Source organism: Micromys minutus (assembly GCF_963924665.1).
Source record: "Micromys minutus genome assembly, chromosome: 30".
In the NCBI taxonomy this organism is placed as follows: domain Eukaryota; kingdom Metazoa; phylum Chordata; class Mammalia; order Rodentia; family Muridae; genus Micromys; species Micromys minutus.
In genome coordinates, this window is record NC_137965.1 from 9,729,532 (window position 1) to 9,873,710 (window position 144,179).

Below are 144,179 nucleotides of genomic sequence, written 5' to 3' on the forward strand. Positions count from 1 at the left end.
GCTAAGGCTCACTTCTTTCACTTTTGAGAGCTGTTACTGAATATATTATGGGATTTTTTTTTACTCTCATGTTAATGAGGATTTGAGTTATTCCCAGTTTTTGACATCATGAATAAATCTGCTACAAATCTTCTCGTATAAATCTTTGTGCAAACGTGTGTTACTTTTCTCTTGGGTCAATATCCAAGTCGTTGGATATTTTGAAAGTAGATGCTTACATTTACAATCAACCATTCAATCGCTTCCTTGAGTCCCTTCCCATTAGTTGCTTGTATCTGCTCCAGTATTTGCCACTTGTACATAGTCGTTTCGTTTCGTGGCAAAACTGTCATAATATAACACCGATCTGAGTCAGCGCATTAAAATAAAGTCACCGCGCTTGTATTGTTTGATGTCATTGCCAACAGAGATGATGGAATGACTTTGTTTCCTGCGTTTCAGAAACCACCAGAGCTTGTCTACATGGTAGCTAGGTTTAATAGTCATCAAGGAATGCCAAGTTCTAGACCTCTGCTTGGCTCAGGAGCCCAAGAAAATGCCATGGTCACAGGGGCCCATTGAAGTGATGAAATTAAAGATGTGGTCCTTTATTGAGAAGAGTTGTCACTTGGAGAAGAGGTTGTCACTTTGATGCAGGAGAGAGGGCAAAGACATTGGCTTATGTAAAGTAGAGGTAGAGTGTGACCTTAGGGCAATCTGAAAACGCCAGTTCTTCAGATACCACAGTGGGACAAAAGAAAAGGAGTTCATGGCGAAGCAAATAGGAATGTCTACTCCAGGCAGGAGTCCCGATCTATCCCCTTAACTGTCAGAACCACAGCTCAGTTGGTCTGCAGGGTCATGAGCCCAGAAGGTGAACAGGATACAGGAGGAATGAGAATAGGCTGTTTCCCAGAGGACAGATACGTCCTGTGTGGCACCAGAGCACTGCTAGGAGTAATGGCTCCCCTTATCCTCACATCGCTTTAAATCTTACACAAGTGCCTCTTCAGACCAAATCTAAACAAGAAGAGGAAATCCCAGGAAATGAAGTTTAACCGGGTTGTCGGAGTTACCAGCACACTAGTGCGGGTTGGGCTTAATTTCAGAATTGTGGTCCCCTCTAGTGCAAATTCTTAGTCTCAATCTGTTCAAAACAGACTCATGTCTCCTTCCTTCTCTGGCTTTAGGTATCTAAAGAAGTCATAGAAGTCATGGTACCATCTAGTTTCTGACCCGTTCCTTATACATTAACGCATCTCCTACTATCAGCACCCTTGCCTCAGATCACCAATAATGGAACTTACAATTAACTGTTTTTTAATATTCTTTGGGTTTTGTTTGAGACAATGCCCGGCTATATAACCCAGGACAGCCTGGAACTCAGCATGTCTTCAAAGCTGGCCTCAAATTTACACCTCTCCCACTTCAGCTTCTGGAATGCTGGGATAATAGGTATGTATCACCAAGTCTGGCTTCTATTTGAACTCGCAAAAAACATCCTCTCTTGCTTTAGCTGACCCTTTTAACATGTCGTGATGGAAACATTAAATGTTCAACACCCTGCCTTTACTCTGATTTAGTTTCCTTCATGACAATTGTTTTGTGATCCGCAATGTTGTGCATTGGCCTGCTTGTTTTCCAGTACCCCAAACTGACTGAGATTTCCAGGTGACAGTGTTCACTGTACACTTCTAATCCTCAGCATGTCACCCACATTGTAGAGGATAGTAGATATTTGTTGTAGTACATAAGGAAGTAATAGTGGTAACCGAATGGCTTTGGTTGAGTCACCCCACTTTGTAATACAGTCTGAGATATAACTATTTGTGAAACTTTACTTTTTTCTAATAAAAGCTTCCTTTACAGCTGGTCTATGGAGAAGGAGAACGCTGGGGTCATGTTTCCAATAAGGTTCCTTGTTTAAATGAATCTATATTCAGAATCTCATTTCAAACATCACTAATGCTAGAGCTAAAGTTTACCCACCAATAAACATTTTGTGTCAGGGCTACATTTTCTTTTTTTTTTCTTTCTTTTTCTTTTTCTTTTTTTTTACACATACATAACCCAGATTACCCATTGCAAATATGGAGGCTGAATACTAGGAAAATTGAATTTTTCTAGGCTGAATTAAAATTGTGACTTAAAAAAACCATTTCTAAACATCCTCAGTTTATTCAGTTTAAGGATAGGGATGTAGCTCTTCGAAAATCACTTATCCTGCCTAAGGCTTTGGGTTCTCTCGATTTTTTGGCACAGCACAAAACAATTACTATAAAAGACCACAAACTCCTTTTAATCAAAAGAGGAAGGGATCAGGTTGCTTATGAGCCTGCACTATGAAGCAAAGTTATATTCTAGTTCCATTTTCTGAGATCCTGAGAGTTTTAAGATTTTAAAATAAATTACTTTGCCTTTGGACAGTTTACTTTCCCTCTCTGTAAAATGGGTTGGTAACAATCCTATGTTGTGAGCTTGAAGCAAGTGCTGCGCAATCAATAGGAGTTTAGAGGTGTCGAGAGTTTGGTGAGAAGTGAAGGTGATTCCTATTTTGAGTGACCCTGTAGTTGCATAGTGAGAAGAGCTGATTCGTAAGGATTTAAAAAAAAAAAGAAGACCAGAATACCATGGGCTTACATCTAATTTTCTGGGACCATATTTACTGTATGGTTTTACATCACAAACTATAGAGCTTGTTGTAATAATAGTTTCAAAAGTGGTGGGGAGATTGTGTGTACCAAAGCTTGAGTCCTCATTTAGGCAGACCCCCAGAGGCTGGCTGTTTCTCTTCATAGGAGGAAGTGCATCTTTTTCGCTGCTTCCCCACGAGCTTGGGCTGAGTCAAATCTCTCTTCCCTCTAAAGTCTCGCAGGGGCGGTGACTACATGCTCAAGAGTAATCGTTCCATTATTATTGCTATCGTTATTAGAACAACATCAAAAAACCCTCAACAATAGTAATAGCAGCAGCAGCTATAATAATAACACCCTCTCCCTTTCCCCCATCTGAAAGATGTCTGATAGAAAGCAAGTTTGAGGATTCCCTAAGCTGAAACCTAAGGCCACCACCATTTTGGTGATGCAATGTGCTCAGTGGTTATCTTGAGGGAGTGCTGAAGTAAGACCTGCCCTGTTTTCTTACCCATTACCTGTTCCACTTCTCTGCAATGCAGTTTCCTTACCGATGGGGTAATATCATCACCCTCCAGAGTGTTTGTGACACATCAAGTCCATTCACGGTATTCATCCTCCTTATTTTTATTTATTCATTGGCTTTAACCCCAGTCTCACCCCCACTCTGCCCCCTAGTGCCACCATCTCGACTACTCAGAGAAGGGGAAGTCCTGCTCAGGTGCCAACCCACCCTGGCACATCAAGTCACAGCAGGAACAAGTGAATCTTCCCACACTGAGGCTGGACAAGACAGTCGAGCTAGCAGAAGGGAATCTGAAGGCAGGGAACAGAGTCAGAGACAGCCCCGTTCCAGTTGTTAGGAATGCCATGTGAAGAACAAGCTGTACATCTGCTACAAATGCATAGGCCTAGATCCAACCCATGCATGCATTTTGGTTGGTGGTTCAGTCTTTGGGAGCCCCTATGGGTTAGGGTTAGGGTTAGGGTTAGGGTTAGGGTTAGGGTTAGGGTTAGGGTCCAGGTTAGTTGACTCTGTAGGACTTCTTGTGGTGTCCTTGATCTCTCAGGCTCCCTCAATCCCATTCCCCATTCTTCCACAAGACTCCCTGAGGTCCTCCTAGTGTCTGATTGTGAGTCTCTGCATCTTTTTCCATCAGCTGCTGGATAAAGCCTCTCAGGAGACAGTAAGGCTAGGCTCCTGTCTGCCAGCCTAGCAGAGTGGCATATACTGTGTCAGCATTCGGTCCTCTCCCACGGGATGTGTCTCAATTGGGCCAGTCATTGGTTGGACATTCTTTCAAACGCTGCTCTATCTTTAATCTCTGCTTATCTTGTGGGCAGGACAAATTTGAGGTGGAAGGTTTTGTGGATGGGTTTGTGTTCCTCTCCCTCTAACGAAAGTCCATCCTGGCTACAGGAAGTTGCCAGCTCAATCCCCACATCCCCTTTCTTCATTGGTTTACTAATAAAGAAAATGGAAGTTAGATGTCTGGCCCATGAGAATTCAGTGAACAAGAGCCAGTGTTTAAATTCAGGGTGATCGCTAAAGATCCAGCATCCTCCCCCAATCTGTCATGTAGCAGCCATACCGAAAGTCACAGCTGGTATTTTATAACTGTTATTCCAAAATGGCAGTGTGTGGTGTCGTGATTTCCTACAAGACACTTTGCTCCTTTGGGTTTAGAATTCTTTATATGTAAAATGTGATTTGTTCGGGATGTGATTGTTTTGATTTGAAGAGCTTTCCTTCTCTCAGGGTCTTGGTATTTGCAGCCATGGGCAAAGTATGTCTAGGACAGCCCTGGATCAGAATTAAATTTACCCTTCTGTGTGGTTACCTACTTAAAGCTGTGCCATAGTTACACCTGGGTCATTTGTATCAAGCTAAGATGGTGTACCTTACTACTTCATTACAACAGGTTGCTAACACTGTATTCACACTATTTACACTATATTCACTTGGAAGAATTCTGTGGAAATTCTAGAACTTGGCTCACAAAGGGTGCATTGTCTGTAGACAATGTCGTTTAAAGGAAGGATTTGGAGGGCTCCTCTGTAGTCATACACTTAATACCTCCAGCTTTGAATTTATTTTACATATGAAACAGAAAGTCGTTATGTGATTGTAGACACGTCCATAACTCTCAACAATACTACAATCAACTGACAGCCTCGGTTCTGCCAGATGAAGAGAACTGGGCAGTCATTTGTCGGAGCTGAAAGAGTTAATTTGAAACGCTGCTTTTCAACTGGAGGGTATGTTTATCCTGTTCTTAGTCTCAAGAACAGAGAACAATCCTTTTACTTAATCATGCTTAGTACTTGCAGGCTTATGAGAAAGGCCACCTATATGTTCTAAACCCCAGGGTCATAGGTCGTCAAATTTGACTTGAGGTTACAATGGGCTGAGAAATAATTTGCTTTGTCTCTGTGAGTGGTGGCTTTCTAGTGCCAGCATTTCTTAGCTGAGCAGAGGATCCACACCTCTGTGTTTAGCAGGCTGGGCACACTCATTTGTTTTATCTGCTTGCTCCCAAAGGGTACATCCGGACTCTTGCATGTTGTGCTGAACACTTTTTTATCCATTCTATCCTCAGAGTACATGAAACCATCACCCACTAACAAACGGGCAAAGGAGGCTCAAAGAGAACCAACCCCAAGTCAAAATCACTGCAGAAGGCCCCAGGACCAATCCTGACCTATGATAGATCTTTACTTAGCTTCCTCACAGATTGAGCCTTTCACCTTGCTGGACAAAGACACACTGGTTTATCTCAACGTCTAAACAAATGGATTCCTTCCTGGATCTGCCTGGTCTTTGTGGTGGTGGTGGTGGTGTTAGATTTTTGTTCTTGTTTTAAGCCTTTGGCAAACTCAGTAGTATTTAAAGAAGGAACGCCTATGTTCAGCTAAGAGAACGCCCGCAGTGTAACAACGACAGTATCTCTATTAGTTGAAGAGAGTCTGTGTCTAAGGTTCAGAGTCGCAGATCCAGGCACAACGTGCGGCAAAACCCTGTCAGCAGCCTGTCAAGCTTGCCCCTTCCCAGTTCCTCCCCGGACACCAGCTCCCAGGTCTAAGGCTGGGCTTCACTGGAGCCCGCCCTCCCGCCAGCTCGCTTGGGAGGAGCCTTCCGGTTCTCAGAACTCGCTGGCTGTCTCCTGGCAACCACAAACGCAGGAGCCTCGAGGGCCTTCGGGCGCGTTCTCAGCGGGCCCTGCACGGTGGGCCTTAGTCATGGCTTCCAAACAAGCCAAAAGGAAAGAAGTGCATCGGATCAATTCTGCCCACGGATCAGATAAATCTAAAGAGTAAGGGACCTCTATCGCCCAGTGCCTTCCCTTCCCCTGCCCCCCGGGCCTGTCCCACCCAGAGCTAGGATTAGCCCTGGAGCAAACTACCAGACCAGGAGTTGATTAGCTTGGCCTGTGTCTGTCCTCCGGTCCAGGGGGCCAGTCTCAAAGATGCCTTTCCTTTATCCTCCTCAACCTAGAGCCATTTCCTTTCCAGAAAGCCTGCTTTCCTGCTTGGGGAAACTTCCATTTGTGAACTCTCCCAGCTCTTTAAACCCTGAGTAGCAGAGGCCTCTCAAAAGTTCAAAAGCCCCATGGGAAGAACATTATCAGTCAACCAAACCTTCCACAGCTTCCAGGGACTAAGACACCAACCAAAGAGTATGCACGGAGAGACCCTTGGCTCCAGTTGTACATGCAGCAGAGGATGGCACTGTCTGGCATCGGTGGGAGGAGAGGCCTTTGGTCCAGTGAAGGCGCATTTTCCCAGAGTAGGGGAAGCTGAGGCACTGAGGTGGAGAGGGTGGTTGGGAGAGGGAGCAAGGAGGAGGGCAGTGGGGATGGGAGTGGAGGAAAAGGGGATAACATTTGAAATGCAAATACAGAGAATATCCAATGAAGGGGGGCGGGGTTCAAAAGCAGGAGCTTTCTTAAAAAGGATACTCACCTTGGAAGACTTTAGTTAAAAAACTATCTCCTGTTCACCTACCCGTTCCCTGCGGGGGTGGGTGGGTGGGTGGGGGACTCAAGGGAAAGAGAAAAGGCGGGAGGGCAGAGAGTTTGTGTTTTTGCAGCAGCCCAACATTCTAGACTTTTAATCAGATGAAGTCAGACACTGAGTGATCTCAGAAATCTAAAGCCTGTAGCGTGAGGTCGATATTCCCAATGCCTTCTCGGCGGAGGTCCAAGCCCGGCTCATGAAAATGTTTGTAGTGTGTTTCTGTTCTGTTGTGTCTTTTAACAATCTCGATTCATATTATTTTCCATGGATACTCTCTTCCCTTTGGATACACCCAGTTATCCCACAGTACAGGTTTTGGGCCATTGTTTGAACCCAGCCCATTTGGAAGCCATTGCAGGTCTGGGAGACCAAACTGTACGTCACTGGGATCCTGAACAGTTTCACGCAGTACCTGTGGGGGATGGGCAGTACAAGACTTAACTGATTCTTACTTAAAAATCTCTCCTGTGTCTTCTCCCTGATGCTTACTTAGTCTTTAGAGTCTTTCCCTTCTAAACTGATCTCCTGGGCACAGTCGGGAGTTGAGATTCTGTCCTCATAACTAAACAAGCTTCTAGATTCCTCACAGATAACACATTCATTTTGTTAGCTTAAGTTTCAGAGTAGATTTTTAACAGGATCACGGTACTTCTGGGTACCAGTGTGACCAGGGCCGTTTCTACATTGTCTGATGCTCCAATCTAGAAAGTCCAAGACCCACAAGGCCCTCACCACCTCTACCACTTGTTCACTTCCCTCAGACACACTAGAAGACTAGCTCCCCTCCGCTCCTAGGATCTCTCTTCAGGCTGCTTTCCACCTGTCTTCACACCCTTTGCCTTCTCTGTTGACAAGTACTTTTACCTCCACATTGGTCCATGAGACTTTCCACTCTTCCCCCACCATTCTCACAAGTTCTATCTAAATATCGTACCCCCCTCCATCTTCTTATTTAGCTTCCTGATTTAAAACTGATTTAAAATTGTGTCCCCACTTCCCTACCCAAAACAAAACAAGAATTCACAGTACTTCCTCTCTCCTGTTCTACATGGTTTCTCATCACTGATGTTTGCTATTGTTTTTGTTCACTTTAAACACATACATGCAAATATACATACACACATATGTAGTTTTTTTTTTTTTAAACTTGTCTTTCCAATATGGGGTACCTTTAGATACTTCCTAATGTAAGTTCTGAGAAGATAGGGGGTTTTCTATTTTATACATTGTCAAATTCTTAGTACCTAGACTGGTTTGGGGGTCATTCATGGTAGGTGTTGAAACATGCTTTTTGTGGGTGTTCATATAATTATATAAAAGAATTGATTAGAAGTATAGACCAGTTGCTCAGAATAAATAATTGTCATGGGGGTTCATGATTATTTTTAAGAAGGCTGTCATTGGCAGACTAACTGATTCATTGTCCCATGTAGACAGAGAATGGTGATATTTGGTAAAAATACTTAATGGACTGAATTAGTAAATAATAGTGATTTTCAGATTTTACCAAGCTTAAAAAAATTAAGCCTCTTCCCCAAATAATAATGATGGTTATAACTAATCAACATTAAAGACTCACGTGTATTTAGGAGCTTGGTGGTAAGTTGTGAACATTAAGTAGTTTATTACAGATGGAAGAAGATGAGATTTTTAACTCCAGTTTCCATCAGTGTCTGGTCTGGCAGAATCCTGTGATGGTCGCAGGTCACACTGGTAAGATGAAGGGTCCTCCTCTGCCTGGACTGCTTTGGAAAAGATGGTGTATTTTAGATATCTTTTTTTTCTAATCTGAATTGAATTCTGCTGATACAAATGTATATTTGATTGATTAAAAGCAGAAAATAATGGTAAATACTTACACAATATAATATTATACAGATAGGTTTTGCTACCGTCGATTGAATATTAAATACCAAATCACTATTTTGACACAGCGTTAAAAGAGAGAAGGGGATGAGCAATCAAGTCGTTCCTCTGAAGTTTTGCCAAAGGGTAAACAGGAGGCTGCTTCACAAACACAGAACGAAGTGTCACACACTCACACAGCACTGGGGATCGAAGTCCAGCTAGATTCTGGTGCCACTGTCTTCCATAATACCATGGGAGACAGTTAGAGAACTTGACATCATTTACGGCTCCAGTGGTTACAGAGCCAGTAACAGAGCCAATCAACGCTCCCATGGGCCAGATTTGTGATAGTGACAGCATGTCATCAAACCTCTCTCAAATTGAGAGACCCGTGACTCTTTTCCATGTTAATCCTACCCTTATAACCACACATCTTAACTTTATAGAATTTCTAGAAAAGGCCAATGTATCTGATGGTATGAAATGTTTAAAAAAAAAAAACAGGATTATTTTAAAAATTAATTTCAACGATATGATGAAAGCAATTAAAATAGAATAGTAAATTTCTTGCTGAGTGTTACATTGAGCTCTTGGTTGTCTGAGAGAGGGGGGGGAAGAAAAGAGAGAGAGAAAGAGAGAGAGAGAGAGAGAGAGAGAGAGAGAGAGAGAGAGAGAGAGAGAGATCCTATCCCATGTGGCAGTAATTGATAAGTACTGCATTCCTCTGGTTAGCTTTACCCTCTGAGATATGACAAAAGCCCCGCCCACTACAGAGAGTAAGGTATAGGCTGAGAGGCTCCTTTGCAGCTCCTGGTGAATGTCAGAATTTAATGTATGGCCTATTTCCATCCTCACAGCCCACACCAAGGAAGATGTCAGAAACACAATGATGGAGGGACAGAGGAAGGACTACAGGGGGCTTTGTGATTTCTGTAGTTGACCTTTGTAGATCTCAACAATTAAGAACAGCCAACAAAATTTAAAAGCTAGCTTCATTGATAGAAGCCTGCTTCAGGGCAAGTTCTAATTCTTCATAAGATTTGGAATTATTGAATGAGTATGTCTCACAGTCAAGTCACTGGAAAGCCACAGAAGATTAGGAATTGTGGGACACGGTAATTTCCATCAAAGGAGCTATGATGTAGGTTGGGTAGGGAAAGAATTCATAATGGAAGCCACTAGGAAATCTATAGTAGCATTTTAATTTCCCTGGGGACTTGTTGGACAGCAAAGAAGTCATGTGTCTGCTTGAGGTTAGATTAGGGACATCATGAGACTCCTAGATTGAGCCTGTGTGTGTGCTGAGAGGAAGTTGCCTCTCACTGGCCTCTTTCATAATTTCCCTCAACAGTCACTCCTTGGACAGCTGCGTCAGGGCAGGAAATGTTTGGGGCACCAGAGGTCATCTGCACTGCCTGTGCAGAGAGGTCGGTGGGTCTTGATGCTGACACTAGCTCACGATGCAGCTGTATGGATGGAAGGCGATGGATAGGCTGAGAGAGTTCTAACGGTAAAGGAGTATGGAGAAGACATAACTACACACCCGACAGGCCCACAGAACTTTATGCTGCTTTTTGAACCATGGGAGAATGAAATGGGACACAGGTTCTGGAGCAGATCTGAAAAGGAACTATGGGAACACCGACCTGATCTGTGCTTGCCTGGCAGTGCATACAGAGGTGCTGTCCAGGTTCCGATAGGGTGGTGCCCGGAGAGGGAAGGGCTAACAAGTGATCGGTCTAGTATAATGGACTGTTTATTCTTATTCTCCTCGGGGGCCTGGCACGGTGTGTCGTAATGAATGTGTGTGCAACTCAACTGAGCCGAAGTGGAATCAAGCCTAGGAGCTGGGTCATAAAGCCCTCTGAATCAGAACAGGAGGGCCAGAGGGCAGAGTACCATGAGAGGACACAGGAATCCCTGCCCCTAGGTAACTCTTGGCAGAGGTTATGACATTTTGTAAGCATCCATTGCATATTTTAAAACACAAAGCAAACAGCTCTGCCTAATGAAGCTAAAACCTGCCTTTTAACTGTAACAGGCTCTGCCTTTAGCTTTCCTTCCTCTAGTCTTTGCTTTGAAGATTTATGTCATAATTCACTCGATTTGATGTGGTTGGAGAATTATCTCTGGCAGGGACTTGATTTGTTGTTGAAATCAATTCTTCTTTTATAGTTGTAGTGTGCGAACCTCTCTCTCTCTCTCTCTCTCTCTCTCTCTGTGTGTGTGTGTGTGTGTGTGTGTGTGTGTGTGTGTGCGTGCGCGCGCGCAAACATGCTTGTGACATTATGTGCATGTGAAGGTCAGAAGACAACTTTGGGTGCCTCTGCATCAACCTAAACCCAACATACCAGTTCAGATTTACGCCAATCTCCTTCCTTTCTACACACCTGCCATCCTTCTTTCTACATGCTTGGCTGCATCAATCCATCCAGCCCATCCTAAACTCAAGATTTTTTCCCATGTGGCCGACAGTGACTTCCCCCTCTTCTGTGCTAGTGAGGTCCCCTGTTTCTCCATTCCTCATACCCCTCCCCACTGCTGTCTTTATGCTCTAGTAACCCTGTGCCTCTAGCCTTCCTAATTTGAGACTAGAAACTGAATTGTTAGTCTTTCTATACACTCTCACACACTGTATTTTTTTTTAACGCACAAATGTTGAACTGCTAAAATCAGTTTCTATTCAAATAATTTTAGTAAAACTAAGGGAATAAAAGGTCAGCATAGCAACCCGTTTAAAACTATTTTTCAGTTAGAGAGAATAATCTTTTTGCAAAGGGGTTCCTTGAGAATTTGATTTTCAGAAGAGTGTGACTCAGAATGCCCTTAAAGCAGATTAAGTCCATTGTGTAATTCTATGCATATCCAGGCTCCTTGTGTGAGGTAGCCACACTGCTCGGGAAGGCATGCTGATTGCATTTTGCATAAATAAGCTTCCTCCCAGCGGGAGAAAAGTCAAGCCCCAACACTGAACAGCATGCTTTGAGAAAACAATGGCAAAATCCCAGGCCCCCATTTTATTGAAACTTAAATATCCCTACAGTGACCAGCATCCACAAAATAATCTCCTTACAGTAGAGATACCGGACTGTGTCTATGTCTGGACAAACCAGATTCAACTATTTTTTAGTTCTCAAAAGTCTCCAAAGACCTCATACCTTCGAACTGACTGTTTTGGTTGAAGGATTTGTTTGTTTTGTATAGTTCATACTGTATTAGAGTCTTGTTTATTGACTTGAGATTTACTTTTAACTGATTTATTGATTTTAATTAGAGATAAGGTCTTGTTGTGCTGCTCCCAGCAGTCCCCAAACTCTGTGTCTTCTTGTTTCTGCTCCCTCAGTGCTGAGATTAAAGCTATGCTGTACCATGATAAGAGGTGGGGGCAGGGAGGAGGAAGGAAAGAATATGCAGAGGATGGGAATTTGATCAAAGCATATCAGATGCATTTGTGGCAATGGTTTAACCAAAGACTACATGCTAAAAATAACTTTAAAATCATTTTATTGTTTTTGCAAAGTATGAGTTAATAGTGCCCTAATGTCTCCTGAAGTCATCATATTAATAATAGTCATGAAATATTATAAATTGTAGACTGATACAACCCTATGTAAAGATAATTATGACCTCTTCTGAATTACAAACCAGGCAAGGTATTTAATTTACTTGCTCTGGATCCACTATAGAGCAGTCAGTGTTCTGTATTACTTAGAAATAAACGAGACAAGCTTAAGTGAGAGTTTTCCTTAACCAGTCTGAAAGGATACATTTTCCTAAAATGGTTTCTTCTCAGATACACCAGATATTTTGTGTCACCTAAATAATTTTGCACCCTCAGTTTCTTGTCTTCCTAGAGTATAGTTACAATTCATTCTTCACTAGCACAGATCTATCCTTTGTGCTCCCTCTGGTCCATGTCTCCTGTCTCAGAGCACTCCTAATTTCACACACACCTGCACTCTCTGAAGGTCTGTAATTATTCAGCATGGTGTCTACAGAGAAACATAAGAATGATGGTATCCGTCTGAATTCCTTTTGTTATCTCTTCTATTTCTTATATGTAATTTGATTATATCTTTGGAAACGCGCAAAGCTATTATTATCACTATTGTGTGTTTATAGCACATAACTTAAAAATTTTGCTAACATGTTATATAATTTACTTACCTTGGCTGTTTGAGGCCTGTCCTTGTATGTGTTCACTTCCTGTTTTCCTGAAGTAAGTCCTTCAGGATTCTTGTCTGCTTTGTAAAGAATTTGTTGTGGTAGAGTCAGTGTTACCATGTTTGTATCTCATTTAAGATGAACATTTTTATCTTTGGTATAGAAGTTTGGTTGGATGTTGACTTCAGACCTGGCAAATAGATTTTCCTCCATTCTAAAGATCCCACTTCATTACTTTCTGGTGCCTGTTATTACTATGAATTTGAGACGGTTCTTCATTTTAAGCAATTTGACTTTCAGTTACATAAATAGGTATAGATTGTATTTTCATTTTATGTAGGCTCAGATTACCACCTTCCTATCACTTATTCATCTTTTAAAACATGGTTAAGTTTAGATCTGAAAACCTATCTTTTGTCAATTTTACATATTTTTTTAAGTCATCTCTAACATGCTAATGCCATTATCCCCATTCCCACATTCTAACTACTTTATCACTGTGGAAGCCCTAGTATGTCTGTGTTACAGTTTTAAGTCTGTTCACATGTGAACTTCACACTTTCTGTTTCTTTGTTTCTATGTAAATACCAGCTTTTAAACATCTTCTTTCTGACAGCCACACACACACACACACACACACACACACACACACACACAGAGCGATGCAATATCTTTTATTTATGTTATTTTATAATAATTACTTTAACTTTTTAGTTTTACCACTAAATTTTTTAAAATGGTCTTTGTTCATATCTAAATGTTTGTTTAATGCTTTCCCAATCTCACCCCTGAGTAGCAACTGCCCCTTTCTTCCTTTTTGAAAATTATAATTGCACTTACTTTAAGGGCTTTTAGAGTTGTTATTTTCTCTTCTTTGGGGTTTAACTCTTTCCTTTTGAGATGCTGGCTCCTCCCGGCTTTCTATTTGCCTTTTGCTTCACACTTCTTGTTCATTTCTTCTAGATATTCTGAGGTCTGACACCTAATTCCTGCCATCAAGTTGCTATTGTTTTCTGGGATGACAAGGGCCTTGAAGCTAGTTGACCCACACTCCTGAGAGTACACTTACTTAGCTGTTATGTTAAATGGCTGCTTTTGGAAGCTACCTAAAGAATGTTCCTCTTCTCCTGAGCCCTGGCCTCTCTCCAGAGACATAAGACCAATCTACAAGTGAGCTACAACCTGGCCAGGAGGCCAGCAGAGGCCCCTAGCACTGGGTTGCAAAATAAGAACATTGACTATGTTTTAAAGTTTTACCACAACTCCCCCTCCTCCTAAATCTTAATGCTAGAATCTTGAGTTCTCTGCCATATGGGAAATAGAGTCTCTGTTCAAGGTGCCCAGCCTGTCATACCGTAAACTACAGACTTAGTTCAAGGCTAAGAACTTATAGGTGGCTCTGACATTTGTTCCTTCTTGACACCTCCTTCTCACGACCTTTCTGGGGTAGGTAGACTTTCAGTTCTTCAAGGTCTACTTTGTCACTGTTTGAATCCACTTCCCAGTGAAGACTTATGCACTGAAGCCTTTCATCCCACAATTCACAACAGAGGCTTCTTGTAATCAGTCTACTGATCATTGTCAATCACCGAGCACTGCTTCCCGGAGTCTACACTCTCTTCTGGTTTAGCTTTTTTCCTATGAGAGCCAGCTTTTCACTCTGAAATGTTTCCTCTCTCTAAAGACTTTTGTTGTTATTGTTGCTTGTGGTGTTTGTTTTTAATCCCATTTTAACCCTTTGAAATATCAGATTTTATGTTGTAAATTTCTCCATTAACTTGTAATAAGTTTTTTTTTTTTAATGCTTCCTTCAAATGTGGTCTATACAAATTCTATATGTGCTGTTAACGATTATCTACTAGTGTTTGGGTATATTGGTAGATAAATTGACTATATACATAGCTTTTAGGTTTTTATATTGCTGGTTTGAATTTTCTAAAACTTGGCAACATGTATTTCCTATTATCCCAAGTTCCCAAATCTTTCTTTATTGTACAGCATATGGTGTTCCTTCAGAGGACCAGGGTTCTAGTCTCCGTACCTACATGGGAGCTCATAACTAGCTATGTATAATTCCAGTTCTAGGAGATCCAATGCCCTCTTCTGACTTCCACAGGCACTAGGCATGTGGTACATATACATTCATTCTGGCATAACAACCATGCACATAACAATTTAAAAAATATAAAGCACATTTAAGAATCACCTTGTTCTCAGAATCAATGAGAACAGGCACAAGGTACTTTAAACACTGAAAAGGATCTCAGCTATGCTAGACTTTCTGCAAGCCAGCTTCAAACTCGCACACACCGGCGTACTCGACCTTGGGCTACACTTGAACATTGTCAAGTTTGCCTAATGATACCAACAATCCCACAGACTGGCTTGACTCTCTTACCTGGAATCTTTTAAAGTAATAGTCTTTAAATGTATTTAATGTAATAAATAGTATTTAAAAGTAATTGAAATACAGTTGATGTGTTCCAAGGAGGCAGCTAATTAGTTACAAAGCTCAAGAGCTTGGACTAAGCCTTGACTTAGTGTGACTGGCTACAGACAGAGGCAGATATTCCAAGAGCCTTTATTTCTTTAAAAATAAAATCTTCATTTTAAAAATAATTTCTAAGACTATTAACCTTTCTAGAGCTGGGTGTAGTGGTGTGCACCTTAATACCAGCACCAGAGAGGAAGAGGCAGAGGAGGTGGGATCTCTGTGAGTTTGACATCAGCCTGGTCTACGTACATAGGGAATTCCATGACATTAAGAACTAAATAAAGAGATCTTGTGCCCCTCCAACAAAAAAACAAACAACAACATTCAGAACTATATGAAGAAATCCCCCCTACCAAACAAACAAACAAACAAACCAAAAATATTCATTTTCTAAAGGATGTAACCTTATCTTTGGTCTTTCATTTATTTGTTTGTTTGTTTTGATGCAATGTCATTTTTTCTTTTAACCTATAGCTTGTTGCAGCACTAAGTAGAACACAATAGTGTAAAGACTCCTTTTCCTGGGACTTGCCCGGGTTTCTCTATTAGTAGTAAGGAATGTTCTATTTTTCCTGAAAATTTACTTTTTGCCTCCTGACCTCTTATATATTTTGATGTGCTACTCTACTTAGGGATTTTTCTTAAAACAATGTACATATTCTCAGATTTTATTTTTAACCATGCAGCCGACTGAGACTTAAAACAAAAACAAAACTAGAAAACCTATAAAAAGAATGGGAAACTTGGGACCCAAAACTGAGGAAGAATTATAGATGACCGACGTCTTCTAAAGCAACGCTGGGCAGTGTCACAGGATCCTTTGCTTTAATGCATACGGGGAAAGATGTTGAGCATAAAAGAGGAACAAACCCTCCAACCTCTGCAAGCAGCCGTGAAGGTGTGAAGGTGCAGGCTCTAGGGGACACTCACAGAGGATGCCCAGACACAGCACATTAAAAATGCAAGCTCTGAAACCGGAAGTGTGAACTCTTGTGGCTTCAGACAGGGAGGGATGAGGAAACTGAGCGTAACCCCTGAGCATTGTAATAGGAACTTGGTCTCCATGAAGTTCAGGTCACCCTCTGGCTCATGGTTGCTGTGGGGAGGAACATAGTCATCACCCAGGCAGAACGTGGCTGTCCCCAGAGCATGTTTGCCTAGCATTTCCTCTACCTCTCCCTACAAAGCAGTGGTTGGCTTGAATCTGGACTATGCTTGCTTTTCGGAGAGTTTTGAGTGAAAGCACAGCCCTGGAGACCTTTGTTGGAATATCCTCGGCAGAGGCCAACCCAGGTTCCCAGTTCTCCTGAGGAAGAAGGGTTGACTTTAACAAAAGTGCCGTCAGCCAATAGGATGGTGGGATATGAAGACTGTAGTGCGCACAGAAAGGACTTAAGAGGGGCCCTGAGTGCCCAAGTCGCTCAAGTGTGAGGCTCAGACCACCCAAACGAGCATCGGGAGTGATACTGGGGGCAGAGCCCGGACAGGACCTCCTGCCAGGTCATTGGGTTACAACAGAAGTGTCTGGGAACCAGTCTACTTGGAGCCTCTGAGGGTGCTAGCGAGGTCCCCCTTCCAATGGCCTCCACCTTGAAGTCATTCCATTTCCCTTGGGGCTTTCTTGTGTACCAGGCAGGGTTGGAGCCCAGAAAGTAAAAAGATCTTGGGAATTAGGAGAAAGACAGAAAAGAAAAAAGAAAAGAGAAGAAAAGAAAGAAGAGAAATGAGAAGAAAGTATAAAGAAAAAACTGTGCAAGATTAATAGCAACAATAAAACCGACAGTTTTGTTTAGAAAAGTGAAAAGCTGGGGCTGGAGAGATGGCTCACAGATTAAGAGCACCAACTGGTCTTCCAGAGGACTGGGGTTCAATTCCCAGCAAGCACTTGGTGGCTCACAACGGTCTGTAACTCCAAGATCTGACAGCCTCACACAGATACACATGCAGGCAAAACACCAATGCACATAGAATAAAATTAAATAAATAGTATTATAAAAACAAAAAGCTTTAAAATCAAAATTCACAGAATTGAAATTTCAAGTTATCGATGCTTAGTTAAATAAAATGTATAATAGAAGATATTATGAAATCATTATTATGATATTATATGATAATATGTACTACATATTAATATATTGTAATATGATGCAAATTATATAGTACAATAAATAAAATAAGAGATAAGCATTTATGGACATAGAACATATAAAAATAGATGGAAAATATAATATACACAGTGTTTTTTTTTAAGGAAAAATTGCAGTTTTCACATTGATCTGATGATAGTAAACAATGTGGCGCTTAACGGAAGTCCTTTTTATTTAGCTTTTTTTTTTAATCAAAATAATGGTCATTTACTACTTCCACATATAGAAAAACCAAAGTCATATTTGTGAGAATATTCCAAAACCTATTATTCTTATAAGATTTTTTTTATGAGCATGAGTTACATTTTAATGATTTTATATTTCTATGAAACTAGACAATATTCTGTTCACACCCATTTTTGAGTGTCCTATATGAGGACACTAAGCCTTTTGTGGTTCTTTCTGTCTCTAGCATTGTCACATGTCGACAGTCTTACTGACAAGTGTACCCAATTTACCCTACTGACAAGATCACTCAGTTTATGCTCTGCAACTAACTCACTATTTTATCTCAGTAGCTTAGTTAAGATTCTTAATTAAGACTCTTCAACTCACTCTCACAAGTGTCTACTCTTTTGGCAGCAATGTGCCACCCGGTTCTTCCGAACAGAAGAAGGGAAAGTTCCCGATCTGGCCGGAGTGGAGCGAGGCAGACATAAATGCCGAAAAGTGGGATGCAGGCAAAGGCGGGAAGGAGAAGGACAAGGCTGCCAAGAGTCCCATCTTTGTAAGTAGGCGTGGCTCAGGCTGCGGATGAGCATGTTTGTTGTCCCGGAGATGGAAGCCAGCCAGGGTCTTACACATGCTACACAAGTTCTACCCCCTAGTTGTGTCCCCGGCTCGTTAATAATGATGCAGTTATTAACAGGAGTTTACACTCCTCCGTCTCTCCGATCTCCATTCCAAAAGGAAAGCCTTACTCTCCCTTTGAGTCCCCTCCCCTATTGTGTTACCTCTTCGTTTCTCCGAGCTTTGTTATCCTGGGAAAAGGTCTGGGAAGAAACACGATGGTATCCTCATGAAATACAAGAGAAAATGAAAGACAAATGAGCGGGCTTAGCAACTGGTTTAGACAATGGGAACCGGTTCGGACAATGGGGAACCAATATTTGACTCCTTAGCAAAAATCTCTTAGTATCCACTTTGGCCCGTGATGTTCAGCCTTTAACTGGCGTGAGATGCTACAAAATAAAACAGACCGTTGGCTGTTGTTCCATTTTTCTCTATTTCCCTCCCATCTTCCAAACAGATTTGTGTTTTATCCATAGATACACCCTAGAATCTCATCAGCAAGTGGTTGGTTTTTCACTGTCTCGATAAAGACGCCCTGAGCTCCTAAAAGACTATTTGTTAAATGTCCCTGTGAGAGTTTTCAAGCACCTTTGCCCTCTCCTCCTCAGAGTTTCTTCACACCTTGGATTGACCCATCAGATTGCTACACATCTCCATTGCTTAACTGTGGATTTGCCCAATCTAGCCTACTGCTGTACAATCTGAAAGACAGTCACACAGAGACACATATCCATACATAAGCAAACAACAGATCCCCACACGCTTTAGTTTGCATTTGAGCATTATAATGTCTCATCTTAATCTGACCATAAAGGGTTCACAGGCCCTTTGAGTCTGAAAGGTCCAGTCATTTTAGGTAGGGTGCTAAGAATGCTTTGGCTAGCACATTGGTGGTTTGGCCATTAAAGTAATTACTTACCTTGATTAAATATTGTTTGTGGTCCAGTCACTGAGACTCTGCACCACGTTAACAGAATTTAAATGTTAATATTTATCATTTGAGATTATTCTATGCAAATAAAGACACCATAGGCCGATCTAATCATTCTGGTCATTTTGTACGCATTTCAAGAAAGTTTGCCAAATGGTATTAAGTGAATCTTGTCAATGTTCCGTAATCAAACTTGACAATTAAAGTTCTGTCGACACATGTCGACCCCCCCCCCGCCCTTATTATCCTTTTATTGAAAACAATTTTTGTCACCTAGTGTACTTTGCTCACGGTTTTTCTTATCTTAGTTTTCCATACTTCCTGTCTGGATCCACCCAGGTTCTCTCTCATTGGAAAGCAAGCACGCTTCTAAGGGATAACATTAAAACGAACTAGACTATAGTAATATACAACAAACTAATACAACAGAATTAGACAAACTAAACAGAAGGAGAAGAACCCACCAGAAGGCACAAGAAACAGACCCATTTGTTTGCACACCTAGGAATCCCCTTAAAACACTACACTGAAAACCACAATATATATGCAAAAGATCTGTAGGGTAATAAGAGAAAAGAATATATATACATACATATATATGCATATACATACACATATATGCATATATATGTGTGTGTATATATATATACATATACACACAAATAATAAAATGATAAAAATTGAAAAGTCATTGTAAAACAAGGAACCTCTAAAGATGTCTTTGGGTTCATTTTCTGTTGGCCACCTACTGCCAACAGGAACAAACTGTGTGACTTCCTTGGAGGAATCTAGCTTTCCATCTGTAAGTGGTCCTCAGTTGGCCATTGTTTCTGGGTTTTCATTTCTCCTTTCATCTCTACGGCACCTTACAGGCCCTCTGCATGCTTCAGTCTCTGAGTTCACAGGAGCTCTGTTCACAGTGATTTAGAAGACCTTGTTTTCTTGGTATCTTCTATCCCTTTCTGGTTACCCTCTCACTGACTCTCTTCCTCAGGGTTCCCTGAGCCCTGAGGGTTGGGATTTGGTGGAGACTTCCTGTTTAGGCTGAGTGTTCCAGGTCTCTCACTATCTGCATAATGTCTGGCTGTAATCTCCGTATTTGTTCCCATGTGCTCCAGAATAAAGTTTCTGATGATGGCTAAGCTAGGCACTGCTCTAGAAGTATAGCAGAATATTATTAGGAGTCATTTCATTGTCTTTATTTTTCTTTAGCACAGTGGTGTTTAGTTTTATACTATGCCTTGGGCTACCTAGTCTCAGGTTTTTGATCATCCAAGCAGTGTTGGGGAAGGGATCCATATTGTGGAGTGGGCCTTAAGTCAATTCAGATATTGGTTGATGCTCCTACAAGCTTTGTGGCCTCCTTGCCCTAGTAAATGGCAGAACTTCCAGGCTGTCCACTGTGGTAGATAAAAGTTTGTGACTGAGTAGGTATTTGGTTGGGGGACAGTACCAACCTGTACCAGAGACACTAGCACCTTTGGCATTTGACCATTCTTGAGGATGTAAGATAGAATATCAAAGTGGTATTGATTTGTATTTACCTGGTATCTGAGGATGTTAAACATTCCTTTAAGAGTTTCTCAGACATTTGAGTTTCCTCTTTTGAGAATTCTCTGTTTATATCTAAAGTCCATTTTATTTTAATGGTGTTGTTTTCTTGATAACTTTTGTCTTTTCTTTTCTCTTTTGAGTTCTGTATATATTTTGGATATTGCCCTCTCTCAGCCTATTGGGAAAAAAAAATCCACATTCTGTAGGGTGCCATTCTGCCTGAATGACAGTGTCCTTTGTCACACAGAAGCCTCAGAGTTTCATGAGGTCTCCCACTCACTCACTCCCACCCTGGCATTCTCCTACCCTGGGGCATTCAACCTTCACAGAACCAGGGCCTCTCCTCCCATTGATACCTGACAAGGCCATCCTCTGCTACATATGTAGCTGGAGCCATGGTTCTTTCCATGTGTACTCATTGGTTGGTGGTTTAGTCCCTGGGTGCTCTGGGAGGGAAGGGGTCTGGTTGGTTGATAATGTTGGTCTTCTTAGGGGGTTGCAAACCCCTTCAGCTCCTTCAGTCCTTTCTCTAACTGCTCCATTGGGGTCCCCATGCTCAGTCCAGTTGTTGGCTATGAGCATCCTCATCTGTATTTGTCATGCTCTGGCAGAGCCTCTCAGGAGACAGCTTTATATTTCTATTTATTGGGACTGAAAGTTTTGCTGGGTATATTAGTCTGGGCTGATATCTATGGTCTTTTGGAGCCAGTAGAACATTGATCCACACCCTTTTAGGTTTAAAATTCTCTGTTGAGAAGTCAGATGTAATTCTAATAGGTCTACCTTTATAAGATACTTGGCCATTTTCCCTTGTAGCTTTTAATATTCTTTCTTTGTTCTGTTCATTTTGTGTTTTTAATGTATTTCGAGGAGACTTTCTTTTCCGGTCCAGTCAATTTGATGCTCTTTGTGTTTCTTGTAGCTTTTAGGCATCTCTTTTTTTAGGTTTGGCAAAGTATCTTCTATAATTTTTTAAAAATTATTTTCTAGGTTTCTTCTTTTTCCTTTATTCATTATATCCTTAGAATTGATCTTTTTGTAATGTCTCAGATTTTCTGGATGTTTTGTGCCAGAAATTTTTTAGATTTAACCTTTTCTTTAACAGCCTTATTCATTTTTTCTGTGGCGAATTCATTGCCTGAGATTCTCCTCTTCCACCTTTTGTATTCTGTTGGTTAGGCTTGCCTCTGAAGTTCCTGTTTGAGCTCCTAATTTTTTTTTTCCATATTTCTATAATATAGATTTTCTTTATTAATTCTGTTTCTATTTTGGGTCATAAACTGTTTTATTCATTTCCTTCTACTATTTGTTTGTGTATGGATAGATTTTGTCAAGAGATTTGTTTTGTTTCCTTTTTAAGAATCTTTATCATGTTCACAAGGTTTATTTAAAGGCCTTTGTCTTGTGCTTCAGCTATGTTACAATACTCAGAGCCTACTGATGTGGAGTTCCTGGGCTCTAGTGGAGACATATTGTCCTGGCTGTTACTGTGTTTTTATGCCAGTGTCTAGGCATATGGGTTTGGGACTATTGTAACTCTAAATGCAGATATCTGGTCTTTTCTTTGTCCAGCTGGGGTTTTATTTGTTGGTTTCTGTTGTACTCCCAGGTTCTTAGAAGTGCATGGCAGATGGCTGTGGCCTGAAAGGAAATTCCTCAGGAATTCTGATAGACATGGCCACTAGGAAAAGGTGTTCTTAGGTATTAGTAGCTGACATTTAGGGATAGCAATGGGCTAGGAGGAGGGGCTGCGGGATCCACAAGAGCAAGGGGAGAAGGATGTTTTACCAGGGTCTGCTTGCTCCCCTGAAAACGGGGACAAAGGGTAAGCAGAGGCCAAAGCATGAGGTGTGCTGGAGTGTTGGGGACGAGACTTGTGGGTTAGATTTGGAGGCCTGAGAGATGAAGGTCTGCAGGTAGCCTGTTTTCTCCCCTAAATTTCAGTATTTAAATATTCCACTAGGTATTTCTGAAGACAGATTACACACATAATATTCTAAAAATACTTCTATGTTGATCTAATATTTATATTAGTTGGTTATTATTAAGATTATATTTTATTAAAATAAAGCCACATAATAACGTTCTATTTAAATTTTTCTTTCTTTACCTAGCACTTTTTTGAAGACCCTGAAGGAAAGATTGAATTACCACAGTCATTGAAAGTCTTTTCCTGGAAACGTCCACAAGATTTTATCTTTAGCCGAGTAAGAATTATGTTCACTGTTGAATGAAATATATATTACCCACTAGGATGGAATATCTCATTGACCAAAGTTTTCTGTCCTCAAGTAATTTATATACTTTCCCTGTGGTTTAGAGCAAAAGAAATGGCCCCTTGGCCTTAAACTCAGAAGTTACTATTCATCGGTGTATTTAAATTCCTTTATCGAGCGGACTATGAAGATGCTTAGTTGATCAGGTGCTTTCTGTGAGGACATGAGTTCAATCCCTGAACCTGTTTAGAAAGCCAGATGTGGCAGCATATGCTGGTAACTAGTGCATTAGAGATGGATACTCTTGCTAATCTCTGGGGCTCACCAGCTAACCAGCCACCTAAATTAGTGAATGTCAGATAAAAATCATGACTCAAAACCCAGAGTATACAGTGACTCAGGAAGACACACTAGGTTGCCTATTGCCTCTACATAAACCACCCAAGTGTTAAAGCATACACACATGGACACAAGCTCTCTCTCTCTCTCTCTCTCTCTCTCTCTCTCTCACACACACACACACACACACACACACACACACACACTCATGCAGAATAAAATCTTGTATAGATGTCAAGGAGATTATTCTGTTTTTGTTTACAGATTTGAGTTTTTCACTTTCTATCCAAGATGCCAAATGATAGCCCAAAATGTTACTCAACATCACTGGCTATTTCTAACTGGCACATTCTGTATCTCAGCATGAACTCACAGGGTGTGAAGGTTTGTTTCCTCCAGTGTCTATTGGAATTAATTTTCCAGGCCAAGAGGTTTGCACATGGGTTCCCATCTTCCAGGGATCCTCCCAGCATCTTCTGAAGCTTATCTTCCCTTTCAGATTCTATGCTCAACCACTGCAATCATTTCTTTGTGGAGACACCTCTGTTCTAAGCAGCTCTCACACACCTCAAGACTTTAGCTGCTCTAGTCAAACATCTTAATAGCAATATTCATTTGAGTGTATTTCTTGTCTCTAGGGTTTTAATTATCACTAATGCTTTTTCCCTTGCTGAATTCCTTACTGTTTTCATTGAATGTCTAGAACACCAGTAGGGTAAATTAATTAGTACCAGTCAAGTCGTAGTAATGGAGCCGATTCTTTCTGTGCATTGGTAGTCTATTGAGTCTCTGTTTCCATACAACGCGGTTTTTGTTCTTCTAAGTGTTAGCCTCCATGAGAGTTGCTACTAATGCAGGAAAATGCAATTCGGTCCTCTTACTAATTGGAAAAAAGCTGTATCTATATTGAGTGATTTACTAAAACAACAGTGTCTTTTGAATGCTGCCTTGTAAGACATTTCAAATGAGACCATTATGCACAAAACATACTTCTAAATCAATGTCAATACCGGGCAACATTGACAGGAATATAAATCTCCACTGACTACATGATGCACCTGAAAGTGATAGAATTTTAAATAATTGTTAGTCTGCTCTCTGTAAACTAATCATTGATGCTTCCCGACACGAATGGCTTTATAAATTGAATAAATAGGTGTTTTGTAAATGATCTCCTCTATTTTTAGTATTAAGCATAAATGCAGTCTTGGCTGGTGACCTCTCCACCCGAATGCCTCACAGCAGGTCATTAGCTGCACACTGCTACCTGTCCTCCGCAAAGGTTCTTTTCCGGATGGACCATCTGAGAATGGGTGGCACAGGACACCAAGAGGTGAAAATACAACTAGGAAAAAATCTCCATAGGATTTCAAGATTTGTTGTATAGATTCTCAGTCAGAACCATTAAATATACTCATAAGTAAGGTTAAAACAGTGACAAAGTATCTCATAAATCCAAGACTTGATATGAGGTTTGGTCTATGACACCTCCCTTTCTAACTGTCTTATAAAACTAACCCCTCCCCCCTCTCTCTTTTTAATTGCAACAGTTGACCCTTCCCTTTCCTTTCTGTAAACACTTCCATACTCCTCTTATTGATTGCTGTTATATGCATATATATATATATATGTATGCATATATGCATACACATGTACATTTTTAAATATAATGTGCTGAGTCTGAATAATGCTACTCCTGGGTACGCTTCTCAGTGAAACAGTTTAAGAACAGTCAGATTGCCTCTACCTCTATCCTGGGCACCCATTTATTATTATATAATATTATTATATTGCCTGTAAATAAATGACTGTTCAGTACTCTTGATGGGGGGTGGGGGGTATGGGAGTGGTGGTGATTATTTTTTACAACACCAAAAAGGGCCTTGGTTCCCTGTGGAGAAGGGGTCTTGGTGTGTACACATGGTTTGACTCCTCTGGCCTTGTTGGTGTTTTACAAGTTCAAAGGTTAAGTAGTAAAAGCCCTGCTCCACCTGGTGTGATGTAATCTCAGCCTTTGACTTTAAAGACCCTAATCCTGCTCTTTCTGGCTGCCAAGAGTTTTCCCAGGCACTAGCCTATTTTCTGTAGCCTACTGGAGGACCTAATACACTTTTCATTGGCTGAGTAGAGTGTGGTGGTCTGTAAGATTCTGGAGTGGATTGTATCATTCAGGATTGTTGACATTAGATAAATCAATTGGTGTGCTCTTCTCTGGGAAAGACTAGTTCTCTCATGAAACTGTCTTTTAATAACTTAGGTTTCTTTTACTTTTTTTATTCAAATAAATGTCTTTTTTTTAATTTCAGACTCCTGTAGTTGTGAAAAATGAAATCACATTTGACTTGTTTTCACCAAACGAACATTTACTGTGCAGTGAGGTAAGTAGAGCCATGGGGCCCACTGTCCCTGCTGAGGAATGGCTTCCTGGCCAGTCTCCTGGACAGCCCTTGGCATTCACCCTTGTTCCCTGTTGAGTTGTACAAATGACTGTTTTTTTTTTTCCCCAAATCATTTGAAGTGTAGCTATCAATTAAAAATTTATATCTTAGTGATTCAATATATAGCATGGACTACTCATCAAATTAAAAATGTTTTTTGTATGGTGGGAACACATAATCAACCATTTTAGCTTACTTTTGTCTAAAAATTCTTAGTGTTCTCTGAAGCAGTTAGATGTTCCCCACCTCACATAGATGTGTGCATGCATGATGTATGTATGTGTGCATGTGTGTATGTATACATGTATATATACATACACACATGCACACACTCTGCTAACTCAAAATCAATGTAAAGTCAACATTTTTGGGTCTTTTAATTTATGATATTATGGCATATTATGAAAACAAAATCAAGACCTACTGATTTTTATTCTGTAATTCAGAAATCAAAATATGAATATATACTGTATATAAAATTTATTATCACTCTTAGAAACATATTTCTTATCATATTTCACTTAAAATGGTTGTATCATTTTATAATAGCCTATGAATTCAATCAATGTTTTGTATTCAGCTTATGAGGTGGATTATCAGCGAGATCTATGCGGTGTGGAAGATATTCAATGGTGGGGTACTGAGCAATTACTATAAGGGAAACACGGGAGAGCTTCCTGCTCTGCTCTGGAAACCCTGGGAACACATATACTCTCTCTGCAAGGCCGTGAAGGGTCACATGCCTTTGTTCAACAGCTACGGGAAGTATGTCATAAAGCTGTACTGGATGGTAAGTCATTCAAGCCACTGTAAATTTGAATTAATTTGTCCTTCCTGTTAACATAAGAACTCAGAATACAAATAAACCACTGTATTTAGTTCTCTCAGGCAATCTTGGATTTTTTTTTTTCCCATAGAAAGTTAGCCTTCTATGGGAAACTTTTGGCTGGGCAGCCAGACTAAAGGTAGAGTTCGGTGATTTCCAGTGATTCCTCAGTGGTCTCATCCAAAGAGTGCTTGCAGGGGTGCTATTCACAGGCAATCACTGAAACTCAGCAATTTCCATATGGGTTATTTTTTGCCAGCATGGTAGCCACTTGGTTTTGCAGTTGATAGAAAAGAGTGGTCTCTCAGCTGGGGGAAGAATTTCTCTCTTTTGAAGCAACCTCCATCTAGAATGATTCCATGCACACCCACATATGTGTGCATTGCTATCAGTAAAGAATTTAAGTAAATTCTTTCAGACAAGATACTCTCCCTACCCCCTTATTCTTGACCCTTCCCAGACACAAACCTCCTATGTTTGTTGATTTTGAAAGTTCTTCTTTAGTTCTGATACACTACATACACTTGTCGATCCTTCAAAGATTTAGAAAACAAACTTACTTCTAAAAATAAACCTGGCTACCTTCCTCTGTCAGCGTGATCTGCTGCAGATGTGCTTTGGCCGTCCAGTCCACTGCTGTGATCTGCTGCAGATGTGGTTTGGCCGTCCATTGCTGGTCCTCCTCTCCCTTCTCTTTCCTCCGCTGTAATGCTTTCTGTCTACTGTAGAATAATTTCATTTTCTGCTCTTGTAATGGGGATTCTTTTCCTTCTTTACACAGGTCTCTCAGAGCCTCTTTCCTTATGACGTTTTCTTAGAGGCAAAACATTTCCTCAGGGCCTTTAATGTTTAAAATTCTGATTTCTTTTTAATTGCCTTTAGTAATACATGCTCCAAAACTCCAGAGGCTAAAGCTGGAGATTCTGAACTTCAAAAACTTTCTGGGCTACAGAGTAGGTACAAAGCTATTGTAGGCAATTTCATGGACCCTTTATCAAAATAAAAAGTTAAAACAATGAAAACACACACACACACATACATACATAAACACACATACACACACACATACACACACATACACACACACATATACACACATACACACACATACACACACACATACACACACATACACACACATACACACACACACACACACACACAAACACATACACACACACACATACACACACACACACACACACACACACACACACACACACAGAGTCAAGCATGTGAGCCAAATGGTAGAGTGTTTGCCTGATTGTACAGTTCTCTGTCTAATCTTTCTGATCCCTGGTACTGTAACATTAAGTAATTAATTGTGATTCTCATATCACAATATTTCCAGGGAAAGTGTTCATGTGTTCAGTCTGGATTCTCACCTTGTTGTAGAAGTTTCTGTGGCATCCGTCAGACAGCATACACATTGGATAACACTGGAACTGTGTATGAAGGGCAGAGATTGGTTTCCCCTTCCATCTGGCTATACTGACAGGCTGCAAACACACAGCATCTTTCCAAGTACCTCCTCATTTCCACATCGCTCTGGCTCCCAAGAGGAGAGAAAGAAGCAATTCAGCTATTGCTTCCCACTCGAAGCACAGAATGCGGTGGCCAGCCTCCCTCTGCATTCTCACGTGCCTCCAACAACCAGATAACACATACACTGAGACCAACAATTTATCCTGGTTGTTATCCATGTATTCATGTGAAAAATAATTTTTGTTTTTATTTCGCATAAAGGTTCTAGGGCCGTGGGGTTACAGCAAAATGCTTGGGTACTTCCCAACTCTGTTTTTCATGCTCCAGGAGCAGAGGCTGCAATGGTGTTTTATTTTCTGCTGTGTCAGGTTTGAGACTGGGTCTCATGTGCACTGACTGGCGTTGAACTCACATTGTAGGACGGCCTTGAGCTGTCCTGTTCTCACCTCCCATCTGAGGGAATAGCTGGTATGAGCCATCAAGCGACACTCACAGTCCTCCTTTTTACAATGAATTCTGTATGCTGTCTCTGTTAATTAAATGTACTGAGCCCTGCTTTCAAGATGCAAAACAAGGGCAATGGTGAAATCTTTTTCTAGTCCTAAGTTACTTACTGTATTCCCCAAGGATATGCTATCCTTCATTCTGTAATTATTTTATATGCGTTACCAGGCAAATTCAAAGACTGTTAACATGTTCAAGATGGAAATTTTGAGTTCTTTGTAATATTAGCATATTTAGGCAATCACAGTCATGATTTGTGTATATTTCTTTTTATTTATTTGTGTATTTATTTATTTGTGTATTTATTTATTCATGTATTTATTTATTCGTGTATTTATTTATTTATTTATTTATTTATTTATTTATTTATTTATTTATTTAACATCCTGATCATGGCTCCTTTCTTTTCAGTCCTTCCCAAAGCCCCATTCCTACCCCTCTTCTTCTCCTCCTCTTAGAGGATGGAGGCCCCTTCTAGGTATCCCACTCACCTTGGCACATCACATTACTGCAGGATTAGGCACTTTCTCCCACTGAGGCCAGACAAGGCATCCCAGTTAGGGAAACTGGCAGAAAACAGAGTGAGGGGTAACCACGACTCCGGTTATCATGGGACCCACATGAAGACAAAGCTGCACATCTGTGCAGAGGACCTAGGTCCAGCCTATGTATGTTCTTTGGTTGGTGGTTCAGTCTCTGGGAGCTCCCAGGAGTCCATGTTAGTTGGCTCTGCTGGTCTTTTTCGGGAGTTCCTATCCCCTGTGGTTCCCTCAATCCATCCCCCAAGTCCTCCACATGTCTCCCCAAGCTTTGTCTAATATTTGCCTATGACAAAAAAATCTGTGACATTTGTTTGAGTCAGCTGCTGGTTAGAGCCTCACAGAGGACAGTTACGCTAGGGTCCTGTCTGCAAACAAAACACAGTATTGTTTGCAGTCTCCCTATATGTGATCCCTCTGCCACATTACTCTTCCCTTCCCTCTCCTACCCACTTTCCTCTTCCCATTTCCCTCCAATGTCTATTTTATTTCCCTTTCTAAGAGATTTGAGCATCTTCCCTTGGGTCCCCCTCTGTTAGTTGGCTTCTTTGAGTCTGTAGATTATAGTGGATCTAGTGGATATCCTGTGCTTTATGATTAATATTCACTTGTAAGTGAATACCATGTTCTTTTGGGTCTGGGTTACCTCACGAAGGGTATTTTCTTGTTCTATCCATTTGCCTGCAAGTTTCATGATGCCCTTGATTTTAATAACTGAGTTGTATTCCATTGTGTAAACAAACCACATTAAAAAAAAATCTCTTCTTTAGTTGAGGGACATCTAGGTTGTTTTCAGTTTCTGGATATTAAGAATAAATCTGTTTTGAATATAGTTTGATCAAGTGTCCTTGTGTTTTGGTAGAACAACTTTTGGGTATATGCCGAGGTCTTAGGGTAGCTCTATTCCCAAATTTCTGAGAAACATCAAATTTGATTTTCAGAGTGGTTGTACAAGTTTGCACTCCCATCAGCAATGGAGAAGTGTTCACCTTACTCCACATCCTCACCAACACAGGCTGTCACTTTTTATCTTATCCATTCTGATGGGTATGGGATGGAATCTCAGGGTCATTTTGATTTCCATTCTTGTGCTGACTTGAGGATGTCAAACATTTTTTTAAAAATACATCTTGGCCATTGGAGATTTGCAAGATTGAGAACTCTCTGTTTAGCTCTGTACCCCATTTTTTTCAGGTGATTTGGTCTGTTGGCATCTAACTTCTTGAGTTCTTTACATATTTTGGATATTAGCCTTTCCCCCTGTCAGATGTAGTGTTGCTGATGATCTTTCCCCAATTTGTAGACTGTCATTTTGTCCTATTGACAGTGTCCTTTGCCTTAGAGAAGCTTTCAGTTTCACGAAGTCCCAATTATTTTAATATTTAATTAGTTAGTTTAAAAATATGTTTTTTACTTCCTAAACACCATGGTATCCAGATAGATCATATTATAGGGGAACTTTTCCTTTTTAGTTACAAGTCAAGTTTCTCTTCAAGAGGAGCTTGTTTCTCCCCAGGATCCATGCCCACTCCACTTCCTCTTCAGAAAGAATAGCCTTTTACTCTAGCAAGGACTTTCAGTACTGTATTGAAGAGATGGGGGAGAGTGGACAGCCTTGTCTTATCCCTGATCTTACCAGAACTGTTTAAGTTTCTGTCCATTTAATTTTATGCTGGCTATTGGCTTGCTGTAGAGTGCCTTTATTGTGTCTAGGTATGTGTCATGTTTTCCCAGTCTCTCTAAGACTTTTAGCATGACATTGTGTTGTATTTTGTCAAAACACTTTTTATTTCAGTATAATTAGTGAGGATTGTTAAAAATTCTTGTTTCATGGGAATCCAGTTGGCCACATCATTATATGGTTTGCAATTGAAATGTGACAGAAGACCTATCATGGCTATTTTTTATTGGCAAAATATGTCAATTTTAACACATTGTTTTAACCTTTTAACGGCACAATTAAGTTGTGTTCAATATTTTCACAGTTTGTGAAAATGGTCACTCCTTATTTCCAGAGTGTCTCATCACTGAAAACAGAGACTTTGTACTCTGCGATGATGACTACACACTGTCCCCATGGCACTATTAGTGATCACTTTCTGTCTCGATGCAAGACTTCATTTCTGTTGCTTTAATAAATTATCGTGACAAAAAGCAACATGGGGGACAAAGGGCTTACTTGCCTGAGAGTTTTTAGAGATTATAGTTTGCCAGTGGAGAAAAGCCAAGGCAGGTACCCAAAGCAGCCAGTCATGCCACACCCATATTCAGGATCTGAAAGGAGGAAATGTAACCAGGTTTCATGTGCAGCTAGATGTCTCTATTCATAGTCTAGGGTCCAACCTAGGGAATAGCACTTCCCACTCTCAGGCTGGATATTTCAACCTCAACCAAATCAATTAAATCAAAGTCTTTCCCAGGCCTGCCTGATCTAGAGAGCCCCTCACCAAGACCCTTTTTCCAGGAAATTCTAGGCTGTGTGAAGTTGACAGTGAAAGTGAGCCACCTCATTGAGGCTGTCCTGCTTCCTGTGGGTCTTCTTGTATCTACCTATTTCTCCATGAATACATTGTTGTTATTATTTCATTTTAAGTTCTAAAGGTGGGGATGCCTTTACCCAGTAACTTTATCTTGCCCTGTGTTATCTATTGAGGAACAAAAAGACAGATACAAGCTACTAAGTAAGCTAATATTGAATAGCAGCTTACAAGTCCCATAGAAGGAAAATATTTTGAATGTCACATTCTTGTGACTTCCCTCTAGCAAAATGAGTTGCCTTTGGTCTCTGGCCCTAGAATATTTTGAATATTCTACATTTTATATTGTTTATATATGGGCTTTCCCTCCACTAGATTATAAGTGTTTAATAGCAATAGTCCTAGCCATGTGTCATTAAAATTATAGGACATCACTTACTTAATGCTACTACTAAAAATATTTGTTAACACAAGAATGAGTTTATAAGAAATCTAGGCATGTAAGCTAAATCAAACAAATAGTAATTTGTGATCATTTGCTTCATGTTTTTAATTACGAAGTGAATTATGAGCTTTTAATTAAACATATAATGGTTTGATTTGATAAAATATTACTTACCCAGTTAATGATCTCACATGCTTTTAATCCCAGCACTATGGTGATAGTGGCAGGGGAATCTCTGTGAGTTTAAGGCTAGCCTGGTCTAGGACAGCCTGCATAGATAAGCCCTGTCTCAAAAATCCATGTGTGTGTGTGTGTGTGTGTGTGTGTGTGTGTGTGTGTGTGTGTGTGTATTATAAAGCATGAAGATTGGAAATATAAGATTAATAAGCACATGTGTTGGTATCAGGAACTGGCTTTTTGCCTCTGAACCTAGCTAGAGGTGACATCACCCAAAGGGGATAGGGACCCAGGCATTTGTTGCCATAGCAATGGCCACACATTTCCAGCTTTCATTTGGTTCAGCTCCCACCTTTACTTGCGAGGGGTTATGTCACAGTTTAAATAAAAGGCAGACCCTTCTTACCCACTTCTCTTTTTCCTTCTCTCCCTCCCTTTTTTCTCCTTTGTCTCTGTTGTCCTCAATAAACCTCTTCCATGTGGAACTGTATTGACCTGGTCTGGTCTGTCCAGACGTGATCTGTGATTCTATCACAATAATATGTATGTATCAGCAGTAATAAAGTTATAAGAATTTAAAATATATTTAGAATATAATTTTTGTAAGCAAAGTGTATTATGTTCGATCTTATTTTTAGTTAAATCATGTTTCATTCTGCAATATGAAACATATTTACCTCATTATATGCTCATAAACCATCCAAAAGAGGGAGCAGTATTGATGAACTATAGAAGATATGCTATAATGAGATATTTCAGAAGCTAAAATAGTCAATCCGGTTAGTTCTGAAACCTGTATCTCAGTTTTCTCACATATGATGTTAACATCAGTTAATACGAAGGTACAAGTGAGCAGAGAAACACGCAGTGATGTCTGATGAGAATCCCACACATCCTTCCTTTGTTTAAAGGCACTCCATTGCTTTCTTCTCATCCTTAGGGCTGCTGGAGAAAGATAACTGTTGATGACTTCCTGCCATTCGATGAGGATAACAATCTATTGCTTCCAGCCACGACCTATGAGTTTGAACTCTGGCCCATGCTACTGTCAAAAGCTATCATTAAGCTGGCGAATGTTGAGTATGTAATGAGAAGTCATCACTTATGTCTGTGAAAATAACGGGGAAAGGGCAACGACATCCATGCTGAGAGCCTTTAATAAAATTAACTCAAGGAAGTCTTCCTTTCTACTCAATGTAAACTTTCAGTTATAAAAATTAATGGGACCACAGCATGGGTTTAAAGTTTGGCTTAACTGAGTAAACAATAAAAACCATCCCAAGAAAACACACTCAAAAAGCATATATATATATATATATATATATATATATATATATATATATATATATATATATATATATATATATCTTGCACTCTTTGTTTTCTTATTAGGAGTGCAATGTGTATCACAGAAAATGTTTCACATTAATCAGAGAAATTGTTTCTTAGAGAAAATATTAAATGATTTGAATGCCGAATAATCTATATGCAGATCTAATTAATGCTTTTGAATCTGCATTTGCGGCCATAGTGTATAAATCTTAAAAAGATATGAGCTCTTAAAAAGACACCAAAGTTCTGTTTAGGCTTTTGCTACCATTGGTCACCTAATAGCATCATGATGAAAACTACTCATTTCTTTCAGCATATTTGTGAAATCTGCTTGCACTTGTCTTCCAGCAAGACTTTTGCACCCAGCATGCACAGCTGCCATGTCCTACAGACAAGTCTTTCTCCATTTCAGGACAACTCACTGTGAGAAACAAGGTTTCGATGCTGGAATTAGATGTGATGGTAACTGTGCATCGATCCCAGAACCCCCTGCCATGTGCCATAGCAACAGCTCCCTCCATAGAGCTCAGTCCCTTGTTGAGTAGCCCTGTCAGCCTGCTGCTGGAACCCCAGCCACTCCCTTCTCTAAGAAGCATTAGCAACACCATTCAGATGGCAGGGTTGCCTTGTGTGGAGTCTCTCAAGGGTACAGAACAAAGCAGCCACCAGGTTGCCAGCCTCTTCCTTAGGTCTCTTGGCTATCCTCAATTCCTCTGACAATGTGTTTCACTCAGCTTCCAGTTTTTGTGAAAACTTTTGCCCAGATGTTTTTTTTTTAAGTAGATAAATATTATTACATATTCAGCGACAATTATGTCTCTTTGTGTCTCGTTGGCAAAAATGAGTATAACGCCCTTCATGTCCCTAAGAATTAGAGCATTCAGGGTGGCAAGGCATTGAAGAGATGACCGGATAGCTGGAGCAGCATTTCATCAGTGGTAAAGCCATGGTTCAGTGGAATTCACTAAGAACATGACTAAAAGTTATTCTTTTGAAAATAAACAAAGCCATTTTGAAAATAAAAGACTGATTGAAGTATAGGATATTTTTAACAAAGATTTCTAGTGGAACCTGCCTTACATGGCATCATTTATATTTTTTTCTATGAATTCATCTTAGATATGATTTTATATGTGAGGTTTAACTTTCTACAGAGAAACCTAATGCTCTGTGGTGATGTACACACCCTTGCAGGAATATGGAGAGGAAAGAGCATCATTTTCACACGGCTTGCAAAGTCGCTCATAAATGAAACTGCCGGAGGTGTTCAGGGGATACAGTGAACCATACACCAGATTTATGCTGTCTTTGAGAAATGTAGAGGCATCGAAATTCATAATCCATGAAATAAGCCAGTGCAAACCATAAACAGTGGCTTATGTGCCTTGGTCAGTCAGCAATGATAATGCCATGCCTGGTACAGGGTAGACTGTGCCTCCGCTCTGGGGTGGAAGGGGCTATGATATTTATCTCTGCTGAGTAATTAATAAACATGTAAACATACTAACCAGTCAAGGAAAGCACATGTAGGCAAAAGGACCGTTGCAATGCATGGTTTCTAGGTAACAATCAACTTCTGACTTCATATCACACTGCCAGGGTTATTCGTTCACTGGATAGACAGATACTTCTGGTTTCTGTTCCATTGTCAAAGTTACTCTAAGGATACCTCATGCTCATCTCAAGTTGCCATGCAAGAGACTAAATACACAGCCTCGTGGGCATCTCAATATAGCTTATGCAGTTGGAATGGTAAAACTGCTCCTCTTCGAAAAGAACAGAGTCACACAGATTATGTAAACAAGTTAACCGCAAGTTGTACTATAAAATGAGTCTGTTTTATGTTTAGGAAATCAATGGAAAGTTTAGAGCTTTCAAAGAGATTGTTCCTAAAATGTGACCCCCTAAAAAATCATATCTTCATACTTTCAAAAATACATTTGAAAGCTCAATATTGGGTCTACTCTGGCACTTGTAACAAACAAAAGCATCTTGTGAGATAACATGCCCTTACACTGCAATGTGCCGCTGCTAGGATTTCCTACATTGATTACTATGATGCTCTCTAGAGTGCTTCCTTCTCTTTATTTTTTGCTATGTGTTTCCAAATGTTGGTAACTGTAATAACATGTATTTTTTTTCCAGCATCCATGTAGCACAAAGGAGAGAGCTAGGAGAACTCACAGTAATCCATGCTCTTACTGGGTGGTTACCTGAAGTCATCCCTCTTCAGTAAGTTTTTTAAAAAAATATTCATTCATCTATTTTATCTGTCTGTCTATCCATCTATCTATCTATCTATCTGTCTATCTATTTGTCTATCTATCTATCTATCTATCTATCTATCTATCTATCTATCATCTATCTGTCTATCCATCTATCTATCATCTATCTATCTATCTATCTATCTATCTATCTATCTATCTATCTATCTAGATATATCTATCTATCTAACGGGTGTAGGGAGTGGTATACCAAGGTATACATGTGTAAATCAGAGGTTCCAGGAATCAAATTCAGATCATCAGGCATAGCAACAAGCACCATTGGCTATCTTGACAACCTTTCTTCTGTATATTTAAGTTATTCAGTACAGACTAAGTTGCTCATATTACCCTTTTTCTTTCAAATGTTTCTTTAAAATGTTCTTTAAGATTAGTTCAAGAATGGTCATGTTTGAGAACACAGCAATTTATAGTATCATTTAAAAATGCCTTATGTCTTTTAGGGTCAGTTATTCTTCCTTATATAGCAGAACAATACACTAGATTCTTTGTTGAATCAAAGACAGATGAATCATAAAACAGGCAATCAAGCACAATCTGTTTGTCCTTATCTATCTGCAAGGTTTATGCCACCAGCACACAGAAGGCAAATCTGACATGTGATACAGACAAACCTTTCTTCAATTATGGTTCTTGCAGCACAACTCAACATGCCAATGAGTCACAGATGCTGGAGTTGGAAGTGCATGACAACTGTACAGCCCTGCTCTGTGGGGCATGTTCACATGCACATACCTTCATGCAGTAACACAGCAACTCCATTCACCACTGAGCTCCCGCTTGTGCCTTAGCAAACCCTGTCAGTCCTGTGCTCAAAGCTTAGCCCCTCCTTTTCTGTAGGAAGCATAGCTTTTTGACCAATATATTTTATGTTATTTGGAGACATCCAATTATTTAAATAGCTAGTTCTGAACCTAAGCTTGTATGTGCAATGTCTTCAGGAAAGAACAGTGTGTTGTTAGAGAAGAAGCAAAACAGAGGAAAAAGATTGAGTTGCTGAAGGTGGCAGTCTTTGGGAGACAAGTGTATATCCTTGCTTGAGAGGACAGGTTAATACAGCTTGCTGTGTAGGTCATTCTGATGTGGCTTGGAGACCCACTTAGGCCATAGTTGTCTTCAGCTGTTATTCTTTGTTTGCTGTGCTTAGCAGTGGCTCCAAATGACTGTCAGAGAGCATGTCCCCAATCAGAATATGTGAGCTGAATTAGTAATTTGTAAAATATTTTCAAAGTCTTCCTAAAAAATGTGTAACAATTCTTCAGGCTCTTAAAACAGAAGTCTGTACTTGTCCCTGTCCCTAAAACTGATGTTTCTACTGACTTCAAGGATTAGTTGAAATTAATGTAGCTGATCAATTGGTGTGAGAAAAAGTATAGTTCCCCCACACAAAGTGTTTGATGTACTAGTGAATTCTAGAGCAGGAATTGGAGAAGGGCCAAGAAGGAGCATTGTATGCTAAAGGCTTTTGGTACCATTTTAAAAAATTCTTGGAGGGGAAGGATATCACTGGGACATTCTATTCAGGAGGATGCCTTTGTACTAATATGCACTTATACATATATATCTTCTATATACATATAGAATATACACACGTGTAGCATTTATGGCATGTGTGTATAGCATATAATCATATATAGCATATAAACACATGTATATATTTCACATGTCATGCATTTAGCACACCTGCCCCCTCTGCCAGCTTGACTTATCCACTAGTTTTTGTCTCTGCATTATCAAAGCCTTGTACATAGTAGAAATGCAATAAAACGACACTCAGTGGATAGTATTTCTAATGAAAAATTAAGGTAACAATTGAAATTAGTCTTGGGAACTAAGAAGTTAATTATCCTGTTAATAACATATTGACATCAGGTAGAAAACCATCAACCGGAGATTAACACAATTGCATTTCCTCTAAGTCCAACATATTCGGACAGAGTTTGGGAGCTCTTGAAGGAAATACTGCCTGAGTTTAAGCTCCCAGAAGATCTCAGTTCTGAAAGCAAAGTCACAGTGATAGACAACAAACTGAAGGAACCCATGAAAGAGAACAAGGACGGCAAGGACGTCAAAGAGGGCAAGGATGTGAAAGATGGCAAGGAAATGAAGGAGGGGAAGGACTTCAAGCAGGAAGTCTCCCTTACAACCCTGAAGACTCCCGAGAAAGGCGACAGGGTCGCAAAGGGTAAGGCATCGGAAGTCATCTCAGGTCATGCATCGAGATGCTGCACTGCCCCTGTTGAAGCTAATGATGTTTTTTGTTGTTGTTGTTGTTTGTTTGTTTTTTGGTTTTTTTTTTTTTGATGTTGCTACCATGTCTTAACTGTGCCTTTGATTTTAGAACTTTCAGTGTGTCCTGTAGGTAATTATTGTCTTGTGCCTCCCTTTTTTTTTTTTTTAAATATTCATTTATTATTATATTTATAGGAATACACTGTAGCTGTTTTCAGACACACCAGAAGAGGGCATCAGATCCCACCACAGATGGCTGTGAGCCACCATGTGGTTGCTGGGGATTGAACTCAGGACCTCTGGAAGAGCAGTCAGTGCTCTTAACCACTGAGCCATCTCTCCAGCCCTTGTGCCTCCCTTTTAGTAAATAGTACAGGTAGTTTTCAATTGTGCCCATGTTACATCACTGCTGTATTAGGCAGAGACAAGATACTGAAGTCTAAATAGCTACAATAACATCTTTCTTATACTTTTGTGCAGAATGGGATGGACCCACACAACAAAGCAAAAAGCTTACCTTGCTGATTTTAGAAAATGTGATATGAACATGGGTTACATAAATTAAAAATTTAAGATGGGGGTTCAAATCTAAAAAAAAACATTTAAATTATGTCTTACAAAGTACACAGTCATTTCTATTCTCAAGATGAAAAGCTGATCAAATAATTATTTATTCTGTGCTCACTGAACTCTCTTATAATTACATGTATGAAGAAACTGCTTATGAAGTAGAATTAAATCTACTAGATGTGTTCAGGTTTTTCTGTATATTTTGGGAGCATTTAAAAGGTTCTTTCAAGTGTTTATGTTTTATAAAGTATTAACATTTTTTCAAAATCATTCTTTATGAAGGGTATTTTTAACCTGGGAGGGAGAGACAGGAAGGTCACAAATTGTAGCTAGCCTGGGTAACCATGTGAGCTACTGTGAGACACTTAAGAATCCAAAGGTTATATATAACTCAGTGCTGTAATACTTGCTTAGCACAGGTAATGCCTTAAGTTTGCTTCCCAGCTCTGAAAAGGCAAAATCAATAATAAAAGGCCATATCTATTAGTGTTTCTTACCATATAATGTACATTAAATTTTACTTCAGATGTTCCAAGATCAGCTGTGTGAGTAATTCATACCCATATCGGGTATGATGAAAAGAAGCAAAGAAACACGAATAGATTATTTTTTAGTACATTCCCAAATAATTTTCTTCTAGAAGTCCATTTTGATGATTCATAAATTAAAAGCCAGGCATTCAACCATCAATATTCATCTAAATATACTCTTTTAAGAAAACTGTGGATTTGGAAATCTCAGGAGTGAGATTTCTTATTTTTAAAGATTTATTTATTTATTTGAGTACACTGCAGCTGTCTTCAGACAAACCAGAAGAGGGTATCAGATCCCATTACAGATAGTTGTGAGCCACTATGTGGTTGCTGGGATTTGAACTCAGGACCTCTGGCAGAGCAGTCAGTGCTCTTAACTGCTGAGTCATCTTTCCAGCTCCCAAATATACTCTTTGCTGATAAAAGTACTGGTAATTATCTAGGAACTGGTGATAATCTTGATAAGCAGAAACAGATGTGGAAGAAGCCACCTACTGAATCTGATGACCTAGTAGGAAACACTAACAAAAAGGAAGCTATGCTCACCAGAAACTTAAAAAAAAAAAAAGAAAGAAAGAAAGAAAGATAGAAAGAAAAAAAGAACTTTGAAGGGAAATACAGGAAGCAATGGCGATGGCAGTCAGTGTGGAGGTCCTGTTGTGCAAAGATGAGTGGGGGTAACCCAAAGAAAGAGGAGGGCTGTGGCCAGAGTGTTGGTGGCTGAGGAGAACACAGGCACAGATATCAGGAAACACGTGGAGCGGGCTGGTGTGAGCTGTGTTCAGATGAAGAAGGTTGAAAGGGTAACTGGTTTAGGAAGAGCTGGACCTAAGCAGAAGTGATCCCACAGAGAGTTCTAGATCATGTTTGCAGTCCTGGTCTTCACTGTTAAGCAGGACTGATGGGCAGTAAGAATTTACAAGGGATCAGGGTGGGATTTGCTTTTTCACAAAGGAGGGTTTTGGCCATGGCCAAGAAGAATGTTTTGGAGTTTTGAGAGAGCATCAGCAAAGAAGTTGTGGGGAAATGCAGAGAGATAGTTGGGAAACTGTTGGACCAGCTCATGCCAGATAAAGTGGCATCTTGGGATAACGAAAGTGGAGAGGCCCAGTAAGATGAATGTTTCAAAAAGAAAAAGGAAACTAATTAAAAAATAGCAGAACTTGGTTTGGGTAAGTCATGTAATTCTGAGTTGTTTAAACTGAATACACTGTGAGGTTTACAGGAAGGAACCACAGAAGGATGTTGGTCATATTTAATCTGAAGTGCCTTGAAGAGAATCACATGAACTTTTAGTCTCAAACTGCCAACGGGCATTTAGGTGGCATTCACAGATACACAAGGGTGACATTGCTCAAAAACAGACCGTCTTAGACAGTCTAAGGGCAGTGGGAATGGAACTTGGAGACTGCAAACATCTGAGAATTAGTGCCAAGGCAAACTGAGGATGGAGAGCTCTGAGTGTTCAGAGAAGTGGAGTAGAGGGCAGTAAGTCTGCTGGTTCTGAAATCAAGGGGGTGTTTCTCCAAAAATGAGAAACGCCATACAGGACACTCTAGAGAGATACGCTGTCATGTGCACTTCAGGTCCCTCTTCAGCTGCCAATAGACCCTGGGATTTGGTGCACATGGAAAGCTGTGGAAGAGAGTTAAGGGGCAAGAGGAAATATAATATACAGACAACTGTGTGAGAATCTTGGCATCGAATCTTGGCAGTAATAACTCAGAAGCTAATAGCGATTAATGTGTGCTATACAGAATACATGCTTGTCAATCCAATAAGGGAGTACACAACAGTTCTATAGGGTGTCCTCAGGCGAGATGCAGCTCTTCCTTCCTTCTCAGGAAGCTGACACCATCACTGTCACTTAAGATGGACCCTCTCCATCACTGGGTAGAACTGTTGAGTTTTCTTTAGCTCTGGGGAGCCATGGTTCCTCCAATCTAACAGGTGGGCACAGGTCATTGCGACCATGAGGTGAACAGATATAGGGATAGGTAAGTAGATGAGCTTGGATTGGAAGAGGATGAGGATTCCTGACAAAAGATTTGAATATTCTCTGTTTCTAGGGAGCCTAGTCATACACTGAAAATGAGGTTGAGCTGGAACATAGAGACTTGCTGGAAATTTAACAGCAGTGTAGTGAGGTTTGTGGAACTAGGTAGGGAAAGTATCACCTAATAACAGAGAGATGTTAAGTTGTTTATAGTGGGGTTTTCCAAAATCATGGAATTGAATGAAAGATAACATGGTAGTCTAGAGGTAAACATTTAAGAGAGCTGAATTTTTTTCTATGTACATGTTTTTATGAATTATATTATAAATCGAATTCCAAATAGGGGAAATTTGAGAGTAAAGTTCAGCTTTAAAAGTGTAAATGAAATCACATATTACTACACAAAATTTGCTTAAATTAAATTGACATTTATACAAAATAACAGTTTTGTTAATCTATCTTTTAATACTTAAATTTCTCAGTTAAATATCTCAGCCTATATTCGAAGTTTCACTCATATTTGCTTTTATGTCTAATGTTCATTTAAAAAATACTTCAGACTCTATGAGACAGGTTTATTTTCAATGCTGAGGGACATCATAAGTTGTTTAGGTTATCATCTTGAATAATTGTACATCTTTTAAAAGAAATGAACAGGAGACCAGTAAGTTTTACAAATTTAACAGTTGATACAGAAGATCTAAACACACAATCAGAATTGAAGAGATTCGTTAGGCCAGAAAAAGATCTTGACTTTTTTTTTTTTAATAAAAAGAGGCAGTCATTCATAGAACTATGGTCATGAGTGAGAATTCAGTTGGTTTGAACAGCTCAGTAAAGGGTTTATTGCACAAGCCATACTGAAAACAGGCAGTTGGTTGGTTTATGGGTGTGGCTGGATTTCAACCTCACTAAAGGATATTTTACTGAAAGAAAGTGGTGTTTCCTTGAGCTCAAGACTCCAAGCAGAAAAGATTGGGAAGGTCCTGTATAGACAGGAGGAAACTTTCAATGCATGCTTTGCTGGCTCTTTTGTTTGTTTATTTCCATGTTTAAAATGAGAAAATTGCCTGGAATTATGATTATATATAAGTACAATATACCCACAGGGCTTAAGATAATGGCTTCCTGGTTAAGAGTACTTTCTACAAAGCATTAGGATCTGAACCTGGACCCCAAGCATCCACATAGAAAGCATGGGGCTGCTGTTGGGGCCAGGGACAAGAGGATTTATGATGGTTATTCACCAATGAGTCATCTAGCTGAAACAAGGGCTTCAAGTTCAGTGGGAGGGAGACCCTGCCTCAAAGGAAAGGGGAGAAACTAAGAAAAGAACACCCACATTCACAGATACCAGCACGCATGTGCAAACACACACACACACACACACACACACACACACACACACACACAAGCATGCATCCAAGTCACTATCTGCATACAACATACAACTATGCATAATAACTTAGTTTTCATGCATATAATACTAATTCTGCCCAGATTTTACAGCCCACGTTAGGTTTTAGGATTGTTTTCTCTCACTTTGCTGTGTTATTTCTAATCAGAGGAGATTACATCTTGGGAGAAATTAAGGCTACAGTTTGACATTTGAGTGTTAATACTTTGGCCTTCTTTAGGACACACTGGCTGAATATGTAACACACTCTGGGGTTCTCTAGATAGAAGATTTACTATGTTTTTTTAATGTGTCAGAGAAAGCAGATGCAAAAGACCTTGGGAAGAAGAATAAGAAGGATGGAGAGAAGGAGAAGGAAAGATTCAAATTTTCACTCCATGGTTCGAGACCCTCATCTGATGTTCAGTACTCTATGCAGTCCTTGTCAGATTGTAAGCTCTCAGTCTCTTACAGTAACTACTTTTGTCACTGCCTAAGCTGATGGGAAATGTTGGGGCATAGACATGGTACATTGTCTCTTTTGAAGTATCTAAGTAAGCATGCTCAATTTTCCCTTGAACATCGGGTCCTTTGTGTAACTGATGTATTACCTGTTGGAGACAAAAACAGGAGCAAGTTTTTTGTGCCCTTGACAAAGCCTCACCTTTAAATAGGACCAAATGCTGCCACATGCTGCTAAATGCTGCTTTCCCCTTTTCCTTTTCCCTACATACATTCCAGGCCATCTGAGGATACAGAGTGAGACCCTGTCTCAAAAAACCAAAAAATCCAATGAAAAAAACTAAGGAGGTTAAGAATGAATGGGATGTGACTCAGGTTTGGAATGTGACTGAGGTTTGGGCAGTGAGTGCTACCTAAAGCCACACGGAGTACATGAGTGCCAGGCTAGGGAAGGAGTTCCTCTAAAGCCAGGTTCTGTCTCTGCACACCACCTCAGCAGCATCTAAGGGATTTCTCAGAATTAGGAATTAAAATCCCAATCATTTATCTGTTTGCATGTCATACTTCTGCTTACTTCCAAGGACTGTTTGAATTCTTAAAAATGCCCAAGAAAGAACACTGGAGCTCTTCCGGGAAAATATTATCTGACATAAGTAATCCAATATCTAACAATATCTAGACCTCTTCCCCTATGCAGGCAACATTAAGTGGATTGTGAAAGTACATTGTTCCAACAACTGCTTTTGTTTTAGTGATAGGAGGTGATGAGTTTTCAAAATATAGCTGACTTGTAGACTCAGTGGGAAAGATTTTTTTCCTATGGGAAAGAATGACTCCATTTTTATATTATTTGTATTAAATGTGACAAAAGAAATATAATATGCTTTAGCTCGCTTTAAGAAGGCATGGGAGATTTAATATAAAAGACCTATGTTTTATTAATTTTCTGAAGTTAACGTTTATCATAGCTGTAATTAAAATAAAAAGGCAATCATAGTTTTAAAATTCTATGGTAAAGAAGGGGAACCGAAGTTGTACAAATATTTATGTATGAGTTTCATCTGTATGTGCTCACATTTCTATAATACTTACTGCAATCTAATACCTGCTAAAACTCTGTGACATTAAAGGTTCCCCCACCCCTAGCTTGTTATTTTCAAAGTAAATGTATTCATGAATATAGCCTACAAATGATTAAAACAATACATTTAATTTTTTCAGTTATGTGAAGTTAAGACACTATTGTGAGTGTCCAGAATTCTTCTAAACTGTGTTTAATGAAAACATGGGCCTATCCTAGAGTTTTGACACCTTTAGTAATGTGAATGCTCAAGAATTTCAACAAAAGAAGTGGGAAAACACGTGGGATGATTACAGCTGAGACCTTTAAGGGCCAAACTTATTGATAGTAGGCCATTTCTGATTATAGTCTATTACATTTGCAGTTGGCCATACCTAAGAGGTTTGGAGAGATGGTTTAGCTAAGTACTGTAGAGGAAGAGGGCCCCCTCTGGTGGACAGTAGCTACCTTTGTCAAATTTGATTTCACAGAACCCTGGATCTTCATTTCATGCTTTGTCCACAACTGTGAAGTTAGTACTTTAGAAAACTATGACCCAGATTGTCTGGTAACTGCATCTATTTCGGGTTACAAGAACTTTAGCATGTGCAGTTGTACACATGTGCATACACCTACACCTCATTTCTTATGCCTTGTTAAAGACTCAGCCTAATGGGAACTCTGCAATATGAGTTCCCGTTCATAAAAAGAAACAAGAGGGTAAATTGACGTCACTGTGTAGACCTTTGTCCCCACAGATGGGAAGTCCTTTGGCATGGGCTGTGGAATTTTGGAACATCTCCAGATGAAAGTGTGTTTGGAAGTCCAGGAAGTTGGACTTCAGGGTTCACAGTTCTAACTACGGCATTATCTTTCCCCTCAACATCTGCTCATAGTGCCACCTTTAAATGTTGAACAGTTTCCTGACCAACTAAGTTTAAAACGTAACATAAAACAAAGCTTGAATTCAGATTGTGACATGAATGAAAAAGACCCTGGCTTTAATATATGAACAAGTCAGTCCTTCTAATACCTGACAAAATTTACCATAAATACAGATATTTGAGTTTTGACACAGGCTTTTACATTATCTACAGGGTAACTTAGATTTTTGTAACCCAGCAAGAGTCTTAAGATGTATTGCAAAAGAGCAGAACTCAGTGACGATGATGTGAGGTTATAAGGGGGCATTTCTGAGTATGAGAGAGGTTGCCATTGTTTGTCATTTTTCTCTCACTGATTGAGAACAAATTATGCTGTATACCCCAGATGTGTTGAAAGTTAGATTAGCCTCTGCTTGGGCTGTAACCCACGAAACACGAGCTTGAATGATAACCTCACTTCCAGCTTGGTTGTGAGATGTTCCCATACACAATTCCCCCTTTGTTGTCCTGGCACTGTTGAGAGCCTAGTCAGGGGTGGAAAGAGTGGAAACCTGTGAAAATCTATGTGGAGGTTTGCTTGTGGGTCTGCAATGTCCACTTAAGACTATTTGTAAACAAAAGGAAACATTTGTAAGGTTATCTGATTCTTGGTGATTATTATAGCAGCTGGAAATATTTAGTGACATATAGAATTCTGCCAAGGTTAGCATGCCAGTGACATGGTTAAGATATGTGGGCCTTACTTAGCAGGGGGGGTGGCTGGCAATGAGAAAGGAAGTATCTCAAGCTTGACATCCACCTAGATATCCACCACAAAACTCGAAGTTATTATACATTGGAAAGTGGCTATGTGGTTTGTGATTTCCTATTTCAGAAATAAATGGTAGATTGGCTATTAATACACAGTGTTAATTTATAATATTTACTCTTAGCCAGTCACTGAAAATAAAAGACGACGAGCAAAGCAAGAATAGTCTGTATTCCAAAAGCACATTAACAACAAACCAACAAAAAACCACAGAAAAATGTTAGCAATCAAAGAACCAAAAGGTTAAGAAGAAGGCCACAAATAACTTGACCTAAGAATTTAAAATGCCCAAGAGTTTCATACACATGTGTCATATACGGGTATCATTCATCCTCCCTCTCACTGACCCGCCCTTGGCTCCCTCTGACTGTTTTGCATTTTTTTGTCCAAATAGTCTTTCTCCTGCTATGGCATATATATTTCTTTATCCTCTTTTATTCCTTTACCCATCTCTTAATATGTCTCTTTCTTCTTTATCATAATCCCCTTCCTAATTCATGACACATACATACATATCCACACATGCATAACATAAAACTAAGAAATAATAAGGATTCTAGCAAAATTTCTCTGTTGTTGAGCTTTGCATCATCTTGTGGAATTACAAACATCTTTTGGAGGAAAGTGACTTGAAAAGCCTTCTGGTCAACCTACTCTTCTGCTATTGCTATAGAAAATAATCAATCAAAAGGAGTTATCAGAAAGACTAGACATCTTTCCACTCTTACTTCTCACATTTGCATACATGCATCTTGGATACAGTTCTTAACCTACCTTCAGTTTAGTTTTCTTACCTGAAAAATGATGCCATTATTTCATAGGGCTTGTAATATACTCAGGGCAGCGCTTAACACATAGGAAACATTCAATAAAAGTTAGCTACTCCAACAAAATAAATATTACATCTGAGGATAGATTTTTATCCTTCAACAAATGTTCCAGTAACTTGTAGTAATTTTGCAATGATTTGGAGTTCATCTATTGGTAAGTCAATGTTCCAGGCTGAACTTGTTATATATTAAAACAGTACAAATTTACAGAGAATGGATCAATAAAAAAGTGATATTTAAGTAATTCTATATACTTTATAGCAGGGCTTTCTGATATGACCTCATAGGAAGCACAAAGATCTTCCTTCCATGCAAAATAAAATATCTAAATGATAGAAACATGGCAAAAACCTCTAGGCCAGAAAACACAATTAAGATGGCAGTTTTAGCAAGGAGAAGACTCAAAGGCTGAGAAATATTTTAAGGCCATTTTAGAAGTTAGGATTTTAAATGTCATCCCTTCATATCAAAGTAGGTCTTGTTTTCCTCCTTCCCTCTAAATCGGTCAATTACTAAGGATGCTGGAATGTAGGGCTGTTTTAACATCTGGAAAGTTAGATAACAAAATCATGTTTATGTCACGAGTTTGTGATATCATGATATTAAGGAACCCTTAGAGTCAAATATCTACCTTTAGTATATTCCAAAAATGTTTGGGTATATATCTAACAAAACAAGGTGATGTGATGTTTTTGTAAAATAAAATAGAACAATAACAGAGATAGTGGCTACCTATTGATTATCTGAGCCTATTTATAAAGAATTCTTACTGTTTGGGGGATAACAGACATTATTTAGAAGTTTTTGAAAATGATTAACCTGCTGTATTTCCAGACACTTAGGTTGGGACAGGAGAACCGTGGAGTGTTCAGTGTTATCCTGAGATACACAGCAGGTTTCAGGCCAGCTTTGTCCTAGCACCTTGTCACAGAACATAAAACAAACAAAAGGAAATTGTTACAGGAAGGACTTCTCGAGTTCCAGTGTTCAATGTTTGGTGATGGATGATGAAATATAATTTAGGCTAAAATACTTTTATACATAGAGATGTTAATATCAAAACTGAGAAGGACGTTAATGTGATGGGTGGTTGTATGTTTTTACTGAGCCATGTAGTACTCACAAATCTTGGGAAACACTGTGTGAAGATGCTTTTTAGATTGTATATATACTCAAATCTGTAAGTAGAGTGAAGCAGCTTATACTGTCTCCTGTGAGCAAACTTCATCCAGTCAAGTAAATGGTTGATATGAAAAGGCACACCCTCCTCTTACTTGAGTACTTATAAACTCAGACCGAAACACTAACTATTCTTGGGACTGGAGTCTGTTCATCTTCAGGTAAGAATAACCCATTCCTTCTCCTGGGCATCACCAGATATCTGGCTCATCCTGTAGATTGGCAATAATTACATGGATCACCTCCTAATAACCACTCTGTTTCATATTGAGTCCATTTCTTAGTGAGACAGGGTTCATGCAGATGTAATTCTCATGACACAACATGCTGCTATAACAAATAATGACACATTAGGGGGATGATTTTGGAGCAGATTAATATGTAGATGCTAGGAAGAGTTTAAGATTCACACTTAAAAAATCCTGAGTAGCTCTGAAGAGCTGGTTGGTAGGAGTTACATATGTGAGAGACACTGTGGAAAAAGTTCTAGCTGGAAACAAAAATGCCATTGGAAATTGAAAGTAAAAAAATTCCTGCTGTAAACTGAAAAGGGGGTTGCTCGAAGTGTAGTCTGATGTTTTGTAGAAGCTAAAGCCTGTTAGCAACGACACTGGATATTTACCAGAGGTTTATTTTCAGGACAGTATTGGGCATAAGGGTTAACTTCCTTACTATGAGTAGTAAAATATGAGGTGAATGGAAGGAATTGTAAACTAGAAAGCAATAAAAGCTTGAAGATAAGAAGATGTTCAGTCTAACCTTATCCTAAAACAAGGAAGCTTGTAAATGAAATGCCAAGGGTATTACTGGAAATTGCCCAGATGAAAGTTACCCACCACGAAGCTAGCTAATGAGTCAAGAAACTAGGGATAGAGGCCACTTTCGAGGATGCACAGATGGGATGAAGGAAGATGTAGTTGGGCTGTAATTCTACAGAACATACCATTCTACCATAGGGCTGTTTGACTGTGAGTGTAAATATGCAGGTAAATCCCAAACAAAATTTCACCTCACCAAACCCCTAGGCTGCCTTCAGTTCATTTGTCGACAGTGGGCCCTGCTTCCTGTTTTCAGTAACCCAGAGTACCCATGCTAAGGGCCTCTTTCAAGCACTATTTATTAGTGAAGCCATAGCAAAATGTTCTTACAGGTTCTTTGGCCAAAGCTAATAAGCTAGAGCTACCACTGAGGGATGGAGGGAACAGTAGTTTCAGTGGGATGAGACTCCAGACCAAGAGAGATATTCTCAACCCTAAAACACAATGAAATTTGTTTTGCTAAGGTTTTATGTTAACTTGAATGCCTACCCTGTGTTTTGCTTGTATCTCTATTGTAATCTGGAGTCACATGTTTTTTTGTCCAGTGTCATAGGCTCATTGCTATGTAAGAACCCTAGGAAAAAAATCAGTTTTCCTTATAGATGAATAAACTTTCATTGTGTACATATTAACAAACAAACAAAGAATCATAGGAGAGAACAAGATGAGTCATAGCTTAAGTCTTACTGGAGGGGGCTTAGATTTTTCAGTGAGACTTTGGACTTAGGACTGAGGCTGAACTGAGTTAAAGCTCTTGGTTCTGTTGTTCTGGGCTGAAGGAGGTTCATGTATGTGGATAATATATACAGTTTATAGAGAAGCTGAACATCATGGGAGAGATTGTTTTTTTTTTTTTTTTTTTTTTTTTTTTTTTTTTTTTTTTTTCTTAAATTGATATATTGAAGCCCTAAACTCTAAGGTATTTTGGGAGATTCTTTACAAGGGTGGTAGTGAAGGCTATGTCACTATAAAAAGAGGAAAAGATGCCAGATACATTCTCCCATCTCTTTCTCTCTGTTATTTCATTCCCTTTTCTGTCTCCCAAAGCTTTGCCCCTCCTCTTTTCATCTTTTTCATACCTCCCACAAAAGAGTCTACAATGCAAAAGTGATTGTCTGCATTCATGTTCATGAGAATTGTTCATGGTTTAATATATGTTTATTTTCCAGGTTCCTCAGCAATACAGGCCCCTCACATGGTTGTATATGCTACCTTTACACCACTCTACTTGTTTGAAAACAAGATATTTACATTAGAGAAGATGGTAAGAATTTAAAACCAAAGATACATATCTTTATGTGTGATGGTGGGGAGGGGCATATTCCTTGGCTTAGACTAAAGAGCTGGAACACCCCAAACTGTCTCGGTTGTTCCTAGCACTATCTAATTATATAAAGGTAAAATATGATTATATTTTATTTTAAAATATTACTCTATTATATACAAAGATAAAAGATAAAGATGAAGGAACTACACACATTTCAGTGAAACTTGTGTACATTATTATTAATAATTGCTTTTCAGAAACTCGGCTGCGCGTTTATTTTATTGTATACAATTTTTAAAAAAGATTTATTAATTTTATGTATGTGGACACACTGCCTCTTTCTTCAGACGTACCAGAAGAGGGCACTCCATCTCATTACAGATGGTTGTGAGCCACCATGTGGTTGCTGGGAATTGAACTCAGGACCTCAGGAAGAACAGCCAGTGCTCTTAACCACTGAGGCATCTCTGTAGTACCATATATTCTTGAAGTTAGATGATCTATATAAGTTTGCACTCAGTTTGGAAATCAACTGCCTTGGCCTTCTTGCATTGTAAAGTAATGCAGAATAAATACTTTCTGCTTTTAAACAATGCATTTAATCAATAACAGAAAATTTAGTAAATGCCATTGGCTAAAGGCAATACAATTCAATTATGCATAATATAAACATTTAGGCCTAGGTATTGTACACATGTTGGTGTGAATTCTTTGGTTTCTTTACTATACACATATTGTGTATTGTGCTCTATACTTTTGCTCAAAGTAGAATTCTATTTTACATTTTATTTGGAGATTTATTAACAGTATATTAATGTTTTTCCATGGCATTACTTTTTAATTAACATGTTTAGTGATTACATGATATGCATGGAATTCCACAATTTTGAGCCTTTCTTTGGTTCTGAAGGCAAAGGCAAATGCTCTCCTTTCATAATGATAAAATCTACCTATCCAGCTTATTTAGACCAGTGTAATGTATCGAGGGCTTGTGCAATCCTAGCCCCATGTGAGGTCTTTACACCCATAGCACCTTACCACTGGGATTCTCCATGCTCTATAGTTGATATTAACATAGCAATATTTTTAAAGTAGTGTATGGATAAAGGGTACACTGATACAATTTCACATTATATCCATTTTGTTAGAGTTGAATTTTGAAACTTTAATGAGCAGTAGCTTGAAGAGTAAATATTCTCGTAGGGTCACATTGTCACATGTGTTACTCTCATCTTTTGTTAGCTTCAACACTTAATACCACCATTCCAGAAACCATTATTACTGGCAAAAGCCCACCACACAACAGCAGTGACATTAAAAAAATGATAGGACACACCCATTAGCATACCCAATGGGAACAGAAGCAGTCTCTGTTACTTTTAATCTAAAGTTAAATAGGAATAGCAGTGGTTGAATATCAAGCTCAGAAATTTTCATGGTGTCTGGAAATCTACAGCTCCGAACAATTCAAGTCTACCCAAATCTTTCCTCAGGCCTAGCTTCCTGTTAACTTTAGGGTTGCCCTCCTCTTTCCTGATGTTCTTTATACTCTCTGTGTGTCAGGACATCTCAGATGCTCTAGATGGTAACAATTCAATGTCTGGACTACTAAAGAACATCAACCATGTTTTGTGGCTCCTTTCCAGAAAATACTCAAACTGCTTATTAAAGCATAACATTTACTATACATCAACTCATATATATAATACATATATGCTAATCAATATGGTCTGGTTATACTGTATAGAGGTGATTATTACAATCCAAGTTCTTTACCACAAATCCCAGAGAAGAGGAAAACAGCAAATAGCAAACTATTATAACAGAAAGTATATAAGGTACCTAGATAAATTGTTGGAGTAATGGTAGAAATAAATACCTATTAGACTGAGGGGGAACCAACCAGTCAGTGTTACAGGGGAGACAGGACACAACCATAAAACTCTTTCTTTAGTGAGCAGCAAGGGAGGCCTTTCTAAAGGAAGCTTTTTAAGCTGAGGTATAAGAAGTTATGTGAGTAAATAACAGAAAAATTGTATTCAAAGCAGAGAGAAGTTTATCTTAGAAATTCTGGGGGAAAGGGGATCACATATTCCCCATGTTCAGGAAACTAACAGGTTGAGTTATACTTAGGATAGAATAGAGAATAGAGTATTTTAATCATAAATCTATAAGAAATAATTTCTCTATTGAAATTTTATAAAATGGAATGTTTCACTAAACCTACAGCCCCAAAGAGTGTTAAAGTCAACACTTGCAATTAACAGCTTGCATTTACTTAAGAAGCAATGGAGAGACTACAGAACAATAGAGCAAATTATCATAAACTACCCTATGTGATCTAGTCCCCTTCCTCTCAGGCATTATAAACAGCTCAGGTTGTACATGAAGCAACTGCTCCCACCTGCCAACTCTGGACCCATGTTTTAGTTTAAAATAGAATTGGGGGACAAGTAAATGGGTCTTAGAAAATGAAATTTCTAACTTAGGTGTTTTGCGTGAATCATTCAACAGACATTAAATACCTATTTAATCTTAAGGATGCCATTTGAAATCTCTCTTTAACCCTAACTCCTGTCTAGGGAATTCAGAGACCCTTACAATCAAAATTTAAGTGGAATTTGTGGCATTACTTGATACACAAACATTGAATATTAAAAAATAAAATATGAGAAACTGTCATTTTAAAATCTGTTACAGTAAATCAGACCAGCTCTTTGATAGATTAGTAGTGGTGGGATGGAATTAATACCTTGCTTTTCTTTTCTCTTTTTTTCTAATCTTTTTACTGGATATTTTATGTATTTACATTTTAAAATGTTATCCTCTTCTCTCCCTCTCCTATCCCCTCTACTCCCCCTCCTCTAGCTTCCATGAAGATGCTCCCACTCCCAACCACCTACTCCTACCTCATAGCCCTGGCACTCCCCAACACTGGGGAAATGAACCTTCACAGGACCAAAGTTCCTCCTCCTATTGATGCCAGACAATGCAGTCCTCTGCTATATATGTGTCTGGAGTCATGGGTCTCTCCATGTGTATCCATTGGTTGCTGGGAACTCTGGGGGCGTGATTTGTTGATATTATTGTTTTTCTCATAGGGTTGCAGACCCTTTCAGCTCCTTCAGTTCTTTCTTTAGATTCTCCATTAGAGTCCCTGTGCTCAGTCAGATGGTTAGCTGCAAGCATCCTCATCTGTATCAGTATGGCTCTAGCAGAGCCTCTGAGGAGACATCCATATCAGGTTCTTGTCAGCAAGCACTTCTTGGCATCAGCAATAGTGACTGGGTTTGGTGGCTGTATATGGGATGGATTCCCAGGTGAGGCAGTCTCTGGATGACCTTTTCTTCAGTTCTTGCTCTAATCTTTGGCCCCGTATTTTCTCCCATGTAGTATTTTGTTCTCCCTTCTAAGAAGGAGTGAAGCATCACATTTTAGTCTTCCTTCTTTTTAAGCTTCATATGGTCTGTGAATTTTTTCTTGGGTATTCCAAGATTTTGGGCTAGTATGTGCTTATTAGTGAGTGCATATAATGTATGTTCTTTTGTGACTGGGTTACCTTACTCTGGATGATATTTTTTAGTTCCATCCACTTGTCTAAGAACTTCATGAAGTCATTGGTTTTAATAGCTAAGTAGTACTCCATTGTGTATAAGTACCATGTTTTCTGTATCCGTGCCTCTGTTGAAGGACATCTGGGTTCTTTCCAGCTTTTGGCCATTATAAATAAGGCTGCTATGAACATGGCAGAGCATGTGCCCTTGTTATATGTTGGAGTGTCTTTTGAGTATATGCTTAGGAGTGATGTAGCTGGGTCCTCAGGTAGTACTATGTCCAGTTTTCTGAGGAACTTGCAGACTGATTTCCAGAGTGGTTGTACCAGCTTACATTTGCTTTGCTTTTCAATCATCACTTTATATTCTAAAGTTCCAAAAAGAAATTTGTTTTAAATTACAATATTGATTGTTATTATGAGAGAGAGAGAAGAGAGAGAGAGAGAGAGAGAGAGAGAGAGAGAGAGAGAGAGAGAGAGAGAAAGAGAGAGCAGAGAGGGCACACAGAGAAAGTGCACAGAGGAAGATAATGTAGATAGGTGTGTGTGTCTCAAAATTATCTTTTGTAAAATGTCTAGAATTTATTCTGCTTGTATTGCTTTGACTGTGGCTTCATTTCAGAATGTATTAATGTGTAACCCTTGTAGTAATGTTATTTTGAGGCATCTTCTATTGAATGACCTTAAATTCTCCCCTAAGTTTCTAGGATTACTCTCAAGGGGTGGCTTGCTTTCATTGAGACTTTTTATACCTAACAGAATAAATGTTGTAGGGATACTTACATTTTTAGATGGTCTAGAGAAATATTTGTTTTTAAGTCACTTTATCAATTGCAAAAATTTCTGATTCTTTTTTAGTAAATTAGTAAGAGTCTGTAAGGAAAAAAAAAGATGAAATGCAGTTTCTCTCTTAGACTACTTTTAAAATCCAGAGTATCACTTTTCTCTTAAATTTAAGTTAATTAATATCTGTATCACTATTATAGAAATCAATTATGTGAAATCCTTAGGAAGAAAATAGTCCCTGGAGGATGGCTTCTGTGTAGTTGGTATTTTGTTATTTTCCTTTAAACGTTAAAGCGATCTGTGGTAGAGAGATCTCTCTCTCTCTCCTGTCTCTTTCCATAACATATTTCATGCAGCAATTAGGGAGGAACGTTCTTTTTGAAATAATGGTCTGACTTCTCCCCAGTTGCTTCACGCAGAATGTTTGACTATGAGACATATATTGGGGCAGCTTCTGTCCCCACTCTCAATGTCCCCATTGTCTCTGGTGATGGATCTTCCTAAGGAAAACCCATCGATACAAGATTACAGTTTACTATAGATAAGGCCATTCTTGCCACCTCACAAGTCCTGGACACATTTAAAACATTTTTAAAATGTTAACTAACAATTGCTACTGAGTTTTTGTTTTTAATCTTTATATGATCAGAACTTGTTTTACAGCTTCAACATAGAAAAACGCTGCCTGCAGATTTTATATTCTCATTGGAAGTTCAGCTCTAGAATGGCCTATTTTCTTCCTTTGAAATAAGTAAACAGGGTCTCAGGCAAACTTAAAGATGCAAAGAAATAGAAACAGTACTGTCATCCTTATTAAGGAGTTAGGAGCATGGTGTTTCCCCCTTTTCTCTATTGGCAAAAGTGTTGGTATTAAATACAAGAGGCAATGAAAGATTTCAAATCCTCTTTCCCTGTCTTAGGCGGATTCTGCGGAGAAACTTCGGGAATACGGTCTTTCTCACACATGTAGCCATCCTGTGCTGGTGACCAGAAGTAGGTCTTGTCCCCTTGTGGCACCCCCCAAACCTCCTCCCTTACCTGCCTGGAAACTCATTCGCCAAAAAAAGGAAACAGTGATAACTGATGAAGCTCAAGGTATGTCCCATGTTGCCACACATGACTGACATCCCCTGGGGGCTTACCAGTCTCCTCTGCCGATGATTGGATGTGTTGAGGTAAACCAGGCAGTCCTGCACCTAACGCTGCCTGACTCTTCTGTCCGAATAATGTATTTAAAAATAAGGAAGTATGTGTCCCATACTTATACTTACATGTCCTATACTTATATAATATGGGTTCAAAGTGTCAGTGGCTTTCTCTAGGGCTTATTATATATTTCTCTTTCTTCTTTCTGTTGGGTTTAATATGTAAAATAAAAACTGAGAATAACAAGGAGAGACTTTCATTCAGAAGAATAATGCAGAATGATAGAGGAATTTTCTACCTGTCGGAGCCTCATTTGTTTTTTTGTTCAACTTCAGGCTTCGCTGTGGTGACCTGTGTTGCACTTCCTTTTCACTGGGAATTTCTTCCTTTTAAACGTAACACTCAGACATTAGCACAGTCCTCGCTCAGTACACTGTTCCCTTGTTTTATATGTTATTTATGTTTCTGCTTCTACTAGGCTCTCCCTGGACCAGTTGACACTCCTCTGCCTGCCCTAAGTGGCTGTCTGAGGAGGTTAATTGATGGACACTATTTTTTCTTTTAAAGGAAAGATTTATATGAAAAGTCAACTTTGCAGCAAATGCAAAGACTTGTGAGACTTCACCGTTTCATATCATTGTCTCATGCACAGCTATAAAAAAAATAACCCTATTTCATATCATTGTCTCATGTACAGCTATAAAAAAAAATAACCCTATTTCATACCATTGTTTCATGCACAGCTATAAAAAAATAACCCTGGCTCTAGACAGAAGAATGATTTGTAAACTGTTTCAATTAACTGCAATGTCCTTGTTCACTCTTGTCTACCTGTACTGAAATCCCTGAGTACCGTGCACTAACTGGAACTTCCTGAGAATCTGAAGGATTCTCGAAGTATACGTCACACTTGCCAACTTTTCAGATGCTGTTCCGAAGAAGCCTGAACAGTTCCTTGAGATTTCAAGCCCATTTTTGAATTATAGAATGACTCCATTTACAATTCCAACAAAAACGTAAGTATGTGACCTTCTCACTGGTGCCTCTTCTTAACTTGGCATTGTGATGTATGTAGTTTAAAAAAAAATCATACTTAGTGGGAAGAATGTTTGAAGGATGTGGAAGCTAAATACATATGTATATTCATACAACTATTAAAGGAATGTCTTACTACCACAATTATATCATCTCATTTATTATCAAATACTTTGGTTTACATTTTTATGCATGAGTATTAGAGAGTAAACATTTCCTATTCCTCCAAAATAGAATGAGAAACTTCTAGCCTGTGGGTAGCTGGTTTGTAAGGAATGATTTTTTTAAGGTGGAATTGAGTTAAATGGTGCTGTGATCTGTTAACATCTGTCTGTGGGGGAGATCCCATGAGCTTTTGGCCTTATTGATAACTGACAGAGCCCATGCCTAGCTGAGGAGTGATTGGCAGTTGATGGCTAAGGGGGGAAAGAGTCATATTCCTTTGTATGTGTGCATTCGGTAGCTCTGCCCATGTGGGTGGTCCTAAGGCCATACATTTGGGCATCTATTATTGGATTCAACGGGTCCTCAAAAGGAGGAGGAGGTGGTGATGGTGAATATGAAGGAGGAGGAGAAGGGAAGAAGAAGGGAAGAGGTTATTTGAGGAAATTTTCTAGTTGTAGTTGGAGGAGGAGAGTGAAGATAACTCCATGCATGTGTGGAATTCGAAAAGTTAAAATAAACTTAAGCTGGTGTGTTAGGAAGCAGTACAGCTCACCTCATGAGTGAGAACAGCGCTGGGGAAGGTTAAGGTGACATTTTTTCTGTGTTGGGGAATGTTAATTGGGGGATATTTTTTGAGTGGAGCCACTAAATTTTATCTCCATTTGATATAAATTAGACCGTCAGGTTTTATATACAGTTGGTGGCAGAAGTCAGGATTTGTGTATGGTGGGATGAATTTTCCCCTAAATGAGCCCCTTTTGACCTAGGAGTATCAGTAGACAATCAGAGTGGTATTTATAAAGCAGGTACCTGGACTGCATATGCCCTAAGCTGGGTGGCTTGCAGTGGTTTTGAAGATTTGGGAGAATATTCTGTGAGCAGTAGAGTTCCTTCTTTGGACTGAACACAAGGAATTGGCAGTTGATCTCAGAAGCAGCCCAAGAGGGAAGGAGCTTAATGTGGGGTGTCCTCTTATTCTTGACACCTAGCCTAGAACCCCCCTTTTCAATCACTCCTTACAAAACAGTGGAACACAAAAATAACCCAGCAGCTTTGGAACAGACGTCATTGTTGTCCTATAGCATTTCATTTTATCTGAGACTTTAATATTTTGTTAAGAATGCTCTTGACTCTCCATGTCTTCACCAACATGATCTCGAAAGTCACTTACATATTCCCTACACTTTTGAGTATAGTGCCAAAGTCATCTTTAACAAAATAGCATCTTTAACAGCAATGTAGGCATTTTTATAAAGTTCTTCAAAACTCTTGCAGCCTCTACCTAGTTCCAGAATGGAGTCCATAGTTTTATGTAGTTAGCCTTCTTCTGGGTATCCATTCTATTTGGGGGCAGACTGTGGAAACAAAGTATCATACGCCTGCTGGTTGTTTGGTTTTGTTTGTTTGTTTTATTTTTGTTTTATTACACCGAGAAGTCCCTGACAGCCATATTCATTCTAAATTTCTGACAATATTTTTTAATGATGATGTTTCTTATTTTTCTGATTTTATTGGCTATATTTTATTTACATTTCAAATGTCATCCCCTTTCCAGGATTCCCCTCCATATCCTCTATCCCATCACCCTTCTTCCTGCTTCTATGAGAATGCTCACCCACCCACTCCCTCTTGCCTCTCCCCACCCAGATATCCCCTAGACTGCAGCATCAAGCCTTGGCAGGACCAAGGGCTTCTCCTCCCATTGATGCCCAACAAGGCTACAAGTGCAGCTGGAGTCATGGGTCCATCCATTTGTACTTTTTGGATAGTAGTTTAGTCCCTGGGTATTGTTGTTCTTATGGGGTTGCCTTTAAGATCTCTATGTAATAGGGTCAAAAGTGGATTAATTTCTCAGCTCAAGTTCACTGCCTTGCTCCCATATCCCAGTTTCTGTAAGTTCTTTTACCTTTATTATTTGATTAAGGTGGATTAAATTCTGGTACCCTGAAACAGGCAATCATCACTTTGTAGACCTGCTCCACTATAATATCAGATAGGTCAGTATAAGAGCAATTCCCATGGAGAATTTCATTGAAATTCCATCAGTGTAACAACACAGGTTTGCTCTTTCATGGCTCATGATTTTGCCTCATAGATATGTTTCTGCTACCCTCTAGTGGGAGTTGTATGGAAGTCGAAGAAGTCAAACTACGAAGTCTATATGTTGAGAAGTTATTTTTGTTTTGGTTTTGAGGCAAAATCACCCTATGTATTTTTACCTAACTTATAATTTAATATATTGGCCAGACTGTCTGTAAATTCACAGAGATTTACCTGCCTCTGCTTCCTGCATGCTGGGATAAAAGGCATGTGCCACTGTGCCCAGCTATATTTGTAGAATTTGATTTTTATCTTTGAAACTGTTAAAATTCATGTTACAGAGATACTTCCAGACTATGTCAGTGAGTTCCTGAGGAACTGCCTTGGGTAGGCAGTATGAAAGTCACAATTAGAGACATAAGGGTTTACAGTGCAAAATTAAATTGCCCACACTGAGATTTTCATAGTACATACACTCCGCCAATTCCACTGATGTCGATAATCCAATCTGCTATATTTTGATCATCAACACACACACACATTTAGAACAGTGTCCCAGAGAATAAGAACTTTTACAGCAGTGCATGACTGATGAGGTAGCAGTACAAAAAGTAGTTAATAAGTTATTCAGAAGTAATTTCTAAAAACGTCTCTGTCAAAGAAAAAGAATGAAGTTTTCTTAGTCAGGGCTTCTATTCCTGCACAGACACCATGACCAGGAAGCAAGTTGGGGAGGAAAGGGTTTATTCAGCTTACACTTTCATTTCTCTGCTCATCACCAAAGGAAGTCAGGACTGGAACTCAAGCAGGTCAGGAAGCAGGAGCTGATGCAGAGGCCATGGAGGGATGTTACTTACTGGCTTGCTTCCTGTGGCTTGCTCAGCCTGTTTTCCTATAGAACCCAGGTCTATCAGCCCAGAGATGGCATCACCCACAATGGGCTGGGCCCTCCCCCCTTGATTACTAGTTGAGAAAATGCCTTACGGCTGGATCTCATGGAAGCATTTCCTCAACTAAGGCTCCTTTCTCTGTGATAACTCCAGCTTGTGTCAAGTTGACACAAAACTAGCCAGTACAATTGACCCCTTGTCAACTTGACCCACAAACATAATACTATTAAGCCTCAACCCTTACTTTCTTATTCATCCCTGAGATCTAAATAACCTTAAGAGTCCCAAGTCTTTACAAATTCTTAATATTAAAATTGCAATCCCTTTAAAACATCCAGTCTCTTTTAAAACTCAATGTCTTCTTATAATTCAAAGTCTCTTAACTGTGGGCTCCACTAAAATACTTTCTTCCTTAAAGAGGGTAAATTATCAAGGCATAGTCACAATCAAAAGCAAAATCAGACTCTAACTGTCCAATATCTGAGAATCCACTTACGAACCTCTGGGCTCCTCCAAGGGCTTGAGTCACTTCTCCAGCTCTGCCCTTTGTAGCACACACCTTGTCTTCTAGGCTCCAGCTGCCTGTTCTCCACTGCTGCTGCTGTTCTTGGTGGTCATCTCATGGTACTGGTATCTCCAAAACACTACTGTCAGTCCTGGGGCACTAATTGCAACTGAGGCTGCACCTTCACCAATGGCCTTCCATGGCCTCTCACAGTGCCGAGCCTCAGCTGCTCTCCATTACCCATTTATTTCTTCAAAACCAATATCACCTGGGTGACTCTTACACATTGCCAAGTCTAGCCACAGCATGAGGTACAACCTTGGCTATCTCTGGAACACAGCCTCTTTGTGTGCTCAGGAATCACATCCCAGAAAATTTCACCTCAGTAATGCTGGTCTCTTCTTAATCACCCCTAATTTCTTAGCTCTAGCTAACCAGCATCAATAGTCACAGTAATGCAAAGGTTTTGCTTTAGTAGTTCTGGTATCTTCTTCATCACAGCTAATTCTTCAGCTCCAACTGACCAAAACCACAGAATCTTCACAATCAAAAACAGCAACAGCCCTGATAATAGTCTAATCTTCCCTCTGAAATTTCACAAGCCAGGCCTCCATCTTCTGCACTGTTCTCAACATTATCTTACAAGCTCCTACAGAACATTCCACAGAGCTCTTAACATTGTAATGGCTCTTCTGGTTCAAAGTTCCAAAGTCCTTCCACAGTCCTTCCCAAAACATGGTCAGGTTGTCACAGGAATGCCCCACTATGATGGTGCCAATTTGTCTTAGTCAGGGTTTCTATTCCTGCGCAAATCATCATGACCAAGAAGCAAGTTTGGAAGGAAAGGGTTTATTCAGCTTACATTTCCATATTGCTGTTCATCACCAAAAGGAAGTCAGGACTGAAACTCAAGAAGGTCAGGAAGCAGGAGCTGATGCAGAGGCCATGGAGGGATGTCACTTACTGGCTTGCTTTTCTTGGCTTGCTCAGCTTGCTTTTTTTTAAAGATTTATTTATTTATTATATATATAAGTACACTGTAGCTGTCTTCAGACACACACCCACAGAGGGTATCAGATCTTATTACAGATGGTTGTGTGCCACCATGTAGTTGCTGGGATTTGAACTCAGGACCTCTGGAAGAGCAGTCAGTGCTCTTAATCACTGAGCCATCTCTCCAGTCCCCTCAGATTGCTTTTTTATAGAACCCAGGTCTACCATCCACAATGGGCTGGGCCCTCCCCCCTGGTCACTAGTTGAGAAAATGCCTTACAGCTGGATCTCATGGAGGCATTTCCTCAACTGAGGTTCCTTTCTCTGTGATGACTCCAGCTTGTGTCAAGTTGACACAAAACCAGCCAGTACAGAAGTAAACAGAATCAAACCTCTTTTGTTGTTGTTGACAAAATTAAGCTTATTCATTGATCACAGTTAGTCAGAAATTACAGTAACAGAAGTTTTGTGGGATTTTTTTTCACTAGGCATTTTGTACAATCTGTCATTAAGAAAGGAATGCCGCTGGGACCCAGTCTTCCTCCCCTTGTGGAAAATGATTTAGCTGCAAATACCAGCCAAGCAGAGATGAGCTTAGTGAACGGAAACCCATCTCAGGTACCCACCGGCTCAAGCCTGGACCATAGGAGACTTATCTTCATTTGTGAGCTATCTTCTATCTGCAATGTGCATACACACCACATCTCAGAAGAATGAAGAACTTCGTTAAAGTCTACATCTCATGCATCTCAAGTATCTGTGGCTGTCTAGAAAGTGGCATTTCCTTCCGTTGTACAAGTCAACCATGTCCTCTCTGGCTGGCATTGCCTATAAGGCAGTAAAGAAACTGCATACATTTCAAACGTGGGCAATTATGGGTGTGCTTATAATTGTTCCTTTTCACTTTGCAGGGTAATATTGCATTGCAGATCATACCTGGAAAAGGTAAGTTAATAATCCTCTCATGTTTTTGCTCTTTCATGGAGATCAAAGCACACAGAATTCTTGCTTCTAGACAGACTTAGTTCTCCAGTCTCAGACTCTTCTCAGCATTTCCTGTGATTTACTAATTCTTATCTATGCCATTCTAGGAACATGTGACAATTTTATAGGCTAAATTCAAATGAAAATAGAAATGAAGGAGGATGTGATTAAGGGTCTGTGAAAAAGTCCATATGATTATCTTATTTTGATATTTTATGTAAGACAGGGTCTTGCTAAGTCACTCAGACTGATATACAACTCATTAAAGTCCACGTTAGTCTCAAAGTTTTAATCCTCAAGGTTTCTGGGTTTGCAGGCAAATGCCCACAAGCTCATGCCATTTGATGCATGCATGCTGTGCTCAAAATACCAAAAACCATTGTCAGTCTTTGCTAGTAACTAAGACTTAGAATGCAAACCCAAAAGAAATGTCACATATATGTCTCTTTAAGATTCTACATGTGCTTTGTGAGAAAGCTTGAGAAATATAAGTTGTAGTTACATAGCCACTGAGAGGAATGATTAAAGGGCTGACTAAACACACCAGGGCAATAGACCTATCATATATTCATGGTGTCCTCCGCACCCTGGACTTTTTTTTTTTTTTTTTTAGAAGATCATCTCTGTAGAAGGTTTTAAGCACATGGGCTAACTGGTTTCTGTTATAACATGAAGCTATCTAAAGAACCTGTTCCTCACTTACCAAAGTGATTTTTAAGTTTCCTGAACTATAAAAATCCAAGTGTGAGAACCATGTCTTTACAGACTTTAGGGCTGCGTACAAGTGATTATTATTTATGTCTTCTCATAAATATGACTTGAATTTAAAATGTTCCCTACCATTCATTTTTCATATGTTAGCAGCCTGTCGCTTAGCAGTGTGAGCTACGCCTGATGTATGTGCCTTCTCCCCTCCCCAGATGAACTGTCAGAGCCCACATTGGGTGAAGCCCACCAACTTGAGGCTATTAGTTTAGAAAGGGACTTGATTAGTCTGACTACAGCGACACTGGACAAGTCACAGGAAGAGTTGGCGATAAACGAAAGTCTTTCCAAAGAAATATGGCTAGACTTTGAAGACTTCTGTGTGTGCTTCCAGTAAGTATTGAAGTACCATTCATCTGACTAGATGTTGCTGGGTCGACTCCAAGCTCGTGTACCATACAGGCTCACTGCTGGGTCAGTTTCTGTGTTTTTATTTATTGGTGTTATGATCTATCAATTCTCATTAAAAAGAGGAGAGCAAATATCAGCTGGGAGTTAGCGTCACATAAATATGTTTTCTTTTTATTGATAATGGTCTTCTCGCATACCGGACATCCAGACCACAGTTTCCTTCCCTTCACTCCTCTCTGCTCCCTGCAACTTGTATTTCCTAATATCCACCTCCCTTCCACTTCCTCTTCAGAAAAGAGCAAGCCTCCAAGAGATGACAGCCAAACGGGACAAAACCAGATATGTTAAGACAAAGCAAAAGTCCTCGTTTTGAGACTGGGCAAGGCAACCCAATAGAGGGGAAAGAGTGCCAAGGGTAGGCAAAAGAGCTGAGGAGGGCACAGCTGCTCTCATAGTTAGGAGCCCAAACAAACCACCAAGCTGACAGCATTATATATACATAGAGGACTTGGTGCAGACCCATGCAGACCTTGTGTTTACCTTTTCAGTCTCTGTGAGTCCATATGAACCCTCCTTGGCTGACTCAGTGAACCATGTTTTCCTAGTGTTCTCCATCCCTTCTTACCCCCAGCCCCCTTTTCCATGGGGGTTCCGCATCTCCAAGGGGAAAGCCCCACTGGAGACCTGTTTACTTTCCCCATGATGTGGGGCTGTGAGTCTCTGTACCCTTTTCTACCTGCTGTTGGGAGAAAATAACAGATGTGCTGAATATCTATCCACAGAGCACACGAGTGGCCAAACCCCAGTCTAGTCCCTTCTCAAATGCTTCTTCATTAAAATGATTTTTCCCAATGAGATCATTTTGTCCTGTTATAACAACAAATGCCACAGCTCTTTAAAAGGTTTTCTGCCCATAATTTGGGTCTAAGAAACTAAACATATAGTACTAGTTTTGTATGTAATGGCAATAACTGGTTATAAATGTTTTCTTTTCAGCCATATATATGTTTTCCACAAGCCAAATTCTTATTGTCTCAATTTTCAAAAATCAGAATTCAAGGTAAGTGCATTAGGCTTTTTATTTTATGCATGGCGTTCGTGTAGAATCACCTTACTAAAGATACTTTAGTATGTCTCAAGCATTTCTCAGTCTCCTATCCAGTCATAATTGAAACAACAGTTTCCTGGCTTTTTAGTTCACCCCTTGAACAGACCACAAGACATGGTTTACAAGTTTACAGTCCCGAAAGTCCCTCACCCGCACATTTGGGATATAATTAAGATAATGTATGAAGGATACATGGAAGAATACCTATTAATAAATCATGATATATGTTGGCTGCAATTTATTAAATACAGTTCAGTGCTTTAAAATATGTGCATATACAGTAACACTGTCAACTATTCTTTCTTCTGATGTTATTTTTATAAAGTGATGCTCATCACCATTTTTATTTTTTTGTAAAATGTCAATTTAGTAAATTTAGGTGCCATGCCTATGTGACTTTTTCATTCCCCTGAATGCTTATGACATACATGGCTGTGGGGGAAGTGCTATACTTTTAGACACTGGAGCTCAAAGCTTCCCATGTAGCCTGAGAGGAAGGATTGACTGTGGTCTGGAGGCTGATCTTTGGTCACTGAACCTGACAACTTAGCACAGAGCCAGTGGCCACAGCACAGCTCACAGACATGCTCAATGTAAGGATGGGTTAGAAACGTTTGAAAGTCTTTCATGGATGGCTTTGGGGATAACCAGCACCCCAACTTCTAAACCTTTAAAAATGAGCCCCCCTGCAGAGACTCCTCCTCATACACATGTTGGGCTGAGAGACCTAAGGTTTTTCACACTCAAGTAGTGAGTATTTCAAGCAATTGTCTATAACACTAGTATGGTGCACCTTAAAGGAAACAGGATATAAATGGATGGGTGGTTACTGATAGAAAATATTGGAGAGGGCAGTAATATAGAAAGTCATATGCCATGCCAGACATTTCCAGCGATCATTTTATAGTTTGTTGAATAACAAGGTTTCCTTTTTCACAGTGTGGCTAGAGGTCCCTCATTTCTATATTGATTGGCTGTTTGCATATCGTGGTAAAGTAGCCCTGCTGTACACACTTCTCAATCAGAATGACAATTAGATGTGTTGAATATACTTACTTTATGCCATCATCCAAAATTATACTAAAGGACCACTGGGCTACAAAGCACTTACAAGGCAATATTCAGGAGTGCGGTGTTAGGGTCAAGCTTGAGTTTCAACCCTGCTTTGCTCCCTACAAATGGTGCCTTTGGCAACTTACTCATCCCGCTTTGTATTTTCTTGGTAATTAGGAATACTCATAGTTCCCTACAGAATGCACCGAAACCCTAACCACATAGCCGCATATGACTGTCTTTCAAACAACTCTGGTCTGACCAATCACTTCACTATATGTTCAAAACAAAACTCCACCCAGGATGGACACCAGCAAGCCATCCATAAAATGCCTAGATGCATCCCCAGTAGGCAATCTCCTTTTGCTACCCGGCTCAGCCTGGGTCTCCTTTCCCGTCTGAAGCCGACTCTACACTCAGCCTGCTCACCTTCTCACCACGTTAGTTCTGGAATTTGCAGCTCTCCTGTTTTCATTCATGGAGAAGCCCGTGGACTGGCGGGATGAATGGACCGCTAAGCTTGATGCCTGCTCTGATTTCTTGCAGTTTGTGGAAGAGCGTGTGCCCTACTATCTCTTTGTGGACAGCCTGAAGCCTATCGAACTACTGGTTTGCTTTTCTGCTTTGGTGCGCTGGGGGGAATCTGGAGGTAAGAGGGTTCTGAGAGTAGGATCGTCTGGATGTCCAGAGCGCAGGTGGGCTCAGGAACAAGTAACGATAACATTAGTTCAAGATAAAGGTGAAGAACCCGAGTTACCCAGGACTGCCCTGCCATTGCCTTCTTGCTCTTGCTTCTTCCACACTGTGATGACCCTAATTTTTTCTTGGTCACAGTCTCTTGTTCACCTCTTTGGCACACTTAGACTTACCTTTCTTTTTATCTCTGCAGGTCATCATCCTTGTTTTCTTTGGTACTTGATTGGATGATGGTTAGAAGTGGTCCTTTCCTTTCAACCCTTTCAGGTTCCTTTGTGACTTGTGGAGCCATTTCCTCCAAGGTTGTACACTGGAGGCCTGCTCCCTAGTGGGGGTGATGTTGTTAGTGAGATCTTTATGTGGTAGAGCCTTGTGGGGAACATCTAAGTTTTAGGAAGAGCTTCACATAGATTGTGGCAATGCTGGTCTCAGACTGAATCTGATTTAATGAGAGCAGGTTGTTCCATGTGGAATCTCTGTATATGCTTGATCCCATGTGCATACAGACAGTTCCCATTGCTAACCTGGAATTCAGTACAGTTCCCTCAGAGTTCTAGACTCTGGACTAAATAAACCCCTTTTCTTTCTTTTTCCATTGCCTTCCCCTGATAGGTGTCCTGGTGCTTAGCTAACCTCTGCCTAATTTTTGGCTGCAATAGAGCATCTGGATATGCCTGGGAAAGGAAAAATCCCTCCTGGACAGCTTAGTCTGAGGAGCACTGGCGTCAGCAGCCCCTCAGCAGGCAATCCCTAGTGTGGTCCTTTCTCCATTCTCATTCTTACAAGTGACTACTTCAAACCTTGAAATCTCCTTTTTTTTTTTTTTTTGAGTCTCTGCTCTTACTGCTGTTCCTTTCCATTGAAAGCCATTCTACTGAATGTAGGGAGAAATCTCTGGCCTCATCTTCCCACACAAACTCCAGGAAGCCCTAATCTACCCTGCCTCTTACATGCTAGGCAGACTTTCCTGCCTTATGCAAGGTCTCCTGATGTGCACATAATCGTTGTGTGATCCTTTGGCCTATTTTATTAAAGCATATCTTTACCTCGGGTTAACTATGTCACATTAACATTGCTCAATAAACATGTTTCAAATACTCAATAATTGAGGATTCTGGAAACATTAATGGTAAGGACTTTTCTGATTCAACATGGATATCAAATTGTGAAGTTTCCCTGCACTGTTCTCCTTTTCCCAACTTTCTCATCCTAATTTTTCTGCCAGAGGAGATGATTAGGAAGGGGAAACTGTACAGGGAGGTACAGCCAGATGCCAAGGTAGGCACCATTTCCCAAACTTACGTGGCAGCTTCCGGCATTTCCACAAAGTTTTTAGAATATCTTCAGCTCCTGATTCACCTTCATAATTACGTACGGTATTACAGAACAGAAAGAGTCCAAGTGGAGGCCAGTGATTCTTCTATGATCATATTTCAACACATCTCCCTTCTCCCAAAGCCTTAACCAAAGATAGTCCTCCTGTGGAGCCTGGGCTCCTGACAGCTGAAGCCATCACCTGGAAGTCCCTGAAGCCTCTTAGTGTTGTTCTGAGGATTCACACCTATGCTACAAAAGCCAGCATGGTGCGCCTACCTGTGGGGTAAGGTCTGACTTTGGTTTCCTGCGTTTGAGGAAATTAGATTGTGAATAATGAAGTAGACCGTGGGGATTCTACCTTATTGTTTCCTGGAGTGAAATTCAACAAGGTACCTACCTATAACTGGGATTCTTGAAATAAAGAATCCTTTCAATAAGTTCTTCACTATTCTCAGGGCCACATCGGCTGCTCCTTTGGAAGGATCATTGTTGAAGTGTAGGGACTATCTACAACCAGGATGTCTATAGACCAGGATGTCTATTATGTGACCCCAAAGGGTTCACGGCCCACAAATTCAGAACCACTGATCTTACTGTTGACACATCAAGCACAGGAATTAAAATAGAATGGTCCTGGAGTTTCATCTCTTCACACAGGCCTTAAGCCATCCCTTCACTAACTTTTGGCTTCCAAACTCTGATCAAGCAACAAGCAGAGGTGAAATACATTTAACAGAGGAAGCTTGGTCCTCACATGGTTTCCATTCTTTCTAGGAGGCACATGCTGCTCTTCAATGCATATTCCCCTGTGGGGCATGCCATCCACGTCTGCAGCATGACAACATTTGTCATTGGGGATGAAGATGTAGTACTGCCCAACTTTGAGCCGGTAAATATCTTAGTAAACCTGCCTCCTCTGGTTTCAAAGGTTTTTCATTCGATTCTATTATTTACTTATTTAGCCTAACCCCTCCCTGTTAAACTATTTGTATATCCTCTAAGAAAGTGTGAAATACGGTCTCTGAGAAACACAATTAATTCATCTCTGACAACTGGACACACCTCTCCTCTGTTGAGTCTTTGATGTCTATCAGCATCTCCTCAGGTAGATGCAGTCATCCTTGAGAAGGATAAAGCACCAGTAAAGTTCTTTGGATGTCACTTAAAATCTGAGTGTTCTTCCCTATCCATTCCTTCCTTAAAAGAGTGGGTATCTCCAGGATGAACAGGAGTGGCGGTGTTCACTGGAAGAACCTATCACTTCTCCCCCTTCCCTCCCTCTTCTATTCCTTTCTCTGCTCTGAGAGAAAATTGGTGTAGTACCTCCACTAGATGACTCCCTTCACCTTGTTTAAAATGTCCTTTGTCAACCCGTGTACCCAGGGAAGGTAAGAATTTGCTATTTTCTGCTGTCCGACACCTGGTACTTTCTCATCTCTAATGACTTACTAAAAAAACTCCGGAATAAATGAAGTAAAAACACCAGAAAACTAGCTGAAACATCCAAATGGTGCAAACATGAGGTTCTCTAAGGCAGCCGGAAAACCTTGCAATGACAACAAGAGGGTTGAAGATGGGATCTTTCCACTGTGTTCTGATGGCTTAGCCATGCCTGGCTCGTGTTCCCTAGCCTGTCTAGACAGGGTTCTACAAGTTTCCTCTAGGCTTCCTTCTGTTCGCTGGGCTTTCTCTTCTCCACATGCTTTTTCTTCTGCTCAGTAGGGACTAAGGGAACACCAGCAAGTTGATCTCATCAGGTGTTCTTTGTTTCCTTGACTATTCTGCAATGTTTGTTTGTTTGTTTGTCTTTGGTTTTGTGGAGATAGGAGCTCATGATGTGTCCCAGGCTAACCTAGAACTTGTGGTCCCCTTGCATCAGCTTCCAGAGTATCTGGGGTTACAAACATGTACTGACATGCTTCTCTTTATGTGCTTATTCCAAAGTCTTCTTTAAAACAATTCTACTTGTGTGCCATGCATTCTCCAGCCTGCAGGAGAATTAACTCCTAATGATTATTTTGTTGGGAGATTTCTTATTTCTCTGATGAGATAATGTTCCTATGTTATAAGGGTTACTGGACCTAAGATTATTCTCTATTATGTGTTTTATTCTAATGGAAGTGCAAAAGGCATGGCCTTGCCTGTGAGCTGAGACACCGTAAGTCCCAGAGTCATTACTGATCATTCCCGGATCTTCTACAGAACAAGATGATTTCTCTGGGTAAAGGCTTATTTTAATTAGACTACCACTGTGTCCAAGAACTTCCTCAGCACTGATGTTAGGAATGATCATGTAGGTATGTCTTAGTCATGTAGGTATGTCTTAGACCAAGAGGCAAGTCAGTAAGTAACATCCCTCCGTGGCCTCTGCGTCAGCTCCTGCTTCCTGACCTGCTTGAGTTCCAGTCCTGACTTCCTTTGGTGATGAACAGCAATGTGGCAGTTGTAAACTAGTCCCTTTCCTCTTCAACTTGCTTCTTAGTCATGATGTTTGTGCAGGAATAGAAACACTGATGAAGATAAGGCATTCTAGTATGAAAATGAGAAAGTACCTGTTTGCCAATAGTTTCTCACCTAAAAGGTCATGTGTTGCCAAGGCAGTCTTTCTGGCCCTACTCTGAGTTCTCTGGGTATCCATGAAACAATGATTATACTATGATACCTCCTAGAGAAATAGTAAAGATGGGTCAGTTAGTTTTCCTCCAACTTTCTCTAAGTAGGCATGTGTTTAGGCTCTAGGCTCAAACACTACCCAATATACACCAACCAGGACAGTCTGAAGACATCTCAGACTGGTTGATTCCTGGAATCTCTTGTCAGCTTGGAGCTCTTGCTGTTTCTCAGATAGCTGGAGGGAGCCAACAGTCCAAGCTAGCCCACATACTGGTCTTTATCCTGCAGGACTCTCTCCCTGCAATCTTCTCTATCCACAGTCTTCAAAATCCCAGTGTCTGCCAGCCTAACTCCTAGACATCCTTTAGTACTAACTCTGGACATAAATACTATGAAGTTTCCACACTCCATCATAAGGCTAGAGCTCCTCTTCCACAACCCCTTCAGAGGACTTCCAGCCCATGTTTCACATCTCCTAGATCATAGCATCCAATAAAAAGCCTCAGATAACTCAATTCTGTACAAATAAAATAACCTCGAATCAATCCCAAAGCAGAGAATAGTCTTTCCCAGAGGCTGAATGCATGTAAACTTAGCTGCTCTTTAATAAACAGGAATATGGCTGCCACATGCATGCTCTGTCTTCACAGGAGAGCTACCGCTTTACAGAGCAGTCTATAATAATTATGAAGGCTCTTGGCAATGTGATCGTTAATTTCAAAGACAAAGGTAAATTGCCCGCAGCTCTGAGGGATCTGCAAGCAGCTCACTACCCTATCCCCCTCAACAACAAAGAACTCACTGCTCAACACTTCCGGGTAAGCAATTTCCAGTTCTGATGCTCAGCAGGAAACCTCCCATCTGAAAGAGGTAGTCCAAATGCTGAGTCTGGTGAGAAAGAGAGAGGGGGATATTAAAGAATATGATAGTGTCTGCTTGGGGACTACTGAACCTCACTCACTCAGAGGCTTTGGCTAAACTGGGAATGGTGTTTCTATAGAGGAGATTCACCAGGCAGTGTTTTTATTTATTTTTTCAATAGTTCACGTTGCCCCCAGGAACCTCCTTCGTATAACACTAGCTTCCCCTGAGGCTGAGTAGCTTTCTGGTTGCCTAGATACCCTGCAGCATGGGAAGTCAGGTTTCTCCTGGTTATCTCTTGAGGAAGGAAACTGAGGGCACTGACCTACACCAGCTGCATGGCCATCTGGTCACATCTGCTTTTATTTGTTCATTTTTAAGTTTATTTGTTTCCAGCACCTGTGCAACTGATATTCAGACGAAATTACTTTTGTTTTGGGACTGTCTTATGCCCTGTGAGATGTGTCACGGATCACTTGTCATCACTGTATGTGCTCATAACATCCAGTTGTGACAACAGAAAACGCCTCTGACCTTATCACAAGCTCTTTGAAGGAGAAATTTCGTAGCCAAATGAAAAGCACGGGGTTTTCAGTTAAGCTATAATCTTGTGTAGGTTAATAGTATGCACCACGCTTAAAATAAGTACAAGTAAATTTTCCTTTGCCTTAAAAAATATTTTTTCATTACTTACATGTAAGCTGATGTTGGGTATTGTTGGCAGTCTTTATAAACTAAGACTATGCCCAACCCAGGGGAACACTTTGCCAAGCAGAGGAGAAAGAAACCATCTTATTGTACGAACCTCAAGGAAGAATTCAATATACACCCCAGACAGTCAGCTGAAATGTCCACCTTGTCAGTTATTCAAACAGATGCAGGTTTTACAGATATACTCTCAACAGACAAGGCGACTCCTCTAGTACAGAACAACTCAGCTCCATTTGTCAAGCACAGTTCAATCTACATTGTCTGGTGTTGTTAATTTTACTGTGTGTGTGTGTGTGTGTGTGTGTGTGTGTGAATATTTTTATCTTTTTCAGGTTTTCCATATATCCTTGTGGCATCTAATGAAAAAATCTCAACTAGCCAAGCCTCCTTTAAACTTCAAATTTGCATTCCGGGCCATGGTTTTAGACACAGACTTACTGGATTCCTTCTCAGAGGATGCCTCTTTAGGTGCTGATTCATTTTCAGTATCTGAGCACGGAAGTGATAAATAATTTAACATGGATACGTCTTCCGCTGTTGGGTAGCAGAGACACCAGACCTTCCTGAGAATCATGGAGTCCCACTTGTCTCTAGGATGCTCCAGAGGTTGCCACGGTCTGCTGAGGAAGCATCCTAACCCCTGCCATATGTACTTCCTGGGGACCTAGAATCCCTCTGTATTTGACATTGACCTGCCTGGCTTGAATTAAGAACCCTTGAGGAGATGCCCCAGTTCCTTTCTTCCTCTTACCATATTGTTTCTATTCTCAACATTTTGTTTTCTTTCCATTTGGAGGAATGCCTCTGTTCCCTTTCCAATGGAAATCCAAGGCAGGTCATTGAAATAACACGGTTTCCCTCTTTAGACCTTTATTAAGGGCATGGTGAAATGGGATGTTCAATCCAACCTCTTGGAATTTGATAGGTCTGAAAGCTTTCAGAGCTACAGGCATTACATTTTGAGAGAAAGGAGTAAAAACAAATCCCAATCCAGTGTTTGTCTTTCTCTTGTCAGCGGAATGGGTAGACTTAAAATACTCTATGCCAATGAACGAGAGGGAGTATTCTCCCGAGGAAATAGCTGCTGCGGTGAAAATTCAATCCGTGTGGAAAGGGTCCTATGTCAGACTGCTCTTGAAAGCCAGAACACCAGGTACAGTTTTAAGATGCTTGAAATGAGTGTATAGGAAGGAATGAGTGGAAATTTAGAGTCACCCTGCTTCACAGAATACTTTATTAATTTTATCTACTAAATTCTGAAATCCCCTGAGACAAGGTGCTGGTTAGAGTTTATGTTCCCATTCTAGAACTCATCGGTGTTTAAGATGTCATGCACAGACAATGAATATTTACTGAAAGGCCGAAGGTCAGGGCCTGGACAATGAGGTCGAAAGAGTACTTGCTATACAAGCAGGAGAACTGGAGTTCAGATCCCAGATGCTGCAGAAAGGCATGCGGGTGTGGCAACCAAACAGTCCCAGCACTTGAGGGGCAGAGAGTGGGGATCCCTGTGGCCAACTGTCCAGCCAGATAAGCCACATCCTGGAGCCACGTTCAGCAGTGTACTCTATCTTTGAAAATAATTAGAGAGCAACTGAGGAAGACACCTGACATCAACTTCTGGCCACTACATGTGTGTGCACAGATGCATGTTTCCATTGCACACGCATGTCCACACAGATGCCGGTTTGCTCGTCCATCTACTGGGAAGCCACTTGTGGGCAGTGCCATAGCCAGAAGTCTGTGCCAGCCGTCCAAGTATCCTCTTTAGAATAATTAGGCAGTTGCTTTTTCCGAGGACAGGTTTTCCACAGCAAGTTTTGGTAAGATGGAAGATCTTTTTAATGCAGACTGTTTCAGGAATTGCCTATACAACATCAAAAAACCCCGATGTCCTTAGGCTGAAGATGAGAGAAGACAGTAAAATACCATGAGCAGTGCTCTCATCTTGACACGATAGCTCTGTGCTTTCAACATGCTTTAACTGTTCTCAGTTTGGAGCCTACAGCCGTCTTACTTGAGCGTGGGGTGTCCTTGCGAACGTCACAGCCAGCAGCGTGTGTGCCATGAGAGGCGAGCAGTTCTGTTCAACACAACTCAGTGGCCTCTGTCAGCTCAAACTTTAAGAATCTGACCCTACCAAGTTTATTTTAGGCATGTTTAAGCAAAGTACAGTTTTGCTGTGCTAATTGATGTGATAATTAACTCAGTCCTCAGTGTTAGGATGTGACTACATCAAAACTTTTGCAAAGTAAAGTGAAAAAAAAAAAAAAAACAAAAAAAAACAAAAGCAGGCTCAAGATAGCCAAGCTCATGATGGTATCTGAGGAAGCTGATGTGGGTTTGTCTTAGAGATAGCACAGAAGTCTCTAGACTGTTAACTTTATCTATTCACAACATTCTCACTGGAAAGTAGGTTACACATCTTTTTCTTTGGCGAGAGAACCCTGTGCGTTTAGCATTCTAGCTTTCCCTAGAACTTATCTTGTGCACAAGGATCTACCTGCCTCCTACAGTGGATTTCAAATTCTTTACGTGCAAAATGAAAACTGCACTGTTCAGATATCTTATAGATTGAATGATGTTGTTACTTTTACTGTTATTATTTCCATTACCATATCATTTCTGTTGCTTTTGTTCAGAAACAAAGGAAAATGCCAGTGTTGCAGATACACTTCAGAAAATGTGGACAGTATTAGAGATGAATTTGGAGCAATATGCATTGTCTCTCTTAAGGTAAAGAACACTGCTAGACCTCTTGTAGCTAAAGAATACTTCTAGATCTCCAGGAAAGAGTGGTCCAGTGTGGCTATAATGACCCCTATCCCAGATAGCTCCTGAGATAGTCTGAAAAAGACCCAGGATTCCTGGTGCTTTTGAAGCTAGATCTAGATTTAGTCAGGAAGGGAAGAATCCTCCTGACTGAATAGAGATCGCACTGAAGTCACCAGGTTCCTGCAGGAAGCCAGGCGGGTCTCATGATTTGTGTAGTCAGCTTTCTTAAGCCAGAAAATACAGAGGACAAAAAAAAATCTAATATTATACTCTTTTTGAGTCCTCGGTTATTTTATATCTGAATTTTTCCAAACCCATTGCTCACATTAGCTTCACAAACTCCACTCCAAACTCTTCTCTATCTGGATCCTTCAATGGCCCTGAACCAATCTTAGGATTGCTTTGCCCTGCTTTATGTTTAAACATCATGCCCCATTTCCCTCTATGAGCATTAATGACTCTCTTGCTTAGGAATATATTCTCCTTCAGTTATGTGCCTTTGAAGGATACCATTCACACCTGAGCTCTAGGTACTCCCGGCTTGAATCACACCACGCCTCTTTGATCTTGACCTGGCAGACTTTGGCAGGCTCTTTCAGGGGCCAGGTCTCTTCTGTAAATGGAGTTTTACTTTAACAGTGCCTTGTCATTGACACTCAAGTTATTTTTACATTTCTAGACTAATGTTTAAAAGCAAGTGTAAGTCTATGGAATCCTACCCATGCTATCAAGATGAAGAGACCAAGCTGGCCTTCGCTGACCACACCGTGACCTATACAGAGCAGCCACCAAATTCCTGGTTTATAGTATTCAGGTAAGTGTGGTAAGTAATTCTGTTTTCAGACGGCATAGGGTGTTCATATCTGCAGTTTCAAGAGTAAGAGTATGGTTAGCAATAAAAGTATCAGCCACTGGACTCTCTAATACATGCTTAAAACTTTTTAAAATAAATGATACATACAAGTTTTCCATATTTATGATATGATGTCAGAAAATTTTTATCAATATTCCTTATGTCAGTACATGAAACATGTAAACAATTTGTCAATCTTCAGTGAACATGTTACCATAATAAGTCAGTCTGTTTCCAGTTCAGATAGATAACATTTATTTCCAAGCAATAGCATATTAAGTACAAGTCTTACGTGACATACAAAGGGAGTTCTTGAGGGAACTTTCGTTTGCATATGAAAATGACACAGTAACAGTAACGTGGAGTAGAAAAGATGTGTAAGGCTTTTAGTTCTTTGCAACTTGAAGTTTTTGCAAAGATTCTTTGGGACTAAATTCTATTCTATACTTTGAGAGTCACATTTAAAAAGGCTCATGCTTTTGTAATTGCAGAGAAACTTTTTTGGTTCCTCAAGATATGATCTTACTCCCCAAAGTATATACTACACTCCCAGTCTGTATGCTGCATGTTGTAAACAATGACACATTGGAGCAGGTGCCAAAGGTGTTTCAGAAAGTGGTGCCTTACCTTTACACCAAGAACAAGGTAGGTGCAAAACATACCCCTGGGTGATAAAATGGCCTCCAACAGCAAGCTTGGCAGATCTGCTAGGAGGAAGGCCCTCACACAGCCCTGACATGTAATCTTCAAAGGTAGCATGACTTCCTCAGGCCAAGCACTGTGGCCTGCCTGCTGAATGGATGAGAGACCTGGCCTTCCAACAGATGCTGCTTCTCTCTGTATTTCAGTGCCTACCTGTTTTCAGCCCCACTCCCCAGCAGGCATTAGGGCGTCATGACAAACGTAGGGGATATCAGCTGGAAGACAGGAGATATAGTTTTGCTTCTAGCTTCTGTTCTTTTGACATTGTTCCCCTTTTCTCAGAATGATGGGTGGTTTCTTTGTTTTGAGGTTCATTTCAGCCTATTATGTTTTATTTTTTTATTCATTCTTTATTTTTTATTGAAGAACTTTTTTAAAAAACAAAGATAAATGTACAAATTTTAAGCATTTTTGCATAAAAGTATACGAATACATTTTTTTTTTAAGGTTTGATAGTGAGCATTAAGATCTTACTAGTTACAATGAGCATAAAGTACATGTAAAACAGGATGTAACCTGGAATTAGTCAAAGTTTTCTTGGTGTGTAAGGAGTAAACATAATGGTTTTTTCTTTGCTTTTTTTTTTTTTTTTTTTTTTTTTTTGTTTCTTGAACTTTACACAGTCTGAGTTATTTCTGGGGTGTTCAGAGCTTTCTGGGGTTAGTATCCCATTATCAGTGACTGCATATTATGTCTGTTCTCTTATGACTGGGTTACCTCACTCAGAATGATATTCTCTAGATGGATCCATTTTCTTAAGAATTTCATAAAGTCATTGTTTCTGATAGCTGAGTAGTACTCCATTGTGTAAATGTACCACAGTTTTTGTATCCATTCATCTACTGAAGGACATCTGGGTTCTTTCCAGCTTCTGGCTATTATAAGTAGAGCTGCTATGAACATTGTGGTGCATGTGTCTTTGTTGTATGTTGAAGCGTCTCTGGGGTAAATGCCCAGAAGTGGAATAACTGGGTCTTCAGATAGTACTATGTCCATTTTTCTGAGGAATCGCCAGACAGATTTCCAGAGTGGTTGTACCAATTTACAACCCCACCAACAATGGAGAAGTGTTCCTTTTTCTCCACATCCTTGCCAACATCTGCTGTCATCTGAATTTTTTATCTTGGCCAATCTGACTGGTGTTAGATGGAATCTCAGGGTTGCTTTGATTTGCATTTCCCTGATGGCTAATGATGTGGAGCACTTCCTTAGATGCTTCTCAGCCATTCATTCTTTATTTTATGTAAATTAAACATACCTTTCTAATGAATAGCTAATGAATGAATACTGGCTTTATTAGGATGAGGAATAGATATAAAATGTAGTAACTCAATAAGAAACTGGACAGCTCATTTGACCCATGTTAGAGATTCAAGGAAACGTTTTTTAAATAAGGGAAATAATGTTTATTTTTAACTTTATGACAAGGCCCTGCAATATAACATGTAGGCTGCTAGGCTGTTCTGGGATTCACCAAGTAGATGAGGCTGGTCTTAAGTTCACAGGGATATACCTGCCTTGGCCTCATGAGTGCTGATTTTAAAGACATATATTAACATATCCAGCTAACATTTTTGGTAAAACAGCATTATCTGGCTGATTTTTTATATATGTGTATATGCATATGCATAGTGAGATTTTTAAAAATTGTTTTTGCTTAAATTTCTCAGTACTCACTATAATTTTTAAAGCTTATGTTTTAGTAAACCCATTTCTTCTATTATGAAGTCATCTGTATTTGAAATAATGTTCAGCAGAGTAATTTAACATTTTTCTCTTTTTTTCATTAATTTATTTACTTCACATCCCAATTGCAGCATTTCTTCACTACTCTCTTCTGAACTCCTCTCTCTCATCACCTCTTCCCTCCCCCAGCACCCCTCCCTTCTTCACAGAGACGGGGAGGCCTTCCATGGATAACAACCCACCTTGGCATCTGAAGTTGCAGTAGTACTAGGCACATCTTAGCTTTCTGAGACGAGATAAAGCTGCCCAGTTATGGGAAAGGGATCTAAAAGCAGGCAACGGAGTCAGAGACAACCATTGTTCCTACTATTAGGAGTCTCACATGAAGACCCAGCTGCACAACTTCTACATATGTGCAGAGAGCCTAGGCTCATCCCATGCATGCTCTCTGGTTCATAGTTCAGTCTCTGTGGACTCCTATGGGCCCAGGGTAGTCGATTTTGTAAGTTTTCTGTGGTGTCCTTGACCCCTCTGTCTCCTTCAAATCCATCCTGCCCTTCTTCAGCAGGATTCCCTAAGATCCACTTAATGTTTGGCTCTGGGTCTCTGCATCTGTTTCCCAGTTTTGGGGTGAAGCCACTCAGATGACAGTTATTATAGGCTCTGTTTCCAAGGATAGCAGAATATCATTGATACTATCAGGGTGGGCTCCTCTTTTTCTTGGCATGGGTCTCAAGTTGGGCCAGTCATTAGCTGGACATTCCTTGAGTTTCTGTCCTATCTTTACTCTGCACATTTGTGGGCAGGATAAGTTGTGGATTGAAGGCTTTGTGGCTGGGTTGATGTCTCCATCCCTCTACTGAAAGCCTTGACAGTTTACAGGAGATGGCTGTTTCATGTTCCACATCTGCTGTAGCTAGGAGCCTTACCTAAGAGACATCTTCCTGAACAGAAGAACATCAATAAAGGCCAGGTCTAGTCAAGTCATCTATGCCGTCAAAATCTGAAAATAATCTTTCCTTCATGGTATACATTATACTAATATAGTCATTGTCTCTCTCTTTTGGTTAAGGACATTTAAAGACAGTCTGTTTGAACAGTAGAAGAATGTTACTTTTATCTACAGGTTTTGGCATTGGTATGTGTGTGTGTGTGTGTATGTGTGTGTGTGTGTGTGTGTGTGTGTGTGTGTTTTGAGTTTTTCCTTTTTGTTTTTTGTTTTCTCTAAACTAAGGTTAAATCACATAGATTTCTTTCAAGGATGAAAGTTGAATCAAAATGTAGAGGCACATTCCATCTTCATTTAACTATTATTTTGCTTAATTGAATTTGTGTTGAAAATTCAGATGGCACCAACCCAGCCTATTCTCCTCTCAGGTTTCTACCCTCTGTGTCTACTTAAGTTTAGGGGAAGCAATGAGAAGGCTGTGGAAGAGAAGATGGAGATGTATGGTTAGAGAAGTAGCTTCTCTTTGTGCTTTCTGTGGTAGGGCTTCTCATCTCTTCAGGATTCTCCACCTTTAAATATGCTTTCAGAATACTTGTGGCCCAGGTAAAATTAGGCACCCAGAACTGAATGTTACCTCAGCACAGAGCTGATGAAAAGAAAAGTACCTTTGTTCCATAGTCTGGTCTGTGTCTGCCTTAACACTCTAGAACCTGAAGAGCATAAAGGCATGTATGTAACTAAAATCATCAATTTCCAATGTATCATCTTAAAATTTGTGTCCTTTAGGTATGTTTTTGTCTATAAAAAATAGTATTCTGAAGTTAATAAAAATACAGAATAAATTAGGTTTTTCAAGATTTCTCAGGATTTTTCATAAGCTAATATATATTAAATATTCCCAGAGGGGAGAAAAGATGTAATTCTTCCCAGAAGCACTACATCATAGAAACCCATTTTCACAACATATATTGGATCAGTACTTCACAAAATACATCTTGACAATCACTACTGTAAGTTGAAGCCCTTGTCATTTTTCCTACATGTCATTTCTGTTTTTCAATCTCTTAGCTATTAAATAATTTGCTCCAGCACTGCTGAATCATCTCAATATGATATCCCAGGGATGTTCTCCAGAGACAGGTGAACATCTTACCCACACAGAGTATGTCTAAAGCTAATGTAATGTAAAGATACATAAAATGTGTCACTGGGTGCTACCCAACTTGAATACCTGCCGGGCTTGATGAGACCTCATCAAGAGTCATCCTGCACCATGTGGACTTTAACAACTTTGCCATTATTCAGCTGCACATTACCTATATGATCTAATGACGTTCCTCTTCCTTACAAACTCGTGTTGGCTTGTGAGAGTCTGTTTTGTTCCTTTGGATTTTCATAAGGCATGCTTTGAAGCTCAGTAAGGACCCTTATTAGACTTAGAGTTGCAAATGTATATGCTTCTTCAACTGAAACAAACAGCCATTTCCTCTACTGTCATAATTCCTCAAAGACCAAACTGTGTAATTTAGAACACTGACCCATGAGATTTCTGAGATTATATTTTTAGAGCACTGAGGATCTAACCCAGAAATTCACACAGGCTAAGCAAGCATCTTGTCACTTGGATACACCCTCAGCCCTAACATGATTACTTCTAAGAAGAATATTAAATAGAATATTAGTGGCTTGATAATTCTTAGGAGAGTCTGGGCTCTGTGTGAATATACCAATATAGTAATATTTATTTCAATATGTGGACCACATATTTGAGAGACTTGTGTCAGTGTGAATCCTGTGTGTGTGACTGCCTCTCTTTTAGAAGGGATACACATTTGTGGCTGAAGCGTATACTGGTGAGACATTCGTATCAGGCGCTCGATGGAAACTACGGCTCATTGGCTCTTACACCCCACTCCCGTTTCTCATCCGTGACGCTCCATGTAACAACTTCACCATAAAGGAAATCAGAGACTACTATATTCCTAATGACAAGAAGATCCTGTTCAGGTACAAGTATATGATAGATGGATAAAGGTGTTCTTTAACATATTAACATTTCTATTAAGATGAATTCATAATTCTGAATTCATCAAGCTTTAAGTTCTGTCATTTTATAGAAATAACTAATTAGCAATAACATGGCTAAGTAGATGCTTGAGCAAGCCTATACAGCTTCAAATAATGCAGTTCCATTTCTTAGGCTTTCTTTTGACTGACTTTCACTGAAATTCCTCCAGATCCTTCATTATACTTGACATTCTTCTTGCTCTGCCCTACTCTATCTGTAGCTTTTCTTTGGTGGGACAGTCCTTATTTGTCATCCCAACCTTCTGTTCATGCTCCCCTATCTAGCAGTCTTGAATTCCCACTACTGCATCTACTTTGTCTCACTCGTTGCTTCTGACGTACCTACCGCCCTTTGTGTGTTCTCCCCATGCCTTCTCAATGGTCTCGTGCTACTCTAGGGTCTTCGTGATGTTTGTTACATGAAATTGTTGTTTTTGGAATCTAGGACTCCATTATATTCCTTCAAAAATGCACCATCTTAATTTATATGTCATTCCTTTATTATCAAGGTAGTTACCTTTCTAACATACATATTTACACATGTGTTATACAATATTTGTAAACTTTCTATTGACTATAGGGTAAAAACTCAAGCTGCAGAGTCTAATGATTTTACCCAGCCTCCAAATAATAGCTGGGACTGTCTTTTAATAGACAAAAGTCCCCCTGCCCTCAGACATGTCTGCTGTACAGTTTTATTTTCCTCAATATTATATTCAATCCTCATTTTATCACTTTAAAAAATAATGATAATTTTCAAATTGTAAACCCTTTGCATTGAAATCTCCAAATATAAGTAATTGATCCTGGTGCCATTCCTGATACACATTTTATGTGACGTGTACAGTTTAGTAGATTATCTGTGCATCAGCCTTTATGAGAATTAATGTGAATTGAAGGCATGTGTTTCTTCAGCATAGAAACCAGCACAGTGCCCAGTGCATGACTGGTGCCTTTGTAATAGTCTCCTGTCATTTCTTTCTGCTCATGGTTTACCACTTTTAAAGTCATAACAATGGGAGCTTTGTAGTACTGACATTTCATGTAGTATCATGTAATAATCATTTATTAATAACATCAAGATGTCTTTAGCTGTTTTATGACCATCCTTAGTAACTGATATGAATATACAATGTTTGACATGACTAAAGGATGGTCCTTACTGTCAAAGCCATGACAGCAGTAGTATATGGTGCCTAGAAAAGAACTATTTCTAGGGCTTTGTTATATGGAAGAGATGATGTTTTAAAGACAACACACCATTGGTGAGTTGGTTTTCAGAAGAAAAAACTTAATTCTTTCTGTTAAAATTTGACAAGAAATGTGCTTTGCCTAATTTTTTCTATAATAATTTTAATTCAAAAATGTTTCTCCTTAAAATTTAATTCTTAAACAAAAACTTTAAAAAAATAATATCATTTTATTATAGAACGATGTATATAGTACAAGCTTAAGCACACATTTGGCTTTCTGCATGAACATCTTTTATACCTTGGTAAAGACATAACATTCGGAGTGAACAAACACTGTCGTGTGAGCATGCACACTCTGGGTTTGCCTCTCAGTTTATCCTCCTGTAACATATTCTCAATATTGCCTATATTTAAAAAATTAGAAAAAAGGACAGCAAAACCTAAAAATGGAATGATTGATTTGCTTACCAGTGTGGCTTCCTAACACAAGAAATGGAGGCTTTACTTTACCAGCAACAGAATGCTTTAAAGAGTTTTAAGCAAACTGACATTATCAAACTTACGTCAAAAATATGTCTATAATACATGAATTTGAAAAAAAATCAATGTACTTTCTAAGACAAAAACTATTGCCATATTATTATGAAATTCTACTCAGCTATTCAAGGTATAGACTATGAACAGATTAATTGAGAGTATCAATGGCAGAGGGGCCTGAGAAAGCAGTCCTGAAGAGAAGTGACAGCATGAAGCTGCTGTACTCAGGAATGACATGTTTCTAAAGAGAAGGCACTAATGGTCCCTTCAACCCTGCCAGCCTCTCCCAAGAGGTCAGAAGATAAGTTTCCACACAGGAAGTACACATTGCTTAGAATCCTAGCCACTGCAAACCAAGACTCTGGGTTTGTGCTGAGCAAGTGAGTGGGGGACTAGGGAGATGACTTAGTGAGAAAAGCAAATGGGAGGGGTCTGTGCAAGGGAGGGCGGGTCACCATGGACTGCACACTGATGGACTTGCCTTATTTTCATTCACGTAGAGAAACTGGAAGTCTATAATAGTTCCAGGGCATTTGTGAAGAATTACTAGAGGGGGAAAATAAAACCAGAAAGATTGCTTTGAGGGCATATTGTTTGCCATGAAATACCCAAGCATGACAGCCTAAGTTCCATCTCAAAAATTCACGGAAAGGAGAAAAGAGAACCCACTCACCCATACATGTGTGTTTGCATGTTTTCTCTCTCTCCCTCGCTCTTACTTTCTATCTCTCTTGCTCACATTCTCTCTCTCTCTCTCTCTCTCTCTCTCTCTCTCTCTCTCTATCTATCTATCTATCTCTCTTGCTCACATTCTCTCTCTCTCACTCTCTCTCTCTCTCTCTCTCTCTCTCTCTCTCTCTCTCTCTCTCTCTCTCTCTCTCTCACACACACACACACACACACACATTTCAACAATAATTTTAATGAAAAAGTTCACATAGTGGTGGTTACAAGACTATCAAAGATGGAAGCTTTTAGATCTATACTGCTTCATAAAAGCTTCTTGTCATACTTAGCAAAAAGATGCATTTCCTACTTGGGATTTCTAATGAGAGAAACATATTGTCTTAATCAAGGTTTCTATTCCTGCACAAAGTATCATGACCAAGAAGCAAGTTGGGGAGGAAAGGGTTTATTCAGCTTACACTTCCATATCGCTGTTCATCACCAAAGGAAGTCAGGACTGGAACTCAAGCAGGTCAGGAAGCAGGAGCTGATGCAGAGGCCATGGAGGGATGTTACTTGCTGGCTTGCTTCTCCTGGCTTGCTCAGCCTGCTTTCTTATAGAACCCAGGTCTACCAGCCCAGGGATGGTACCACCCACAATGGGCTGGGCCTTCCCCCCCTTGATCACTAGTTGAGAAAATGCTTATAGCTGGATCTCACGGAGGAATTTCCTCAACTGAGGCTCCTTTCTCTGTGATTAAGTCCAGCTTGTGTGAAGTTGATGCAAAACCAACCAGCACACATATGCTAATGTCTTGCTCAGCTGTGTGGTATTGGGCTCCTTTGTCAAAGTCTGCAGGGATTCCAGGGTTTGGCATGTTCTGTTCATGTGCCTAAAAAGCTATATTACTTTCAGTCAAATGAGGACAGTCACAGCATTTCCTTTACTGACATAAGGGACAGAGCAGTGTGTTTGCTCATAGAGGTGAGTCTGTCTCACAACAGGTACTCCATTAAAGTGACAGTGGCGCAGTGCATTACAATCCAGGTCCGCACATCCAAACCCGATGCCTTCATCAAGCTGCAGGTGCTAGAAAATGAGGAGGTCATCGTGAGCACTGTGGGCAAAGGACAAGCCCTCATCCCAGCCTTCTACTTCCTTGGAAATGAAAAAGTATTGAGCTCCCAGTGTGAGTACCTGTCTGGAGTTTGGCCTCTATTCAGAGACAGAATGTTTGTGTTGCTGTAGCATTGAAAATGTTTAAAATTGAAAACCCAAAGCTCGAAACTTGACCAACCACAGTGATGCCGTTGTAATTCTATGTCTAAGTAGGTCCCGAAAATCAACAGATTGCTTAGGACTCTTCTTTAAAAACTGTCCACTGAGAAAATTTATTCCTTATCCATAAGCCTGATTTTATTTTTTAATATTTATTCATGTGTATGTATATGCGTGTTTGCCTACATGTCTGAATGGGCACCATGTGGATGCCTGGTTCCACAGAAGACAGAAGGAGTTGAATCTTTTGATACTGAGGCAACCTTGTGGATGCCAAGAACTAACCTGGGATTCTCTTCCTGAGCAGCATGTGTTCTCAATAGCCAGCTCTTCCGCCCCACATGGAATTTCTTAATAAATTTCTCTAAGACCAGAACAATTTGAATAATCTAATGTATTTTTACTTTATCTTCTTAAAATAGATCTGCACTTTTAAGTATACCCTATTCCATATGTGTATATGTATCCTAATTACTTATTCAATACTATCAAATATTTGAACATAATATTTCTCCTTTTTAGCTAGCAAGCAAATTCTCTTATCTCACACGTCCCCTAAGAAAGAAGCAGATGTGCTGCCCAGGAGAAAAGCTGGCCAACCAGGTCAGAAGTCCTTCAAAGGAAGACCTGGACTATCAGACACAGGGTTGCCTCAGCAGGAAGAAGAATTCATGAACATACCCACTATTGAAGAAAATTCTAGCATGCCACAGGTACTTTAACTGAAAAGAACAATCAACTGTTAGGGGCAAGGAAGATGGTTCGGTGGGTAAAATGTGTGTGAGTGTAAGTCCAGCCTGGGAGGTCTAAACAAGCAGACACCACTTGCCACTTAGCTTAGGGAAAAATAGAACATTCTAGATCTAGTGAGAGAATCTGTCTCAAAATTAAGACAGAGAAAGGCTGAGAAAGAAACTCCAGGTTGACTTTGGTCTCCATGCACATGGGCACCAAGTGGTGCCCCGTATTCACATGTGCACAGGCACACAGAATGAAACATGTGACGAGAGTGTAAACTTTTGAAGAGAGGGAAGACCTTATGCCACAGAATGTAAACAGGAAGAACTGTGGCGATGATCAAGATCATACGACTTAGAAAGCATCAGAGACAGATGTAAAAATAGAAAGAATGAATCAAGAAGCAGCAGTCCTAATTAACATGGAGACACCCAACTACCCAATTTAGTAGAAACCAGATAACTATTGGCCTGGTGTAGAAAAAAAAAAAGTAAGTGATCCACTGAGATGTTCAGTGAATGCTTCCTGGAAACTGACAAAGCTGAGAAGCAATAGAGCAACCATCTTAGGGATTTGAAGTTTCTAATTGTAGGGCCTTTGTCTTGGCATCTGCTGGACATTCGATTACTTCCTCTGTGTGTGCCTGTGGGAGCACACGTGTCCCATGTATACTACAGAAGACCAGAGGACAGACTGTGGTGGAGATCCTTGCCTTCTGTCTCAGGTGTAGCAGGCTCTCCTGGTTGTTTGCTACAGCGCATACTCAGGTTAGCTGACCCAGAGCTTGCAGGGATGCTCCCAGCACCAGCCCCTGTCTTGCCACAGGAGCACTGGATTACAGGCACAGCTTCTGCATATACCTTTAAAAGGGTTATTGAAGTTTGAATGCAGGTCCTCATACTTTTAGGAGAAGTACTTATTTCCCTCAGGCATTCCCTAGTCCATTCCGGAGATTTTAAGAGGTGGGTTTGGGGACTGGAGAGATAGTTTAAGGATGGCTGTTGCTCTTGTAAAGGATACAACTTTGGTTCTCAGCGCCCACACAAGGTAGCTCACAACCTGCTACAACTCCAGCTCCAGAGACTGAATATTCTCTAACCCCTCAGGGCACCTGTGTTCATATGCATGCACATGTAAAACTAAAGTACTTATTTTTTAAAAGATAAATAGTTTGTGATGAAAAACTAATTGGCCCCTTAATAAAAACCAAAATTTCTACAGATGGATAGAATTAACATAATGTAGTTGCAAATGCATTAATAATAATTAATAGTTTAAAAGCCCACAAATGAGAAAACATGATAAAGAATGCTAAATAAACTTTTGCTTAAAAATATCAACTGAGAATTTATGAAACATAGAACTCAATAAGAATTTTTCAATAACAACTCCAAAATTATACTTCATCAGCAACATTAATGAGTGTTTAATGAAATACTGACTTTTCAATTAATCAGTGAGCCACGGATGTTCAGAAGGGCATGAGCTAAGATCAGGCAGCCAGAGTTAGAAATGAGCTACATAGTAACTCATTGAAAAAAGAAAAGGTTCTGAGAATGGTGTGGAAAAAAAGTCAATGAAACTTATAAACAAAACACTTCAAAATGAATTATCCATAGTTCTGCACACATTTCCAAGCATATGTGCTGCTCAGAACGCCTAGGAGAACAGAGAAGGCATAAATTTACCAAATGGGACAGGACTTGAGGGCCATTGAGTAGCATAGGCTGGTCTATGCTGGCAGAGTTAAACACTAGGGCAGGTGAGACTAGTGATGGGTGAGAAAGGAATTTGGCAAAACCCATTAATAAGGAAATAATCTGAGCAATGTGAGGAAAAATCACAATTATAATACCTTCAAAGTTTTATCACCAACTGGCTTATGAAATGGATTAAGAAATACTATTTTCTAGAAAACACAAGAACACTCTTGACTTATTTGAATAGGGCATTTGTGACAGGGTCTCATTGTGATGTCATTTCTATAACCTAGCCAATAATCCATTATACAACTTGCCATGTTTTGCCTGGGTTGCTCTTAACTCCAATTAGCCAACCCACATGCCCACCCATGATGGCTTTCTCCTCCATCCATATTCTTCTCCCCCTCACTGTTTTTCTCTGATCACAAGCAAAGAACTATAAACCCTGCCTATGTCTCTTCTGCCCAGCTATTGGCTGTCAGCATCTTTATTTACTAATCAGAAATAACATGGGGGAAAGGTCATAAAACATCACTTGGGTGAAGAATCTCTCATCTCTGGGTCAACCAGGTCTTGAGGACCTGCACTCAGCATTACAACACACAGCAAAAGACCAAATCTCAACATTCTACTTTTTAGTCCTATAAAAGCCTTCTTTTCTTTCAGATATTAGTTGAACACAATAATAGCAATTATGAAAAGTGTAAGGTAAAAGTTTATAATGCCCGATCCATTATATCTGTTAATTTAGATAAAGTATTTTATTAACTATCCTTTCTTGGCGAGTTAGAATTTTGCATATAAATTATTTTTTAATCTTAACCTGTATTACCATTCTATAAATAGCTTTTTAGCCCTATAATATCTGTGTAAATTCTAAAAAACTTAAGTTAAATTATGAGACTATAGTTAACTCTTCTTCAACACCATCAGAGATCTGAGAAGGAATAAATATTATTTGAGTATATGGGAAATATAAGGACACAACTTCAAAAAATTAAAGATAATAGAGATAGTTCATCACCTTGACAGTCCCCAATATTGCTTATAATGTTGGGGCATCTATCTTCAGTCTTCTGGCCCAGAATAAGTGACAGACCTTAAGTGAAGCAGGAATTATCAAGAATAACTTACTCTGTCTTATCAGAGCTTAACAGTCAACTATTTTGTGTCTGTTTGTTCTTTGTGGACAGTATTCTGTATGCAGATAAACTTACAACATTTCTTGCCCAGTAGCTAGCTTTCCACAATTACTGCAACTCAGTGTGAAGGTTATTAATGCCCATTTACTTCTTTCAAGTGGACTGGGGGTGCTTGCAGAAGGAAATCTGTCTCATAGTAAAAAATCCTTCACGAATGAAATACCTTTAAGTGTCATATTCTGTGGATCTCTGATGCTTTTGAAGACCATCTATGTACAGATAACATATCTGAGTTGTTAAACATTGCTTATTTTTAGCTATGTATTATATGAATAACTTTCAAAAAGTTTTATTGCAGTTTACTAAATTACTACCTAATATGACCATGAAGTTGAATATCTGACTATTAACCTATATTACTTAGTTATCCTAAATAGTTTGTTAAAAGCACTGAGATTAAATTTTGTATTTTAAAATGTGTTGCACAGTAAGAACAATGCCTATCTAAAAGTAAAAAAAAATTATTTTAAATTTTATATTTAATCAATATGCAAAGATTTATACCAAATAAAACCTGTAATAATATAAAGCATTCTATATCAATGTAAAACAAATATAATCTCAATTCTACTTTAAAATATAAGGATCTTTATCAATGTTAGATTATTACTATAAAATACTATTGTTTAAGGTAAATTTAATAAACCATCCTTATTTGTCCAATTTCTTATATTATATACCCATTTTTCCTTTCTAACCCCCTTCCCTTTGCCTAAGAAAGAAGGATAAAGAAGTGGAAAGAAAAGATTGAAATCATTGAGTCTAAGCACTCAGTTTTGTTTATTTTCTATCCAAGACCATAATTATTTATATATTATTACTTAAAATAATAACATCTGTAATTTATAAAATAACCAAAAGGACACCTTCCAATTTTAAGAATTAAAATGATGGGTTTTTTGTTTTGTTTGGCTTTTGTTTTTTAATTATTACTTTCTGCTAAATTGGGGTACAGATTTTCTGTTTAGGGCTCAAAAGGAAATTAAAAAAAGAAGTTAATGTAAATGAAGCTAGCTGGCATTATTTGTTGTCCAGTCTGTATTGAGAAAGATCAGGGCTCATGTGAAGTTCTGACTGGAACAGTCTGAAAAACTGGATGAACCCAGGCCATTGGGGATTAGCACTTTCTGAAGTTGTCTTGAAGCAAGTCTCTGATAACCTCATCAACTGAAACAGGATCAGGCAGGGAGCTGGAACAGCTGGTCATTTCAGCATCACTGAGGGTCAATCTTGTCAGGGCTGCCCTCTTGGTATTTCATTCTGAAATATGAAATACCAATATTAAACCAATATTTGTTTGGAATGTGCAAGGTGAACAGATCAGTTAGCGGTGAGTTTGTGTTTCTTGTTTGAGCAGGTAAACTACAACAGAGCCAGTGTGACCGTGTTCTCAGGAAGCAATGCGCATCTATATTCAGTCTGTGTGATGGTGTCATGATGACTCTTGAGGACGCTATAGCTGACTAGATCCATTGGCTATGAATTGATCAATCTTCGGCTAGAGATAACTTGATGGCCCAGCCAGTTTCAGGGCTGATCCCATGGAGAGGGAAAAACAAATCATGTTACCTGACTTGTTTGGCTTTTTGATTTCTTTATCTGCTATAGCCAAGATCTTTAAGGGGTCTTCCTTTATCACATTTGAGCCTTATTAAATTGAAAGGCATACAAAGCATTTTAAATTTCCTTTTAACATAAATACAGAGTGTCTCTCCCAAAATAACATTTCCTTGGTCCAGCAACTCCAAACCATCAAAAGTATATTTTGATTTAATTTAGCAGCTTCTTTTTGTATTTAGGTATGGTCTATTTTGTGCTTTCTCATAGAGGAATTTTCATTCCATTATAAGCACTGAAGTTATAACCGCTTTATGTTGATAATTATACTATTATTATTATTTATTAGATAAGGTTCATCCATGTAGCATGAACTGCCCTGGATTTTCTGTACATTAGGTGGGCCTCAGACTCACAAAAACCTCTCTGTCTCTGCCATTGTGTCCTAATCATTGAGATCTAAGGCCTGGATTAATCTATTTATTCATGTGTCCTTAATAACATTATATCAATTATTGTTTATTTCTCCCTTCTTTAGAGATTAATATTTCTGTGGATAAAATATACTTATATTCCCCTTTTACTTATACAAATGAAATTAGTATCCTTTTAATATTTAACTTAATTTAAATTTCATTTTATTTACTGTATAACCCTACTCTTAAGTCATCATGTATGTGTCATGTGCTAGGCCAAGCAGTCCCTGTTTTCCCGTGGAGCCCATGATGAAGGAAGCAAGTTGCTTAAGGTAGCGTTGACATCTTAATTTATTTAACTCTTTATCATTTTTATGGATTTCTGGAGAAGGCATGCAGCCTTGCTTTTGGTCTCTGAACAGCAGGACTTTCATCATACAGCAGGGGTTTCAGCATCTGCATGATAATGCTGCATCTCCAAGGCAGCATAGAGCAACATTTGGGAAGACCCCAGTCTGAAGTTCAAGCCTGCCACTTGGTGTGTTGTTTCTTGTCAATTTTGGGGACACATCTGTATCTTAGCTTATACTACAAACACCAGAGTTATGGGGGTCAAATCTGCACATATTTCAATTCTTGTTTGGAATCCTACATGCTTTGGGGAAAATCCTGGAGGTTTGGTGAAAAACTGATTTTACTAAGAAACTAATTTTAGAGTGATAGCTTGTGTTTTTTATTTAGTAATCTGAAATTAACTTTTTAAAGTGAGTGTTTGCCCCACCTTGGGCAGTAATATACTGTGAAAAATTTATAATATCAATTTGGGATTTCAGCTTCACCTTTAACCATTTAGTTTTCAGAGAAAAGACAAATACAAAGTTTATATTTACAATGATCCTTAATCAGCACAAGAGCTGGTCAATCTCTTTCTCATCCCATCACCCATTACATAATTTGCCAAGTTTTTTCTGGGTTGCTCTTAACTCCAATTAGCCAACCCATATAGCCATTATTTTATGACTCACCTAACCCATGGTGGCTTTCTCCTCTCTTCTTCCTCTCCCCTCCTGATTCTCCTCTGATCCCAAGTTTCAAGTTTCATAAACTCTGCCTTTGTTTCTTCTGCCCAGCTATTTTCTGCCAGCATCTTTATTTATGAATCAGAAATAACCCGGGGGTCAAAGTCATAAAATATCACTTTTATACAGACTCTCTCATCTCTGAAGCAACCAGGTCTTTGGGACCTGTGCTTAGTATTACAACCCACAGCAAAAGTCTAAACCTCAACATTCTTCTTTTTAGTTCTATAAAAGCCTCCTTTTCTCTCAGATATAAGTTGGATACAGTTATAGCAATTATGAAAACTGTAAGGTATACATTTATAATGCCCATTCCATTATATTTGATAACTTACATAAAGTATTTTATCATCTATCCTTTCTTGGTGAGTTAGAATTTTGTATATCAATTAATTTTTATCTTATCCTGTATTACCATTCTATAAACATCTTTTTAGTCTTAAAACATCTTTGTAAATTCTAAAAATCTTAAGTTAAATTGTGAGACTATAGCTACCTCTTCTTCAACACCATCAGAGATCTGAGAAGGAATAAATATTATTTGAGTATATGGGAAGTATAAGGACACAACTTCAAAAAATTAAAGATGATAGAGATAGTTCATCACCTTGACAGTCCCCAATATTGCTTATAATGCTGGGGCATCTATCTTCAGTCTTCTGGCCCAGAATAAGTGACAGACCTTAAGTGAAGCAGGAATTATCAAGAATAACTTACTCTGTCTTATCAGAGCTTAACAGTCAACTATTTTGTGTCTGTTCTTTGTGGACAGTATTCTGTATGCAGATAAAGTTACAACATTTCTTGCCCAGTAGCTAGCTTTCCACAATTACAGCAACTCAGTGTGAAGGTTATTAATGCCCATTTTCTTCTTTCAAGTGGACTGGGGGTACTGGCAGAACCAAATCTGTCTCATAGTAAAAAAAATCCTTCAATAATGAAATACTTTTAAATGCCATATTCTGTGGATCTCTGATGCTTTTGAAGACCATCTATGTACAGATAACATATCTGAGTTGTTAAACATTGCTTATTTTTAGCTATTTATTATATGAATAACTTTCAAAAAGTTTTATTGCAATTTACTAAATTAGTATCTAATATGACCATGAAGTTGAATATCTGATTATTAACTTGCATTACTTTGTTATCCTTAATAGTTTGTTAAAAGCATTGGGATTAAATTTTGTATTTGTAAATGTGTTGCACAGGAACAATGCCTATCTAAGAGTAATAAAATTCATTTTAAATTTTGTATCAATATACAAAGATTTATACCAATGAAAATCTTAAACCAGTAACAAGATAAAGTGTTCTGTATCAATGTAACAAAATAAAATCTTAATTCTGCTTCAAAATATAAAGACCTTTATTAATGTAAGATTATTCCTATAATTTAATTTTGTTTAAGGTAGATTTAATAACCCATACTTTCTTGTCCAATATCTTATAATATTACTATATATCCCCATTTTTCCTTTCTAACCCCTTCGTTTTGCCTAAAAAAAAAAGGATAGAGAAGTGGAAAAAAAAGATAAAAATCACTGAGTCTAATCACCAATTTTGTTTCTTTTCTGTTCCAGACCATAATTATTTATAAATTATTCTTTAAAATGAAAACATACTTGTAATTTATAAAATAACCAAAAGTATACTTTCTGGTTTAAGGGATTAAAATGATGTGCCGTTTTTCTTTTGTTTTTTTGTTTTTTTAATAATTGCTTTCTTTTTAATTGCGCTAAAGAATTCCTGTTTGAGGCCCAAAAAGAAAATGAAAAATAGTTAATTCAAAATAAAGCTAGCTGGCATTTTTTGTTGTCCGCTCATTATTGAGAAAAATCAGAGCTAAACTGAAGTCCTGACTGGAACAGTCTGAAATGTTGGATGAACCAAGGCCAAGGATTAGCACTTTCTGAAGTTTTTTTTTTTTTTTTTTTTTTTTTTTTTTTTTAAGCAAGCCTCTGAAAACAGCATCAATTGAGACAGAATCAGGCAGGGAGCTGGAACAGCTGGTCATTTCAGCATCACTGAGGGTCAATCTTGTCAGGGCTGCCCTCTTAGTATTTCATTCTGAAATATGAAATACCAATATTAAACCAATATTTGTTTGAAATGTGCAAGGTGAACAGATCGGTTAATGGTGAGTTTGTGTTTCTTGTTTGAGCAGGTAAACTACAACAGAGTCAGTGTGACCGTGTTCTCAGGAAGCAATGCGCATCTATATTCAGGCTGTGAGATAGTGTCATGATGACTCTTGAGGACGCTATAGCTGACTAGATCCATTGGCTATGAATTGATCAATCTTGGGCTAAAGATATCTTGATGGCCCAGCCAGTTTCAGGGCTGTTCCCATGGAGAGGGAAAAACAAATCATGTTACCTGACTTGTTTGGCTTTTTGATTTCTTTATCTGCTATAGCCAAGATCTTTAAGGGATCTTCCTTTATCATATTTGATCCTTATTAATGTGGAAGGAGTACAAAGCATTTTAAATTTCCTTTTAATATAAATACAGAGTGTCTCTCCCAAAATAACATTTCCTTGGTCCAGCAACTCCAAACCATCAAAGGTATATTTTGATTTAATTTAGCAGCTTCTTTTTTTATTTAGGTTTGGTCTATTTTGTGCTTTCTCATAGAGGAATTGTCATTCCATTATAACCACTGGAGTTATAACCGTCTTTATGTTGATAATTATACTATTATTATTTATTAGATAAGGTTCACCCATGTAGCATGAACTGACCTGGCTTTTCTGTACATTAGGTGGGCCTCAGACTCACAAAAACCTCTCTGTCTCTGCCATTGTGTACTAATCATTGAGATTTAAGGCCTGGATTAATCTATTTATTCATGTATCCTTAATAACATTATATCAATTATTGTTTATTTCTCCCTTCTTTAGAGATAAATATTTCTGTGGATAAAATATACTTATATTCCCTTTTTACTTATACAAATAAAATTAGTATCTTTTTAATATTTAACTTAATTTAAATTTCATTTTATTTACTGTATAACCCTATTCTTAAGTCATCATGTATGTGTCATGTGCTAGGCCAAGCAGTCCCTGTTTTCCCGTGGAGCCCATGATGAAGGAAGCAAGTTGCTTAAGGTAGCGTTGACATCTTAATTTATTTAACTCTTTATCATTTTTATGGATTGCTGGAGAAGGCATGCAGCCTTGCCTTTTTGTCTCTGAGCAGCAGGACTTTCATCATACAGCAGGGGTTTCAGCATCTGCATGATAATGCTGCATCTCCAAGGCAGCATAGAGCAACATTTGGGAAGACCCCAGTCTGAAGTTCAAGCCTGCCACTTGGTGTGTTGTTTCTTGTCAATTTTGGGGACACATCTGTGTCTTAGCTTATACTACAAACACCAGAGTTATGGGGGTCAAATCTGCACATATTTCAATTCTTGTTTGGAATCCTACATGCTTTGGGGAAAATCCTGGAGGTTTGGTGAAAAACTAATTTTACTAAGAAACTAATTTTAGAGGGATAGCTTGTGTTTTTTTTTTTTTTTTTTTTTTTTAATTTGGGAATCTGAAGTTAATTTTCTAAAGTGATTTTTGCCCCACGTTGGTTGGCAATGTATTGTATAACTTTAAGATCTTTATTTAAGGTTTTTATCCCTCCTTTAACAATGTAGTCTTCAGAGAAAAGATACACACAACCTTTATATTCACAATAAGTCATAATCAGCACAAGAGCTGGGCAGATATCTATCCTCTCTGTTATTGTTCCTATTTCTCAGCGAAGAGCCAGTATAAATGTGCCACGTTTTGTCTGGGTTGCTCTTAACTCTAATTAGCCATCCCATATGGCCATTATTTTATGACTCACCTAACCCATGGTGGCTTTCTCCTCTCTCCAAATTCTCCCCTTCTGCTTGTCCTCTGATCCCAAGCTGGGAAACATCAACTCTACCTATGCCTCCCCTGCCTAGCTATTGCCTGCTGGCATCTTTATTTAGTCACCAGAAATAACTTGGGGGCAAGATAATATCGTGTCACATATGTCTAAGTTTGGACTCTCTCATCTCTGGGACAACTAGGTCTTCGGGACCTACACTTAGCATTATAGTATTAACAACAGACCACACCTTAACACTTTCCCCCCATCTGTCAAGTAACCCTCAGTGAACCTTGAAATCCAGGGCAGTTATAATCCATATAAAAACCCACACCATTCCAAGAAATCATCTGAAATTACTCTAAAATTTATAATGGTGAATTTTAATCTGAATAAGTCATTTTTTGAAAAGGAAGAGCAGAAAGAACTTTTCTTTTCAAATATTAAGACATACTAAACCAGTGGTTTTCAACCTTCCTAATGCTATAACCTTTCAATATAGTAGTTCCTCATGCTATGGTGACTTCAATCCGTAAACTTATTTTTGTTGCAACCTCCTAACTGTAATTTTGCTATTACTATGAATCATAATATAAATATTTGATGTTTAGTCTATCAGGTATGGTAGACCCTTGTGAAAAGGTCATTCTACCCTTGAAAGGGGTCACTACCCACAGGTTGAGAGCCACGGCATTAAACAATCTCTTTAGTGATAACTAATATTGATTAGTATAAAAGTAACTTGAGTAAAGTAAGAAAGTAGGGAAGTTTAAATATCCAACAATCTTTAAGAATTCAAACACACACAATTTCAACCTCTCTGAAATACCTATATTTTTTAAAATTTTTAAAAATTAAAAATTCAATGTCTTTTAGAATCCACCATCTCTCAACTGTGGTCACCGAGAATCAAGGCACAGTCACAATCAAATCCAAACAAAACCAGATTTAAACTGCAAATAACTCAGTGGCCAGTGTCTGGGCTCTTCCAAAGGGCAAGGGTCGCTTTCTTGGCTGCGTCTTCTGCAGCACAAACAGTATGTCTTCTAAGCTTAGGGAGGTTCCACTCCAGTGCTTCTGCGTTCTCCATGTTTATTCTGTGGTTCTGGTATCTCTAAAATTCTAGGCTACACTTCTGTGGCAGAACTACAGAGCCACAGCTGGGCTGCACTCTCACCAACAGCTTAATGTAGTCTCTCTTCCTAATGCCAATCCTCAATTTCTTTGAATGATGCCTTCAGTTCTAGACCTGTCTCTGAGGCTGTACCTTCACCAGTGACCTCTTCTGACCTCTCATGTGCCAAACCTCAGCTGCTGTCCATGACCCCTTCTTATTTTCAAAACTAGTATCTCTTGGAAGACTCTACACATGACCATGCAAAACCAGCAGAGCAAAGGTTTTACTTGAGTGGTTCGGGTATTTTGTTAAGCATAGTTGATTCTCCAAAATCAAAAGTGAGTTGGGAAGGAAAGGGTTTATTTGACTTACTCTTGCATATCAGAGTTCATAATCGAAGGAAGTCAGAGCAAGAAGACTGGAGATAGGAGCTGATGCAGAAGCCATGGAAGGATGCTGCTTATTGGCTTGCTCCCTCTGACTTGCTCAACCTGTTTTTTATAGAACCTGGGGATGGCCCTGCTCACAATGGAATGGGCTATCCTCCCACATCAATCACTAATTAAGAAAATGTACTATAGGCTAACCTGCACCTTAATTTTAGGAAGACATTTTCTCATTTGCTGTTCCCTCCTCTCAAATGACTCTAGTCTGTGTCAAGTTGGCCTAAAACTAGCCAGAATAAATAACTGATTAAAAAAAAAAAAACAGAAGTGAAACTATTAGTCAAGGGAGGAAAAAAGTGACTTTTTTATCAGCAGCTATCGAGTTTTCTCGTTCACCACTGCTAATACTATAAAAGAAAGGTGGATTCCAGGTATGCTGCAGATTGAAGTGGGAAAAATTACACACTATATGCTTGATCTAGTAAGTCTTTCAATGCATATACTGTATGGATTCTTTTGGTTGTCCTGACTCACTCCCTTTCCTTTCACAGTGCTACAAATACATCATAGAGTGCTTGGTGTTGTTTAACAGCTGGCCTCTAAATGAAACTCAGCTGACATTTGTTCAAGCACTAAAAGACATGGAGAAAATTGATATCAAAGGTATGTCACCTTCAGTACTCTTAAAGCACTTATTGTATTTCAGGTGTATAGGTATTTTTGCCTGCGTTTATATAGGCACATCATGTGCATGTGTGATGTCTGTGGAGGTCTCAAGAGGGCACAGGATCTTCTGAAACTGGAGTTACAGTTGATGGTGAGTCTCCATGTTGGTACTGGAAACAAAAGAACTCTGGTCCTCTCTAACAACAGCAGCGGTCTTAATACTGAGCCATCTCTCCTTAAAGTATTACTCATGCCACTTCTAGTCTAAAGAGTAAGTTGATCACACAATTATAAAATGTTATTGCATATAACCTATAGTCTTCCATTCTCTGTCATACTATGTTTCAATACTTTACTTCATAATTTATGAAAAATAAAAATACTTCATCATTAAGGTCTTGTAGAAACATGAATTATGTATTTAGCAAAACGTATACACCAATTATAGTTGTAACCTTTCAAGGAATATAGATGACTTTTATGATCCTAAAATTGTTTTTCTCATAGTTGTTAGGGAAGAAGAACAGTGAAGTTAGACCCCAAAAGCAAACATATTTAATCCCAGCACGCTGGATGTAGAAGCAGGTGGATCTCTGTGAATTCAAGGCCATTGTGGTCTCCAAAACTATTGGGATCCATGGTTACATAGTGAGGCATTGTCTCAAAACTACGTCACTCTGGGACTGGAGAGAAGGCTCAGAAACTTAGAGCACTAACTGCTTAACACAGACCCACCTACTACAGCTTTTGAATATGGAAGCCTGTGGGAATTCCTTCTCTCTTGAATCACTTTATAATTTGATGATTTTCAAAATTCATTTTTTATAGCCCAGAACTTAATCAAAAGCAAAACAAAACAAGATTAAAAAAACCAAACAACCCCCCCCCCCCCAGGTCTAATATATAGATACAGAGATATATCTGACCTAGGGTCCTCCCTTCCCTTTCCTTTCCACATTCCTTTCCTCTTGCCTCCTTTCTTCCTTCCTTCCTTCCTTCCTTCCTTCCTTCCTTCCTTCCTTCCTTCTTTTCCTTAATTTATTTGCTTAGTTACTTTACATCTGGCTCTCAGCCCCCTTCCTTCCTCTCCTCCAGGTCCTACCCCCCCACCTTCCTCCTCTGCTCCCCACCCCCTTCTCTGATAAAGGAAGCTTCCTTGCCCATGGGTGACAACCCACCCTGGCACATCAAATCGCAGGAGAACTAGGTTCATCCTCTCCGACTGAGACCAGACAAAGCAGCCCAGCTAAAGGCAGGGGATCCAAAGGCAGGCAAAAGAGTTAAGTCAGCCCGTTACATTTATTAGGGGACACACATGGAGACCATACTACTCGCCTGCTACATATGTATAGGTGGCCTAGGTACAGCCATACATGCTTTTCCATTGTTAGTCTCTGTGAGCCCTCACGGGCCTGACCTGGGGTAACCCTGCTGTTATTTATAGGACCCGTGGCTTCATGCTATAGTAAGACAATAGTGCCATCTTCTGTTCATCTCAGTACCCACAGCTCACTAGAACCAGGCCAGCTATTGTCTGAGGCACTGAAGGAAATAAGAGGGAGGTGGGAGGATCTTGAGCTGGGACGTCTCTGTGGCATATGCTTTCAGATTTACAATGGTGCTGTTCCAAACAACTCTTGTCAAAATGATGCCTCCTTATATTGATAACCAAGGCCTTTGAAGTCCCCCCTTTTTTTTTCTGCTAAAACATCATTTTTATCTTTATCAAAAACACTTGCTTTGGGGGCTCGGGTGGTAAAGTGCTTGTTGGCATTTTTTTTTCTTTTTTTGTTAAAGAGAAAACACACAATGATTCATTGTGAATACAAGTCAAAAAGTCTTTGAGGAAACAAAATATTACATACATTATATATTAATATACCATTTGATATAATAACATTTTGTAGCTACATAAAATAAGCATTTTAAGATATATTTCAATGTGTGTATGATTCTCTTTTGATTTTCACTTACAAGAAAGTACTTACAAACAAGTACTTTGCCCTAAAAAATTTTAGAAATTACAAGAATGTTCAGACACCAACCAGATTTCAGTTTCTGGGGTTACAGATCAAAGCACCGGTTTAATCATGAGAAAGATCTTGCATTTCTACCACTATGGAGGTTTCTTCATCTACTGCAGGTTCCCCTGTGCTGTGCACTGGGTAGGGTAAAAGCCCAAAGGGACTCACCGAAAGGCTTCTTAAACTCTTATCGTCAGCAGGTTCCCTCACCCAGTGCTTCTTCCCCACGGAGTATGTGCAGTTCATTCCTCCAGGGCTTTCTAAGTATGTGCACATACACATGGGTCACAGCCTCCGTAATGTTTGCATCAGTAGGACGCTTTCGATTTCACAGCTTGTTCGGATACGTGCTTACCAATGCATGCAGATTTCTTGCAAGCCTCGAACAGTAAAGTAAGCAACCCAATGATGACTGTATCCTATGAATTAATCAATTAGATTTAATGCATATAGCATGAATATAGACAAATTTTACTTTTTATCAGCACCAAGAAGAAAGAATTATATAAGGGCAAAGGTCTTTGTATACTAATGACACTAAATTGGTCTAAATCCAAGCTTATTATAAAGGACCATTTTAATTATAATCTTTACTCAGAGACATCAAGAAGAAATTGAAAATGTAGAGAGAAAACAAAAACTGCAGCAGTGTGCATGGTTTTGAAACAAGAGAAGTTAGTAACAGAAGTTCGAGGAACAAAAAAAGATATGAAATATGTAGTAAAATAAATATCAAAATACCCGACATAAATCCTTCCTTTTGGGCAACTATGCTTAATGTAAATTAAATGTGCTTGACAACACAACATGATACAACTGCATATGTTCATAAGGGACATACTTTAATTTCAAAGATATTAACAGTTTTATGCCAAAAGGAAGGAACTCAGGTAATAAACAGTAACCCAGAATGGTCATACTGTGTATGCACTGTACCTGGAATGGTCATACTCTTGTCAAAAATAGATTTTAAAAACCAAAACAGGTACATGAGTTATTTTGTAATGCTGAAGAGACTACATGTCCCTAAAACAAAGCAATTATAAGCACCCGAATCTAACAGCAGAGTTTAAAATGCATGAAGCACATGCTAGTATTGAAAAAAGAAATGAGTAACTCTACAGATACCCATTGGAAATTCCATTACTACACTTTAAGTAGTAGTAGGAAATTTAGACAGAATGTATGATTATAAAATGCTTTAATAACATGGCAAATGACTTACCCTATGAAAACAAAATTTCACCCCAAACGTCCAGAACACACCCTCTTCTCACAACCTCTGGAGCATCAGGAGGATGACAGCTAAGGGGGCAGTACCTGGGGTCTGAACATCTGGGCAGGGACAGAAACGGGGAAGCTGTGTTTTCTGATCACACGCATGAAAACTAGAAACCAGGAAGAAATGAATGTGGAGATTTCATAGTTGTGTAAAAAGCAACCTGGTCTTAACATAATTGTCTACATTAAAAACAAAAACTGCAAATGGAGTCTAGAGAGATGGCTCAGTGGCTAAAGAGCTCTTAACTGCCCTGTGGAGAGGCAGGACTCAGTTCCCAACACCTACATGGTGTATCACAACTCCAGCTTCATGGGAATCTTCTGGTGTCCGAACACACACACACACACACACACACACACACACACACACACACACACAAAGTGATCTCTTTTTAGAAAGCAAACTGGAAAGCTAGAGTAAGAAAAGAAAATCAATCCCAAATCAAAAGACAGGAAATAGTAAAGGCTAGAGCATAGGTGGACAAGTTGTGTAACACAGGTAACAATCAGGTTAACGATGCTGTGAAGGATACGAAAGGCACACACAAGGCAAACACGGTGGCTAGTAAGCTGATTAAAGTAACATAACTTTAATGTTCTAAAGCCCACTGCTCTAGATATACAGTATAGAGTTTATGTCATATTAACTATATCTCAATTTATTAAACATGTTTGACCAGCTCTAATGAAATATTTGTTTACAAGGAAAGGAACCCAAGCTTAGATGATTATCCACATCCCTACCAGAAAAGGTCTTGTTCTCATGTTATGTCTCACTGGTTTCCATTTCCATACCTCTTTAGCTCATGTAGAGAAACATGAAGAACCAGCTCCCATGGGAAGCCCAGATTCTCATGCTCTCAGTGAAGGGCAGAAATCTTTAGGAATGCCCAGGACCGCGCGGAAAGGCAAGGACAAGTTTGCTGAGAAAGAAAGGTCAGCCAAGGAAAAGCAAGCTCCTCGATTCGAACCTCAGGTTGGCACAGATATAATATCCTCCTTACGGAACAGAGATGGTGGCAACTGGACTGTGAGGGGAAGTTAGCAATAGGGAGCAGGGAGGACTCCAGAGGTGAGGAATCCTGCTCACTTGCATTTAAGGATCCCCTCTACCCAGGGGAGTACAGGGAAGTCTAAACAAGTTTGACAGAATCCTCAGATTCATCTGTTAGCACCTACACAGCTCTATCAGTCAAAACTCCATACTAGAGAAGTTCCTGGTCACCTCACTTTTGGAGCTGTTTAGAGAGAAAAGCTAACATTCTAAGTAAGAAAGAAAAATATTCTCATCATGAGACTTGGTTCTCATTAAAATACTAAGTGTCACATAGGAAGCATGGTCTTCTGGGTAAGAATGAAACCAAACCTTAAGTGAAAACTTTACTCTGTGGCTGTAACCTCCACCTCTTCCCTGATTGCATTGTTTCAGATGGATGTAGCCTTGACCTTGTGTAGTGTCTTCTGCAACCACATCAGGCCAGTTTTAACATTTAACTTCCCTGATGGGTTCCCTGAAGACCCCACTTCCAGAACCTTATGACTCAAAGCTAATTGACCAAGAAAAACCTCTTCTTTTCCAAGCTTTTGGTCATGGTGTTTAATAAGTCAACAGAAAAAACATCCAAACCAGTATATTAAATAGAAACTTGAGAGAGAAATTGGCAGAAAAATTATTTGGATGATAAGGGTCTTTCTCCCTCTTTGATTATCCAGGAATGAGCCACACCTCTCTAAAAGTCAGAACCCATTTCGGCTGCCTCAAGTCCTGGCAACTAGTTCTATAAACCTTAAAGTACCACTCACTTTTAGAGTGAATCTGGAAGAGCAAGTACATTCAGAGATAGAAATGATTAATTATATTATTAAGTTCTGTGAAGACGACATTAAGTAAAATCTAGACTTTACCTAATGTATTTTAAACATTTGTGTGTGTGTGTGTGTGTGTGTGTGTGTGTGTGTGCCCATGTGTATACACATTTGCCTGTGTGAACATATTCCTGGGTATATTTTCAGGTCTGAGGACAAAGTGTGGGGGGCAGTTCTCTCCTTCTACCATATACACCCTGGGGGACAGAACTCAGAGCATCGGGTTTGGCTGCAAGCACCCTTACCTACGTCACTGGCTAGCTTTTATTTTTAAGCTGATATAGCCCAGAGTCACTTAGGAAGTCAACTGAAGATGTGCAGATTGGCATATGGCCATGTCTGCAAGAAATCTTCTTTGCTCACTGGTGGAGGGTCCACCCCATGGCAGGCAGTGCACTCCTTATGCAGATGAGTCTGGGCTAACGAAGAAAGTTAGCTGAGCATGATCAAGTGGATTATCCATAAGCAGCCTTCTGCTTTGTGGTTTGCGTCAGTTCATGCTTGAGTTTCTGTCCTGATTTTCTTCCAGTGATCGAGCTCAAAGTATAATCTGAAACAAACCCTTTCTTTTCCAAAATGCTTTTGTCCATTACATTGATTTATTACATCAACAGAAAAACAAACTACAGCACTCATGGCCCCGAGCCCCAGAGACTTTATTGTGTAATCTTAAGTCAAGACTGCATGAAGTGACGGGCAGAAACAGCTGTTTTTCTTTTTCTCATGTGCATGTGATATGCATGAATATGTGTCTGTATCTGCACATGTATGCTGCTACATATGTGTGCTTGTGCCTGTAGAAACTCAGGATGGATGCTAGGAGTCTTCCTCAATCAATTTCCTCTGCATTCATTGAGGTAAGGCCCCTCAGCTGAATCCATAACTCCTTCTTGTGGCCTGCCTAGACAGCCAGCTTGCTCTGGGTGGATCCCATCTTTGCCCACTGAGCGCTGGGATTCCAAGTGTGGTGCTATGCACGGTCACCATTGGAGCTCGAAGATTCAGAACTCTTCTCTTCACACTTCCAAAGCAAGAACCTTTTATCTACTGAGCCATATCCCCATATCCCCATATCCCCTTATCCTACTGAGCCATATCCCCAGCTCTACAGGCACAACTCTTAACTGCACAATTCATTTCCTCCAAACATACATACCCATTGTGTAGCACAAGGGAAAGACTGTGCCTACAAACCAGCTGCTGTTCATTTTGCCATCCCTATGCCAAAGCTCCAGCTACCAACCCTCCATTCATCATGCACCTTCCAGCCTTCAGAGTTCATATAAATGCCTCACACAGTGGAATTTGTTTGTGCGGAACTTCCTCGTTTTACTAAAATGTGTGCCTGCAGGGTCCTCCCGTAGGCAGATGGTTATTTTCAATTCCACGCTCAGCACCCAACATAGGAACATGCTCTAAGTTGTCTGTGTGCAGGCTGATACGCTTTGACATTGTTCACTCCCCTGTAGTGGTTGCTGTGAAAGACACTGTAATGAGCATTCTTACAGGAGTCTTAATGCAAATTACAGTCGTTTTCCTAGATAGTACATAGTCAGCAGTGAAACCTCAGTTTCCAGCGTGAAGCCGTTCTAGAAGAGGAAAGCATTCATTTTTATGGAAATGAATGAAAAGGAAAACCTTTTTTTTCCTCCCTAGCAAATACAGATACCAACTGCTCTTCACTCTCAGCAAGAAGATCCAAACAAACCCTACTGGATCTTGCGGCTGGTCTCTGAACACACCGACTCGGAGTATGTTGATGTGAAAAAGGACACCGAACGAGCTGATGAAATCCGTGCCATGAAGCAAGCGTGGGAGACCACTGAGCCCGGGAGGGCCATCAAGGTCACCTGCCTGAAAGGCGGTTCTTCCTTTCTCCATTGTTAGATGCAGTTTGGGAGATGAGCCCTATGGGGAAAGGTGTGGGATTGGAACAGTGACATGAGTTACCACTCACATGTCTGAACTATGACAACCCCCTTTATACACAGCCATGAGGTATCCGGAAAAGCCTCAAGTAGGAGGGTCTGTAGAGAGTGTTTAATGTCTGCTTTTCTACTACAAACAGCTTTAGAAGAAAAAGTATGTGCTGCCCCCTTGTGATATTTAAATACCTGTCCCTCCTTTTTGGCAGAGGCTCTCCACCTTCCTAACCCTGCAGCCCTTTCAATACGGTTCTTCACGGTGTGGTGTCACCCCAACCATAAGATCAGTTTTGTTGCTATTATTAGGAATCCCAATGTAAATATGTCTGGAGAGAGGGTGGCCAAAGGATACACCCCACTGGTTAAGAACCACCACCTTGAGGGCTTATACCTTTAGTCTTAGTTAACAGAGAGTTGGTTTGGTCTAAACTACCCTTCTTTGTGTTTCTATTTCAATGTCGGTTTTGGAACCCACATTTCTGCCTTCTTCGAGAACCTTGCTTCATTCAGTCTCTACCGCTTGCTGCTTTTCAAAGATCTCACCAGGCTGGCATCTGTCTTCCAGGCTGCTCAGGCCCGTTTGACGTACCTGAGCCAGTTCATTAAGAAGCCAGCTGATACTGCTGCCCCCGCCCCCAGCACTGAGATCTTGTCTGTGACTCAGAGCCAAATTAAAACCTCAGACGAAGGTCAGTGGAGGCCACAAGCTACTCAGGAATTTTGGTGGGGCTTCCTTAGCCACGAAGAATAATTTCTGAGTTTCTAGTTCTTGGGGTTGTAACAAACCAGGAGGCTTCAAATGAGGACACAAATACCCTTCTAATAATCAAGGCTCTTGGATTTATTTTCTTATCTCAGATTCACAGGCCTGTTCTCCACACATAGCAGAAATGGTTCTCCTTACATAAAAACAAAACAAAACAAAACAAAAAAATAACTTGATGAATATGGTATGCTGGCACATAGCTGTAACCCTAAAATTTGGGAGATAGAGGCAGGAGGGTTAGGAGTTCAAATCCATCCTCAGCTACATAGAGAATTAAAGGCCAGAGTGGGCTCCCAAAAACCTTGTGTTAAAAGAAAAAAGATAAGAAGATAAAACCATGATATGAGGTTGTTGTTCAGGTTGATGGTAGCCATGGGGAATTGGAAGCAGGCCTGCTACTTAATAATATGGCACTTTTTTATGAATAATAATAAGAGAATAAGATTAAGAGAATAAGATTAGTAAACATAACTACTGTCTCAGTTAGAGTTTTACTACTGTAAACAGACACTGTGATCGAGGTGATTCTTATAAGGACAACATATAATTGTGGCTGGCTTACAAGTTCAGCGGTTTAGCCCATTATTATTAGGGGGAGGAAGGGCAAGGCAGCATCCAGGCAGGGATGGTACAGGAGGAGCTGAGAGTTCTACATCTTCATCTGAAGGCTGCTAGCAGAAGACTGGCTCCCGTTGGATTAGGAGGAGAATGTCATTGCTCATCCCCACATTGACACACATCCTTCAACAAAGCTACACTTCCTACTAGTGCCACTCGCTGGGCCAATCATTTACAAAATACCACATTTCATTCCCTGGCTCTAGTAGGCTTGTTCAAACATGTGAGTCTATAGGGCCCATACCTAGCCATAGCATAATAAAAATACATTTAGTCCAACTTCCAAAGTCCCCATAGTCTATAGCAGTCTCCACAGCATTAAAAGTCCAAAGTTCCAAGTCTCTTCTGAGATAAATCCAATCACTTAACTGTAATCCTCAAAGCAAGACAGACAACCTCTTCATCTCCATGTTTGATGTCTCCACTCCTTTTTCTTCTTCATTGACTGCAACAAGTTCTTTCTGCTGAGCTGGTTCCATTCCCTGCTAGTGGCTTTCCTCTGCAGGTCCCACAGCTTTGACATCTCAGATGTCTTAGGGGCTCTAAGGCAACTTCAATGTTACAGCTTCTTGTTCCAGTGTCTGGGATTTACAGATGATCTTCTGGGCTCCTCCGAAGAGCTTGGGTTACTTCTTCAGCTCTACAATCTGTAGTAGTCTAGCCTCTGGTTGACTCCACTCCACTGCTGCTGGTGCTCTCGGTGATCATCTCCTGGTACTGGCCTCTCCAAAACACTGGGGTCGTCCATTGCAACTAGGCTATACCAATAGTCTCTTATAGGCTCTCTTCATAGTTCTAAAGTTCAGCTTCTTTCATGACCCCTTCAGTGCTGTGCTTTAACTGCAGCTGAGGCAACACCTTTACCAATGCCCTTCCTTGGCCTCTCATAGTGACAAGTCTTAGCTGCTCTTCATTTTTCCTTCATATCTTCAAAACAGTACCACATGGGTGAACCAAGTCCAGCTACAGCAAGAGGTATAACCCATAGCTATCTCTTCAACACAACTTCTTTGTGCTCTCAGAAAATTCTTCCCAGATTTCACCTCAGTAATGCTGGTCTCTTTGTAATCACTGTAATTTCTTAACTCCAGCTAACCAGCATCAATATTTCCAATAGTCCCTTCTATTTTCGACTCTAAAGCCAGAGCACCATGGCTGATGCTGTGAAGTTCTGCTGCTTGCTGGAGGTGGAACATGGCCCCCTTGTTCTATTACATTATCACCAATTTTCTGTTTTCCAACTTCTTTATTGCCTAAGCTGGTCTGTACTGGAACTTGCTCTGTAGATTGATCTTGAACTCAGAGATTTGCATGGTTCTGGCTCCGGAGGCTGGGATCAAAGACATGTTACTACCAAGCCTAGACTTAAGCTTTTCTACTTGGAATCTGCTCTATACTATGGTCTTGAACTCAGAGATCTGCTTGTCTCTGTCTCCTGGGATTAAAGGTGTGCACTGCCATACTTGGACCCAAGCTTACCTGGGTGAATTCTTGTTCCAAACTCATCACTCCTTAATCTATTTATCTCCTTGATCATAGGATATGGCTCCATTTTACTTCCTGGTTCTCCTTTATTACTAGAACTATACATTTTATAGTTTTCCTTTCTCAACTTGCTTCCTTTTATTATAACAATCTTCATAAGACTAAACCAGAGAACAACGTCTTTGCTGGACTTTTAAAAGACTTCCTTTGTTAATGTAACTAATATAAATCTCAGCCTCTTCAGATAAGGACAAAAAGCAGCCACATTCTTTACCAAAATACAACAAAAACAGTCTCTGGGCCATGTACTGAAATTCTCCTCAACTGAAACCTCTTGGGCCAGGTCTGCACAGTTCAATTCACTCTCAGCAACAGTCTTCCATATTCCTATGAGGAGAGCCCATTAAGTCCCCTTAAAGCACTCCACTGCTTTCCAATCCAAAGTTCCCAAATCCACATTCTTCCAAACAAAAACGTAGTTAGGACCATCACAGCAATACCTCATTCTCTGGTGCCAACTTCTGTCTTAGGGTATTACTGCTGCAAACAGACACCATGACCGAGGCAGCTCCTATAAGGACAACATTTAATTGGGGTTGGCTTAAAGGTGCAGAGGTTTAGTCTATTATCCTGGTGGGAGCATGGCAGCATCCAGGCAGGCATGGTGAAGGAGGAGCTGAGAGTTCTCCATCTTCATCTGAAAGCTGCTAAGAGAAGACTGGGTTCCATATGGTAAGTAGGCAGGTCTCATTGCCCACCCCACAGTGGCTCCTTTCCTTCAACAAGGCCACACCTACTCCAACAAGACTATACTTCCTGGCCCACTCCCTGGGCCAACCAAATTCAAACCACCACAGCTACTTATATGAAATTATCGTCATGCCTTGGCAACTTGTGTTACTTAAATTATAGCTAACTCTAGTGTCCAAAGGTGATTGCTTCCAAAACCTACAGTGTATGCTAATATGTGCAGGGGTTCAAAACCCTTTAAGGAAATGGTTGTGTGTTTTCATATCATCTGTGGACATTCTTCTAAATACTTTTAATTGTCATTATAGATCTTATAATCATAGCTTAACCAAGGTGCTTTCTAAGTAGTTGTTATATTGTATCATTTAGAGACTATAAAGGTGAACATGTATATATGTTCAATACAAAGAAAACTAACATAGACGAACTATGTAGTAAATAACCACATTAAGTAATAATATATTTTACATTATTTAGTATTTATTGTACTGTGTGTACCTGCATGCTGTTTAGAGGGTTACCACACTATACATACAGAGAACAGACAATTCTGTGGAGTTTTCTCCCATACACAGAGTCCAGGAGCTGAACTCAGGTCACTAGGCTTACACAGTAAGCATTACTTTACCTCCCCAGGCCTCTTGTCATTCTTTAACTATATATGTTTGAAATGTTGTATTAATTAATTAATTTTTATGTTATGTGTATGTGCATCTTTTTCCTGCATGTATGTTTATGTACCACATGTGTGTCTTGTGTCTAGAAAGCAGCAGCAAATCTCATAAGACTATAGACAGTTGCCATATGAGTGCTAGGAATCAAACTTGGCTTCTCTAGAAGAGCATCCGGTGCCCTTAAACAATGAGCCATCTCTCCAGCTCTGCCCGAACAAACTCTTGATCAGTGGTTAGTTGACTGAATCCATGGAGGTAGAACCAAGAGATGTAGACGATAAACTGTATTTTACTTTACACTTATATACCAACCCATTGATGTATATTCTAATTTCCAAGGTGGAGAGAATTTCGGTAAGTATTCTAAGTTTGTGAGAAACAAGAAACCTAGAAAGCATGCAGTTCTGACCCTCCTTTGATTCATTGTCTTGTCACATGTATAGTCAGACCTACCTACATCCAGGTACCACTGGAGGCAAAAGAAATTCACACTGCAAATCATTCATTTCATTCAAATCAGAGTATGGTGAAAAGTGGATAACCAAAAATGGATGAATAAATAGGAGAATAATGCATAGATAATGCCCAAGTTGGGGTTTGTTTATATAATGTCTTCATGGCCAAAGGGTCACTATTAGTATTGCTGCTAAGGAAAATTCTCCCAGCTTTGCGATCTTCACAAGTAAGAATGATTTTCAGTTGATTTTAAGACAATTTCAATAAGTATCAAGACTCACTAGTCCTTTTCCAAAGAGAAGTGCCTTGCCTATATACAGTAGTCCCAACACTTAAAGACTTACCCTCTGTCAAAATTGTCCCAATTTTAAAGGCCTTTGATTGGATGTGTTTTTCTTATCCTGAATAGGCTTCCAGGCACACCCCACACATGTGCCTACAGTAGCTATAGCACGTTTTGGTGTCCCAGATGGTGCATGGTGCCTGCACCCCGGTAACACACTGCAAAACTTTGGAATCATGTCCTCCGAATCTGGGCTCCTACCAACAAGCCCTGTTAGACATATTTGCATGGACTTAGCAGAGTGCAAGTTATTTTATTTCAGGAACATATACATTGTGCTATAGGAGAGCTAGCAGGAGGTGCTGGGAAGTATGCAGACATTAAAGAAGTGCAACCAACGGCATCAAAGAGTACACTGTGGAGAAAGTGGCAACTGACCAAGACCCTCAGCAGTTTGTCAAGGTCCATAAGCAGTGAGACAGTGGCAGAAGAGCCACCCCGGAAGGAGATCCCTGGTGAGTCCTGATGCTGCTGGGGAGGTAATGCATGCACCTGTCTTTGAAATAACACTACGTCACAGATTATAATGCATACATGCGAAATTAGGGTTCCCCAAAGTAGAATATATATATATATATATATACATACCTGTCACAGCTGAGAACACAGCATGTCTCCCTGGCATATTAATCTAGATTTTCCCCAATTGTACCCCAGCCACTGAGGTCTATAGCAAATGCTGGAATTAAATGAAAATGCTGTTGACTAACAATTCTTAAGTAAAACCCATCCTTAAAAACTTGAGCCAAAATAGGAGTTTGGGATATAGTTCAATTGCAGAACGTTTGTGTAGCACATGCAATGTTCCAAGTTCAATTTTCAGCACTAACAAAACGGGGGGGGGGGCAGTGATTACCGGGAGACAGGTGAACCTTCCTAAAGGCAAACACTGGTGAATGTGAGTCTAGAACAGACGGCTTCAAATGATTGCCCAAGGGAACCATCTGGGTCAAGAGTAAATAACCTCAAAAAGTGATTCAGATCTACAGGGAAAGGTCATTCTATAGAGACATGTTTTAAAAAAAAATCAAAATCGTATTTCTGAGTCTGAATTTTTAAAACTTGATTTGAGAAGATTGATTGGAAAGCTGTACTGTTTGGCTTCTGACCCATACCCACCAATGCCTGTAATAGTCCAAGGAACAAGAGCTCCATAAGAAAAAAACATTTTTTTTACCCTGATTGCATGAATACTGATGTGATGCAAATGTGTATTGTAAAAACTACCATTAAACAGGAAAATAGCGGCATAGCCAAACCACCAGGCCATAAGCAAGGCCTGCTCAGAGGGGGGTCTATAGGGATGAACATATCCCTCAAAAAGCAACCTCACCACTGTCTCTACAGAACTGGAGAACTGGGAACAGACCAAACTCAAACTTAGAAGGAAAGAAATAAAAGCCATAACCTTGGTAAATAAAATAAGGACTAAAAACCAAAATTTAAACGAGTAGCTGCCCTCACCTTTAAAATAGGATGGGGAATCAAGGTAGTTAACATAGGAGGTAGAAAGGAAGAAATTAAAGTTAACCGCAGAGAAATACAAAGGTATTATTAGAGATTGTCATGAACAACTATATGCTGGCAATGGCCTTAAATGGGCAAATTCTAGAATGCACAGCTGACAGGGATTGGATGATTTGGTTGACTGACTGATTGATGCAGGGTCAGGAGATTGCTAGGAATAGGTATTGTGCCTGCCACGAAAACGGGAGTTTAGGTCTGCAGACTTAATGCTTGGCAGCTTGGAAACAGGTGGATACACAGAGTTTGCTGGCCAGTTACTCAGTGAAATAGAAAGCTCCAGGTTCAGGGAAAAGGTCATGTCTCAAAAAGTAGGTGGCCAGCCATAGTGGAAGATACTTGTTTATCTCTGGCATCTGTATACACTCTTCTGTTTACACATACACACACACACACACACACACACATACACACACACACTCACACACACTCACACACAGACACCCCAAAATAATAAATAATTAAAATTCAAATAGTTCATGATGAAGAAATAGATAACCTAAACAGACCAACTACAAGGCTGAATCCATAGTAAATTCTCCATCAGAGAAAATCTCACTACAAGCTATCTTCCCTGTTGTATTGAATTAGATATGTCAAACAACATAAGTTCTTTATTTTGCCATAAAAAGTGTCATTTATTCAGACACACACACACATACACACACACACATACACACACACACACACACACACACAGAGAGAGAGAGAGAGAGAGAGAGAGGAGAGAGAGAGAGAGGAGAGAGGGAGGGAGGGAGGGAGGGAGGGAGGGAGAGAGAGAGAGAAAGAGAGACAGAGAGAGAGAGACAAAGAGAGAGAGAGAGAGAGAGAGAGAGAGAGAGAGAGAGAGAATGACAAAAAAAAAAAAAAAAAAAAAACAAAACAAAACCGAGATGTCCATCCCTTGATGCCCTTCCCTCTCCACTCAGCTGTTCCACAAGACCCTCAGGACTGAACCCTGGGCTAGGACCAGGAAACAGGAGAGTCCCTCAGATGAGGTCAGCAACGTTGAGGGGCATCTCTTTCACGGAAGTGTTGTAGAAAGTCTCAGTGTCTTGAAGAGTTCTCTTGTCTTCTTCAGTCACCATGTTAATAGCCACACCCTTCCAGCTTAACCAACCACCTCCACCGATTCTGTGGATGTAGTCTTCCCCGTTGGTGAAAGGTCGTAATTGATGACTAAGGAGACCTGCTGCACATCAAAGCCTCTGGCCAACAGGTCAGTGGTAATTAATACTCTGCTAGAGCCAGACCGGAACTTCGTCCTGATCACATCTCTGGTCCATATCTCCATGCATGGTGGAAACAGTGAAGTCCCATCATGCATCTTCTCAGTGAGCCAGTCCACCTTCCGTCTGGTATTGATAAAGATGCCTGGGTGGTGGTCAGAGTTTCATACAAGTCACGCAGTGAGCCAGGCTTCCGCTCCTCTCCTTCCACAGTGAGCCAGGCTTCCGCTCCTCTCCTTCCACAGTGATGTAGAATTGGCAGATACCCTCCGGGGGCAACTCTTCCTTCTTGACAAGGATCTGAATGGAGCCTCTCATGAACTTATTGGTCACCTCAAGGACATCAGAAGGCATTGTGGCAGACAACAAAACTACCTGCATGTTACTACTGAGCTTTTGGAATATATCCTAGATCTGCTCCTTGAACCCACAGTTTATTTAACATTTCATCTGCGTCATCCATTGTGAACACCTTCATGTATCTGAGGGACAGGTATCTCTGGTTAAGCATAGCAAACACCCAGCCAGGGATGCCCACAATAATCTGGGGAGCTTCCATTTGTAGCTTCGGCACCTCAGCATGCATGAGCAGAGGCACCCATGTAGTCTCCCAATGCCATAACCACCTTTTATATCTGCTGAGCCAATTCACAAGTGGCCTTTAGATCTAATTCAATCTGCTGCAGAACTGATATGGTAAATGTAGGTGTTTCCCCAGTCTCAGGCACCATAACCCTTGTTACAAGAGGAATGGCTCACTGCTGGATGGCAGAGGGCTTCTCAAAACCACAGGCATGAATACCACGGAGGAAGAATTCTGAGAGTTTCATGTCATCGAAGCGATCCACAATCTCATTCCAATTACTCTCCATGACGCCTTCTGGCTCCATCCTATTGGAGCCATTGTCTCTGGGTCAAGAATCCTGACTCACAGATGTGACTCTTAGAATCTAGACAACATGCGCTCTTGAGATATTCACACTTATTCTGTGGAGCTAGCATTGCACTGGTCTCACGTCAGACAGGTACAGCAACGCAAAAGAGCCAATATCCTTGAGAAAACTAGATGAAGAAAAAGTTGTCAATCAAACCTGACAAGCCAGAGAGTTGGATCCATCTTTAAGAGTGTTTGCTGATCTCAAGGAGGGCCTGAGCTTTATTATTGGAATCTATGCCTTCAGGCTTACAACCTCTTGTAATTCTAGTCCCAGGGGAGTCTGATGTTTTGTTCTGACTTTCGTGGCACATATACACTCATGTGCAGATTACCACCGCCTCCACACACAGCATATACATGTAATTAAAAAGTAGAATGTCTTTAAAACCCAGACAAACCATATACAACAGGAAATTAAAATATTATTCACTGTGATTAAGTAGGAATCAAACCAATGGATGCCTCCTCAGAGGCTCTGCCAAAGCCATACTGATACAGAGGAGGATGCTTAAAGCTAATCCTCAGACTGAACATGAGGACCACAATGAAAAAGCCAGAGAAAGGACTGAAGGAGCTGAAAGAGTCTGCAACCCAATGGGAAGAACAAAATTATCAACTATCCAAACCCACCACAGCTCCCAGGGACTAAAACACCAACCAATGAGTTCATATGAAAAAAAATCCATGGCTCCAGGTGCATATGTAGCAGAGAACAGCATTTTCTGACATCAATGGGAGGAGAGGTCTTTGGTCCAGTGAAGGTTTGTTTTCCCAGTGTAGGGGAATGCCAATGTGCTGAGTTAGGAGAGGGTGGTTGGGAGAGGGAGCACCTTCATGGAGGCAATGGGAGGCAGAGGGGGGATGGGGTTGTGGGAAAGGGATAACATTTGAAATGTAAATGCAGAAAATTTCCAATAAAATTATTTTTTGGAATAAAAGAATAGGAATAAAACTGAACATAGAACTATAGTTCAAACGATCATTAAATAGGTTATGCCACACAAACAGAATGAAGGACAAGAAAACAGAGTCTGGGCCAAACTCGACCGGTTGATCAGGAACCTAGTCCTATAATAACTAAGCAATTCATACAGTATTTTTCAGAACCTTCGCATGAAAGTCTTGTGACCTAATTTACTAGCTTTAAGAGTTCTGTATAAAGTCACATTTCATTCCAATTTAAATAAGGTTTGTTGTTCTTCTCACCTAATTGCTCTGGTAAGGCCTCCCAGACTATGTTGGATGGAAGCGATGAACATGAATATTTTTATCTTATTCCAGACCTTAAAGATACTTCTTTTGACTCTGTTCTATTCAGTAATGTTAAATTGATATCCGTATGGCCTATGTCTTATGCACTGAGAAATGAACACGGAGTATGAAAAGGCAAGTAAAGGGAGTGATGAAGAAAGACTTCATACTGTACAATTACAATACTGTTGTCTTCTGGAAAAGGTATCAATATTGGTTGAGTGGGCTGTGTGCGAGAGAAATATATAAGTGCCTGAGGTCGTTGCAGGTCAGTGAAGGTACTCTCAGTGATACGACAATTCAAGACTCTCTACAGTTATCTAAACCCATACAGTAGATAAGACCTACAGTGAACCCTAACGTAACCTGCGGTGTCTGGGAGATAATGACATTGGAAAATACTGACACTTAAGGAAGATAAGTGTGTGTTCGTAAAGGCTTAAGCAGAATAGTTTCCAATATTGCTGTGAATCTGAAGCTACTCTTAGGAAATAAGACTCGAAATCTAGAGAATGAGATGAAAAGACTTTTCGTCGTTATTTCTACTTTTATCATGATATCGATTAGAGTGACTTTCGGTAGAGGTCTGGAGTTGGTTTAGTGGGATAAAGTACCTGCTTGCCACATAAGCCTGACAACCTGAGTTCACTCCCACATTAAAGTCAGATGTGGTGGCCTGTGTCTGTCATCCTAATGCTCCTGAGGATGGGAAGCAGAGAAGGACAACAAGGGGGAGGGAAGACCACTGGCCAGCTGGCCTTTCATGTGGTGCACAGCATCAGAAATACGAGATACTCTGTCTCAGGATGGTGAAAGGAGAGAACTAACTCCCAAGAGCTGTCCTCTGACCTCCCCTCGCATGGTGTGGTGTGTAGGCATGCTGATACATCAAAAGGAAGAAAGGAAGACCTACTGTGCTTTGAAAGTCTCTTAAAGGGGTAACTGTAAATTTACCATGTGACCCAACCCATTCCTGTTCACTGAAGCTTCTAGGGATGGGGGGGGGGGGGGATGCCATGACAATAGAAGGTTGGAAAGTTTGTTAGAGTCATAAAGGTCCTGAAGTTGGATTCTTTATGATCAAAGAACCTAATAGATTTATTTAAAGTATTGCATCGCACCTTTGAAGTTGGGTGGGTTTGGGTTGGATTGGTTTGGTTTTACATGTAAACTATGCTTTCTTTTTATTTTGAAGACATAGGGATTTGGAAGAATCAAAAGGGTCACTATCATCTAAAGACTTAGATTCTTTTTATTAAATCAATTCTTGTGGGTCCTTATGGGTGCATGGAGTAAAAGTTGTTTGTTGGACCTAATTTAGTGTGCTTGTTTTATATATTGTTAATCCAGTGAGAGGTACAATACTGTGTCTTAAGAACTTTTCGATTTTATCTACTATAGTGCTTAGCATGACTGTCAGATATTCCTCAAACAATTTAAATTGTCAATCACTTAACTTGCTTACGATGAAACTTTGTACTTTGGATTGTATCTATTTTTCCTCATTCATTCAAGTGTAATTAGAAAAGAATTTGTTACTGTTCCTTTATTTATCTATACATAAATGTACACCAAACAGAGGCTAATGTACAATATAAATCATAAGAATGTTTTGATGAAATCATAACAAAAGCACAGGGTTGTTCCTAAACAGAAGACATTGCTTTCAACCAGGAGATATTATAGCGATTTAGTTATTTGATATTGGAAGTCTGTGTCTTGCTTTTCAACAGTGCCCCGACCACGATCTCCGACAATTTTGGAAACATCTCCACAGCAAATTCGTAAAGCACTAGAGTTTTTGGATTTCAGTCATTATGTGCGGTGAGTTGTACATACAGCATATACAGTATGTGCTAACAAGTGTGCACATAGACTCTTAGATAGATCCCCAATGGGCAGTTGCTAAGTAACCAAAAAGGTGAGAGTAAATACTAACTATGTCTTAATCCTGTGTAAGGCTTTAGAGCTGCATGGTTTTAAAACTTAAATTTATCAAATGTCATTTCAGTCACCAACTCACTTACATAACTTTTGCAAAAAATAAATAAATAAAAGTTCCTTTGGACCTACAAAAAGTTCTTGTGATACCCACTGCCTTTATTTCATGAGGCTATATTTTCTTCAGAACAAAATATTAGGACTAACAGCCTATCTTGCATGCTTATGTGTCTGAGAATGCCACACTTACTAACTGGATAAATTCAAAAGGTAACCCCACAAAATACTCACGGTTTTGAACACCAGTTCTATAGTCACTTTACATAATGGTATGTCTGAGTTTACTGACGTTCTCCATAATATTTTATTAAAATATCAATGAGTCAGAATACAGCACCTAACCCATTTTTTTAAATTAACATTTTATTCTGCCATCCCTCATGTTTGGGCTGACTCACTGTTAGCAAAATTTTTAATTACTTTGAATTCTGAAATAACATTTACTTTCAAGTTCTCGAATAATTTCCTTTTCATTTCGTCAACATTCTACATCAAGGAAAACATCTGACGAGTCTGTGCTGCAGACGGATGAACTGAATAAGCACCAAGCGATGCAGAAGGCAGAAGAGGTCCACCAGTTCCGGCAGTACCGCTCCCGCATCCTCAGCATCAGAGACATCGGTCAGGAAGAGCGCTTTAAGCAAAAGGACGAGGTTCTGGAGATGTACAGGGGGATGCGGGTAGGTCCAGAAGTGCACATGGTAACATTGGCCACGCTTGTTTGTAATAGTGAAAAGAAAGCACACTTACTCGTCTGAGTAGAAAGAAGTCTTACCTTTTGGCTCTCTAGTTTACCACTTCCTAGTAAGCATATGTGCACATCTTACTCATTCACAGCATCCCTAGAAACCCAGTAACCTTTCTTAATAGGAATCTATCTTATGAGATGAATGTAGAAAACTATTGGGAGGAAAGTACCTGAGTTGAGACAGGCTGGCTGTGGGAAAATGCTTTCAAGTCTACCTGTTTGCTCACAGCAAAATTCACACAGGATAACACACAGGCCCAGCAGGCTGGTACCATGGATGCTTTGAAGAGAAAATGAAATGGAATATAACGAGGTTTCCTTGGTTTAGATCTATTTCAAAGCCACAGATCAAAACCACAGCTCTTCACTGTGGATGGTCATTATCCACACCCCATTCCTGCATCAGCATTGTGGTGCTTTTTGTAGACATGGCGCAAAAGGCTCTCTGTGCCATTGAAGGCATTACTACTTAATTAAAAAAAAAAAAAAAAAAGAGTGTGGTACTAGAAAAGGAGAGACATGGAAAATGTGTAAGGATGATGTCTGTCTGTGATGGTGGGGGTCTATTGTTCTCCTCTTCCTTCCTTAACACTCATACATACAGATGACTACACTCAAACATGCTCATATAGACACACAGACACACACCTGCCATTCAGGATAAACTGTTTTATTCTCTGGTAACAAACAATCTCACTATTTCAGCATCTAATGCAGGGATCTGGCAAACTTGTTTTCTATAAAAGACAGTGAATTTTTTTTTTTTGTCTCTGGGTCTTATAGCTTTTGTCCAGCACATATATAGTTTCTAGTTACTTCACCCTACCAATAGTAACACAAATTCAAAGATGATATTTAACAGTCAGATTGTATCAAATAAACAATACTTTACTCAGGAAAAAAAAAAATAAAACAAGCAATAGGCTGTACAAGGGACCACCACGGTGACCTAACCACTGCAATTTGGCCATGACACTTCTGCTCAGAAGTAGCACACTATTGCTACTTGCATTTAATTGCTTAAATCAAACCACATGGCTACTCTCAGCTTCAGAGATGGAGCCAACGTTAGTTGAATGCACTGCGTAACAATCCATTTCTAGCACCTAAGCATCCTGGTTGCTGCTCATTGGTTTCAGCTCTGTTGATCTAAGACAGATGGCAAGAGGTAATCTTGAGCCTGAGAAGGAATGAAGAAATAGTTATCCATCTCTCCAATGGCATAACGATGCCTCATTTTGATTTTTTAAAGTTATATTCCTATCTATGTATTTCCTTATTGTTTAACATGGAAGTGTAATGTAGACTTGAACTATGAATGCGTTTGACACCTGTCTGTCTAGAGAAGGCTTCATTCTGCTTTATTCTTATACTTTAAAGGGAGGAGTGGGAATTGTGTTTGGAAAAAAAAAGAATCAGAATCAACGGATTATTGTTAAAATCGCATAGACTCAATATAACATAATATATTGTCAGAAATAGGACATTTCAAGGCCACTTGTCTCTCTGTGTTTAGTTGCTGAGTTAATGCAGTCCACAAGGGTGATGTGGAGAAGACATATTTACTGGGACAGCGAATTTAGAGCTTTGTCATGTGAGGTTGGGACACAAATAAGCACTCTTACTTTGACTGAAGCCATTTAAAGAGAAACCCAATAGTAACACATTTCTTATCAAGCCAGAGAAAATAACTCTCAAAAAAAAAAAAAAAAAAAAAAAAAAAAAACACCCTCAAGTTTACTGGCTATATCCGCCTTACTTTATACACACCCTGAAGATGTTTGTGTTTTTCTCTAGGTGTTAGTACTGCCATCTTGTACCCATAAAGTTTACTTTAGCAATCCAGTTTTAGGGTGGTTATAGTATTTTTATTTCATCAAAAGCATTTTGATGTCTGACTCTGACATCCAGCTATGTCAGCCTCTCAATAAAATCATGCCAGTTGCAGAAATGTAAGGAGAGAGAGAGAAAAAAAAAAAAAAACTCCAACAATTCAGCATGAATAGGATGCTTACCTTTTGAGAAAATTCTCTTTATGTGAGAGTCAGTCCACTAATCCGTCTTATTCGCCGTGCACTGGGTTTGAAGCAATAAGCAATAGTGAGGCCTTCTCTGCATTCAGAGAGGAAAGAGAAAATAGATCAACCCAGGAGACGAGAAGAGTTAGTAATAGGACATCCAGTGATCCAAGAGCCGTTCGTTGACGGCCAAGAGGTTCTTAAATAGGAACAGCATCAAAAGGTAAGCTCCAACCCAGCTGCCTGCGGCTGGCCAGTGTCCTAGATAAATACTGTGATCTGCTGCTCTTAGAGTAAAAGTAAAAGCCTGGGTGCTTTTACTCAGAAGGCCTGCCCAGCTCAGGTCTATCTTGTCAGAGCTAGATGACCTATTGAGCACAGCTACGAGGTGACTCACAGATCCAGAACTTATTCAAAGCTGAATTCTATCAAAACCTCTACCAACTTCTCTACCTTTCCTCACTCGTTATTTATTTGTTTGTTTATTATTTATTTATTTATTTATTTATTTATTTATTTATTTATTTATGTCATTCATTCCAGGTTAAAATCTCACTAGTCCTGCATCACTATTTCATGTCTTCTTTATTTCTAAGTGATAAAGGATTCATCTAGCTCCTGTCTTCAGTGACTTTCCCCATTAGTCTGGTGGCATCAAGAAAGAAGAAAGGAAAAGTGTTTGTTTGCTTGGTTTTTTTTTTCTTTTTCTTTCTTATTTCTTTCTTTTTTTATATTTTTTATTTTATTTTATTTTATTTTATTGCTTGTTTGTTTTCTGGTACTCCCACTTTATTATCGGTGAGACTGACAGGTGTGGAATTTCTTGAACTAGGATTCTGTAGATGAAGCCCGGCAGAAGATCTTTGACATCAGGGAAGGATACAGGAACAAGCTGCTGGAGGCTGAGCGACTGAGGATGGAGGCGCTGGCAGCTCAGGAAGCTGCGGTGAAGATGGAGCAGGAGAAGAAAACTCCAGCCGCAGAGTCGCAGAAGAAGAAGAAAGGAGGAAAGAAAAAGTAACGCCCCATGGTGCACTGCGCCCCAGCGGAAGGAGTGTCGGGTGCACTGTCAATCTTGTTGCCTCTGATCAAACATCAGATCAATTGAAACCAGAGACAATGTTCCTCGCTCATGGTTTCTACATTTTAATGTTAACATGTTGGTTTTTGTTACAAAAGATTTGAAGGCACTAACTTCTCAAATGTTCTAATTTCATTAAAATTGTTAACAAATGCTTAGGTTGCAAACAACATTTTGTGGTTTTCACTTTGAACTTCCTGCATGAAAATAAATTCCTGTGTACATTGTGTGTGTGTGTGTGTGTGTGTGTGTGTGTGTTTTCCTGCCATGCATTTAGGGGGCAGAACATTTTGGAGAAGGGCTGTCTCTTCTTCCACAACTTTGAGGGGGATATCTAAGTTTCTTCTGCTTGCTGTGAACTCCAAGCTGACTGGGACACATGCTTCCAGATGAGATAATTCTGTATCCACTTTCCACATCAGCATAGGAATGCTAGGATTGCAGATGTGCTAACATGTGGATAGGTTCTATGGAATTCTAAATCAAGGCATCAGATTCTCATGACAACTGCCCTGTATCCACTGAGACATTCCATTTTTTATTTGATATATCTTATTTACATTTCAAATGTTACCCTCTTTCTAGGTTTCCCCTCCATACACCCTATCCCATCCCACCCCTGCTTCAATGTGGGTGCCCCCTTACCCACCCACTCCCTCCCACCTCCCCACCCTGACATTTCCCTACACTGGGGCATCCAGCCTTGGCAAGACCAAGGGCTTCTCTTTTCACTGATGCCCAACAAGGCCATCCTCTGCTACATGTGTGGCTGGAGCCATGTGTACTCTTTGGATAGTAGTTTAGTCCCTGAGAGCTCTGGTTGGTTCGTATTGTTGTTCTTATGGGGCTGCAAATACCTTCAGCTCCTTCAATCCTTTCTCTAACTCCTCCATTAAGGACCCCGTTCTCAGTTCAATGGTTGGCTGCAAGCATCTGCCTCCGTATTTGTCATGCTCTGGCAGAGCCTCTCAGGAGACAGCTATATCGGGCTCCTGTCAGCATGAACTTCTTAAGGCATTTCATTTTTAATTATGCCGTCAGATCTCCCAGTACTATGTCCTACCCCTATGTAGGTCTGGGAGGTGATCACGGGTGTTTTTTAAAAGCAGAAAGGGCTCTTAACTGCAGAGTCCCCTGAATTTTTAACCGGTAGCAAAACAAGAACTTAAATAAGTCAAGAAGATTATTTTTGAAAAAAAAAAAAAATCAATGAAAGTAGGTGTGCACTGTCCTTAAAAGAAGCTGTTTTAACTTTCAAATACCTTTGAAGATTAGCATGGGTTCTTCATAATTGCATCATTTAAAAAAATCTGAACTGTAGTAAAATAATACATTATTGGACAAAATGGTTCCCGAGCAACGGATGGGGTGTTAGGACTCAGAGCCTGGCAGTGAGCAGCGTCACCTGGCAGAGAGACTGTGGTCACAAGCACAGGCCTTTCATACTCTCAGCACGTTCTTCTACAAAACAGACATTTTCATGCACCCAATGTTTAGCATGCAATGAGGAAATCATCTAGGGAGAAAAGTAGGAAAGTCTCTCTCCGGAAGCATTCGACAAAGCACCCCGATGGAAACCACCAGAGTGCTTTTTACTCACAATTGCTTCACTTTGATGGATGCTTTGGGGTTATTTTCACCCCTAGCAAAATCTTTGTGTAAAGCATTTAACTTAGCCTACATGTTCATGTAAAATGACTTTTGACAAGGGTACCAAGAGTTAAAGACACAAAAGGGAAGCCTTCAATAAATGATCTGGGTGAGGTGAGTTTCCAGGAAAAAATAAAAATAAAAATAAAAAACAGCTGCACCTGTATCAACAAAGACTCTACAAGACTAATTGACAGCTTAGTTCTTCATGACTGCAGAGAACTGGAATGCTTCAAGCCAAAGATAAAGGTATGATGGACATTTTATTCCTGTAATAGTTGCTACTCATTACCCGTGTCTGTGTCTCACGTCCTTTTGAAGATCAGACACAAGCTCCTATCCAAGTACTAAAGGTCTGACATGTGTAAGGTTAAACCTTTCTGGTTCAGCTAAAAGACCATTAGTATTTATTGACCCCAAAGCTAAGAGTGTCACCACCCAGCCTCTGAGATATACCGCAGAAATCTCCCTGCTCTGTTGTCTCCATCAGTGATTGTGGAAAATGCATTGATTTGTGCTTTTTCTGGTTCTACATTCTTAACACCTTCATGAAGGCATTCCCACCTCGCAGCATCCACTTTGAGGAAGTCTGAATCTGTGTTCTCAAACTCTGGTCGCTCACGCTCAGCACAAGAACAAACCATCTCCGATTCCCTGAGAGGTAAAAGCCATGTTTTGTGACCAACACACAAAATATTGAAATAGAATTATTGGTATAGGCCGCGGCAGGGAAGATGGTGGACGGGAAGGCGGGAGAGGAGAAGTCTGAGAAGCCGCAGCCGCCGGAGGACCTGAAGAAGAAGCAGAAAAACCTGTGAAAACTAAGACTGTTTCTTCCATTAATAAAGGGGAAAGTTCCAGTCGCAGCACTGAAAAGCGATCAGCTGAAGATGAAGTTGCAGACCTCTCAACAAAGCCTACAAAGATGTCCAAGTTTGGATTTGCCATAGGTAGTCAGACGGCAAGGAAAGCATCCGCCATCTCCATTAGACTCGGAGCAAGTAAGCCTAAGGAAACAGTTCCAACTCTTGCTCCAAAAACTCTTTCAGTAGCAGCACCTTTCAATGAAGATGAAGATAGTGAGCCAGAAGAAATGCCTCCAGAAGCAAAGATGAGGATGAAGAATATTGGAAGGGACACACCAACATCAGCTGGACCAAACTCCTTTAATAAAGGAAAGCATGGCTTTTCCAATAACCAGAAGCTGTGGGAGCGAAATATAAAGTCTCATCTTGGAAACGTCCACGACCAAGACAATTAAGTGAAGCGTTCTGAGATTGGGGTGTGGGTGGGTGCAGGTAGAAGGAGCAGTCTCCTTTCTGTAAAGAATAGTGTAAGACTAGCTTTGGAGCCGTTTTTCTTTCCTCTTTTTTTCTTTTCCTTTTTTTTTTTTTTTTTTTTTTTTTTTTTAAGATTGAGTGGTACACTAATAAATGAGAATTTGCAATTAGAGGTAATTTATGTTTTATATACAGATTTCAAGACATTTGCTAATTTTGTAGTTTCATATGATTAGTTTCCAAGGGTTACAGATAATAAAGAAATCAGAAGTGGTACCTTTCTAAGAATTGCATATTTTTTTAGACACAACTATTAGCACATTAAGAGGGAAGCCAAAAGTTATTGCATACTTCAAACTGAAAGCAGTTCCTCTCCTGACTTCTCCCCTCTCACCCGACTGTCTGGCTCCCTGGATCAGCCTTACCGAGAGGGAGTATTGGACTGAGAAGACAATGTTACTGGACTATTGACTGAAAGTAAATTTAGATAGAATTAAAGTAAACCTTTTCCTATGGGCATTTCACGTGTTCTGGGCCATTGTCTGCTAGTGCTGCTTCGCTGTCAGTGGTGCAGGCGCTTTGCTCTTTAAACATTTCTTTTTCATTAAAAATTCCCATATGAAGCATTGAGTATTATAACTGGCCCACTTTACTGGAGCTTGTCTCTGTTCAGGGTTCTTCAAAGGGCACTATTTGCTACCAAAGTAAGTCAGTATTTGGAAGGTGCTTCTCCTGGTTTCCATTCTAGTTCTATAAGCACTTCCACCAGAACCTGAGGCAAAGCTTAAGGAAGCTGTTCCTTTTAAAGAAAAACACCACCAAAAATATCAGTGTACATACTGCTTTAAGTATTTGACTGGCTTTTACTTTTTAAAAGGTTTAAATACCAAAAAGAAGGTCTAACATTGTATGAAGGCAGAGGCGGCAGCACACCTTCTGTGACTTTTGAAGCATTTACGTTACTAACTTACTAGATCTGGTTTGAATTGAATTCACATTGATTTCTTATTCGTACAACTCCATGGCTTATTTTAAGTATATACATACTTAATATTTTAAGTATATACATATGCAAGTATATGCATACTTACATACACATCAGTGGTTTCAAAAGCACATTTAGTGACTGAAATAGGACAGAAATGCTTCTTCAGACACATTTCCATTGTCTCTCATCGCATACGCTCTTAGATTTCTGTATTTAGGGTGTTTGTTTTGGTATATGGGCTTTTTAAATGTGACAGTTAATGCATCTTTAATAGTCACAGACAAAAGAAATGATAAAACGTCCTTGAAAATTACAATGTTATTTGGGGGCAGCTTCGGCGAGTTTTGTGGGTGGTGATTATTCACTTATGCAGTTTTTAATGTAATAACTTCCAAGAAGCAGCCTGCGATATTCCTAACACTCCGTTCACTTCATTTTAGTTTACTTAACAAACCCCAAGTAAAACGATGGAAATGTACATAGCACTATTAGTTCATACATGATTTAAGTATATCAAGATACATAAATTTAACTTTTATGTCTGCAAACTATTTGTCCATTTTACTGTTTGTTGAAATAACACCTCTCCTACATATTCTTTACTTGACTCAAATAACAAGTTAACCTGAGGTCAAGATGGAGAGAGATGACTGAGCTGAATGTCTTTACTAAAATTACAATAAATTTTGTCAAACTTGAAAAAAAAAGAATTATTGGTATATGCCACATACAAAAATGAACTCAAAACCTATTGACACGCACGTAAGATGAGAAACTGGGAATTCCATAGAAGCAAATAGCAGAAAATCCCCTTTGACACTGACTTCCCCAAGGGAGTTTTGGATATGACACCCAATGGAACAGTCTTCCGTTCTAAAAATGTAAAGAATCCTGACACTTTGAGCAACACAAGTGAAACAATATAGGAAATAAACCAGGCATACATGTGTTTCTACAACTTAACCATGCACACATGCATCCTGTGATTCAACCCTCAACCAGTCATATTTGCATGCCTCCAATTTGACCAGGAATATACATCTGCCTAGGTTTGAATCCGATGTACATATGTGCGTCCCTTATTTTACAAAATTCTTGTTTCCTTCAAATGGGCTGAAGATGTCTCATTCACTTTGTTAATTACAAAGCCCACTTCTCTAGTGTGCTGATAATTTTCCTCCCTGGCCTAAGTCAGGATGTATGGGGATGTTTCACCCCTACACTCCCTGTGGGTGCTATACAAAAATGGAACCATGTTCTAAAAACTGATTACATCCATGTTTAAATCAGGATAGGTTGGACCAAGCCAGGACTGCTTTGCAGAAGTATGTCTATCACTTAACCTCTATTTAAACCTGAAATCCAAGTCAGAACCCCAAAGATGGACACAGGAAGTCTCCCGGGCCCCTCTACTTGTTATTTTCTTAAGTGTCACCAAATTTAATAAATTTCCTTTCTCTGGTTTTAATTATTCCTCATCTCTTTAGTTAGCATATTGAGGAAGGGTGGCCATACTCATTAGGATGGCCAGAGCCTAGGTTTGTCCCTGAAACTACAATGGTGTCACTTGCAGCCTGATATTGATGCCTTGTCATGAAACACAGCTACAAAACATGAAGATGACACAAAATTAGATGCTTTGTTTGCAGGCCCCCAAAGCACAAAACCCTAAAAGTTAGCACTATCTCCTAGGTGGACTAGAAGTCCCTCTCAATATTGGGTGAACTGATATCACAAGGCCACCCATGTGGTGCCTCACTACTAGCAAGTGGCCACAGGAAGAGTTTCCTTTTCTGCGTGTTCAGACACTTTCTATTTTTTTTTTTTTTTTTTTTTTTTTTTTCCTTTTGGTGAGCAATAGTCAGCAGGTCAACAGAAGTAGCAGGAGACTTCTTTGACCTCACTGGTCCAGGATTCTTCCCCAACTAAGAGAGACTAGACTGAGAGGAAGAGAACTTAGAATCAGTTAGAGGCTTCATTTAGATGCTCTGCTTGTACCTGCTGCCTGAGTCTGTTCTAGCCAGGGAAGCAGACAAGTCAGGGGGAGCATTAGTGAGACTCGTCTCTCCTCACGCCTACTGAAAACCACCCATCAACTGGCATAAGGATATCCATTTTGGGGTCCTGTGGCAGGACCAGCAAAGAGCAGCAACAACTCCAGACAAACCTAGTCAGCACAGATGTCCAAGGAATTGATTCCCCAGGAATCTGTGCAGATTAAAACACCATTGCAACCATAGTTCACAAGAAAGGGCAACACTTTCCCAAGCTAAAATTCAGTAGTGAGGCAGCTTTCCAAAGCAACACATGAAAGCAGGCCCTAGCCTAGCCTAACATGGGGAAGGAAGAAACATACAATATATTTGGCTCATACAATGACCTGAAAATGTCCCAGTCTATGGGATTCTGAAATTCTGAACTTTCCTTCTCAGCTCTGAGTATTTTCCACTAGGAAAAAGAAGAAAATACTTTTTGTAGAGGAAATGAACCACTTTGAGGGCTTGAAGCCCGCTTAGTTTCTTCTGAAGTAGCCAAGTATGAAATAGTTTAGCAGCCTGAGACTCCAACTGGCTTGAGCAATAAACACACCCCTTTTCTGACAATGTCCCTGGCACCCTGATGGAAACCTGAGATCTTTACCGAGATCCCTCCTTGAAACTAAAGAATTCTGTTTCTTCACTGAAAGAACTCTGCTTCTTCACATAGCAGCTCCTTGATAACATCCCGCCCTGGTTGTATCTAAACATCATGGTGGTTTGAATATGCTTGGCCCAGAGAGTAGCACTATTAGGAGGTGTGGCCTTGTTGGAGGAAGTATGGCCTTATTGGAGAAGGTGTGTCAGTGTGGGGATGGGCTTTGGGATCTTCCTCCTAGCTGCCTGGAAGACAGTCTCTCCTGGTTGCCTTCGAATCAAGATGTAGAACTCTCAGCTCCTTCTCAAGCACCATGTCTGCCTGCGTGCTGCCATGCTTCCTGCCATGATGATAATGGACTAAACTCCTAAAACCGTGAGCCAGCCCCAATGAAACGTTTGCCTTTATAAGAGTTGCCTTGGTCATGGTGTCTCTTCACGGCAATGGAAACCCTAACTAAGCCAAACCTCCTGAAAACAAAAAATAGACTGATCGGTGTATCTGATTAAAATAATTTCATTTTATGGTAAAATTCCAAAGGGCATACGTATTAAAGAAACACAAATCAAGCTTCTTGACTAAAACCTAGAGAGCACCTACATTCCACCTCTCTAGTAACTAGCAGCTCCTCCCCCTGAACTCCAGGTGAGAGAGGTCACAACAATATCATGGGGCCCTTGAGCGCTCTCAGGGGTTCTTCCAGCATCTGGGGCTAGCTTGCAGCATACTGATTGTCTTGCCTTCACATAAAATTTCCTTTAAAACTCTTCAATCTCTGGACCTAAGAACTGCAGCATTTTCAGTTCTCTCCAGATCCCAAGAATCTGTAACACCTGGTTCAGACAGCAACCTCCTGTAAGAGCTACGATTTGCGTACTATTCTAGGTACGGATGGGGGTACAGATACGTATGGCAAACGCCATGCTGGCTTTAGAGCCAGCCGTTCTTTAGGCCAGCAAACAGAACACTGCATGACTAGATACTCAGCACTGATGACGTGCGGGACGAACAGCAAAGCAGGGTTGGTAAAGAAATATCTAGAACACTAGATTGTTATGTAAGGCTCCAAAGAGCCCCCCCCCCCCAAATTGCTTCATGAATTCTCGAGCCTGTCATGTTCCAAATGTCAAGGGTCTGAAATGTACTCTCGATTATTTTCAATCAGCATAGTCATTCTCACTTTCATAAAGAAAGTAAAATTATTTTATTAGTGTTCCTTTCCGAGTGGCTCTTCCCATCTGTTTTATAATTTGGCTGGAATTTTGTGGTTAAAAAAAAAAAAAAAAAAAAACAAATGAAAGAAAACTGGTCATGAGGCACGCTGAAGTTTGCTGAGGTGAAATGATTCAGAGCCTCAGAAACAAGGCTGAGTAGTTAATTCAGTGTCTTCAGCAATCCTTACCAGAGAGGATATAAAAGTAAGGAAGCCAAAGGGAAAAGTTTACTGTAGAGGGTGAAGTCAGCTCGGGCCTAGCTGAGCATGTATGTGTATATATGTGCTCTCTTGAATGCATACGTGTGTTCAACGTGTGTGGCAGGCGCATACTATGGAGCTCCTATGGAGGGCAGAGGACAACTTTTTCAAATCATATCTCCTTTTATGTTGTGTTCTAGGACAAACTATGACGTCCACGCGTGGATAGCATGTGCCTTTATCCCTGTCAGAGTACTGAGCCTTCACAGTACTGTTTGTTTTCTCAGGAACAAGACAGGGGATAACAGCTACATTCTGGTAAATCGTCGGAGATGCAAAGCCTTCTCTTAGTGCTTCTATAATCTCTCTTTTACACTTCTCCCTCCCGTTCACCATTCACCCTCCTTCTCTCGGCTGCTAGGAGACACACCCTTCCTTACATTTCAGGGCAAGATTTCCTTTATGTTGTTTTGTGCCCCTTTTTTATCCTCCAGGAAATAAATTTTAAAGATTTATTCATTTTTCTTTTTATGGGTACGAGTGTTTCTCTCGCATGTACATAAATGCACTGCATGTATACCTGCTGCTCAAGGAAGCTGGAAGAAGACATCATCCCCTGAGATTGGAGTTATTGATGGTAGTTCGCTGCTACTGGGCCTGTGCTAGGAACTAACTCGGGTCCTCCGCACATGCGGCCAGCGCTCGTAAGCACCGAGCCATTTCTTCCAGCCTCAGTCCTGTATTACTGTGAGTACCTCGACAGTTCATCTGAAACCAGGTGGGGCTTACTCTGATAACTCCCTCCCCTGCAGGGATCTTCCTGAGCGGGCTCCCAGCTTGAGGGCTGATGTGGAAACTTGGGTTCTTTGGAAAGTCCAGTTGGGTGGTGTCTTGCTGGGGCAAACACATGGAGAAGTGTTTCGTTAGAGTGCACACAGGTGAAAGACTAAGGCAGACACGTGACAGGACACCTGACGGAAGACTCTTCGCTAATGACACACATGTGTTGGTTTGCCTTACAACGGATCCCTGAGCTGCGTTTGTCAGGAAGCTATAGAGACACAGAATCTCCCCCAAGAAACCTTCTGGTGCTGTGCTATTGTATGTTGCCGATTCTAAGAGCTTGGGCTGATTAGATGCACACAAGTGGAGGACAGTGGGTCTTGCTTCTTCGCTGATCTTTGCGCCAAGCCTGAGGCCTAGCTGCCTCCGCTAGAAAATGTGGCTAGGCACGATCAGTCCAGATCCTTAGTTATAAAACAAAACTAGTGACTTGCTCTCCTCACTCAGGAGTTGTGGGCTGCACTGCCCGCTGCTAACTGCCCACCTCTGCTCTGCCATCATGATCTCTCCGGAGCCACTAGCCATTAAGCCCCGTCCTCCTTACGTTGCCACTGTTCACGGTGTTTATCACAGCCACAGAAGAGTAACTGCTGTGTCCCCTTTCCTTAGACTGTTTTCATGCTTAGATACGGTCTCATCAAATGGCAAAGGCTGGTCTTGAACTTCTGACCCTCCTAGTTCAGGATTCTAAGAGCTAGCCTGCGGCACCAATCCTGTCTCATTTCTTTTACCTAACACTATTAACTGGGAGTTATTTGGGATCTTGCGGTTTACTTTTAAGAAAACGTTTAAAAGTAAAGTCACGCCGCAGGAACTTAGGGGCATTAGACACTCAGTTAAAACATGCAGGAGTGGTGATGCGGTTATGTAAGGAGCCAAGTTAAGAGCTTCCTCTTTCCCACCTGAGCTGTGTTCCTGCATAAAGCAAACTGTCCTGGGTTCAGACAAACATGTCCACATATTTTATCTGCCCCACACATCTCCTCTGTGTACAGTGCCGTATGGAATCAACGTCTGAATATGTGCCCTTGTTGAAAATATCAAAATCAAGCTATCATTGTAAGATCACATAAACTTTGTTTAATTTTTTTTAAATGAAAACATCATCACTCCCAAAAACGGTTGTGCAAAATTGGCACAAATTTTCAAAAACTGTTATACTGAAAAGTTGGTAATGAAGCTACCACCGTGTGAGGCAGGACTATTATGTTGGTAAGTTGGATGCAGTAGATGAGATACCAACTTAACTGGACCTCTAATGTTTCTAAAAGTTATGTTTTATGTGTGTCAGTGATTTGCCTTCATGTATGTCTGTGTATGTCTTTAGGAATGTCTGTGAACCGCACGCATGTGGAGCTCCCTGAGAAGGCCAGAAGAGACGTGGGAGCCTCTGAAACTGGGGCTGGACGGACATGAGCCGCCATGTGGTTGCTGGGAGTCAAGTACAGGTCCTCCGAAAGAGCAGGTAGTGTATTTAATCACGACTAGCGTTTTTAGTCACCTCCCCAGCCTCATCTTATTAATTTTTAATGTTTTTGTAATTCAACAAGAGCTTGATACATGCGCACGCTATATTTACGTCAGATTTGCTCCCACCCGACTCCATCCTCTAATTATTCATGATCCATCCTAATTTCCTGAAGTCTCCTACCCCCTACTAAACTCAAGTCTTTTTTTTTTTTCTTTTAAATAATCCTCTGAGTCAAACTTGTGAATCTGGGGTCTGAACTGCAGGGCACAGTTGACCAACAGATGCCAGGGAACAAACCTTTGGGGACCCTGAAAGTCAAGGAGCCTCAATGATTCACAAGAAACACCCCAAGAGAGCATGGTGTCGTTAAAAGATGACGTCCTGGGTTTTGGCACCAATGTTAGGAGAAGGATGAAGAGAGTGGGGGGCACATGGCCCATGGAGGTGCAGTGAGGCCTGGGGGGCAAAGGGGGTACCTCTGGGGAACCCATGTTGGGGATCCCAGGGACCAGCCGCATGACGGTATAGTATATAATAGAGTCTATTCAGGTCATGGTGGAGGGTTAAGAGAATAGTAGAGGCAGAGAGAGAGAAAGAGAGAGGGGGAGGAAAGGGGAGAGAAGAGGAGAGGGGAGGGGAGGGAAGGGGAGGGGAGGGGAAGGGAGGGAAGGGGAAGGAAAGGAAGGGGAGGGGAAGGGGAGGGGAGGGGAGAAGAGGAGAGGAGGGGAGGGGAGGGGAGAAGAGGAGAGGAGGGGAGGGAAGGGGAGGGGAAAGGAGGGGAGAGGAGAGGAGGGGAAGGAAGGGGAGGGGAGGGGAGAAGAGGAGAGGAGGGGAGGGGAGGGGAGGGGAAAGGAGGGGAGAGGAGAGGAGAGGAGAGGAGAAAGGTATAGAAGTAAAAGAATAGAGACCAGCCATGATCACATGGAGGGAGGAGGGAAGGGAAGGAGGAGAGGAGGGGAAATGGTGGGAGGGCAAGAGAGCAAGAAAGAGGAGGGCAAGAGAAGGGGGGGAAGGGGCAAGCAGCCCCTTTTATAATATGAGGTAACTGGGGCAGAGCATACCTGGCTATTGCCAGGTAACTGAGGGGTGGGGTTTACAGAATCCCAACACATGGGACACCCAGATAGGCCAGAGGGTACCAGAACCAGATGATAACTCTATTGGTTATTCTCTTTGCTCATTGCCCCTGCTTATCTCTCCTCAGACACCATCCCATGGGTTAGAAAAGACAGTAGGTGACAAAAGAAGAAAGATGCAGAGAGAAGGCCATGCTCCCTGCCTTTTCCCCAGGCTCACAGGCTTGGCTTGGGTCCAAGCCTGAGGACGAAGTTTCAAATTGCATGAACTATCCGAGTTTTTATTCTAACAGATGGGAGGAGCTATCAGGACTGCACTAAGCTTTTCATGCCAAATTAGTGAATATGTCTTTAGAATCCAAGACCTCACTAAAAGTCTCCCACACGGCCGATATTAGTCGGGGTTTCCATGAGGAAAAGAACGAGCAGAATGAATATATATATTAAAATATAAATTAAAATTTCTTAGATTGACTTATAACTTCTGGCCTAGGTAGTCCAACCATGGCTGCCCCACAGTGGCCAGCTGAGAGCTCGTAGCTGCTCGGTCCGTGACACTCAAATGGGTCAGTGGTCTTGATCTGGCACTGAAGGCCTGGGAGATTTTCAGAGAGTCGATGGTCTCCAGGGCATATTGTAAGTAAGGTCAATGAAGCTGGATTTTGATGTCCATGAAGGATGGTACCTCAGCAGCAGAGTAGGTGATTAACCAGCCAGATGTGAAGGAAACCAAGACAATGCTATCCCCCTTTAAATATGGCTTCCCCGACACTCTGGACTTTCTTTAATGCTCTCACACCCACCATTAGCTGCTTGTCCATCATGTGGCTAATCACAATACCTGCCTTAACTCCCAGGGAATAGCTTTCCTAATTTTCATTCTCTTCCTCTTCCTCTTCCTCTTCTCTACTTCCCTGTCCTGAGCAGCTGCCATACTTTATTTCTTCCCTGTGTGTGGGAGGGTGGGGGTAGGAGGGTTTTTTAAATGCTAATAAAATGACCCCAAGCTTTCTTCTGAGTCCATTTTCAAATTCCTTTATTAGTGAGACTAAGAACGCCAAGACGGAACTTGAATTTCTCTGGTAATGTACATCAACTCTGGTGAGAAGCCCCCCCCCCCCCCCCCAATTCTCCATAGCAAAATGGAAGACGGTGTTCTATGAGAAACATGTCCAAAAGGAAATGCTCACAGGGGGTTATGCAGAATCCAGGGAGCTGTCAGAAGTCAGGGACCAGCCTTGCTAACTTACAGCAACCCTCTCCATAGAACTAATTTCAGGGGGAGGGTGGCGGAAGACTTGGGGAGGGGAGCAGATCTGATCACAAAGCATTCATGCAAGGATGGAAGGAAGGAAGGAAGGAAGGAAGGGAGGAAGGGAGGGAGGGAGGGAGGGAGGGAGGAAGGAAGGAAGGAAGGAAGGAAGGAAGGATGGAAGGAAGGAAGGAAGGGAGGAAGGAAGGAAGGAAGGAAGGAAGGAAGAAAAAAGGAAGGAAGGAAGGAAGGAAGGAAGGAAGGAAGGATGGAAGGAAGGGAGGGAGGGAGGAAGGAAGGAAGGAAGGAAGGAAGGAAGGAAGGAAGAAAAAAGGAAGGAAGGCAGGAAGGAAGGATGGATGGATGGGTGATGGTCCTACTCCATTCGGTTCCTTCCACACGGAGTAAGCACCTAGTGATCTCAGATCACTCTAAAACTCACCTCTTAAAGGTCTTTCACATTTCAGTCTCCCTACTGGAGACCAACTCTGCAATATTTAACCCTTCGGTTACATATTAAAAGAAAGTCAGAGGCAGGCTTGAATAGCACTGAATGTCTTATGGCAAAATGATGTTAATAGCTGACATCAAAGGAGGCTTTTATGACTTTATAGAGGGATCTGCTGCAACTGGGAAGGAATTAAAGACAAGGAATAACTTTTGGATAGTCCTGCAGTTTAAGAGGCCATTCGCATCTGTGATGTGATCGATTCAGAGGCGAGTGAAAAATCCCATCTCTCCACCCTCCACATCTGCACCCATTACCCCAAGCCCAGAATTGAGGCAGTTCTGCTGGCTCATGATGCCCTTTCTCCCCACCTTGCAGGTGTGGGAAGAGGACAGACACTTGAGTCTGTCATTTCTGCTGCACGTGAAAAGTTCGCTCCCCCCCCCGTCCCCCGCCTCCTCCCCCCCCCCCCCCCCCTAGGAAATTTCCTTCTCATGCTGTGCAAGGAGAGAAATTAGTGTCCCAGAAGTGGAGAAAGCCTGACAAGGCGCCATTTCCCAGACTGTCCAGTAGGGGGCGCCGGGGGACCAGCGTGCAGGCTGAGTGGTCTCACTAGGGAGATTATGCAATGATGAGGACGCAATCTCCAGGGACTGAGATGGCTGACGCCGGGAGAAAACCTGCACAGCTGCGGCCCAAGAGGCCCGAGTCCCCAGAGGGCAGGACGGTATTCAGGAATCTTCCTCCTTCCCATGGAAACTGCTTAGTTGTTTTTCTGGTTGGCTTGAGGCTGCATACAGCTGTCAGCTGCCTGTGAAAGAAGTGATACTGTCTCAGTGCGGGTGATTGTTTTCTAAGGAGACTGCCCAGAATTCTTCCCCCCCCCCAACCCCCGAGACTAAATAATAATAGTTATTAAAGGCACCAGCCATCTCTTGAGCTGCTCCTCTATGCCTTCAGGGTACCAGGGCCAGGCAAACACCGGTTTGCTTTTCCTGTTTTTTCCCCTCCCACCTGCTGCCGGGGGGGGGGGGGAGTGGGGGGGGGGGTCCTGCTAGCATCTTGAATCTGCCTCCCCGCTGAGTTAAACACAGCTTGTTAGAAACCCAGAGAGGGAAGAAGAGAAGCCTAGGACATCAGCCTCTCCCCAAATATCCCCCAAATATATCCCACTTATTTACCCTGGAAAGAGCATGCGCTGGAGTTCAGAGGGTGAGAAGGGTTTTTCTTGTTTTGCTTTGGCTTTGGTTTTGGCTTTTTTTTTTTTTTTTTTTTTTTTTTTTTTTTTTTTTTTTTGCACATGGCGATTTACCCAACTCGGCTTCCTCTTGCTGCTTAATTACTGCTTAGGGATTTGTTTTGTTCTGCCTTTAATTTCCTTCAAATGTCTCAGTGCTCTGGCTGGATAAGGTATTTAGAGAAAGGGTCTTGGTAAAGCAGAGATGTTATGAAATTCTCTTTGGGTAGGAAATGGACCCGTATCCCGTGCCTTATATTACATCTTAATTACTTTAAAAAAAAAAAAGAAATTAAAATATCAAAACCAGGCTTGTTTCCGGTGAAGTCTGCAGGGGATTTGGGAAACGTGGGGTCTGGAGGAAGAGACACTGTAAGTGAGCCTACAGTCCAGAGACCATTGTTGCAGTCATTCTTTGGGTACACAAATGCATACATCCTGTGCTTCAAAGCGGTAGATTAGTCCCGGTGGCTACAATACATTACCCCCCTCCCGAAAATATCCATATATTCATGCTAGTCTTCCTCGTGTATCAGGTAAAAGTAACAATATATCTAGTTAGTACAGGAAGGAAGGACAAGAAGGTCTCATTTCCAGTACTTTGTTCCTGACATTGATAAGTATGTTTTGAACACTCTGATATTCCTTCCCCTCCCCCCACGTGGGGGATCGATGGCTGGAAGAGAAACTGAGGGCAAATGGGTATCTTAAGATTCTTGAGTATGTGTGCAAATGGCAGTTTGTATTCTAGCCACTTGAGGGTCAGCCTTTTTCCAGTGTTGCAGTTACAAAGACGCCTCCCTCAAAAGCCTTGTTCTGACTTGCATTCCTTTGTCTTTTTCTCTGGATTTCTTAGATCTTTGTTTTGAAGGCTCTTCGCAGAGGAACGAGAAACAGGTTCACACGCTAAAAATTTCACAAGGAGAAGACAAGGACCAAGAGAGACCTGGAGACTGAGGGTGGAGGTGGTCAGGATTTTGGTGAGACCGTGTCTCTTTCATCGAGTGATGCTCTTGTGGACACCTGACCTGCGTGGATTGGAGGCTCCCGTCTTCCTGGAATTCTATGCTCACTAGTCTTAGGAGGACTTTGGGATGTGGTTGGCTGACAGAAAGAGACGGTCCATGAAATGGGTTGACTGGCTTTTCAAGGAGATAGCCTGGAAACGTCCATTGCCCTCGTCCGTGTGAGCACACAACGTGACGACAACGTCAGTGATCCAGAAAGTTGACTCACTAGATGGCAAACTGGTCTCCAGTTTTATACTTAGCAGTCTCCAGACCTTCGAGAACTGCATTCCTCTTTTTATCGTGGTGGTCTGCGATCCTAGCTCAGGGCTAGGGGGTCAACAGCCCCGGGGATTCGGGTTAAAATGACTGTTGAATCTGATCACTCACCTGTGATGACAGTAAGACCCACCCCATCACAAAGTCTAAGCACTGAAAATGCTGAGGATTTTTGACGAGCCTGAGGCAGAACTGTGGCTTGGAGGGGGAGGGGATTTTTGCCGAGTATATCACCCTATGACTCAAGCCCAAGAGTGTGCGTCATGTATGGGTGGATTCCTGTCATCTCGTGCCTGTAACCTATTCTCCTTCCCAATGTCACTTCCCTTATTTTAGTGCATATGGAAGCCACAGGGAAGCTATGTTAGAAGGAGACCATTAGGAAACAGCCATGCATTGGGGAGGCAACTCCATTTGCTCAAGTACCAATTTGCAGAAAAACAATTTGCCAGAAACCTAATTTACAAAGTTTTAAGGAAGCGAAAAAAAGTTTCAATTTCAGTCAGCCTCCAGCCTCACCCCACTCTTTGAGTTGCTCACATCTGCAACATTTATCCAGGCCTTTTTTTCTTCTTTTTGTTTGTTTGTTTTTCTTTCTTTCTAACAAAGCCAAAGCCAGGTTCACAGGCAAGTGCAAGAACAGGCAACAGGAGTGAGGGCAGAAATTAAACTAATGCTTATGTGCCGAATCTTCAGTGAGTCAGGAAATTGGTCATTTTTCAAGTTAATTTTAGCAAACTGGCTTTCAACAAATTGGCTCCCATCCCTATTGGGTACCATTTCCCAGAAATACCTCCTTTTGCTTTTTCTATAGAGTAGTTTCCAACCAAGGTACTTCACCCGAACCTTGAGACTGTGCCATCCCTAAGAATACTCCCAACATTCAACCTTTTCACACAGAATGTAAAGAATCAAGCACCGGCTGCTAAACCTGGATGCAGGCTCCTAGAAAAAGCTGAGTCAAACCCTGTGAATATTCAATGAGCCCAGAGATGGGGAAATTCATACAAGTGAAACAAAGCCATTTACACTGGATATTTTGAAATGATGATCCTCAATGAAGAAGACACTAGCAATAAGAATCGCACCCGTCCCAGAATAAATAGACAGTTGGGCAGATGGCTTTGGAGAAGTATCTTTCATGGATGGAAGATGATGGTCTGGGAATCCTTTGTGGACAGACTTTAGTAATTATCAGAAGTTTGTCATAACCCTTAATATAGTCATTTTGTTGTTAAGACGTCACAAAGATGGCTCCATTTTGGTCCTTTTATGTGTATGAAGTTTCCATGCTGCTGGACTGCTGGTCATGAGCTCACAAATCTTTCCAACCTCTATCCATAGCCATGGGCCTGGGGTAGCCTAATTGTAGGACAGATGATGCCCACCAGTTTTCCTCCCCCCACACACCTCCTTTTCCCAACACATCCATGCTCTTCTGATCATCAACACGGAGCAAAAATAAGTAAGCAACAAGGTCTGCTCCCGCTAATTTCTTCTGTCCCAGGGGTGAGGCGTCAAGAATTTGATCCTCCCCAGGAAAATGGAATCCAAAAGCTTGGTGTTTATAAGAAAGAGACAGGCAGGATGTGAATGCCAGAAGTCACTTTCTGCCACGTTGTAAAGGTTTTCCTAACTTAAGACTAGATCTGGATCTTCTTCGGGGGACTAGAGATGGTGGGGGGTGTTCAGAAGAACAAACCCTAGATAAAATCACCTTTCTGCACATCGAATCCTGGCAGGAATCCATTAAGCCTGTATTATTTGCTATGTACCATTATGGCTCCTGGGAAATGTAACTTCACTCTATGTCCAGTGTATAAGGGAAGAGAAACTTACAGGAAATGTAACACAGTGCTTATGTACTGAATCCTAAGGTCGACTTAATGTGGACTGGGACAATAAATATGTCAGCAGATGTGGTATGGGGATTCAAACTGTGACTAAGGAAGTTGCAAGAGTGGGCTGGGGAAAGGGTCAAAGGTATATTCATGTATATGGCCCAAAGAGATAAACAAGAAAAATGCAGTTGACCAATAGACAGAAAACACTTTCATCTGCCACGCCAGAGATTCAGTGACGTCTGAGTGGTTTGCTCATTTAGATCACCTCCACAGACTTCTAGAGCTGAGGACAACTTATCCACATAATCAAACAAGACTTGCTCTTAGTCGAACAAGGGTGTGTAAATATAATGCGCAGAAGGATGGATGGATTTATAGATGAATACATGATATCTAGCTAAGAGATTGAGGCAGATGGGAACATAATCAATAGGAAATATAAAGCTGTTGATGCTTCCTTTATTGTTGTTGATTTATTGCCTCCCCAGCAGAAGGAATGCGCACACTTTATAAGAGGCATCATTACGTCTGACCTATGAGACATTTTATTTCAGAACATCTAACCATTACAGTTTCACCCACTGCCTTTCCATCTATCCCTCACTCCAGAGAAATCTGATTTTCTCATAGAATCCGCCTGGTGTTTATATCCATCTCTTGAGATGTAAGGGCTGTTGGAAATTAGATCAGGAGTATCCCGTGAGAAACGGAGTAGAGATTTGTGTTACAAGGAAAGAAAGGGGTTCATTTGAGACATCACCAGGGCACAGCTAGCTCCCTTCAAGATCTTTGGAAGGCTAGGCTTTATCATCCCTAATCCACAACAACTATACTGTTCATTCATTAACTGTAATAATTGTCACTATTGGACAGAGCAGCAGAGCCACTCCCTCACTTTGAAGGAGCTTTTGGGTTTAATCTCTCATTGGAATGGACAGAACAGCTGAAGTGCTCCCACTGTGTCATTAAAGAAAGCCGTTCACTCATAGTCTCTGCCCTTAAGATAGTTGGAGACCATCAAATACTGTTTAAGGTAAATAAATGGGTCTGTGAGGTGGCATGGGGAACCCTGTCTAGGATCTAGCTTCCTGCAGGTGAAGCATCCACAGACATTCATTCTTCTCCTCTCCCAGAGAAAGAGGAGAGACCATGTATCAGAGCTATCTGGGACTTCGCACATTGGGCCAGCCTTGCCTCCTCTGTCATCCATGCACACTAACATTGGTAGGGTCCATGGCACTTAGATTTCTATTTATCCTTCACCGTCCTGGGCATACAGCTTCCCTGCTCTGGACCATGGCTTTCCGTAGCTGCTTCAGATTAATCCTTGTGACTGCATTATAAGAGGTGGGTGCCCAAATGGCAGGCAGTGGATCCTAAGGACAGGCTTTCCCAGGAGCTCAGCCCAAGCCAGAAACCACAGCAATGCTTGCTGTTCTGTCTCATGGTCAGAGTGTACCCACAGGGTCAAGCTGGGAAGGTGACAAAGGAATGTGTTTCCTTGACTGGTGTCCATCCAACACAAAGCCATGGCTGTAAGTAAAAGACGCCATCAGTGTGATAGAAAAAAATAGAGGTTTCTGTCACACTAGGTTTCTGCCATCGGATCCTGCTGTCTTACCTGTGTTCACTGTATACCACCAGCATCATGACAACTTCTGATCAGAGCCATGTTCTCTCCACAACATCAAAGAAACCAGTCAGCTGAGTATCCCAGTGGGTGCTAGAGTTACAGAGATAAATAAAATACTATCCTATATGCATCTTTCTGGGAAGCACTGCCCCTCCTGGGCAGGTAAACACTGGTTTCTGTATACCTACCTTTCTTTGAACTGGGTTGTCCCAACACCTTTCTACATAGACACATAGATATCAATCCCTCTCTTGGTACACTAGTGTCTAAAAGGTGTATCAAGAGCTTTCAGACTCACACAGTTGAGATGCTTTGAGAATCTTATTCAAGTGGCTCATAGTGTTTGATGTCTCCAATCAAGAACCGTTCCTGATCTTAAAGGGCACACATTAGGCTATCAAATATATGTTAGTGTGAATGGAAGGGTGCTTCCTCCCAAAGCTCTTGACTATTTCACTTCACCTTGAATTTCTTGCCCAGTTCTCTTTTTTTATTATTTTATTGGATATTCTCTGTATTTGCATTTCAAATGTTGACCTGTCCCCCCCCTACTCCCCTCCCCTTTCCCCCTCCACTTGCTTCCAGGAAGATGCTCCCCCTCCCAATCGCCCTCTCCACCTCAGTGCCTTGGCAATTCCCTACACTGGGAAAATTTGCATTCACTGGACCAAGGGCTTCTTCTCCCATTGATGCCAGACACTGCTGTCCTCTGCTACATATGAAACTGGAGCCATGGGTCTCTCTATGTATGTTCATTGGTTGGTGTTTTAGTCCCTGGGAGTTCTGGAAGGCTTGGTTGGTTGATAATATTGTTCTTCCAACGAGGTTGCAAACCCTTTCAGTTCCTTCAGTTCTTTCTCTAGCTCCTTCATTGAGGTTCCCGTGTTCAGTCTGATGGTTAGTTGCAAGCATCCTCAACTGTATCAGTATGGCTCTGGCAGAGCCTCTGATGAGGCATCCATACCTGGTCCTTGCCAGGCTTACTTAATTTTTTTTTCTATATTAATTCTTGTGGTTTTGTTATGGAGATATAAATTATTATTATTATTATTATTATTATTATTATTATTATTGCACTTTTATTAGATACTCTGTATTTACATTTGAGATGTTATCCCTTTACCCCACCCCTTCCTGTCCCCCTCCCCCTCCAGTTGCCTTCACAAAGGTGCACTCCCTTCTGATCCCCCTCTCCACCCCATTGCCTTGGCATCCCCCTACATTGGGAAAACGTGCCCTCTCTGAAATGAAAGTCTCTTCTCACATTGATGCCAGACACTGCTATCTTCAGCTACATATGCAACTGGATCAACAGGTCTTTCAAAGTGCGCACAAAGGTTGGTGTTTTACTCCATGGGAGTTTTGGAGGGTTTGGTTGGTTGATAATGTTGTTCTTCCCATGAGGTTGCAACCCCTTTCAGCTCCTTAGGTCCTTTCTTTAGCAACCTCATTGGGATCCCCGAGTTAAGACCAATGGTTAGGTGCAAGGACTAGCTCTAGCATAGTCCCTGAGGGAGCATCTCTGTCTGGTTCCTGCCAGTAAGTACTTTTTGGGATCAGCTGTAGTGCTTGGATTTGGTGACTGTATATGTGGTGAATACCGATAATTTTTTTTTTCCTTTTGGTCTTCATTTTTCATCCTTTGAAAGGTGAAGCCAATGACAAAGTCACTTAGCGCTCACCCAGAAGAACCCTGAGTCACCAGTGACAATCTTTCCGTCAATATTCAGATGACTCAAAATGTCTGCAAGCCTAAAACAAGGGAACCTGGCATAGTGTGCACTGAAGGCAAGAAATCAGACTGTCGGATCAGCATGCAATTATATATTAATAATAGATGGGGTGATAGCCAAATAGGAGCTTGGCAAAACTCCCGGGTGTTTTCCACTGCATAATTTCCATGATCTGTTTTGCCAACGAAGAGTAGAGCACACTCTTAGGTGTGCTCAGAGCCAGAAGGCTTGGCACCAGTCCAAAGACTAGACCAGTGACCCTGCTCTTACAATGACACCTCTGCAAGCCCTTGTGTTCTCCCTAGCAGCCTGTAGAGCTATGGGAAGGAAGCCACAGATGTGACTTGCTCCACAGAATGAAACCCCAAGTCCTTCTAGCAAACGTGCACGGGGTCTCCTCCAACATTTGCTGAAGTTCCGTCCTCAGAAGGGAATGGAGTTCAATTCTGCATAGGAATGGTGGTGTGTGAGCACACCCGGGAAACTGCAGGAGCATGTGTGTACATGGTGTTGGGATTCTGTAAACCCCACCCCTCAGTTGCTTAGCAACAACCAGGTATGCCCCACCCCTCAATTACCCAGCAGTGGCCAGGTATGCTCCACCCCAGTGACCTGACACTATAAAAGGGCTGTTTGACCCCTCCTCTCTCTCTTGGCCTCTCCTGCCCTTGTGCCCTTGCAGCCTTGCTCTCCCATTTCCCTTCCCCCCTCTCTCCCACGTGCTCATTGCTGGCCTCTACTCCTCTACTTCTCTCTCTGCCTCTACCACCCTGTTAACTCTCCCATGACCTGAATAAACTCTATTCCGTACTTTACTGTTGTGTGGCTGGTCCCTCAGGGAAGGGATTCCCAACATGGGCCCCCCAGAGGCATCTCCCTTGCCCTCAGGCCTCACCGCACCTCCATGGGCCATATGCCCCCCACTCTCTTCATACTTCCCCTAACATTGGTGCCATGACTCGGATTGTTATCCTCTCACAATATTGGTGCCCTGTGACTTTTCCTTTCATTGGTGCCCTGTCATCTTTTCCTTACACATGGTCTTCTTTAAAATAGGCCAATACCTAGAGAAAGCATCTATTCCCTTCTCAAGATGGTTTCCTGGGGATTTGTAAAGTTCCTTCCATTACTGCATGTCTTCCCATGCCGGCTTACTTCAGCTTAGCATGTGTCTGCATACTTAAAGTCTTCAAGCCCAAATATATACATCAAGTCTCAGAACAGAGGTATCTACATGTGGGGTTAATAATGTTTCTGGGTAGCAGCACCCCTTACTTTATTTCCTGACAGTAGTTTTAAAAAGACCCTGTTTCAAGTCCTACACATGACACCCCCTTTATCAAGTGGCATGTGCCTTTAATTCCAGCACTTGGGAGACGGAAGCAGGAGGATCTCTGGGAGTGGACAGTCTGGTCTACCTAGTGAGTTCTGGGACAGCCAGGGCTATGCGGAGAAATCCTGTCTTAAATGGCAAACAAAAAAAGAAACAAAACGAAAGACAACAAGGTTACATTTTCTTGTGCTTCCCCACTCAGTCCCCCCCCCCAAATTACTTGAATGTTCCAATTGGCTAACATAACTAACGTTTTTTTGGGCACCTCCTTAACAACTCATCCAAGAATAGTAGTACATCATCTGCTGTGCTTTGAATATAAAATCCCGGCTTAGGCTCCTGTGTTTGAATACCTGGACAAAGGCTGTGGAACCTTTAGGAAGTGAAGCCTTACTGCTGGAGGTTAAAAAAAAAAAAATAGGGATAGACCCTAGGATTTCATAGCCCAGCCCCACTTTTTGTTCTTTTGTTTGATTGTTGTTTGACTGCTGATAAAAATGTGACTAAATGTGACTAAATGAGTTCTCTCCCTCCCTCTCCCTCTCCCTCACTCTCACCCTCTCCCTCTCTCCCTCCTTCCCTCCCTCCCTCCCTCCCTCCCTCCCTCCCTCCCTCTCTCTCTCTCTCTCTCTCTCTCTCTCTCTCTCTCTCTCTCTCTCTCTCCTGTACCCATGCCTCTTTCATCTCTCACCATGAGAATATATCCATCTAACTGCAAACCGAAACAAACCACTTCCTTCTTAGCTCAGCAGGGGGCAGATTGGAGGTGGGGGTGGGGTGCGGGGGGGGGGGAGTCTTTTCATGGCACACTGCAGCAAGACTGGTCTAGGAACCAGAGGTTTGCCTAATTGAAGCCAACTGTTCCTAATAATGCAAAAGACTTGAGTTGTGTTAAACCTCTTTCTTCCTGGAAATGCCTATGAACATCTAAAGGTAAATATCTCTACCCCCAGTGCTCACACGGTTCCCCCAGTGGTTTCCATGTTTACTCTATTTAGGATGCTTTTGTTTTGTGTAATACTCTTCTCGCTGTAGAATCTCCCAGGTTGTATCTCACACATCTTATATGGCTCCAAAGCAACTAGCCTATAGCATTTCGCAGACGGGGCCCAGCAAATAACTGATATCAAACTTAACGAGAATAGATTAAGGAGCCCAGAAACCATTTCTGAGGGGCACTGTTTGTTTGAGTTCGGCTTGTCACTGGATTGAGGTGGCAGAGCATACTTTCAGCCTTGCTTCAAGTGACTTTGCCTGGCGCTTTGCTTTGCTGGACACCATGTAATGTGTGGCCTCATCAACCCCAGAGCTCCTCTCCTTCTGAGCAGGTCTGTGTGGCTAAAATCAAAAGTTCTTGTTGTATGACTAGACCTTTTAATGGACCCCGGACACAACCAGTAGATTGTCCAATGCTTTAGAAAAAAGCAGGTCCCTAGGGCTTGTTGCTAGGGACTTTTTTCTCCACGTGATTCAGACCTCATCACAGTAAAAGCCCAGGCAACAGGATGTCTGCTGTCGGGCGGTGCTGCCCCCAGGGTAAGCCGGAGAGCCCCGCTTGTCATCTCTGCTCTGAAAAAAGGCTGGAGATAAAAAATCCTGCAAGACAACTAAATTCCATCCTTGTTCTCCCTTTAGGATGTGTGCCGAAGAGGCCATTGGCGAAGTTCTCACTTCTGGGTTCAGGAAGGGAATCCAAGGAGACAGTGGCGTGTCATGACCAGTGGGGGAGAATGAAGGAGGAGCTTCGGGAGAGGCACCTAAGCTGACAGCTGCTGCAGGTGGGATCCTCAGATTCAGGTACTGCACAGAGCGGGCCGTTCTTTCAGATCCTAGTGAGCTTTCTGTGAAGCAGAAAGGCACGCTGGGAAATCCTAACAAGGATCGGATCAGGCACACTGAAGGGCACAGAAGATGAAACTAGATGTTGTGCTCCACCAAAAGGTGTCAGTGTAACCGTGTGGCCTTTACACTAGTACGGCAGGAACAGCTGCCCATCTCTGTCTTAGGCCTGATCAGCCCAAATTCAAACTCAGCCAGTCTCCAGGCAACTGTAGGAAAGATCACTTGCACGACAGGACTTTTTTTTTTAATCATCTTTTTGTCACTTGCATCTCACCTGTCGCCGGGCATTTATTTTTGCTTATGCCACACTCAAGCGGTTGTTGATGAGTCTGTTGCTCACTCCTGCTTCCATGCAGATTTTCATTGTTTCCGGTGTCACAGAGAAGTGTCACAATATCGATCGTGTTGCTGCAAAGAACCCTCCTGAAATTCTGAAAGCCAATTACCTCATCCCGCACTGAGCAGTAAATCTCAGGATAGCCCGAGCAAAGGAGTCACTGTCGTGTTTTACAAGAAAGGACACTATAAAAGGAGTGTCCTTTTGGATTCTTCTCTTGCTATAGCCCATCCAGGTCATGTTTTA

At 40.5% G+C, this 144,179-nt stretch overlaps 1 protein-coding gene and 2 pseudogenes across 3 annotated transcripts; 2 read left to right on the plus strand and 1 right to left on the minus strand.

Annotated features, from left to right (window-relative positions):
- Nucleotides 1–5,852: 5,852 nt before the first annotated feature.
- ADGB (androglobin) lies at nucleotides 5,853–119,572 on the plus strand (the record flags this gene model as incomplete). Its single annotated transcript, XM_080941730.1, has 36 exons — nucleotides 5,853–5,926; nucleotides 17,847–18,009; nucleotides 22,674–22,766; nucleotides 25,421–25,492; nucleotides 26,133–26,342; nucleotides 32,946–33,085; nucleotides 35,483–35,569; nucleotides 37,542–37,807; nucleotides 42,667–42,801; nucleotides 49,560–49,654; nucleotides 54,917–55,091; nucleotides 56,068–56,158; nucleotides 61,259–61,388; nucleotides 61,682–61,715; nucleotides 62,675–62,852; nucleotides 63,867–63,930; nucleotides 65,578–65,680; nucleotides 67,186–67,327; nucleotides 67,819–67,933; nucleotides 70,308–70,475; nucleotides 71,562–71,697; nucleotides 72,245–72,382; nucleotides 73,872–73,965; nucleotides 74,684–74,818; nucleotides 75,349–75,502; nucleotides 80,014–80,201; nucleotides 83,663–83,847; nucleotides 84,459–84,649; nucleotides 96,541–96,652; nucleotides 100,764–100,936; nucleotides 103,483–103,671; nucleotides 104,317–104,440; nucleotides 109,128–109,298; nucleotides 115,518–115,608; nucleotides 116,282–116,465; nucleotides 119,384–119,572. The coding sequence occupies 36 exons, from the start codon at nucleotides 5,853–5,855 to the stop codon at nucleotides 119,570–119,572; spliced, it is 4,989 nt and encodes a 1,662-aa protein (XP_080797856.1).
- On the minus strand, nucleotides 111,357–112,486 carry LOC308439701 (eukaryotic initiation factor 4A-I-like; annotated as a pseudogene). Its single transcript has one exon. The product of its transcript is annotated as a eukaryotic initiation factor 4A-I-like (transcript).
- Nucleotides 119,573–122,016: 2,444 nt separating the features above from the next.
- LOC308439904 (PEST proteolytic signal-containing nuclear protein-like) lies at nucleotides 122,017–122,630 on the plus strand (annotated as a pseudogene). Its single transcript has 2 exons — nucleotides 122,017–122,232; nucleotides 122,332–122,630. The product of its transcript is annotated as a PEST proteolytic signal-containing nuclear protein-like (transcript).
- The last annotated feature ends 21,549 nt before the right edge of the window (nucleotides 122,631–144,179 follow it).